We start from the raw sequence: 144,179 nt of genomic DNA, 5'->3' as shown, positions 1-144,179 counted from the left end.
CCAAACAACATAAGTAAGGCACCACAACACAAAAAACTCATCAAAGCTCCACACACTCTATTTCTCAAGCTCCACACACTCTATTTCTCATTGAAACAAAACCAAGCAGTCTTAATATCCGTGAGACTCAGGGCTCAAAGAAAAAGTAGAAAACACATAAAAATCTTGGGGTCCTCCATTGATAGACCTCAGCGACAACGCTCTTCATAGCGACATCTTCATTCACAACTTGAAATTTCATAGAAATCAGCATTTAACTGACACTCTAGCTATAGTTGAGAAAGCATAGTCTGAACCAAATATCTAACAGAGAGACTGCACAAAGGTCCTAGGGGACACACCTCCTAGCCGTTCCTCTAGTCTTTAGCCCTCCCTCTACTCTAATCCAATCAAGCCTTCTCACATTGCACTGTCCCTCTCTTCTGAAAACTTGAACAAAACTGCAGGTACTCCAGCTTGTAACTATCGACAGACTTACACGACTCCACTACTCTGCTGCTGCAGTCAGCATGGTGGAAGGGGAAAAGGCTAGTAAAGCAAAGAACGTGTCCTATGAACCCTAAGTGCTCCAAGATGGTCCATGAAGAAATTGATCGACTCATAGATACCAGATACATCTACGGAATAGATCACACCAAATGGGTCTCACCCATCGTGATAGTACCTAAGAGGAACAAAAAAGTGAGAGTGTGTGTTGACGTCAAAAGATCAATGCCGCCACGACATGAGATCACTATTTGCTGCCCTTCACATAGCATATGCTGGAGCGTGTCACAGGAAAGGAGCCCTATAGCTTCCTTTTTGACAAGTTTTTCAACTACAACCAAGTTCTGCTAATAGACCCAAAAGATCAACATAAAACAGTTTTTGCCACTCAATAGGGTGCATATGTGTCATGCCATTTGGTTTGACCGATGCCCTAGGAACCTTCCAATGCCTAATGTGCACAGCCTACAAGGAGTATCTACAAAAATTCTTGAAGTCTTTATAGACGACCTATGTGTGAATTCTACATGGAAAGCACATCTATGGTGTTTGAGAAAAGTGCTAGAGAGATGCCTACTCTACAGAATCTATCTTAACCAGTTGAAATGCTAGTTTTGGGTTTTGCATGACATGATCTTGGGACACATTATCTCAGAACATGGCATTTCCACATATGATAGTAAGGTGCGACTCATTCTTGAGCTACTACCCCCTACCAAATTTAAGGCAGTCCAATGATTTATGGGGCATGTTGGTTATTACCCGCCAGCATTTGGCTTTGTAGAGGAATGACCGTGGATGGGTAGAGTGAACGGTCATGGATTGGCAAAGCGAATGACCATGTCTATTTAGAAGGTAAAGGAACGGCCGTTGTTGATTTAGATGAATAGTTGTCATGGATGAGCAAGAGTGAACGGCGGGCGTGGATATGGGATATGGAACACCCATGTGTAGACCGAGCGAACGGTCATGGCTTGATGAAGTGAACAGCTATGGCTTGAGGGAGTGAATGGCCATAGCTTGAGGGAGTGAATGGCTCTTCGTTCACCCTTATAATTTTTATATTTTTATATTTTTATATTTTTTTGGACAACAACTTGATTACAGGATTTGTACCCCTTGATTATGTGGTCAGCACCCCATTATGGGTTTTGTACCGACTCCTTGTCCAATTTGCAATGGCGAAAAGTTAGGTGGGCAAGGTTGGCAACTCTTCTTTGGGACATGTTGCTACTTGGTAAGGGGTTGTTTAACAGTTAGGGGTGTTATGGATCACCCTAACCCTCCTTGAAACACATCCAAAAAGAGATTACCTGGTGAACCGCAACTGTCGTAGGATCTTTCCAATGACTGAGCTCATAACCCTTGAGGTCTCCAAGCTCTACAACTCTTTGAGAAGCAATTCCACCACGTCTTCCCGAGCATTGTCACACTGCCGCCTTGCACTACGGGTCCTTGTCCCTCCTCTCACCTCACTTCACTCACACACACTCACTAGCATGCATTAGGGAGAGAGATTAGCAAGAGCAAGACTCAATTGCACAATGGGAGAGTATATTGTATTATGAGAGAAATTCACTTATATACATGGCCATAATGTTCACACTCACTTAAACTATGGCCGGCCGGGCACTTTAGGCTCATAAGAGGCCTAATGTTATTACAATGACTACTCTCATAATATATCCATGAAGTACATCACTTAGAACTTCATCCTAACTTGCTACCACACGCCCTTGAAGCGAGAATTGCCATAAATACTTTGTCACACCATTACGAGCGCCTGTCCAGGTTGTAGCTTTGGACACTATTGCTTCATATCTTGAATGTATGACCCTTTGGTGTATCTACCATGACTCCTTGATGTAAGATAATAGTGGTAGCTCTTGTTAATCCTAGAATTGGATTAACATTCTCTCCTTCCTGGTGATGGGGCGATCGCGTCCACGTGATTGCGTTAAAGACCTTTGTGTGGGGAGAACGAACAAGCTTTGTCGATGGCTTTGATGTTCAATGATGTTCAATGGTCTTTGTTCCTCCGGGGGAAAGAAGAAATTCTAGTTAATGAATGAAGAGGTTAGTGGTTTATTGGAAATTCCTAACAGGGTGGTGGGTGGGGTTTTTTGCGAGAATGATTGCATTTCTATGTTTGTGTGAGCCCTTTTTTTTGCTCAATTTGTTTTTGGCAATCATCGGCAATGTTACATGTGATTTTTGTTAGTGGGGACACTAAGAGATGTTAATAATGAGAGAGAAGGATCCAGAGGAACGTAGAATTTAATCATTAGAACTAGATGGTGATTCTCAGTTCCTCATTTGATTCATTGAAAATGACATTCATCCTTTGAAGTAATTGTCTTGTGATGATGTGTGGCAGGATTCTTGTCAAATGTTGTTAAGTAGGACCTAATCCTGTCTTCTTTTGTCCATGTGCTTTTTATGTTTTTATGCATATTTAAGTGCTCTTAGAAGTAGATTTTCATGAAGTACAAGAATTGAGTCATATAGACTCTTATTGAACTGCTCTATGTTGAAGTAGCCACTTGGTGAGGATTGAAAGAATTACATCGTCGACTTGCGAGGCTAATATAGATATCTTCACTAAGGATTGAAGATCATTGATTTCTAAAGATGGTGGTGTCGTTTGGAGAGGTTTGTAATTTGAAGGAAAATTCTAGGTGATGGGTTGTACCATTGACCAGGCTTTTGCCCACCATGGCCTCCTCATCCAGAGATGTACCTGGAGGTTGTCGATGGTGAGGCTTTGGTGCAAATGTTCTCTAGTGCATGAGTATGGATATGTACTCATGGAGCAATTGCTACATTAATTTAGCCAAAAGAATAGTAAGCAATAAGCTTAACAAATATATAGTTGCTATTGCATGATATGGATTAATTTGTGATATGGGGCTTAAATTGTGAAAGTGCTGGTTTCTTAAGTTGTGAGATGGAACTCCGTGAATTGTAATTCTGTGAGATGGAATTCCATGAATTTGTAGATTTTGAACCCCCCCTTTTTTAAATGGGTCATATGTCATGATTTGTAAGCAACAACTTCTTATACGCTCCGAGGAGTGATAAGAGCATTGTTATTCTGTTATTGATAAGTTCCTAAGTCTCCATATTACTTCTTGAATTTGTTGCTGAAATGACGTCGAGGCAGTAGGGAAGACTGCTGCTGCTGCTGATTGTTTGTTTGAACAGACAAGCTCTTGTGTTGGTGCTGAATGCACGAGAGTGATTGAGGGGTTTGGTTACTTTTTCTTGGGCCTCCATTCTTGTCGAACGATAGGTGAAGTTGTTGGGGTTGAAGTCGGTAGGGTGAGGTTTTCTTCACATTGTTCGATTTTGGCAACTATATGATGGAATTACCATCATAGTATCCTTGTAGTTGAAGTACATGCACAGGCACCCATCTTTGACGAACATTGTAATTTGGTTGCTGATGTGCTTGGTGTTGAGGCTTTCTTCTTTGTGCAAGCTTAGGGGACTTTGTGATGCGGTTGGGGACCCAAGCTTTGGTATTTCTTTGGTAATATCCTTGTGCTTGCAGTAGTGTTTTTGGTACCCACACTTGTTGCATTGGTGGAGTTCTTTCGCATAGGCTTTTGTGGACGGTGTTGTGGAGTACTATTCTTCTTCCTTGGCTTTCGAGTGCTTCATTGAGGAAGAGGTTTTGACTGTCGAGGCACCCAAATTTGATTGGCACCTTCATAGTAGCCTTGAGCTATAAGTAGCTGCTTCTCCACCCACATTTTGATACTATTAAGATATCGTGATCGTGGGAGTCTTGGTGGAGTTTTCTTTAGGGTTGATGTGGAAGGTTTGGGGCCCTCCTTGACTTTGGTTGGCATTGAGGCTGCAGGTGTGAGACTCATTGGCATTGTTGATGATGAGGTTAGAGTCTCTTGTGTAGTGGCTGTTGATGAGACGAGGCCTTTGAGCATGTGATTGTCTCCTTTGGTGAGGTTTGTCGATGAAGATGCATAGGCTCCGAGATATTTCCTTTGTTTTCCTTGTTAGAGATAGATGGTTGGGCTCTGGAAACTTATTCAAGAATAGCTACTGATTGTGAGGTTTTGGCATTGAACTTCATAGGTAAGGATGGGGTTGAAGGAGTAGATGCTTTATCGGAGTCGGTTCGTTGGACGCAGATAGTAGGTTATTGTGTAGAGGGGCTTTTGTGTGGGAAGAGGCTTGTATCCTTTTGCATTCAGCATCATAGATATCCATTAAAGTTGGATCCTTTTCCTTGCAGTATAGTATTGACACAGATAGTAGGTTATTGTGTAGAGGGGCTTTTGTGTGGGAGGAGGCTTGTATCCTTTTCCATTCAGCATCATAGATATCCATTAAAGTTGGATCCTCTTCCTTGCAGTATAGTATTGTCAACTTTTTATCGTTGACCATCATGATGACTCTATCGCTAGCAAAGCACAGTGGTGCTTGGGCAGCAACAGTCCATTTATGCCCTAAGATCAAATCTGCTTCCGACACATACTCAACCACAAAAAACTTGCAAGTGAGGGGGTTAGTTTCAATATACATTGTATGTTCAAAGTACCCCATACATGGCATGTTCAAGTCTTATGTAAGGTAATCCTTTCTTCAGGATGTGCCGTGAGTGGTGGTTGACCTAACAAATCCCATAGCTCAAGAGTCATGAGATTGTGTTCTCGTGTTGGATAAAGCTGTGCTTGAGCTGTGGTGATTTTATTTGAAATTTACAATCCAACCAAAATCCTAGGGATCTTTTCTGTAAGATATGTTGGAAGTTCCAGATCGTGCAAGGTTTCTTTCTCCTATTTAATAGCAATTTTAGAGTGCTTGCAGGAGTGTTCAAGGTTACTATTTGCATGGATTCATCTAGTGAATACAACGATTCACTTATCCAAGTTCCACCAAGGACAACATCATACTCAAGGGAATCTAGGGTAACATGGAATGTAAATTCCAAATCGCCATCAATTGTTTGAGTAGTGTTTCTAAAGTAACCTGGAACTGTAATGTTTTGTCCTCCTCTTGCAATACTATTACTTGCAGGGATAAGTTTAGGTTGTCCCGATGACACCCAAGTTTCTATTGTCTCACGATGTTACTAGCTCAAGGGCTAATCAATGTGCGTTTGCTCTTAACATCATTGTCCCTGTAGGGAAATCCAACCATACCATGATAGAATCTTCCAAAGGAACCATGGATGTTTCGATTATTGTTTCAGCTTCAGATCTTGTTTATGTTTCATTTTTCCATTCACTTTCATCCTCTGTTTGGGTCTCGGCTTTTTCAAGAGTACCCAATGCATACACTAGCACACTTGGCCCTTTGACAATTCTTAATGAGGGCTGTTTAGAAACTTGCGAATCCTCATAGTCCTGTTTAATGTAGTTCATTGTGTCCTTGTATAACTCAGGTTGAGCCATTAAAGGTGCAAGTGCCGATGTGATGCTGGCTTTATGATGAGAGAAGAGCATTCCTCCGAATAAGGTTTTGAGAGACAATTTTAATCTTGTGAGGGAATTATCAAATTCCTCCGTGCTTTCTCAAGCTTATAGTTCGTACAGTCTATTTCAAATGACTCTTTTGTAGAGAGTATGTCTTCCTCTTGAAAGGGAAAGCGGTACTCCTCTCTAAGCTTTGTATCTTGGTTTTCTATTTTAGGTTTGGCATTATGAGGCTCAATCACAACCGGTGACCCTGTAAGACATTCAACCAAGCTAAGCATGCTCTCCTGAGCTTGTTTTTTACGATCCGCATATGTCATGTGATCATTATTATCCATTTGGGGTGGTTGAGTGGGTTCTAGTTTCTTGATTGGTCTATGTGGTGCACTGAGCAAAGAGCAAGAACTTGTTTCATCCTCACTTAGTGATGTACTAGAACTTGTTTCATTCTCTGACTTTCTTTGGTTTGTCAGTTTTTCATTATGTTTACCCATGCGACGAGATCGAATATTCTTTTGTGTTTTTGTATCTTGTGTCACACATATGGGTGTTGAGGTTTGTGTGGTGGTCTTTCAGGTGGGTACTTCTACATCAGGTATAGCTTTTGGCTCTTTCGTGTTTATGTCCCTTTTTGGGTTTATGTCCTTTACAGGCTCCTTTTCCATGTCTTTTAATTCGACTATGGTTTCGATAGTTTTTTGTCCCTTGTCTTTCTTGGGTTTAGAAGGTTTTGTTTTCTCTTTTAGGTTCTGTTTTAAAGCATGTTCTTCGACCCATGTTGAGGTGTTGTCTTTTACATTCTTTTTGATTGTTTGTCGTGCCTTGGCTTGTAAGCGTGTAAGCACATTCAAGGGTACCATGGACAATTGCCCGTTTTGTACACTTAAGATGTTAAGAGTTATATTTTGTGAGACAAGTTGCATTGAAGCAACTCGTCTTGGGTAATCTTGGAACATGTGATCAATGCCACATCGTTCACACATGGGTCGCAAGGTGTCAGTGACTATGGGCATGGAAGTATTCCAAACTGTGCAGTCTGCCACCTTGTGAGGTGCACGACAATAGAAACACTGAAGTCTCCGATTAACTGCTCCTTGAGCAGTTTCTACCCCTTGGACTGTTTCTGTTTGGTGCACGGAGGTGGAGGTTTTGAGTCCATTGTGGATGAAGCGGGACACTTTTTAGTATCATGGTCAAAGGTTTTACAATATACGCAATATAGAAGGATAGGTGCCTTTTATGCACAATGAAGATTGGGATGGTCATAGTAGTGATTACACTCAACACAAGGAATCTCGTTCCTCACTTTTAGAGGCATTAAGGATGTATGGGTTTGAAGGTTTTCATCCTCTCTTAGGGATGTTTGCTGTAAGGTTTTAAGCAAGGCTGCATAAAATTTTGGGAATGTCAATTCTGAGATCAATCTTTCTTTTGCCATTGCTTCACTTGGTTTAGATGAGGAACACCTTGTAGCACACTCATCTTCTAGAATGTTGTCATCTAAATGTATCGCTTCTTTACAACATTGATCAAATGTTTCAAGATTGGATACAATGATCAAGTTGTGTAAGCTGTTATTCTTCAAGCCCATCATGAAACATCTCCTCAATTGAACATCATTTAATTCTTCCCATGACTCACAACGTGAGTCCAAGAGTTTTATCCGAATGATAAAATCTCTAATGGATTCATTTGGTTGACGCTCAATTGAATAGAGTTTTGCTACTACACTCCATCGATCACCTTGTCTGGAAAAGCCATGTATAAAGACTGATTTCAAGGTTTTGAAGTTGGTCTTGATCTCGTCGGCATCAATGTGATGAACCATCGACTAGCTTTTCCCTCTAAGCATAAGTTCAACGCATGTAACTTAGTGGGGCAGTTGGGATTTCCAAAGGCTTCACATCTCTGTTCAAACATTTGAATGAATTGAACAGGGTCTGTTGTTTCGTCATATTTGCCCATAATTTTAGAAATTTGTATGGCCGTATTTCTGTATGAATCATTGAGGTCGTATATGAGTGCTCTTGTTGGAAGAGACTCAGTGAGGGTCCTTGGGCCACCCCCCTTCCTAGACTAGTTAGTATGCCCAAGGTGTGGGCATTTAGGAAAGGGTTGGTACTTATAGGATTTGTAGGAATGTTAGGCAAGGGGCCAAAGCTCCGTGGAATCGAAGTGACAGGGGGTATAAAACCCGATGACACACTTGTTCTTATAAGCATGGCCAATGGCATTGGGAGGTGAATTTGTGGCATAGATCTTAATGGCTCGAAGATGTCCCCGACATTGGGTTTAGTGCTTGTGTCATCCCTGGCAATCCCTCTATCGTGGGGCCATGTTGGAGTGCCTAAATGTTCCTTAATGAGCAATCACAGCTCTTTTTTTTTTTTTTGCTTTTTATACCTTCCCACATCCCATTACAGCCTCAAGAGACTTGGTGTACTCTTCGTTGGATAAAAAAGGTGTTCATTTTGTCCTCTTAGGCATTATATGCACGTGAACGACCTCTGAGATATTTTTTCGAAAAAAATGTATGCTAGGAACTTTCCAGATGGAAGACGAGGTCCTAAAACCTATTTTCCATCAAATTGTCTCAAGACGAAAAATTTTCTCGAGAAATTTCTCTCTATTTCGCAGCATGTTTGTGAGGGTGTTCCAAAAAGGAATTTTGAAAAACTCTGTATGAGGGAATTGTAGTAATTTTGGAGTACTACAACTTTATTTCCTTGAGTCATTTGTGATTTTGTCATTTATGCCCTCAAAAAGTAGCTTGAATATAACTCGTCGTCGTTTTCACGCTATTTTTGCGATTTTTCGTGGTTTGACTGTTTTTTGCCTCAATTTCCAGGTCGAATTTTGAGGCTGTTAGTCAAAGGCCAAAATGGTTGATTTTGACTTCGGACGACCGAGTCCTAATTCGAAGAGCTCGATGTCAGCTTTTCGATGAGTCCTAGAGCGCCTTCATCGGATATACGGTTTAGGAGATACGTGCCTCCAAATAGGGGTGTTTTTCAAAGTTTTTTTTAACAGAATATTATTATTATTATTATTAGGCAAACCTTTTCACGTGCCAATCTGGTCACGTGCCAAGCCGTTCACGTCCTAGCCGCTCACATCCAAGCCGTTCATGTGCCGTAAAAGCACAAGAAGGCTTCGCCTCACTGGCATACATGAACCTGCTGGAGATGAATGTGATAGTGTCTCCATTGAAGAGTAGTAGAATCTAGATTTAATTTTATGGGTGCTGGAGTTATGTTTCTTATATATAAAAAAACTTTTTGTATCTTCTTTTTTGCACTTAATACGAACTATCTTTTGTGCCTATGATGTTCTTTTGTCTTGACAGTGTTGATATCTATTAGATTGTTTCATAAATTTTGTATCATTGACTATAAAGTTTCAATTTGTAAGTTTTACTTTTTGTACAATGTTGAATCCAATTGGTGCAGGTCTATGCAAGAGACAAATGCCACTTCCTTGTTAACGGTTAACGATGTTTTTCAACATCTATCAATCTCCTTGCAGATATGGATCTCTATACCTATGTTTATTTTCCCACATTAAGTGGAAAATTCCCAAATTATACGAAACCTCTCAATTTCGAAATTCCCAAAATGCGAGATTTTTCCCATATCTAATATGGTGTTACATTATGGTGTTACATCCAAAACTATTGTGAGTTTTTCAAACACCATCGTGTGGTTGCTAAGAAAGCTTAAGTGTGATGAAGGTTGTGTGAGAAGGGTGAATCAACAAGAAAGAATGTGTAGAGCTCTCTGAAAACCATTGGTAAGAATGCAAAATCAGTTCTCGTCGTCGTGAATGCCCTTGAGAAAAGCTAGGGTAATAGGCAAAAAGTTCACATGTCGGTTCATGATTAATAAATTCAAGGTTTACATAGATTGAGATGACAAGGTGGCTAAAATAATAAAAGCAAATCCCATCCCATAATGAAACATTTATGTATGAGGGATATTGCACCCTACCCGGTACTATCATTATCACCATGCAAGGGTGTAATGAAATAGTATACACCAAAACTAACTCTCAAAGTTTACCAAAATAGAATTTCAATTTGAACCCATTAACTGGCTTTCGCAATTTCACACCATCCAATAATGTCAACTCAAATATGCTCATACCAAATTTTGTAAAAATGCGGTAAGGTCTGATTCACCTCAGCTTGAGCTTACCCAAATGTGGACTCATTGGCTTGAATAGTAAACTAGATCACCCATATAAAAAATTATTGAACTTCTGCTGACCTAAAGCCTCTTTTTCCCCATGCCAACAACTTCTCTAGACTATGTGTGATTGTTTCCTCTAGAGAAACTATCGAAATCATTTCCAGGAGTAATTTTTCCATCGACACTATTGCTTCCAAACCATACACTAATGAAAAACGATTGTGACTAATTGTCACCTCGTAAGCTATCCGGAATGCCCATAGTGTTAAATATAACTTTTGATCCCAATCTGTCCAATTTTGATAACAATCCTTTTTAAGACTTTCTACAATACTTGGTTTATGGATTTAGCCTAACCATTTGTCTATGGATAATAAATTATAGACTTTTTATGAATTATCATGTGATATTTTGTAAGACTCCAAATGACTTCATTTAAAAAAAGTCTACCTTGATCGTTGCCCAATTCAATTGGGCAGCCAAATCTAGTCAGTATCATCTCTCGTATAAGAATTTTGCTATTAAAGTAGCGTTATTATCTCTGAGAGCTTTGGCTTCAACCTACTTTATGCAATAATTAGTAGGTTGAAGCCAAAGCTAGTCAGTATCATCTCTCGTATAAGAATTTTGCTATTGAAGTAGCGTTATTATCTCTGAGAGCTTTGGCTTCAACCTACTTTATGCAATAATCAGTAGCTACCAAAATGTATTTATTGTCAGTTCTTTGAGTTGGAGGTTTGAAAGGACCCATAAAATCCAAAACCCATGGTTCTAACGATAATATTGGATTATGTGACAAACTATCATAGCATTCAACTAGCCTAGTTGTTGGTTAAAACAAAGACTTTTGTGGAACTACTAAGCATCATTTAACACTGTGGGCGACCATAAACATACCTAGAATATCTTTCAACCTGTAATTTCTCAAGAAAATTGTCCTCCACTCACACCTTAATGTGCTTCTACAATTACTATAACTTTCCCATAAACTAGAACACGTCGTCTTAAGATCTGATCAATTCTCATTTTGTACAACTGACCTACCACAACCATGAACTACTACGGAAGTGCCAACCTCTTCCGATGATCTCTAGAAATCTCTTCCAGAAATAATCCATTTTTCAAGAACATCATCATCTAATCATACAATGTCGTTGGTGGAACATCCAAAGAATAAACAATTTTACATCTAAAAATTGATGTAAAACACCATCCAGTGGTTCTCTAGAATCCACCTAGGATAAAAAGTCTATAACTACATGTTCACTTCTAGGTGTATGTTGTATGGTAAAATCAAACTCTTGCAATAATATCATCCATCTAACCAACTTTCCTATCAAGTTGGGCTTACTTTTACGAGATACACCAATGCTTAATCTGCAGCAAATAGCGTCCGACTTACACAATAAATTGGACGAAACCAGCTTCCTATGGCTTCTTGCATTGGTACATTTCCAATTGCAACATTCAAAGCATCCACAAAACATGAAACAGCTTCATCCAATCCAAAGGTTGAACTATTAGTGTTGCTACACTAACGTCAACTAAATATTGAGATATTTACACTCCAAACCACAAAATCAAATGGAGTTAAGCCATCGGAAGACCAATGGAGCCCGAAATAGCCGAATGATCAACAACTGAGCTTGGAATTATTGGATGACGTGTCAAAGGAAGATCCACACCAAATTTGGCAAGAAGAATTCTGGAAATCCGTGGCTGTAAGTGAGTCAATTAAAGGTGGTTTCAAAGTTGTCCTCTCTGTATGCTCACTGACTATATCTTCCGTAATATCATCTTCTACTTCCACAGGCTCATAGTCTTCTTCGGCACAACTACATAGTCCTCTTCCATGGTGGGCGCATCCTCCCAAAGACTCTCCGAACCCAGCTTCCCGACATGAATCATCTATGAGTGTGGCAAGGCATTGACACTCCTATAGCAAGCATCATAACACCATTCTCGATCCGTTAATAGATGAACATTGATACAATGGACTACCGTAGCCTAATAAGAGTCATTCTCACGCTCCACCGCCGCTAGAAGAAGCAAGCGAGTCCTCTAAGTCAGATTGAGCACTAGATGGAAAAGCCACCGAATAGCCGCACAAGAGTGAGATAAAAGGATTGAATACGAAAAATCAAAAATTGGAAGTTGTTCTGAGAGACCCAAAGATGAACACCCACGAAATGTGACCACTTTGACTCAATCAACTAGATGCCACAAATACGCTAACAATACAAATACGTGCAAAATAGGCGAAACTATAACAATACAAATACGTGCAAAATAGGCGAAACTACGTCACACAAGGAACACACATCGACATCTGTTGTAAGACACACAAACGAATGCCATTAGGGTATGATTGGCAATAAAGATGAACTAAAGGAGATTACCTAGGAGACGATGAATAATCCGTAACAACTTAACTGGCAAGGGATGATGATCCACCCAAGCCAAATCCATGTAGAAACTGCAAGATTCTTAGAACATCAACCAAAGGATGTTCGAGTAATCGATTCATTGCACCAAGATTACCAATAGTGTTGGCAAATAAACCAACACAGAGATTACAGATTAAATATCAAACATAATTATGTTATAAACCATCATTTAGACATTCAAGGTTATGCAATACACAGACTATTGAACATTACAACACTTATGAATTCAAAGCTGCACAGAATTGCAAAGGTAACACATGACTCTGTATTTGTGTTTTTTTCTTTTTCTTTTTTCTTCTTCTCTTCTCATATATCCATCAGTGTTTTAGCACATTACATAACGAACAAAGTGTCACCCTTCAATCTAACCTGACTATTCGAGTCTTATTCCTTCTTAAGCTACTCCTAAGCTAAGATATAAATGAATAATAAGAATACAAGATATTTTCTAAGCTAACAAGATGAAGTTAAAAATATACTTAATGAAGAGGAATGTCATCTCCAAACCGGAAAGAGAATATGCTGCTTATCTCAAATTGAATAATGAGCATGTACTTGTTATCATGTGTCTGACCAATTTAATCATCATGTACTAAAAGTGTTAAGGGTGTTTAGTGCTAAAGTTCAAATTCAAGGATTTTCATGGAATAAAAATTATTTCAATTGGACATGAAAAAAGAACAAACCCTAATAAAATCTACCACCCAATATTTTGCTAGCAATGGAAACGTAGCAAAAGAAAATGATGTAGTCGCAATTCTCGTAAGCAATCTTACACCAAAATACAATGTGATTACCTCCTCATGAAATCAAATCTTACCTTACATTGATGAGGATAGAAGGTTAAACCTGGAGGTACTAAGTTCGATCCTCAACTAGACACCCGATAGTTACTTTGCCCTTACATTGTAGAGGATATGAGGGGTCCTCACTCACGGAGTATGTTGCTCCCTTCTAGTAGTCGCCATTTTTTTTAAAAAGATGCTTGGAAAAAAAGCCAATGAAGACATCTATACAAGATTAACCACAACCCCACCTCCCTCCACGTGGATAAAGGAGGTGGGGCTAATTCAAAATAACCACTTCCTGCAAGCGTGAGGAGGAGCCAAATCTCACATCTTCCAATGCAATTTTGAATTTGAATCTAAGAAGATCTCATCTCACATCTTTCAATGAAATCTTTGTATACATGCTTACATACCTATAGATACACACACGTATATATATTATGTATGTATGTGTACCTATAGGTATGTAAGCATGTATATATAAATAGATTTATATGTATGTCGACGCACACATGTATGTTCATGCACACACACCACACAGACACCAACACATGATACGTGCACACGCATACAAACACACATACACACACTCGCACACATGGACACACATACAACATATAGAGATATGCATACAAACACACATACACACTCGCACGCATAGACACACGTGTAACATATAGAGATATGCACACTTGCACACATACTCAAGCTTGCACATACACACACAATATATATTATGTATGTGTATCTACAGGTATGTAAGCATGTATATATAAATAGATTTATATGTATATCGACGCACACATATGTATGTGTATCTATAGGTATGTAAGCATGTATATATAAATAGATTTATATGTATATCGACGCACACATATGTATATTCATACATACACACACATAACACAGACACAAGCACATGATACGTACACACGCATACAAACACATACACACTCGCACACATGGACACACGTGCAACATATAGAGATATGCACTCAAGCTTGCACATACACGTGTATACATACACACAAGTACATACATACACACAAATACATGTGCACACATGGACATGCACACACTCACATACACATATGCACCTGCACCACGTACACACACATAGATGTACACATGAGTATATTCACATGCTCACACACATGTACATGCAGACACTTGCTATGCATACACATATATAAAAACATACACCATGTACACACACACAACAAATACACACTAACACATACACACAATCAAGACACTTGCACAATACATGCACGCGTGAGAAGACATTACACAATCACACATACGTGTGTATGTACACACACAATCACATACATATGTATGCAAAAGAGAAGACAAAAGACATTGTATATAAGATACACTTATTTAAGAGTGAACACACTTCATCATACATCCCCACGTGTTAAAATTTAATATTAATTAAAAATATATATGTATATGTATTTATTTTATAAATGCACATGTATATATAGGTATACGTCTCTAAATATAATAAGATATAATATTATAGATAATATATATTTACATGTGGGTGTGGGTGTGTGTGTGTGTGTGTGTGTGTGAGAGAGAGAGAGAGAGAGAGAGAGAGAGAGAGTTTCTATATGTGGAAGAGTGCGTGTGAGAAGAGAGAGAGAGCGTGTGTGTGTGTGTGTGTGTGTGTGAGTGGAGGAGAGAGAGAGAGAGAGAGAGAGAGAGAGAGAGACAAAGACATGGAAGTCTATGTGTGAGAGTGTGTAGGGAGAAAGAGTGTGTATTTGTATCAGTACATGTACATACGTGTACATGTGTGTGTGTGTGTAAGAGAGAGAGAGAGAGAGAGAGAGAGAGAGAGAGAGAGAGAGTTTGGACATTTGAGAGTGTGCATGTGTATGTGAGAAAGAGGGTGTACATGTGCATGTGCATGTGCATGTGTGTGTGTGTGAGAGAGAGAGAGAGAGAGATTACATGTAAGATGCATTTATTTGAAAGTGAGCACACCTCACCACTCATCCTTACCCTTAAAATTTAATCTAAAATTTAATTAATTAAAATTATATATATGTGTGTAAATCTATTTAAGTATGTGTGTGTGTGTGTGTGTGTGTGAGAGAGAGAGAGAGAGAGAGAGAGAGAGTTTCTATGTGAGAGTGTGTGAATGTGTGCATGAGAGAGAGAGAGAGAGGAAGAAAGAAAGAAACAAAGATATATTAACGTCTATGAGAGGCCAAAGTCGGCCTATGAGACAAAAAAAATAATACAACTGTGTTCTTCCGATCATCGGAAGAAAAGAAACAAAAGAAAAAGTGTGCATGTGTCTGGATACAACTGTGAATCATCATGGATCGGTGGAGCCCATATACAAACAATATAAGGGGGGTGGGGATGTGGATGGAGTACTAAGACAAGATGCATCTCTATATGCTGAAGGGGTAGTACAAGCATGCTATGCAGATCTATGTCTAACTCCATCCAGTGCCATAAGAGAGAGAGAGAGAGAGAGCCTGAGAATTTCTATGTAGGAGATAGTTTGTGTGGGAGGAGATAGTGTGTGTTTTCATTAGTGTGTGTGTGAGAGTGTATAGAGAGAAAGAGTGTGTTTGCATTAGTAAATGTGCGTGTGTGTGTGTGTGTGTGTGTGTGTGTGAGTGGAGGAGAGAGAGAGAGAAACACACACAGAGACAAAGACATGGAAGTCTATGTGTGAGTGTGTAGGGGGAAAGAGTGTGTGTTTGCATTAGTACATGTGCATGTGTGTGTGTAAGAGAGAGAGAGAGAGAGAGAGAGAGAGAGAGAGAGAGAGAGTTTCGACATTTGAGAGTGTGTGCATGTTGTGTATGTGAGAGAGAGGGTGTGCATATGTGTGTGTGTATGTGTGTGTGAGAGAGAGAGAGAGAGAGAGAGAGAGAGAGAGAGAGAGATTACATGTAAGATGCATTTATTTGAGAGTGAGCACACCTCACCACTCATCCCTATCATTAAATTTTAATCTAAAACTTAATTAATTAAAATTATATATACGTGTGTAAATCTATTTAAGTGTGTGTGTGTGTGTGTGTGTGAGAGAGAGAGAGAGAGAGAGAGAGAGAGAGAGAGAGAGTTTCTATGTGCGTGTGCGTGAAGAGAGTGTGTGTGTGTGTACATATGAGAGAGAGAGAGAGAGAGAGAGAGAGAGAGAGAGAGAGAGAGAATTTCTATGTAGGAGATAGTTTGTGTGGAAGGAGATAATGTGTGTTTTCATTAGTGTATGTGCGGTGTGTACATGTGTGTGTGTGTGTGCGTGTGTGTGTGTGTGTGTGTGTGTGAGAGAGAGAGAGAGAGAGAGAGAGAGAGAGAGAATTTCTATGTAGGAGATAGTTTGTGTGGGAGGAGAGTGTATGTGCGGTGTGTACATGTGTGTGTGTGTGTGTGTGTGTGTGTGTGAGAGAGAGAGAGAGAGAGAGAGAGAGAGAGAGAGAGTATATGCATGCATATGCGTACATCTGCATCTGTGTAGAATGTGCTTGAGAGAGAGTGAGATGGAGCAAACCTGGAGAGAGAGAGAGAGAGTGAGAGTGAGAGATACAGAATAAAAAGTAGCTTTTAATAAAATATAAATTAAATAGAAAACATATATGTATATGTGTGTATACATGTGTGTGTTTTTATTTACATTTATATATACATACATACATATGTATGTATGTATATATATATATATGTTTGTGTGTGTATGTGTGTGTGTGTGTGTGTGTATGTGTTTAGATGTGTGTATGATATATCTATCTATATATTTAAAAGTGACAACAGCTTATCAGCCATCTCTGTACATTAAAATTTAATCAAAATTAATTAAATTATGTCGACGTTTGTATTTATATTTTTAAATACATGTATATATGTATAAGTATATGTGTCTATGTATAGGTTTATGTATCTAAAACATAATATTGCATATACTATATATTTACATATGTGTATGTGTGCGTGAGAGAGAGAGAGAGAGAGAGAGAGAGAGAGCGCTTCTATGTGTGGGAGAGTGTAAGAAGAGAGAGGGAGTGTGTGCATGTGTGTGTGTGTGTGAGAGAGAGAGAGAGAGAGAGAGAGAGAGAGAGCAAGTGTGTATATGTGTGTGCATGTGTGAGAGAGAGAGAGTTTCAACATTTGAGAGTGTGTACGTGACAGAGAGAGGGAGAAGGTCATGTGCATGTGCATGTGTGTGTGTGTGAGAGAGAGATGGTTGTAGAGATGGAATAGTTCTTTTCTGAAACCTTGGCCGGCCAAAACAATGCGAGGGTGCAATACTAGTGTCTCTTATGTTCCTGGTCGTCAAAGGCATCAGGCACGAAAGAAAATCGGCAAATTGATCGCGCATGATGCAATGATGATACTCCTCTACATTGAAAGAGGGTGTTGAGATAATCCTGCAGGCAATGTCTCGCTAGCTCTCGGTAAGGCTACTGCACGGCAACACACGCTGGCTTGCCTGTGATCGCCAAACCACCTGCCCACAGCTAGTAGGCTCCGATGGGAGCCAAAGAAAGGAGATCTTTGAAGGACAGAAGCTGCTCCAAAATCGTCTTCGCTAGAAATGCTCGATGAAAGTAGCCGGGACTCGTGGGGTGTGAGAATGCTACTACACTGCCAAGGTGGTCTCAAGCAGGCCCCCTCAGGATCCTGAATCAATGGGTTTCTCTTCTGCCACTCTCCGAGATACCAATATGTGAACCTACAAGCTATTCTCCCAAAGCCATTTAACGCACAAGGATGCAATGTCTCTGACCTTGAGGGGAGGGATATGTGGCCCACTTCTCCTCCCCTTGCAACCCACCAGGGAGACGAGTTTCCCCCACCTACGAAGAGAGAGAGAGAGAGAGAGAGAGAGAGAGAGAGAGAGAGACAGCCCTTAGCTTAGATCGTTCATTTCGATGTTCGATCTCACCTCTCTTGGGGCCGACATTGCGAGGGGCTAGCTTAGACTCTAGGTACTTACCGTCGACTCTCTCTCAGAGTCGGCCCTCGTTAGATTTCGGGGTGCCTGCATACGTGGCCTACCAGGGAGACGGGGTTTCCCCCGCCTACGAAGGGGGGGGGGGGGAGAGAGAGAGAGAGAGAGAGAGAGAGAGAGCCCTTAGCTTAGATCGCTCACTTCAACATCCGATCTCACCTCTTGGGGCCGACATTGCGAGGGGCTAGCTTAGACTCTAGGTACTTACTGTCGACTCTCTCTCAGAGTCGGCTCACGTTAGATTTCGAGGTGCCTGCATACGTGGCACCCCGCGGGCCCGGTCACCCGGTCAATGGCCAGTGACGGGCCCATTTGTAGACATATGTCCATAAGGTGTTATGGACATGTGTGTATCACAAGTGTGCATGCAGTGTAACACTTCACCTCTCGTGGCAGGGACCTGGGTTTGAATCCCAAAAAATGCACCGACATTCGGACGTGTTCATAACTCTTTTCCACCACTGTCTAGAGCGAGGCGGTCACCGGCTAGGTGACCGCTCATGCTAGGGCCCGCAGGGTGCCACGTACACAGGCACCCCGAAATCTACCTAGAGCATAATGTGTGTGTGTGTGTGTGTGTGTGTGTGTGAGTGTGTGGAGGACCTGCTCGCCTGGCTCGCCTGCTGGTCTGCTCGACCCGCTCGTCCCTTGTGTGTGAGCACATGTGGTAAGGCGCGCCTGCTTCCTGGTCTGTGTCGGGCCTACAACCCTCTTCGCGACCTTCTAAGGATCCCTTCTTAGCGCACAGAAACACTGTATTATCATCGTCAAACTGCCCTATCTTCCTCTTTTTCGCGACCTGTTTGAGTGTGTAGGAGTGTGTGTGTTGGGGTATAAAGGCATAATGCCCACCCTTATAGTGTGTACAAGCCCATAAGTTATAGTACATAGTACACTTAGTACTTTTAATGTACTAAGTGCACTATGTGTACTAGTGCAATATACATGTGTGATAGGGGAGTCACACACTCTCACTTGATGAGTTGACTTATCCCCACAACTCTCTCTCCCTCTTGTTTTCTCTGTGTATGTCTCCCACATGAATTAACCTAACCCGAATTCTTCCTTCTCCCACACAACTGGTATCAGAGCAAGAAGCGCCTCCCTCCCCTTTTCTGTATCAGATTTCTGTAAGGCGTGGAGTGAGTGAGTGAGGCCGATCTTGTGAGAAACGGAGACAGCACTTACTGCTGAGGCAGAATGAGGTAGTGGGCACCCAAATTGCTTGCGCAGATGCTGTAGCGCTGCTACTCGGCGAAGGCGAGAACCTACCATAAGGCAGCGAAGTGCAGCGTGTGAACGTGGGGAAGCGTTGGTCGACCCCGCTGGCCCAACTACTGAAGCGTGTAGCGGTGGCCACTAGGCGGAGGCGGCATTTAATTGGCGGGCGTCCATATTCAGGCGAACACGCCTACGAGCCAGCCTCTATAGCCGCCAGCTTCGGTGAGAGCAGGCTCCTGGTGCGGTGAACGTGGAGAAGAAGCGACGATCTTTTCAACGAGCACTACGCGGCAACTCTCCAGCTCGATAGAGATCCAAAGGCGGCAACGACGATCAGAGAAAGTACTGATAAGTGCTATGGAGGCCAGGCGGGATGAGGATGCGCTGCTTATCGACTTCCTGTCTTCTGTTGTGGAGTACCTCCCTGTTATTCTCGATAAATTGGCCGAATACTATCTCAACAGAAGCGGATTCCAGTGTCCGGATCTGAGAGTGTTCGCCGTTTGCTGCACGACTCTCTAGCAGCTGAGAACCTACGTTGGGCCACACACGGGCCTCTGACCTGAGTCGAATCAGATTTCTGTAGCAGCACCTCATCAGAGCAAATTCGACGTCCCCCCCTTTCCTGCAAAACAAATTTTCAGAGGTACATGGTTCAATTTTTTTTTTTGGGGATTTGCAATTGAGCAGGTACAATTATCAATTGAGCATGTACAGGTGCCGAATTACTCAATTTTTGAGCAAAATTGGCAAAATTGGGTGACATTGGTCACAATCAGGATCAATTTGCAAGAAATTGAATGTCGAAATTTGGGGCTTTTGATGTAATTGTGCAATTAAGCACTCATACATGCTGTATGATGTGAAAAATCGCGCATTTGGGAAAATTGCAGCAAATTACAACAAATTGCAGTGCAAATCAAGGGGCTTTTGTGCCGATTGGATTGATTTGCATGCAGGCAATCGCATTTGATGCTGTGGATAATGTGTTGATGCCTTACAAGCACTCAATGTGCCTGTAAATCAAGGGGCTTTCATGTATTTGATGTATATGTGGCCAGGGGGAAGCATCGTGAACACTCTGGATGCCTTCATGTGCGTCAATGTACCATGTATGATCAGAAATTGATCTTAAATCAAGGGGCTTTTCAAGTTCGTATGCTTGTTGAGCTTGGCAAAGCAGCAGGCAAGACAATTATGCCTTGAATCCTCAGAAATCAGCTTGCAGTCAAGGGGCTTTTGCCCAATTTTTGTTCGGAACTGTTGTATGCAGTGTTCGGGACTGTAAAAGTCTGATTTTCACTCATTTGGACAGCCAGGAGAGCATTTATTGCTACTGTACCTGCTGGTACAGATTTGGCACAGCTTTGTGCAAGTTTTGGCATGGCTGTACACTGATTTGAGTGAGGAAAAGGTTCAATTTCAGCTGCTGTACTTGCCAGTACAGGTTTGGTACATTATTGGTGAGCACTTAGTACTGCTGTACAGTACTTTGGAAGGGCAACAGAGCACATTTAAGGTGCTGTCCAAAATCTGCAGCAACCAAATTTTGGTGTTTTCATCACATAAAGTGGGAGAAAAGTTGCATTTGTGCTTCCGCAGTGGGAGATAAAGCTTGGGAGAAAAAACTGTGAGCACTTTGTGTGCTTTTGGTGCAGTGTTTGCACATTTTGCAGGGAGTCAGGCATTGACAGGTTGCATTTTGCTATGGCAACCACAGGTGAGAGCTCTTCATTGCTTCATATCAAGAAGCTTGAAGGCTCGCATAATTATGATATTTGGCAAACCCAGTGCTACAATGTGTTGCTCCAGAAAAAGCAGCACAAGCCTATCAAAGAAAGGGGTGTAATGCCCGCTTCTCTTACTGCTGAAGAGTGGGAAGATATGGATGAGCTGGCAAGATCTACTATCATGTTGTCTGTGTCAGACTCATTACTTTTCAGCATTCGTGAAGAGAAGACAGCTTGGGGAATGTGGCAGAGATTGCAGGACTTGTATGCCCAGCAAAGTGCCTCAAGCAAAGTGTATTGGTTGAAGAAACTCATAGGTCTTCAGATGAAGGAAGGGGCGTCTATGACAGCCCATCTAAATGAGTTTAATGGTATTGTCAGCCAGGTCATTAATCAAAAGTTGGCAATGGACGATGAGTTCAAAGCCACTTTTTTGCTGTTATGCACTTTGCCAGAAAGTTGGGACACATTCAGGACAGCCACTAGCAATTCGCATGCTATGCTGTCATATGCAGATGTTGAGGGTGCTCTTCTTCAAGAAGAGATGAACAGGAAAAACAACTCTGTTGGAAAGTCCAATGCAATGAATGCACGTGGGAGATCCCAGCAAAGGGGAAAAAGCCAAGAAAGGGGAAGGAGCAAGTCTCGCTCCAAAAAGGATTTGGAATGCCATTATTGTGGCAAGAAGGGACACATTAAAAAGCAATGCTACAAATGGAAAAATGATCAAAAAGAAAAGGGAAAAGACAAAGACAAAGAGAAAGATGAAGCCAAAGATGTAAAGCCAAAGGGCAAAAGTGGAGTCAAGATTGAAGAAATCAATGTGTCACATGCAGGTGATAGGGAGGATGAGGTCCTATTCACGTCTTCACTTGATGCCCATTCACTTCTTACAGGTGGTCATGGTATGCACTCATGGATCATTGATTCAAGTGCCTCCTTTCATGTCACAGGTTGCAGAAACTTGTTTGTCAGGTATACTGCTGGCAATGAAGGAGTGGTTTATTTGGGTGATAACCATGCATGCAAGATTCTTGGCAGAGGTGATGTGAGGCTTGTGTTTTCAGATGGCTCACAGCTTATGCTCCATGATGTCAGGCATGTGCCTGAGATCAAGAAGAATATGCTTTCTACTCGATAGCTTGATGATGCTGATTATGTTACCACATTTGGTAGTGGAAAGTGGAAAATTAGTAAGGGCTCACTGGTTGTTGCCAGAGGCTCTAAGGTGGACACTCTTTATTTCATGCATGCAGATGTTTGTCACCATGCTAATGTAAATGCAACCGAGCTGCCGGAAATCTCTATGTGGCATAGCCGGTTGGGACACATGAGTGTCAAAGGAATGGAGCAATTGTCTCGTTTGGGTTACTTGCCTTCTCTAAAATTTTCAAGTTTTCAGTTTTGTGAGCATTGTATATATGGTAGGCAACTACAGTGCCCCCACAAGAAAGCTCTTGGACAGAAAGATGCTCAGTTAGAGCTTGTGCATACAGATGTATGTGAGATGCCTCAGCTTTCTTTGGGAGGGGCAAAATACTTTGTGTCTTTTATAGATGATGCCACACGCAAGGTGTGGGTTTATCCTCTTCGTTTGAAGAGTGATACATTCTCAGTGTTTGAGAAGTTTGTTGCTCTTGTTGAGAATCAAACTAGCAAAACACTGAAAGCTTTGCGTTCCGACAATGGTGGAGAGTACATGTCCAAACAGTTTCAGGACTTTTGTGATGCTAAAGGCATCAAGAGGAAGCTCTCTACTCCTTATGATCCTCCACAAAACGGGACAGCAGAGAGGATGAACAGGATCATTCAGGAGAAGGTCCGTTCTATGTTGTCACATGCTGCATTACCTCATGGTTTTTGGGCTGAAGCTGTTATGACAGTCGTTCACCTTATAAATAGGTCACCTAACACGAGGCTTGGTGGGAAAGTGCCAGAGGAAGTATGGACAGGGAAGCCTCCATCATACAAGCACTTGAGAGTGTTTGGTTGCGTTGCGTACGTGCACATACGCAGGGAAATGCGCAGCAAACTTGATCCTAAGTCTCACAAATGCATATTCCTAGGATATGGTGACAGAGGTGAAATGGGGTATAGACTTTGGGATCCCATAAATAGAAAGATTATACGCAGCAAGGATGTCATTTTTTATGAAACATGCATGTATAAGGAGCCTGCAAGGCAACAGGAGCCTGGCAGAGTCATCTTTGATGATGATGGACATCATGGACAACAACAAAGGGCTGTAAATCAGCCATTACAGCAGCAAAACCAGCCCTTAAATGGTGCTGAAAATGGTCCAAATGGACAGCCAGAGATGGCAGAAGATATCCCTATGGATATACCACAGTTAGAGGAGATACCGGGCATGATTTTTCAGCCTTATGGCATGGAACAGGAGCCACCCAATTGGTGATATGCAGGCTGGACAGCAACTTGGTCATTGGGTATGGAGGTCAAATAGACCCTCCAGAGCCCCTGATAGGTTTGTTCCAGGGGTTGACTACTTGATGCTTACTGACTGTGGGGAGCCCTCATGTTATAAGGAGGCTTTACAGAGGGCAGACAAGGCTCTTTGGGAGCGTGCCATGAAGTCAGAGATGGATTCTCTGCACAAAAATGGTACATGGAAGTTGGTGCATTTGCCTGCAGCAGGCAAGAAGGTTTTGCCATGCAAATGGGTTTACAGGCTCAAAGTTGCACCAGATGCAAAGCCAAGATACAAAGCCAGGTTAGTGGCTAAGGGCTTCAAGCAGGAATATGGTGTGGACTTTGAGGAGATCTTCTCTCCAGTGGTCAAAATGACCACACTTAGAGCTGTGTTAGCTTTGGTTGCACATAAGGGCTTCAAGCAGGAATATGGTGTGGACTTTGAGGAGATCTTCTCTCCAGTGGTCAAAATGACCACACTTAGAGCTGTGTTAGCTTTGGTTGCACATGATGATCTGGACTTGATTCAGATGGATGTGAAGACTGCTTTTCTTCACGGTGATCTCCATGAGGAGATATATATGCAGCAGCTAGAGGGTTATGCAGTGAGTGGAAAGGAGAAGCTTGTATGCAAGCTGAAAAAGAGTCTTTATGGGCTCAAACAGGCACCAAGGGAATGGTATCATAAATTTGATACATTCATGAAGTCTCAGAAATTCAGGAGAAGTGACATAGATCACTGCTTATACACCAAGAAAGCTTTGGATGGCAGTCTATTGATCCTCATCTTGTATGTTGATGATATGTTGATTGTCGGGAAATCTCGTAAAGAGATGGATACCTTGAAGCAGAGGCTGCATCAAACCTTTGATATGAAGGATTTGGGTGATGCAAATCACATTTTGGGTATGCGGATACTTCGGGACAGAAATCAGCATGTGTTGTATTTGTCTCAGAAGGAATACATTGGCAAAGTTTTGCAGAGGTTCAATATGGACGGGGGGAAGAAGACTAGTACTCCTTTGCCTCCATATGTGAAACTCAGTGCTATGGACAGCCCACAGTCGGATAGAGACAGGGCTGATATGGCCAAGATTCCGTATGCTTCAGCTTGTGGCAGTCTCATGTATGCCATGGTTGCTACTAGACCGGACATTGCATTTGCAGTGGGAGTGGTTTCTAGATACATGGCCAACCCTGGCAAGAAGCATTGGGAAGCAGTGAAAGGTGTCATGAGATACCTGAAGGGCACACAGGATATGTGCATTTGCTTTGGCAAACAGGATGCATTAGTGCATGGTTACACGGATTCAGATTATGCCGGTCATCCAGATAACCGGAAGTCTACTACCGGTTATGTGTTTACATTCACAAGAGGTGCTGTGTCATGGATATCCAGGATGCAGAAGTGCACAGCCTTATCTACTACAGAGGCCGAGTATATTGCAGCCCACAGAGGCTTGCAAGGAGGCATTATGGCTATCTCGGTTAGTGGTTGATTTGGGTTATACAGGGGATATTCCATTGTTGCATTGTGACAGTCAGAGTGCCATCCAGTTGACAAAGAACCCTGTCTTTCATGCAAAGACGAAGCATGTGGATGTGAAGTATCACTTCATCGGAGAGGTGATAGAGAACAAGCAAATTCAGCTTGTTAAGATTCATACGGATGACAACCCGGCAGATCTGTTGACAAAGAGTTTGCCTCCGGAGCGGTTTGCTCATTGCAGACACTTGATGGGCATTGGATGAGGCCATTTTCAGCCTTGATATGGCCTTGTATATTATCATGTACATGCTGATTTTTTTTTTTTCCTTTACTTAAGGGCACTTTGCCTTTAAGTGGGAGGTTGTTGGGGTAAAGGCATAATGCCCACCCTTATAGTGTGTACAAGCCCATAACTTATAGTACATAGTACACTTAGTACTTTTAATGTACTAAGTGCACTATGTGTACTAGTGCAATATACATGTGTGATAGGGGAGTCACACACTCTCACTTGATGAGTTGACTTATCCCCACAACTCTCTCCCCCTCTTGTTTTCTCTGTGTATGTCTCCCACATGAATTAACCTAACCCGAATTCTTCCTTCTCCCACACAGTGTGTGTGTGCGGGTGTGTGTGTGTGTGCGCGCGCGCCTCGCTACAGGTCTCTGTTTTCCCTTCTGTGTAAGATAGTATTCCAATAGCGCTATCCCCCTTTTTTTCTGATTTGTGTCTTCCTGCTGAATCAAATAGTCTCGATGGCAGAAATAAGCAAGTATTATGTCAAGACCTGAACCTAGAAGACAATCAAGGGAAACTCTGCCCCCCATAGCTCCTTCATCTGAAGATGCTTCCTATGTGTTTGACATGTTGAATGAGGATTTTCAACAAAGTAGAAGAGAATGGATACTACCTGCTCCGGAACTCACTTACAAGATGAAGTTGCCTTCTCTTGTGCATCCTCTGAAGAAGCTCTCTCAAACTGCAGTCATCATCTTTTTTCTAGGTAAAATACCCTCGGCTAATGATGTGGGACAATGGGTGAATTCTCTCCTAGGTGGATGCTATGTAGAAGGAGTCTATTTTGCCTCCAGAGGATTTTATGAAGTTCATCTCTTGGATGCATTGACAAAACAAAAGATGCTGGAAATGTCCCCTTTATTTTTTGGTCATCAATGGTGCACATCATGCCTTGTTCTCCTAATAAGGATTATTAGAGTCTCATTAAACATCACTGCCCTGTATGGGTTGAAGTCGTTGATTTTCCAAATTACATGAGAACAGAGCTTCTAGGCTTAGCGATGACATTGGGACAAGTGATCTGTCCCCCTCGTCCCACAGGTAATAAAAATCGTTTTTGCATCTTATGGTATACTGATAGACCAACCCCCTCTTCTATTGCAGTTGAGATTGAGGGTGTTAATTTGGGAAAGAAATATTTTACTTTGAAATGGGGCATTTTTGCTGGAGCTTGTTTCTCTTGTCACAAGTTCGGGCATCTAGCTTCTGAGTGTCCCTCAATCCTTCATCCGCCTCCTCAAGCTGCCATTCCTCAGCCATCTAATAAAGGAGGTCAAAAGACTTATGTGGAAAAGACTGAAGCTAAAGGAGCAAAGCCTTCAGTTCATACAAGGAACCAAGCCAATTCAGCACAAAACAAGGATAAAGGAAAAAGCAAGCTACTGGAAAATAATTCATCTTCTCACGAGGGTTGGCAGAATGCAAAGAAGACGGTGCCTCTCAAACAAAGACCTCTCCAATCTCGTAATTGGGATGCTTCTGCTCCATCTCCTGGTCAACCTTCTACCTCTTCGGACAGCCCCATCTCAAAGGCATGGGTCAATGCAGTTAAGAAGGGTATTCCACTTTGTGAAGAAGATGATCTAGTCAAGGAATTGGATTCTGAGGGTCAGCAAGACCCTGTGGCAATGGCAGAGGCCTGATGCCTCCCTTTCTCTTTGAGGACTGCTCATCTCTTGTACATATTTTCATGCGTACTTCTCTTAAATGTTTTTCTTATAACATACAGGGCCTCTACAATCAGCATAAATGGAGGCTCCTATGGCATTATATAAATAATACTCACCCAGATGTTGTGTGTCTCCAAGAGCATAATCAGCATTCTTTTGCTGGCCAGCATGGATTCTTTTCAGGATATGATATATTTTATGCAGGATCTGGACAATTCTCTGGGTTGTGTATTTTAGCCAGACATGATCTGCAGCCCTGTGTAGCATATAATGATCTTTGTGGCCGATGGATGATTATCCAATGTATGATCAATGGAGAGATTTTTGAAATAGGCTCCTTGTATGCCTCTCAAATTTCAGCTTCTAGAGCTCAAATGTGGGACTCCATAAACCAATATCCTTGGTCCTCAAATGCTCTACTTTGTGGTGACTTTAATAATTCTCCTCACTGGAAGGACAATACCACACATAAATCCCATATGTTTCCCTCTAAAATCCAGCAATGGGAACATATGACTTCATCACTTCATACTGCAGATTTATGGACAGCAACTCACCCTTCGGTTTTGGGATTCACATATCATCATAATGCTTTTACAGAATATTGGGCCAGGCTTGATAGATGGTATCTTATTCATGCTCAGCAATATGATGATTATACATGTCAAATGTGGACTGATTATTCTCAACAACTATCTGATCACACTCCACTTTGGCTCAACCTTTCATTTGGTATGCCTCTGGATGATATTCAGCTCTCTTTAGTCAGACATTTGCAGGTTAATCAATTATATCTTTCTCATGAAAAATTCCAGCAAATGATCAGATTGGCTTATAAGCCGTTGTTATCCCATGCTCAGGAGGATCTGGATTTTGCTTGGAACTCTTTTGTACATCGTATTCAAAATGTCATTAAGGATTATGGAAGATGGTACATGGCAGAAACCAAACAGCATATCCATTGGGCAAAATCATACAAGCAGTCCTTGGTACAGATTAGCCATCAAAGGTCTCTTTTTGCTTCTGAACAGAATTCATTGTCTTGTGCTTCTTCCATAATTGATGCTAATGATAAACACAAGCTTTCCAAATGGCAGACAAAGGCTAGAGTTAAACCTATGCTAGATAAGGGTTGCTCCTTGAAATCTTTCTTTCGAAATTTACACACGTACAGACAAAGTCAATCTATCATGAGAGTCACGAAACCCGATGGTCTTTGGACCCAGACTTTATCGCAGCTAGAAAAACAGTGTCTGGATCATTTTCAGCTTCTTTTTTCTCTACCATCTTCTTCTACACCTCAGGCTGCATTGGCTCGGAGCAAATTTATTGAGCTTGTTTCTCCTATTGTTTCTTTGCAAAAAGCTTCAATGCTGGAAATGTCCTTTTCAGATACTGAATTGGATGAAGCCCTCAAGCATTTGGGTAAACATAAATCCCCAGGCTGGGATGGTTTGACGGTTGAATTTTTTGTAGCCTTTTGGGTTGAATTGAAGGGTCCAATCTTGAAGCTCATTAATGTAGCCTGGCAACATCAACATCTTCCCTCAGCTTGGAAGCATGGTCTGGTTAAGCTTCTGCCCAAAAAACCTCTGTGTGAGACAATGGATGACTGGAGGCCTATCACTTTGATGCCTGTTATATATAAACTTATTGCTAAAATGTTGGTACATCGGATAAAGGATATCCTTCATGATGGACTTCATCCCAGGCAATATGGTTTTGTTCCGAGAAGGCATATACATGATAATATCTCCAATACTCTCATTGCAATGGAATATGCAAAATACTCTGCTCAAGATGTCTTGGTCATGCAGGTGGATGTGGCAAAAGCATTTGATACGGTACAGTGGGATTATGTTTCTCAAATCATGTCTAAACTTGGTTTTGGGCCAAAGCTAGTTAATGTCATATATTGGCTTTACTCAGATTCCACTGCTCAATGCTTTATAGGGAAACATTTATCTGAGTCTTGGACTCTAGAACGATCAGTTCGACAGGGATGCCCTCTCAGTGCTTTGTTCTATGCTATTGCTTCACATCCTTTGCTTCTTTATATGGATCATCTGGTTAATACTAGACAGTTAGAGGGGCTTCAGATTTCTGGTTCACGCCTTTCATCGCACAGGCTTATGCAGATGATTCATTCTTCATGCCAAAGAACAGTCCTCTGGAGCTTCGCCTATTGATGGATACTCTTTCAGATTTCAGATTGGCAGCTGGTCTAAAAATTAACAAAACTCTTACCTCTCAAGCATTGTGACTGGCATGCTATCCTGTGGCCCGGCCAGATTATTTATCCAGAAAGCATAGTAAGACATTTGGGTTATCCTATTGGCTGGAAAATAAAAAATAAGCAACAAATATCTTGGGTGCTAAACAAAATTAAGGACAAATTAGAATATTGGAAGATCTCCACTTGGCCATTGCACGTACGGCTTCGAATTGTTCAGTCCATTGTTCTGGCTTATGTCCAGTTCTACCTTCCTCTCTTACATTGGTCATCTCGAGATCTTTCTTCTTTTATGTCTCAAGCCATGGAGATTTTTTGGAAAACTAAGCTTCATAAAAAAGCTTTAAGGTTGCTCAAAATGGACCTGCTTTGCTCACCAAGAATGCATGGTGGTTTGAATATTATAAACATCAAATTTCATGTGCTGGCAAGAAAGATCACTATGCTCAAAACCTTTTTTCAACAAGAGCAGCCTTGGTCTATCATGTTGGCAATTTTGTGTGGTTAGATGCGCACAAATGCTTATGGTCATTGGTTAGTTGATCCATCGGAAGTAGTACTTGGCAAATTTCAAGGTAAAATCCCTGGTTGTCCATTTTCTACTTCCTTGATTCAGGATTGGAAGAAAGTGCTCTCTCGCATCAAATGGTCTCCCCATCCTGCTTCTATAGCTTCCTCGCTTCGAATGGAAAGCATACATTGGAGTGCTGTTTTTTACTCTCCCCTTGCTGTACAACAACCAAGAGCTTACAATCTTATGAAGTTGGGCATCCGGTTCATTGACGACGTGGTAGATACTCGAGGGCAAATTCTTTCTTTTCCGGCAGCATGCCAACAATACAATCTTGGGATACATCATAGATCTATATGGAAAGCTATTGCAAATCTCTTACACCCTTTCATTCCGATTCCAACATTGGATGTAAGAAACAAGCTTCAAGATTGGCATCTTTAGTCTTCAAGTTCAAGATTATCCTCTCAGCCTTTGCATTTATTGACTTCTATACAGGCTTATCGATTGATATTACCTCCTCCATGGATTGCTCATCATGCTAATTCTCTTTGGCATCTGGATAAGTCTTTAGCTTGGTGGAAAGGAAAACTGACATTGATATGGAAGTTGAAAATGCCATTGAAGCAGAGACTCTTTCTTTGGAGATGCATTGTCGGTATTTTTCCAGTGGGAGTGAAATTGGCTCAAAGAAGGATTGCCTCTCCTCTTTGTCCAAGATGTCGTCATACTACTGAGAGTATTCCGCATTTATTGTGGTCTTGTTCATATTCCAGAGACCTTCTGAACAAGATCTCCTATTTTTTATCTCTCAGATTTCCTGCACACAGGTTCTACAGGTTTTTCTGGATGTTTGGCACGTTATCAGCTTCTTTGTCACAGTATTCTCTTTTCTTCCATTGGATCAGATACTGGGCCTTATAGACCCTCTGGCTACAGCGAAATCATGCATATCTGAATTCGCCCCTTCATCACCCTTTTATGAGTTCTTCCGAGCCTCTTTACGGCAATCCTTATATGATGCCGTACATGAGGAAGATTTGGATGTTTCTTGTGTTCAGCTTTTCTTTTACTGTTTCTGATGGATAGGGCATAGGCTCTTTTCTTGAGCACTGCCCTGTGCATACAACTTTTTTACTACTGTTTTTAAGTTATGGGGTTTAGACATCCTCTTGATGTCAAACCCTTTTGTACATTTATGATATAATGCAATTTCAACTGGTTTTACAAAGAAAAAAAGTGTGTGTGAGGCTCCATCTTTATGGTATAAGACTACACTACATGGTCTTAAAGGTATTTACATGGTCAATACACGTAGTGCCATTTGTTATCTCCACGCAAGTATGATGCCAAAAAAGAGAAAAAATTAGAGGTAGGGATCGATCCCAAAAACCTATTTCCAATGTCAACAGACAGACAATAAACTGGTGAGAAAAGAATGAAAGAATAAGAGCCTATTGTTCATTCTTCCCCAACCATTCAAGATGGTGTTGCACTGCAGCTGTTCAGAGGAGCTCTGTGATGTGCATTATACTGAAGCTTCTTTCATGTAACTTCTCTGCATCACGAGACCTCAAACATCCCCTGATTTGGAAGGGGAACAACAGCCGGCTGTTGTGTACACACAGGATAAGGATAGTTTCGTACCTTCACCTTTCATGGTTGTACCAAAGGATGAGATTCTTCAAGGACCTCTCCACTTGACACCCGTGGAAGGTGTGGCGCGAAGCCCCTGCCCCCAAACACGGGGCGCATGTATGAATCATCGAATTTCCGCCAAAAATGATGCACTGTAGAAGACGTTGGAGTTCTCAGCAGCATTCGGAGACTGCTACTTGTCCCCACATTGTCAGGCTGTGCTGATTCACCATGTTCGAGAAAAGGCACTTGAAGCTCTGAGCTAAATGAGGCATCTTTGGGAGTAGTTGGTTCTGAAGTGTCACCCAATAACCTGAGATGTGGCGGAAGTAAGCATAGAACCAATGGCTTTGTCAGCAGTCCAAAAAGCTGCACAACCATAGCAATACAACAAGGACAAAGAGGGTCGTAAACAGTTACTCTGATCTACTTCAAACCTTAGTATATGCTAGAAGCAGATCTATCCAGGGGCTTACCACTGTACTGAAGAGGACGACAATTATGGTACTGGTGACCATTGTTGCATCGATTGAGCTTGTGGCTGTGAACTGCAAGAAAAAAAAAACATGCATTCTTACTGACCACTGTTCTAACTTCCAGTTACTCAACTAATTTAACTAACTAATTAGAATGCCTGTTCAGCATTGAAAAGTTTTGTGAGGCTTACATTATTGTAGGCCAAGGCAATAGAAACAGCCCCCCGCATAAGGCCAGCCCACCAGATAATCACCTGTGCAAATAAAGGTATAATTTCATTATATTTGGAGTGTTCAGACAAAATCCTCAAAAACTGCAACACATTAACACAACTACTCAAAGGAAAATGCAGCCCCAAATTTTTAAAAACTCAAAGAAATTTGGTTCCAGCAATGTGTATCAGGTCATGCTGAGATACCTATATAAGATGAAGTTACCTGCTGGCGGGCACTAATTTTGGTACCAGGAGCTCGCCGAACCAAGTTCGACAAAGCAGATAGGGGAAATACAAATGCTGCTCTGCCAATCAGAACTACCAAAATCAAAGTTGCTGAGAGTCCAGCTGAAGTTGCAGCACTGCACGGACGACATTATTTGAAGATAGAATAAGTGGTCAAAAAGTGTGTTGCCCCACGTTTTTCTCATATAACTTCAAATATTTGCCAAAGAATTTGTATCAACTATAATGCTTACCTTACATCTGTCCTCCTCCATTTGTCTTTGTCCAGAGCATCCATACCAACATAGAGAAATATAAAGGTCTCGGCAATGAAGGACAGTGTCGCAAACGTATGCCTGCAATAAAGCATAAAGCATTTGACTACTATGAACAAAGTTGACCTCCAAAATCATATAATTGGCTACCCAACAACCACACACAAGTACCCTGATCATAAATCATTGCCAAATTATTTCCCTCACCTGGTAGTTATTTTTGAGCTCTCAGTCACATTGTGCCAAGTATAGTGAGACATGACGATGCCACAAAAAAATACGGTAAGGATCCCACTTAGGTAAAGCAGCTGAAAACAGGAAACCAACATAAGCTTGGCAACTAACACTTTGAACACAACATATTACGTGCACATAGATGGCATTTCAGGTATCAGCACCACTGCTTGAAAGTTCACCTCAGCAAGCATGTAAGAAAAATAGGCCATTAGGATCATAATGGCAATTTCTCGATCAGTTGAATGCCTGCAGCCATTGAACATGCCTAGTCAAAAACAAGCCAATAAAAACACAGTTTCGAATGACAGATGCATGCTTTTTCAGTAAGTCAAGTTTCTTTGATGTTTGTATGTTTTCTTGATTGATTCAAAAAATTTACCCCATTTTGTTAAAGCTTAAGAAGCATGATCTAGATAGTGCAACTGAGGTTTTGTTTTGTCATTTCAACTTGAACTAGTTCAAAGTTCAAGCTTGTGGTAGCAAGATCAAGCGACATCCTTAATTCAGATTAAAAATACCACACAAATCAAGAAAATCCCATTTTCTTCTTGCCCATTCACCAATTGGCATATCAGCTTCTTTTATCCGAAGATTCCAACTCTATGAAAACGCACATGAGAAATTCTATCGTCTAGGCTACTCACTCCACCGTGCACACTCAGCAATGGCCACATTGAGATAGTCTGTCACTCACGGACTCTGTTAGAAGCCAAATTTGGACACAAGACCTTGTACACCTAACCATACACACAAGAAAACCCGTTTTGTCCCTATGAAGCACAAAACAGATGAAACGAAACTATACACTCCCAATTGAAACACCATTTTGCTCAAATTTGAGTTTTTCCCAATTTGATTTTCTTACAAAAACTTATTCTTGTCCTCTTCTTTGTCTCCCCCCTCAGTGCTCACTTTCTTCTTCTCTCCATCTCAATTCTCTTAAAAAACCCGTAAACATGAAACGATGAAATAGATGAAACGTTTCTTGTGGCTAAGGGTAACAGTCCCGAAATTTGACTTCTTGGCCAATTTCACCTAATTTCACATCCAATTGTTGAAATTTCTTACAAGTATTCCACTAGCTCTTCAATTTTCCCCAATTTATAAATCCCAATTTCATACTTTGAACCTCGATGTTCGAAACACCATTTTACCCAAATTCAACTTCTTGGTCTTTCCCAATTTGATTTGACTAGTGTCACTTCAAGACCTCTTCGTTTTGTCCATAGACAAAACGAAACATGTCGAAACTGTAGGAGATATAGACATTAGTAGTGGATATGTATGTAGAAATTATTAGTTATTAGTGCTAGTCACTAGGCACTTAGTTTATTTGAGATTTCTATACCTTAAGAGTCACTTCTATGCTTTAAGGTGACACATGGCACATTACACTTGGACCCTTGGTCCTTAGATGTAGGGGTCACCTTCTACTTTTATTGCTATGAGATTCTCTCATACATCTATTATGTGAGAGATTCCACCACCAACCTTTCTGCCTTTGGTTTTAATGTACAGCTCTATGTGTGCTTGTTGCTAAAGACAAAAAGGTTTCCATTGCTCTCTCTTGCAACATTTGGTATCAGAGCTTGTTTGCGAATCTGTGATTGTGGTGTTGTACCATTTGACCAAGTGACGAGACAGTGCTGTGTTGGGTGGCAATCAAGGCGGGCACCATGTAGTGATGTTGAAGTGATGCACAGCCAACAAACGAAAGCACCAACTGTGTGGGGTGGAAAGGGAGGGCCATGACTGAGAGGAGGGCTCTTGGAGGTATATGAGAAAGCTGTAGTGATTGGAGTAGGGAGAGGGAGTGATCTGACAAGGGATGGACAACTGAGAGGAAGATGCGGATCGGTTGGTTGCCTGACAGGTGTGGACCGGGGCATAAGGCGGATCATCTTCAATGGAGCCAAAGCTGGGAAGTGGAGGAGGACACGGGGGAGTGAGGCCCAGGTGAAGCAGGTGTGACTGAGGGAATGGTGCAGCATGTGGCCACCAAGGGCAGTGCCGTCGTGGTAGTAGCGGCACCCAGGGAGGTAGGGGAGGATAGGCTACCAAGAGAAGCCAATGATGAAGAGATGGTGAGAGTGGACGCAGAGGTTGTGAAAGATTCCATGTTGTGGAGTGTGATGACGAGCACCACCAGACGAGGTGCCAATTCGTACCAATGAGATTAGTGTGGGACGGCCCGATGGAGCACAACACCTAAGGAGAGGCGAGGGTGGGGCTGTTTGCAAGCTGTGGCACAGCGGGCGTCCTGACGAGCCCGATGGAGCATAGCACTGATGGAGAGGGAAATGGTTGGGCTGGGAAAATGTCATGACCCTGTGAAATTGGTACAGCGTAAGTGTGGGCATGGTGGTCGGTGAGCAAGATAAACATTTAATTGTTCATACTTGGGTGCCCGGACAAAAAGTTAACTTGTGGACATCCCCAAGTGTGAAGGGGGACCAAGGGATTAAAGTTATTAAAGTTTATAACCTTGGGTGACCCCTAGGAAAGTCTTAATAAACTTTATGAGGGCCCCTAGGATAAGTTTGGGGAGGGTTACTCCACTTTTGGAAGTACACGCTTCTCTCTATTCTCTCTCTAGTTTTTTGGAAAAAGAGAAGCGTGAGGCACACTGCAAGGCGTGGGAGATTTCTGAAAAAGAAACGTATATAGCAGGCTGCAGGGCTGCGCCTCTCCTATGCATGCTTATTGGAAGGGACTGTAGGCGGGCTGGACTGGACAGAGTTACGCAGGTGCTTGCTCACTCTCTCTCTCTCTCTCTCTTCCTTTGGTGACAGTCAGACTGTTCGTGGGCTGGACAGAGGGGTAGTTGACAGTAGGCTCTTGCCGTGTGAACAGCAGGCTGGTTGGGCAAGTTGCAGGTGATGCACAGGGGCTGAACAGCAATTCCCTCTCCTCTTTGCAACTGGCTGGCTGCAGGTACACACGCAGGCCCTTACTCTCTCTCTCTTCTCCCTCCTGGCGACTGACTGACTGCTGCAGAGGAACACATGACTGAACTACACATGGACTGAAGTGTAGAGAACTGCAAGGACAGACTGCACTTTCCTTCTCTCTCTTTCTCTCTCTCGTGGAGGGTGACAGGTTGCAGGAGATACAGAGAAGAGGAGTGTTGCAGAGCAAAGACAGCCGACTATTGTCTCTTTCCTTCTATCTCTTTTTACAGGCTTGTGGGCGGTGTCAGACGCACACGGGTCCAAACTCCTCTTTCTTCCGGCTCGTGGGTTGTTCGGGAGTGTCTCTCCTGGTCCCTTGTGAGAGGAGGGATTTGCAGCCTAAGAGGGCAGAAACAGGAGTAAACTTTGGCATGTTTCTTGGGAAGAGTTTACGCGCTAATATATGGCTGTGTTTCTGGCTATGTGCATGGGCCAGTTAGATGCGTATTCAAGGCCTCGTGGATGTACTATCTTGGCTGATTAGAGGTGAATAATAGTGTGGTGTTTTGGGACACAGGACTGTGTGAAACCTCTATACTAAGAGGTCATGAGGATTGGCAAATTAGACATGCATATGTATAAGCCAGGCCATGATGTATTCAATTAAACTCTTCCATTGAATTTGAATAAAGAAATACCGAAAGGGGCACCAAGCTTTGGGGCCAATGGGTGTCATTGTTCTTTTTGTGTAGGAGCACTCTAGCTCCCTTTTTATCTGTCATATTTGCTGGATTACAATTGTGTTTGGGTGACTGCTAGTCTACCGCACTTTGGTTTCTACTAGAGGCCGGTTTCAAGGTTCCGTTGGGAAGAAGGTACCACCCATTTTGCACACAAAGGATAAGATCTTTGAGGCTAATCAATATGTGGAGAACATGGATGAAGCTAATCGGAGAGTTAAGTTGGCACTCCAAAAACTCAGCAAAAGCAAAAGAAAGCAACAGACCGTCACAGACGTGCATTAGAGTTTGCATTGGGTGATTGGGTTCTTTTGCAATTTGAGAAAGCTAGGCTCAAAAAGATGAAAGGTAAAGAGCGCTTATTCCCTAAGTTGAGCATGCGCTATTATGCACCTTTTCAGGTATTGGAAAAGATTGGTGAGGTAGCCTATCGTTTGAGGCTACCAGATCACTGGAGGATTTACAATGCATTTCATGTGAGTCTACTTAGACCTTTCCGTGGGGATATGCCTGAGGATGTATCAGATGAGGCTCAGTCGGAAGTTGAGAAACTTGATGAGGTTCTTATTCCAGAGCAGATACTAGCACATAAGGAAAGAAAGGTACGAGGTAAAGTTTCCCCTCGCTATCTTGTGAAGTTCAAGAACTATTCACCAATGGATGCGAAGTGGTGGATGGAGGAGGGTGACTTAGCAGATTCACCTCAAGTATTGCAGCTTTATCTCAATGCCTTTGAGTTGGAGCCAACTCTTGCTACGGCTCATTCAGGTTCAGCAGAGCATGGGTCTGGAGCATTGCCTGATGCTCAAGAGGGAGGTAGCACCTCCACTCCTTTGATACAGACAGGCTCAAATGACATCTAGAGATCATTTGGTGCATCTTTTGTCTCACCCGAAGGTACTGATGGCTGACAGTACATCTGCTTATGGGATTTCTATGATATATGTGTACTAGAGTCACATTGGATGTAGTGGTTGTGTATGGTTCACAGTGGTATACAACTTGGACTATTACTACACCATTGGTTTGTAGTAGTGAACATTGCTACATATGGAGAGATTGGGACGTTGATCTTGCCATATTGTACTTTTCACTTTGGATGTCTTACTGTATCACCAGATTGCAATCGAGGACGCTTGCCATTTTTCAAGGGGGGGTATGTCATGACCCTGTCAAATTGGTACAGTATTAGTGTGGCCATGGTGGTCGGTGAGCAAGATAAACATTTAATTGTTCATACTTGGGTGCCCGGACAAAAAGTTAACTTGTGGACATCCCCAAGTGTGAAGGGGGACCAAGGGATTAAAGTAATTAAAGTTTATAACCTTGGGTGGCCCCTAGGCATAAGTGGCCCCTAGGAAAGTCTTAATAAACTTTATGAGGGCCCCTAGGATAAGTTTGGGGAGGGTTACTCCACTTTTGGAAGTACACGCTTCTCTCTATTCTCTCTCTAGCTTTTTGGAAAAAGAGAAGCGTGAGGCGCACTGCAAGGCGTGGGAGATTTCTGAAAAAGAAACGTATATAGCAGGCTGCAGGGCTGCGCCTCTCCTATGCATGCTTATTGGAAGGGACTGTAGGCGGGCTGGACTGGACAGAGTTACGCAGGTGCTTGCTCACTCTCTCTCTCTCTCTCTCTCTTCCTTTGGTGACAGTCAGACTGTTCGTGGGCTGGACAGAGGGGTAGTTGACAGTAGGCTCTTGCCGTGTGAACAGCAGGCTGGTTGGGCAAGTTGCAGGTGATGCACAGGGGCTGAACAGCAATTCCCTCTCCTCTTTGCAACTGGCTGGCTGCAGGTACACACGCAGGCCCTTACTCTCTCTCTCTTCTCCCTCCTGGCGACTGACTGACTGCTGCAGAGGAACACATGACTGAACTACACATGGACTGAAGTGTAGAGAACTGCAAGGACAGACTGCACTTTCCTTCTCTCTCTTTCTCTCTCTCGTGGAGGGTGACAGGTTGCAGGAGATACAGAGAAGAGGAGTGTTGCAGAGCAAAGACAGCCGACTATTGTCTCTTTCCTTCTATCTCTTTTTACAGGCTTGTGGGCGGTGTCAGACGCACACGGGTCCAAACTCCTCTTTCTTCCGGCTCGTGGGTTGTTCGGGAGTGTCTCTCCTGGTCCCTTGTGAGAGGAGGGATTTGCAGCCTAAGAGGGCAGAAACAGGAGTAAACTTTGGCATGTTTCTTGGGAAGAGTTTACGGGCTGATGTATGGCTGTGTTTCTGGCTATGTGCATGGGCCAGTTAGATGCCTATTCAAGGCCTCGTGGCTGTACTATCTTGGCTGATTAGAGGTGAATAACAGTGTGGTGTTTTGGGACATAGGACTGTGTGAAACCTCTATGCTAAGAGGTCCCGAGGATTGGCAGATTGGACATGCATATGTATAAGCCATGAATGGCCATGATGTATTCAGTTAAACTCTTCCATTGAATTGAATAGGTAATCGTGGCCGACGGGGGGGTCAAGGGTGTCGGGCACGCTAGAGTGCAGAGGCTCAGTCCGAGGTAACTCCTCTCGGGCAAGTCTAGAGCAGCTCGCGGAGGGTCCACAAGATCCACTATGTCGGTGTCCACCTCTTGGGTCCGGAAGAAACTGGTAATGATTGGCTGGCGAGGGAGGGGGCGGGGTGGCTGGGGCCGAGGCTCTCTCAAGAAGGTGTCCCTGTGTCTGCGGAGCTCAAGCAAGAAGAGTCTCTAGGTCTCCGTATGGGAAGGAAAATATGCCACAAATTTATGAATAAATTGCATAATTGCAACATGATCACACTAACCATCATACTTAAATTTGGTTGCGCTCCTATGACGGTGGTGGTTGAGGCGGTGGAGAAACTCGGACCTTGTTGGAAGAATTGACAGCAAGCTTGTCTGCATGAATGCAGTTGCATAGCATCTCGCTCAAGCCTTTGTTGGTATTCTCCAACTGCTTGGTCTGTCCATCATTGGTCTTCTCTAGCTTGTGTTTGGTGTCCTCAGCCCCTCGTTGATCATCACGTCGGGCTTCTTTGGCCCTTCATTCTTCAACCTTTTTGGCTTCTTTTTGCATTTGTTGCTCCATGATGAGGAACAATCTTTCAAGTTTTGAGAGTTCTTTCGGCTTTTCAACTGCTTCCCTTCTCTTTAGCTTCTTTTTTTTGGCTCTTTCTGCATCTGCATTTGCTTCTTTAGCCTCAATTCATTGCCTAAGCAATCTGTTTTGTTCAAAGATTGCTTTGACGAAATCTTCACTGAATTGCATAAGCGTTTTTGTGGTGGTGGTGTCTTCTTTGTTGATCTCTCCTTCCATATCTTCTTTGTAGTTTTCTGAAGAAGTCCCTCCTAACATTGTGGAGGCTGGGTGGTTTTCCTGACCGCAGTTTTACCATCCACGGAATGCTCTCACTATTGGGTAGCTAAGTTGGGTCACAACCTAGAGCTCTGATACCAATATAGCATGCAATAGGTTGGCCATGGTAACGCACAACAAAGCCTTCTTCAAACTTGTGAGTTCAAACACGTTTCGCTATCCATTAACAATGAAAGCGTAAATCTTTTTCAGACCTAACCTATTGGGAGAGTCGGGATTCGAACCTACGTAGATAATCCACTTTACTTTGAGAGAGAAGAGTAGAGAGAGAAGATAGATTGAGTCGTCCCAATTACCCACTGAAGCGCCACCTCCCTGCATGCAGGAGTATTTGCTTGTATTTCTTTGGAGAACTTTGTACAATGGCAATGAATGATGACTGAGGACTTCCCAACACAAGGACGAGGAAGACTGAACACATGCTGAACCGTATGCTGTCCAAGACATTTTGAATATCTCTTCAATGACCACTATGCAAGCCCAGAACTGCTGAGGGATGCACATATGCTGGTTGAATGCCGAAGATGATCTTCACTGGTATCAATCCTAGGTAGAGGTGGTCTATACTGGGTATGAGGAATATCATGTGGCATGCAGAGCACACTTTTGCATATCATCAAGGCAGTGTCTTGATCCTTGACCTCAAAAAATATTTGTGGACCAGACTGAATGAGCAAAGCAGTAGAGACGTAAGTAACATAAATGGTCTCCCAACCAATGACCATGGCGTTGTCAAGTGATTTCGTTAATTGGGACTCAAGTCTGAATTCGCTCACACATTGGTGGATCCACGAACAACTCAATAGTCGTGACTTCACAGACCCTAATCGTGACGGTTTTTTTCAAGCACTTTTTTGTAAAACCCCTAAATAATAATCTTTAATTTTTCGAGGTCTTTGCCAAATAGTGATGGAATCTAATTATTGCATGCTCTTACTCTTTCACATGCGTGTATAGATCTTTTTAAAACAGTAAAGAGATCATATCTAGTTTTACCATGAACTCTAATGTTATAGCCACTGGTCTTGTCGGAAATTAGCATAACCTAGGACATGGTGCCGAGTTAGGTGGTCTTGTAGTGATGGTCATAATCCAAGATGCCTGGGCTGAGGTTTTTGAATGGCCTATAGACACCCAATGGAGCTAACTACGGAAGCCAAGGAGAAGGATTGGGTGTGAACATGGTGGTATCTTTCATCCTTGACTTTGCATGGATTAGATTGACCCTCTAGTTGACCTAAGCTTTGCCCTTAGTATTCAAAAGAATTTAGTTGCTTCAAGGCTCGGTTGTAGGGTGAAGTTGGCCATTCCACCTGTGATCATGCTTAACGGGGTTTTAAGCGGGGTGTGCTCAAGTGGTATGGGACACCAGAGTGTATTCCCATGGAGGATCTCCCGAGGCTTCGTGGGTTTCTTATCTAGGACTCAAAATCCTCTAGCATAGTCAACCTCTGGTAACGATGAGGAGCAATGCTAGTCTGTGAGTGACAACAACATAAGGGACTTTCTTCGTTGTCCGAGCATTGGCATGTCACTCGTAGTATGACAAGATTCATGCTTCATCACATGCTCTCTTTTGATTGCCAAATAATATTGATGCATATAGATACATGAGGCAGCCCGGAATCATACATGAGAAAGATGTGAAGTTCGTAACTTCTCGATCTTAGACTAAATGTCTAGACCAGTTGAAGGTTAGAGCGTTTGATATTGCAAGGTGGACAGAATTCCACACGGTTTATCAGGACTTTGGAGTCATGTGGATTTTCTACTTGTTCGTTAAGGTCTAACCCATGGACATGTTAGGGGTAGAATATGTTATAACCATTGTCCTTCGAGATCTCTATTAATGGGATTGCGTGGACCTTTGGTAACCTTAAGTTCATTCCAATTTGGTGGGGTGAAAAGTAGTTGGACGCTTAGTGTCGTCTTTAGGCTATTCAAGGACATGAACATACAAAAAATGGGGAATTTTATGCTTGCCCTAAAGTAGACATGCGTATCTACTAGTTATGTGTGAAAACACAATCTCCGCTCAGTCTTAGATAAGGATTGGACAAGGGAGATCTTGTGGTTGGAATATTGTACAAGAAGTACATGGCACTAGGACTTGTTTGTGCATTAAGTGAACTAGTGTTTTGCTAACAACTAATGCAAGATGCCATTTGGTATGACAGTCGAGTTGTGATGTGGGTCTGTCCTAGGGTTGTTATGGTAGCACTGGATATCCTATTGGGATTCAGCTCTTTGATGAGAGTTGGATTGACAGTAAGCAATCGGATCTTTATAGCAGGGCCTACAAGAGGTGTTCCGACCCTGTGTTTTTCTCTTGACAGTAAGCAATCGGATCTTTATAGCAGGGCCTACAAGAGGTGTTACGACCCTGTGTTTTTCTCTTGACAGTATGCAAATGTACACGGGGATATGGTGGACAGTGTGAATGGCATCAGTTTGAGGCAATAGCTTCATGGACCGATTGGTTCAGTTCTTGGGGTCAAAGGTGACCCTAGGTATTAATAAGGTCTTTTTTTTATAAGCTTAGAGGGGACAAAGGTTTAAAACCTTTAAAAATATAAAAGAACACCCTTTTTAAAGGTCGTGGCCCTTTAGGGAAGAGTTACGCTATTTTTGGAGGAGGCTTCTTTTGGAAGAAGTCGACTGCAACTCCACGTACAGTGCTTTTTCCTGGCGGGCAGGGCTGCATGCTGAGGTTGGGGCTCTCACGCTTTTGGATGGCTAGTCACCAGGGAGCACAAGCAGTTCATAGAGCTGCAGTGCAGGGCTTGCTCTCTCTCTCTCTCTCGATAAGGGAAATCCCCAAGAGGATGCAAAAGCTCTTGCAACAAAAATTGGAGCCACTGATGTACCCATTACTGGAGCATGGAGTAGGCAGAGATGAAACCAAGGCGAAGATATTGATCATCAGGTTTGGTGACTTGAAGAAGAAGAAGGCCTTCCTCTCCAAAAGGATGGCCCTTAAGGGGGAAAAGATTTATTTGGATGAGGACCTTACACTGGCACAGATAGCACACCGGAAGGAACACATGCCGCGTGTGCTTGAGGCAAGGCAAGAGGGGAAATGGGCGGTATATAGAGATGGCCGAGTCATCATTACGGAGAGGAGTCCCGCTTGACGGTGCGCAGCCTATGAGACCTTGCAATTCACAGTGTGGAATTGCAACGGAGCCCTTAGAACAAATGCACGATACTTTGAGGATACTTTCAGAAGTGATACTGCTATGTATAAGGAGACCCATCAGTGCACAAACAAGAGGCTTCCTAACGTACGGGATTATAGATGGGAATCAGTTTTCCGCCCTCAGCCACGCACAGTGGGAGGTACCACAGGATCTGGAGGAGTGGCAATACTTTACAGGGAGGAGCTTCGTGACAAAATACATGTGGTACATAGAGATGCAGATGCGAGGTACATGTGGGTCCGAATATGCAGAGGGACTCCGCGAGCTATATGTGGCGGTATGCTACTTTACCCTAGCCCACTCCAGGTTTGCACCATCAAGAGAGTCGCTCTATATACCATTATATGATGATATCATGAGGTTTGCCAGCATGGGAGACTTTAATGCACGTACAGGCACAGAGCAGATAGAGCTATATGATACTCAAGAGGCTATGTACCGGGAGATCACTGCAGAGGATGTAGGGTTGCAGAGATCAGCACAGGATGAGGGGGAGATTACAGATTATGGTAGGCATTTTCTCACACTCAGGAGTGTACATGGGTTGGTCATATACAATGGCTTATTGAGATGGCTAGGATCAGATGCTCTCACACACTGGAACTCTAAAGGGGGAGCGAGCACAGTGGACTACTTATGGGATCTCCTTCATTGATACCTGATGTGCAGGGTTTCACGATTTCCAGTAGGCCCATTGGCATAGCAGCCGATCATGCATACCTGAGTTTCACACTAGTAGGTAGATCCCCGAGAGATGGGCCAGCCACTCATCTACCTAGGTACCCAAGATATCAGTTTACACGTGAGACAGTTGGGGTTTATCGAGATGCAGTATCTGATAGCTTGTTCACTTTAGACACGCATAGCCCTCTGGACGAGATCACGAGAGGATTGGCAGGTGTACTACATGCATCCGCCTCATACGCGTTTCCTTGCACTATGATCCCTTCCACCCACCCCCGCAGCACTGCCCCACAGATAAGTTGGTATGATGATGAGTGTCGTGAGACACGAACACAGCTACAGCATGAGATTGCCATTGGGTCTCACACGCATAGATAGGCCAGGATGATCTTTCGGCGCCTTGTGCGGAGGAAGAAACGAGCCTATTTGGCTAATCTAGAGGAGGAGATCTACCTACTCTTCCTGGGGAAGGAAAACAAGAGGACATGGAAGATGTTTTAGGAGAGACAGCCTGGTACTACGATTACTGCACTTGAGGCATGTCACAAACCCCTATATTCTAAGGACATGCGGATGCGTGTCAGGCCTAGAAACATGTGGATGCATGTATGTATTATACCTGGGCATGTGTATGGATCATATGAGTGGATGCATATGAGTCCAAGGACATGGCAGGACATTTGTGGACTTTCGGGCGGTGCCCGTGTGGATTCCGGCCATGCACACATGGTGTGTTATGATGGCAAGCGGAATATTTTCAAGTACAAGAATGATGATAGGTGGTTCTCCAAGTTTACATGTGCACAATGCATAAATGATGCATGCCATAACTTTATTTTACTTTATGTGACATTGTCTTGCTGCCTGGACAATGCTTGTTATTTTGGCTTGTGAAGTCCGAGGGACCGGGGACGCCCGGGCACCTTGTGGACACGTGTGTGCACTCCTGTTTGGGCCTAAAACTGTGGGCTTATGGGTTTTGCAGGTGGTAAGTGCGTCCACACTCACCCACTGGTGATACAGGTGTGGAGCACTTCATTTACTACTAAGGTTTATTGGTTTGCAGGTCCACACTCATTAAAAAGTGGCCGGACAACTTATAATGCGTTCGCATTTGGTTGGACCAAAATTAATGAAGTCCGGACAGCTTATGGCCATTTCCCATTTGGTTGGACCTAAACTTATAGAAACAGGACAAATGGAGCACTATGGGCTGGACACCTACCTGGACACCTTATGGGGACACATGTCAGCCAGCATGTGTACCCACCGGGCCCCTGAGTTGGCACCTGAAAAAGGCGCCTCCCTCAAGAGGCCCTTTTGGGCTGTTTTACTCATGATTCAACATATTGGAGAGCTGGTTGGAGCTCTCGGAGTTGCTACAGGGCTGGTTGCTTGCTTCCCGGACTCACACAAGCTTGGACAACGATCCCCACACTCTTCTAAAGGGCTGGTTGGTAAATTTCAGACCTGCAATTTCTGGTCATTGCGAGTTTTGGGCTGGTTACAGGTGTCCAAAGTCAACTTGGACAGTACAGGACAGCTCTAGGGACCTCCACAGGGCTGTAGGACCCTTTACAGGTGGATTTCTCGCGACATAAAGTTACTGTTTTGGACTGGTTATTGCACAAAACAGGCCGGACAGCAATGGAATCAAGGTTGATGTGTACGTACTGTACGTTGTGTATATGTACGTACTGTACGGAACACCGTACAGTAAAATTTTTTATGAACGTAAAAATACGTACCATTGGCAAACAATAGGACATTCAACACCTTTCTACATTTAAGGTACATAAAACATTCAAGATTCAAAATAACCACTTTGCATGTACTAATTTCAAAACACACATCATATACTTGACACAATGGCACATTGTATATCTGTCAAGACAAAATAGACGTAGAAATGCTCATACTAGAGCATACAAATAACAAATGTCTGATGTCAACCTAAAAGGCTCATACTAGAGCATACAAATAACAAATCATAAATGTCTGATGTCAAGACTCAAAAGTAAAAAACACTAAGCAATAGCAAAGAGTCTCGACTCGACTCTCGAGACTCTACTCTCTGAATCTCAAAACTCCTCATCGGATGAGGATGATGACACTCCTGAAGAGAGCAAGTCCCCATCTGTCAGGACGTTGCCCTCTTCATCATACTCTGGGTCTGCCATCAATCTCTGCTGTCCTGGATCATCATCCTCCGTAGGCTGAATGAGAGGAACAGCCTCATTTGCCCGTCTCTGAGGAGTACAGACAGGAAGCTTTCCTCGCCGAATGGTCTCTCGTCGTGAAACTTCTGGATCTGCATCTCGCCCAACTAACGGGAGACTGAGAACTAGAGCACCTGACCTCGTCACATGTCGATCCACACTCTCCAGCTCTATGTGCAGCATGCGAATAATCTCCTCCTGCTCGTTTCTCACAAGCTGCTGGTGCTGCTGCTGCTGCTCAGTCTCCTTTGCACTCCCCTCCGAGACCAACTTCAATTTTGATGGATCTGTCTGTTAAATAACAAAATGCAATTCAGTGTTCACATTATTAACAGCGTAGAAAGTAGTCATTAGTAATTACAAATATCTGCTTGTAATATGTATAAACGCTAGCCCAAAGTTTCAACTTTCAAACCTGCTTGGGTGTCCCCAAAGCGTGGTAATCTCGCACAAGCTTCATATTTGCTCGGCAGTAGACTAATCTCTCTAGCTGTGCAGTGCTGAGTCGATTACGGATCTTCGTGTGAATTAGCGACCGCATCCACTAGCAGAGCAATCCTGCATGTCACATGTGACGTGTCAATGGTGACAAATTACAATGGACATTGGACATGGTCATAGACAATAGACATTGGACAATGAACCATGGTCCCAGGTCCATAACACATGTATGGAAAATGTAAAGATAGAAAACTTTACCTGTGAGAGGACACGTAAAGCGATACGAGTGAGCTTTGGAAGACCTTGTCTTCCATAACTCTGCCACCATGTAAGAGAGAACTTCGTTGCCTCCGGCCTCAACGCCACAGCTCTACTAAAGGATGACCCTAAATTATTTTCATAGCTAGCGATCTCTGTATCAATGTCCAACTGCTCATCCTCCTCGCAAATCAAGCGAATGTACGCATCCTTGCCCTTTAGTAGACTCCTGTCATTAAAAAGAGTTGGCTTCTTGTAGAAAGGATGAAGCAATGCAGCCATCGCATGAATGGGCCGACTCATAAATGTCCATCTCTTGTCTACAATAGCCAAGATCTCTTCCCGACTGTAAAAGCATTGACGCAACATTAGTTAACAGGCTGAATTTTGATTATAGTATTATACATTATAGTATTATACTAAATATTTAATAGATTAATCATTACAGAAGCAAGTACATACCGATCAAGCGCCAATGATCTGCAGCCTCTGAAGTGTGTCTTCATCTCTGAGAAGAGATGATAGACTAGGCCCATGGTGGAGCCCTCCATGTCTGTGACACGCAGCAACACATAAATTGGCTGCAATGCTGCTATCATAGCCTGCACCTCCGACCAAAAGGACTCATCAAGCACCTGCCGCTGTATGTATCTAGTGGACTTCTCCTGTGCGTGATGCATCTCTCTCCACTTCGGGTCCACTACTGTCTGTAGAAGTGGATCCCTCACTGCATAGAGTCGCTGCAACACAAGATACATATATGCAAATCTAGTCTTCAAGGGCCGCACCATGTCAAGTGTACTGTGACTCCTAAAGATAGCCAATGCCTGGTGCTTTTTGCGGAAAAAAGTAGTCATTTTTGTGGCATCGGAAACAATAGGCAACACCCATGTTAACTTCCCAATGTCCTCCATCAACAAGTCAAGACAGTGAGCTGCACATGGAGTCCAAACAATGTTCTTAAACTCTGCCTCAATCATCTCACCCACAGCCTTGCAATTGGAGGCGTTGTCAGTAATAACCTGCACCACATTCTCTGGGCCAACCTCAAGTATAGCCTGCCGGATGTGCTCATAGATAAACTCACCTGTAATCCGCTCTCCAGCCTTTCCTGCATCAACAGCACGCAAGAAGTACGTGCCAAGGCAAGACGACACAAGAATATTAATGATGTGTCACCTACGAATGTCACTCCAGCCATCTGAAATGATGGTGCACCCAAACTGCCCCCAACCTGCCTTCACTGGTACCAATGCCTTATCTATCAATGCTTTCTGCTCCTCAAGCATAGTGGTCCGCATCTTATTGTATTCCAACCCCGACCAATCCTCTGTGTGTCCAACCTGGGCTACGGCTCTGACCATATCCTCTGCCACTGCTCAGTCCTCAAGACATGAAAGGAGATGTTGCACTCAATGAGAGTGCGAGCAATCTCCATCTCAGCCACTTTCTGGCGCTCCTTCACCCAAGAAAGAGAGGCCACTCGAGAAGGCAAGGTAGTCTGCCTTGGTGCATGCATCTCTCCATCATCCTCCACAGTCCTGCTGCTCATGCATGGTACGAGCCCTCTTCCTACTGCCAAAGGGTTGCTCCTCCTGAACCTGTGAAGAACCACCCAAGTCTCCCAAGAGTGCAACATGGAGAGCATCCTGTGTCTATTGACTACCTTTCACCTTTTTCCCCGCACCCATTGCTGGAAAATTCTCAGCAATCAACTTATCCCTAATGTCCTTTGGTACTGCCTTGCACCCTGCACAGTTTTTGGTTGTGCCAATGCCTGTCAAGTGCATAACGACGCGAGAAATGGTACTGGTGAGCTGAAAGTTGCAATACTTGCATTGCCATCGTCGTGTGCCAGATCCACCTTGCCCTGGCGTGTTGACAATGCAGATGACATTGGTGTGCTCTTGCCAATACGGGTTAGTTGGCTTAGGCATGATGGCTCTTGAGACTTTTGTCTGCACCTGCCAAGTGCGCAACACATATGCAAAGGACTCAGGAATAACTTATAAGCGGCAAGCCAGAGGTCTTGCGTGACGCGGAGAAAGAGATAAGACTCAAGAGTCAAGAGGGAGAAAGAAAGATATATTAATGTCTACGAGAGGCCAAAGTCGGCCTATGAGACAAAAAATAATACAACTGTGTTCTTCCGGTCATCGGAAGAAAAGAAACAAAAGAAAAAGTGTGCATGTGTCTGGATGTAACTGTGAATCATCATGGATCGGTGGAGCCCATATACAAACAATATAAGGGGGGTGGGGATGTGGATGGAGTGCTAAGGCAAGATGCATCTCTATATGCTGAAGGGGTAGTACAAGCATGCTATGCAGATCTATGTCTAACTCCATCCAGTGCCATAAGAGGGATATAAGATATCATACATCGCCGATGCTGAGGCTGTGAATGGCATGAACATGTACCCTGAGTCTAAATGAAAGCGAGCTAGCCTCTCCTGTGTCTCCATCTAGTGTCTCATTCGGATAGCTGCTATCTCTCGGTGACGGAGTCGGGGTGCTCTATGTCCAGTCTGTCTAGGTCTCCTCCTGGCTCTCAATTCCTCTGCTCTCTGTGCGGTCACCCCACGTGGTACATCAGTTGGCACTGGCATAGCTCTCTGAAAGAAATCTGTGAGCTGGGACTGTCTCCCACCCCTAGTGGGAGCGGGTGTCTGGAGGAATCTCTCCGAGCCAAGAACATTGCTAAAGCAAAGGGGTGAAGGACTGAAGGTCAAGGGCAGGTTTTCCAGCCAAGAAAAGGTCAAGTACTTTGTATTTGTTTTCAGATTTACATCATTCTAATAAAGCAAATACACCATCCGTGGTGGGGGCCCTACAGAGGGTAATTGGGACCCAATACTGTGTCCTCTCCATCTCCCCCTTCTCTCTCTATTTTCTGCACACCGTCTTTCAGTTTGTGCGTTAATTCCGTCGCGAAAAGAGTGCTGATTTCTGAGTTTTGAAGTACCGATCCTTCTCCGAAGCTTCCGCATATTACACCTGCATATCTATCTCTGACCCCCTGGTGGGCTCTACATCTACATACAAAGTGATCCTCAGTCTCCACCTCCTCGCAGCACAATCTGCATATCCGCTCAGCTCTAGGAACCCGTGCCGCTCTCCCAGCCTCTATCTCTAGCTGATGTGATGAGACTCGTAGCTGTCCAATAGCACACGAGAGCTGTGTGGCATGTATACATCCATGTACCGCGGTCGATGTATAAACCCATCCCCTGAGATGCTCATAAAGTGGTCTCTGTAATACAGCATCTTCGGTGGTACTGGGCTCTCTAGTGCTGTCCATGTCTCTTGTATGTAGTGCTGCCATATGTCCTGTCTCATCACTCTGTTCCTCTCATTGAGAGAGAGGTAACCCCGTGGAGCAGACTGATCATACTGAAAAGGTGGCAACCGCTCAATGTCTATACCATGATGTGAGAACCACTGTAGCATCTGTGCATACCAAGATCCAGTGTGTCCAGCCTCAGCCAACTGTCTGGATGCCTCAAAAGCTCGGCGGGATAATCTCTCCATGGGCATCTCCCTCATCCTGTATATAAAGGAGATCATCTGGAACAATGCCTCGACTGCCATAGGTGGTGGAGCAAACTCAGCTCGAACAATGTCGTGCGGGACGGATGGTTTGCTGCGTATCATCCTCGAGACCATCAAGATCTGTGGTCTCTCCAGCTGTACCCATGTGGAGGCTGCAAGCCTTGGTGCCCAAACCGCTGCTCCATACATCAAGGCTGGTGTCACTAATGTATCAAAGAGCCACCCCTACGTGCGGGGTTCCTGAAAATGTGCCTGATGACACTGACACTCAAGGCCAGCAAGAGCTGCATATCCTCGGGTCACTCTATCTCAGACTGCCTGAGCCATGGAGAAGCGTCCAGCTGAGCTAGTAAATGTGATGCCAAGGTAAACATAAGAGCTCACCACCTCGACCCGCCCTCCTGCTAATGTGAGAGTAGTGTGGCTCCTGACTGCGGGTGAAGTGTGGAAGATCATAACATTGGTTTTCCCAAGGTTCACTGTGAGCCCCTGCTGTGCGCAGGAGTCATCAAGAGCCACAAGGTGTCTTTGAAGCCCAACCTGCGTGTCGGATACCAAGACGATGTCATCAGCATAAAGCATAACATGGACAGTAATACCTGATAGCTCAACCCCAGAGCCTCCTCCCTGTGTGATGTAATCGACCACCTCATCAATATAGAGCCCAAAGAGCGTGGGGGAGAGCGGACACCCCTGCTTCACACCAATGGTGCTAGCAACTGTGTCGGACAAGCCTCCTGGGCATTGGACTCTCCCAAAGACCTGTTCATATAGCCTGTATATGCCCCACATCATGTCTGAAGGTATGCCTAGTGTCTGTAGTCGCCGAAAGAGGCGCTCTCTGGGCACAGTATCAAATGCCTTGCGGAAATCTACAAAGCAACAATAGAGCCGTTGCCTTCGTGCCTTGGCTTGATCAATCAGGCACCTCAATGTAAAAATGTGGTCGATGGTCGAGAAGGCTCGACGGAAGCCTGCCTGGCCTGCTGCTCTCAATCCCCCAACCTCTGCATGAGTGCTTAGCTCTGCCTCCAAAACTGCCCCGTATAGTTTGGCCAATATATGGCCAATCATGATGGTCCTGTAGTTCTCGGGGTCTAGTACATCTCCCGCTTTATGGATCGGCACAATAGTGTGCATCGTCCACTCAGCTGGAAACCCCTCTGACAGAGCTCTGTTGAAGAGATGAGCAAGAAATGGTGCCAATGTATCAATAGCATAGATGAGATGCTCTCCCTGTAATCCTGTATGATTTGTCGCCCGTCCATGTTGGAGTCGGCATATAGCCCTCCTAACCATAGGTGGGGTGAAGAAGGTGGAGACTGTGGAGCATGGCTCTGTGGGCTGTGGTATAGGGGGCTGTGCAGGCACATCATAAAGTCTCTCTGCATATGTCTGCCAGGTCTGAGGATCGGCAATAGGTGTGGGAGGACGGGGCTCTCTGAGTCTCCTCCAAGCAGCAGCAGCAGCAGCATCTCTGCTCATGAGCATGTGCTATGTGTCCCATTACTGAGCCTCCTCATAAGCTCGCCGCTTACGGCGGGTGAGAGAATGCATCCTCCTGCCTGCCTGCCTGCCTTTGGGTGATCTCCCCGCGAGCCCTCTGCACTCGGAGACTACGGTAAAGGTTTCTGCACTCATCATCATACCATCGGTTCTGGGGCATGCTCCCAAATGTAGGTGGCCGTCCTGTCTGTATGTGGTATGGGAAACTCCTCGCAGCTGCGGAGTGCAGTACATGTGAGAGCTGGGAGGTGAGCATGGCCATGGGTGCCGATGGATCTAAGGCAAATAGCTGATCATGAACATGATAGTCGTACACCTCGGCTAGGTCCTGAGTGAAGTGAAAAATAGTGCGTGGTGGCTGTATGATGGGTGGGTGGGTCTCCAATAAGATCCTGAAAGTGAGGGATAGGTATGTATGATCCGCCCCAATGGGGCATGGTGGTACGGTGAAGTGAGACACCATATCTGCTGCCTCCCGGGATCCCATCACATAATCCACTGTACTACTACCGCTTCCCACTGGAAAGCAAGTCAACCCACCTGAATCTGGCCACTGAGTCATCCCGTTATAAATAACGAGATGGTGTCGGGCCCCAAGCTCCAGCAAATGTTGCCCATATCCAGTGCTGTCAGCTCCTCCATCAGTGGAGATCCGAGTGGTCCCTGTATCCTCTGTAGCTAGCGGCTCTAGTCTCAGGGGATCCTCAAAGTCATAGATCTCGCACTGTCTGCTCTGAGTCCGTGCATTGAAGTCCCCCATCAAGAAGACTTCTCCCAGTGTCGAATAGTGTAAGATCTCCCCAGATAAGACAGAGTATGGAGACTCACTAGCCTCTCCTCCACCCGGCTCCTCGGTGGTGGCAAACCGCGATCCCTTCGGAGGAAAGTAGCAAAGGGCGATATAAATCCATCTGGTCTCCGAGAGGCGTAAGCTAATCCACATGTATCTCGCCTCCGAGTCTCGTGCTACGACTCGAACATGCTCATGTAACCCATGCCTGAAAAGCATTGCAATACCTCCTGAACCTCGGGAGGTGGCCTGTCTCATCCCCTGTCGGTGAGCTGACTCCCACTGATAACCCTCAACCCGTGGTAAGCCTCTCTCCGGGCTCTCATGTGTCTCTGTCATCAAGATGATATCCCGGCCCTCCATCACCTCCTCAAGTCTCCCTAGATGTGTCCATAGGACTCCATTACAGTTCCAGATTGCTATGTGTATCTCTTTGTCTTCATGTTGTTTCCTCCGTGTCTCATAGGCCAGATGGCAGTATTCGACCTTCTTCCCATCAATGTAGATGTGACCATCCCTATAATGTGTCTTCTTCCCTTCTTTGCGTGCCGCCTTGATCTTCGGCATGCATAATCTTTTGTGCTCCAGTTGCATCCATGTGAGGTCATCATCGAAGTAGATGGGGTCCCCTGGCAAGCTCCTCAAGATAGCCCGTCTTCTCATAAAGCTCATCCTACTCTCCTCGTCCGGGAACTGTAGCACTAAGGCCTTGCCTTTGGTGGAGTCCTTTGGGGTTGTCCTCCATACTCTAGTGAATGGGAGCGGCTCATCCTCCTTTAGTCCTACCTTGGTACATAGGTTCCGCCTGTCAATCTCGAGCGTGGAGGTAGTGCTCTCTGGTATCCCTGTTACTTGGATGTTGAGGCGCCGGATCCATCGCATCTTCTCTTCATCAAGAGTAGACTGCATCATGTGTACATCTTCTTGTACCTCCTTCTTGATGTTCTTCTTCATCACTTGTACATCTTCTTGCACCTCCTTTTTAATGTTCTTCTTCATCACTTCTACCCATCCTTCGCGGGCCGCCTCCATTTTTCCCTCAATTGTGTGGGTGAGGGTTTTGGTGATCTCTTCTTTGATTGCCTCCTTGTCCACCTCAAGAGTCTCTCCTTCCTCCCGTGGACGATCGCGTAAGGATGCCACTTCGCCCTTCAAAAGGTTGATTTCCTCCTGCATGGCGAGCTTTTCCTTCTCCCACTCCTCTTGCATGGTAAGCTTCTCTTCCTTCCATATTTCGGCTTCGGCCTCCAGCTTCCCCATGCGCGTCAATAAGTCCTTCTTGATGGCGGTGATAGTGCTGTCCAGTGTCTTCTTCTGGTCCTTAATAAGATCCCTAAGTATATGATCAAGCTGGCTGATTTTGTCATCTACAAACCCTTCCATTGTAGAGGGAGGGAATGTTTGAAAGGAGCAGGTAAATATGTTGGAGAGAGAGAGAAGAAATGGATGAAATTCAAGTCCCCATTATGTTGCTGCCTTGGGGGCCTGAGCAAGGGTGTGTGGGAAAAGCAAGCACACAGATTCAGGCGAGCAGTGACAGAGGGGGCGAATGCAGGCGAACAGTGACAGAGGGGCCTGGCGAAAGAGACGAGCTGCACACAGGGGGACGGGCGAATGCAGGCGAACAGTGACAGAGAGGCTCAGGCAGGCAGCGGGAGGGGTGGGCACAGAGCGAAACGGGAGGGGTGCAAGCGGGCAGCGAAGCGGGAGGGGGGGGCGAAGGCAAGCAGCGGGAAGCGAAGCGGGAGGGGGGGCGTAGGCAAGCAGCGGGCAGCAAAGCGGGAGGGGGGGGGGGCGCAGAGCGAAACGGGAGGGGTGCAAGCGGGCAGCGAAGCGGGAGGGGGGGGCGCAGAGCGAAACGGGAGGGGTGCAAGCGGGCAGCGAAGCGGGAGGGGGGAGCGCAGGTAGACAGGCAGCGAAGAGAGAAAGAGAGAGAGAGAGGAAGATGCTCAGTTTACCTACAGGCACGCCAAAGTTCCAACGCTGTGCAAATGTTTTCGCCTGGTCTTTTTCGATAATTTTCTGCTCTCTGTAACGCACGCTCTCTGCAATAAGTGTATACAATACAATGTACATTAATCAAAGGCCTAGTATGTACCCAAAGGCCAGGCGGGCGTCCAATCAACAACGCACGACGATTTTCAGCTCCAAAAAAAACCTCACGTACGGATCCGTACGGTACGGATCGGATCCGTACGTACGTATATGTCAACCTTGAATGGAATATGTGAGCATGGATGTGTCTCAAGGATTCCTGGTATAGCAGGTGCTTAGGGCAAGCATTGGGGACACTTGCTCGCGGAGAACACAGGTTTCTAGTTCAGTTTCTCGCGTGGAAACAGGGCCTAAAGATCCATTTACATCTTGTGCAGGGCGGAGTACCTGTGAGGATTGTGATACTCTTGTGCAGGGCGGAGTACCCGTGAGGATTGTGATACTCTTGTGCAAGGCGGATGTACCTGTGAAGAGGCTTGTGCAGGGCAGATGTACCTATGTGTAGGGCGGATGTATCTACAGATTCTCTTGTTTGAAATGTATTCATTCATAATGTATTTGGAAGAATCAGGTGCAGGCTGGTGGTGAATCCCCAGGCACCCGTAATCTTGTACTTTGCAGACTCTTTTGGTAATATAACCTAAAGGGGGGGGTCAGCCTATCATCGGCCCCTTTATGTGGTGTACTGTCATTTTCAGCTTTGTGGTTGTAATGCTCAAGTGTTAAGTCTCAGAATCTTGTTCACATTTATACGATTCCAATACACGCGTCCGCCTCCCGTTACATTGGTATCAGAGCTCAGTTTTTTTCCCCTCATTGGAAAACGGTCTCAGGCTTGGAATCATAACTGGTGACCTGATTTGAGTATCATGGACAGCCATTAGATCAAGACAAGCTTAACTTTTTGAATGAGTTCAAAGATTGTTTTGCGAATGCTTTGCCAGCAAGGTTGCCACCCGAGAGGCCGGAAGATCATTGCATAGATCTAATTCCCGGTAGCTCTCCACCTAATAGGCCACCATACAGGGTGAGTGCTAGTCAACAAGAAGAGATTATGGCACAGGTGAATGAACTTTTGGAAAAGGGTTTGATTCGGCCTAGTTCCTCGCCATATTGCTCGCCGGTACTTCTTGTTCAAAAGAAGGATGGTACTTACAGGATGTGTGTTGATTACCGTGCCTTCAATAAGATAACCATCAAGAATCGGTTTCCGATTCCGCGCATTGATGACATCTTGGACAAGCTTGAAGATTCGGCATGTTTCAGCCGAATAGACCGCAAGAGTGGGTATCATCAAGTGAGAGTGGCACCTCAAGATGTACACAAGACTGCATTTAGAACAGCCTTTGGTCTTTATGAGTTTTTGGTGGTGCCTTTTGGCCTTACAAATGCACCCGCTACCTTCAACAGGATGAGGGGACAGGGTGTTCAGAAAGCATAGAAAGTTCACGGGTATATTCTTTGATGACATTATTGTATTCTCAAAGAATGAAGCCCAACATCGTGAGCACCTGGCTATTGTGTTTAAAGAGCTTAAGGAAAATCAGCTCTACATAAATGCAAAAAAGAGTGAATTCTTCCTCCCAGAGATTCACTATCTTGGTCACATTGTATCAAAGGATGGTGTGCGCATGGATCCCGCAAAGATACAAGCCATGCAAGAATGGCCAGAGCTGAAATCAGTCCATGAAGTGAGGAGCTTCCTTGGTTTATGTGCTTACTACAGGAGTTTCGTCAAGCATTTTGCTTTCATTGCCGCTCCGTTACACGAGTTAACGAAGAAGAAAGCAATCTTTAAATGGACACAAGAAGAGAGAGATGCCTTTCAAAAGTTGAAGAGTGCAATCATCTCGGGACCGGTACTCATTATTCCGGATTTGCACAAACCTTTTGTGGTGGAATGTGATGCATGTGGGGACTGCATAGGGGCTGTTTTGAACCAAGAAGGACATGCCATTGCCTATGAGAGCAGACGCTTGTAACATGCAGAGCTTCACTTACAGGTTTATGAGAAGGAGTTGTTGGCTGTAATTCATGCCCTTACTATTTGGAAACACTATCTTGTGGCTGATTTTATGGTCAAAACTGATCATCAAAGTTTGAGATACTTTTTGACTCAAAGTAAGCTCTCAGAGAAGCATATGAGATGGGCAAATTTCCTCTCAATGTTTCATTTTCAGATTTTACACACTCCAGGGACAAAGAATGTGGTGGCAGATGCCTTATCTAGACGACCACAGGTTCATGCTATTACAGTTGCATACCATGAGGACTTATCGGATATGTGTAATACTTATCATCTGGATGAGGATTTTGCACATGTATGGACTGATTTGCAAGACGGTATTCTTGTCCCATCTTATGTAATAAGAGATGGATATCTCATGATGCAAAATCGTATGTGTGTAGTAAAGAACCTTCGCCATAAGGTTATGGATAAGTGCCATGCTCCTCCATATGCAGGTCATAGAGGCATTTTGGCCACAGCACAAGCTTTGGAGAGGTATTTCTTTTGGCCAGATATTCGCAAGGATATTGAAGCGTATGTACGTGAATGTATGGTATGTCAAAAGGTCAAGTTTGACCGACATAAAGCACCTGGATTGCTTCAGCCTTTGCCTATACCAAATGAACCATGGGAAAGCATTGCTATGGATTTCATTATGGATTTGCCAAGGACGCCACAGGAAAATGATGCTATTTGGACCATCATTGACAGGTTCAACAAGCAGGCACATTTCATTCCCGTGCGCAAGACAATAAAGCCAGATTATATGGCTAGGATGTTTTTGGCACAGATATTCAAACACCATGGCATGCCTAAATCTATTGTGGGGGATAGAGATCCTAGAACCACAAGGTTATTTTGGCCCGCATTGTTTGACAATACGGGTACAAAGCTGAACTTCTCATCAGCTTACCATCCACAGACAGATGGGCAAAGTGAAATAGCAAATTCAGCCGTCCTCGACTTGCTGAAATCTTATGTATCCGACCGCAACCCCAATATACATCACAGATCTCAGAGAGGGACATATGAGGGATGGAGGCAAATGGAGAGACCACTGATTATGATGATTGCCCGCATGATTCGGAGCAAATCAGCAGTACCACATGAGATTGTTCGGGCTAAGTTGGGTGCCCCACCAAAAGTAACTGAGGCCCTATTCCAGGCAGTTACCTTTTTACAGCGGCTATGGGAGCTCCCTCAGCAGAGGTACTCCCGATTGGCATTGACCTCATCCATACAGTTGGCAGAGGAGGATGGAGATACTCATTGCTGGTACGCTCAGATGAGATCATGGTTTGACCTATATGGTTTGCGGATAGAGGCACTACCACCCTTTCAGTACAATCTGGATTGTCCATTTTTGGCTCTCACCCGCTCAGAGCAAAACCGCGTGATCAGGATGGGTATCATCAGAGTGGACATAGAGAGGACATGGACTAGCCCCCTTGAGCCCTTACGCACGAAAATGGCTCATTACAAGAGCCATTTTCTACACCTCTCTCCATATGATTTTATCACCTGCCCGGCGTACATGGATGTACACCTATCACATGGGATACGTTGTGCCATTGGACAGATCTAGACCTCATCACACCAGCTGCAGATTGAGACAGGGCGATATGTGCATCAAATCTTGGATGACCGCATTTGTCAGCTATGCTACTAGGAGGTAGAGACAGAGGAACACTACATTTGCCGATGTACAGTCTATTATGAGATCCGAGGGAGATATCACTACCTCTTCCGAGAGGGTTGTTACGCAGGGTCATGGAGTTTGAGGATCAGAGATGCCTGGGATTGTTTCTACATGAGCTCAGGAGACACAGAGAGACCCTCTTGGCAGACAGGAGGCCGAGCCATGATGTACCTGTAACTCGCGGCGGTGCCCGGGGGACTAGGGCCTTTGACACAGTTGTTGATACCATCAATGTATATCAAAACACTTAAACATGGCCACAACCTTAACATATATCCATCATCACTTTGCATAAAACATAAAAGCTGGACAAAACATCCACAAATGCTGAAAATGGAGCTTGCACGTGTGACACCGCATAGAGGCCGGAATGGGCCGACCCCCCCCTTGGAGTATTTTATTACCCAAGGAAAATAATATCATGTACAAGCTTCGAGGGCCTTACTCTCCCCATGGGAGATGCCAGATTATCCATATACAAATGCCATAACACAGCCCAACACGAGGCAACCAAGCCGGAACATAGGCTGTAGAAATGCCGAGCCAACAACATAATCCATATACCTCCTTGTGGGTACTGATTCTTCCCCAAAAACCACGGGTCTTCATGCAATAGAGCTGGTACAGCAAGTACAACTCTCCATTCAGCTGGTACAGTGGTTGGTACAGCCGATACAGTGGCTGGTACAACCGGTACGGTGGCTGGTACAACCGGTACGGCACGTACAAATGCTGATACAACATGTACAGTGACTAGTACAGCAGGTACAGTGGCTGGTACAGCAAGTACATAAGCTGGTACAGTCGGTACAATGGGTGGTACAACAAGTACAAGGATTGGTACAGCCAATACAATGGCTGGTACATCAGGTACAAAGACTGGTACATCAAGTACAATGACTAGAAATCATAATAAATGATTGAATACCCTTGCCTTCAGTATTTCTTCGTGATGGAAGCCTCCAAAACAGTCCCCAACAGCCGGTATTCTTCATGGGCAGCCTTCAAGTGAGAGAGAAAGAGAGTAGCCATCATTAGGGCAACTTGTAACGGTGGTACAAGCTAGTGTGTAGCAAGAGAGCCTCTCTTAATGAAGAGAGAGGGCTCCAATTTATAGATTTGGGCCTCCCATGAGCTAAAATGGCAAGAGAAGGCTACAATGACAAGTGGAGAGCCACACAATGGCTGAAGTGACAAGTGTGAGGCCACTTGTCTCACTTTAATCCACTTTCTAACAAGTATCAGGCCACTTGTCTCACTTTGGTCCACTTTCTTGCCACGTGTCCCAATCTAAGAGATGGGTCCTTCCATAAACTTTATCTCTAAAAATATCCCAACTGGTAGACATTCTGTCATAGGCACTTTGCCAACTCTTGGTATCTGCTCAATTCCAGATGTAATGACGCGAACAGAATTTCCATCGGAGTCGGGCCAAAAATAGCAACTCTCCTAAATTTTAGGAGTGTGGTCCTTTGTATTCTAGGATAATCCCCCATTCCCAAAGCTTGTACTTTCCAAATATTTAGACATCCTGGAGTCCACCAGACTCCTTTCATACTGGGAAATGTCCAGGCTGGTGACAATACCTAGACAGAGGACTCTGACAGATTTCTTCGGCACCAGCAACCCAACCCACACACCTCCTGATACCTCCTCCATTGGGCCATCAGGGCACCGACCACGCTCCCAGGGAGTCACCACAAATAGAGCAGTTCTCTTATGTCGTGCTCGTCGGCCACGCCCACTAGGATCCCGACCACGGCATCCTCACCATCGCCACATCAGAGCCATTACTGCTCGGCATCGGAGGCGCCTACCTCTCTTCTATGACCTCTCCATTCTAGACAGCCCCATGGCGGAGATCCTTGATCTAAGGAGAGGGCAACACTTCAACTGATCAGCATACATGGATCTACCTGATATACATTTTTCAATATTTTCCAGGATTTTCTACTCAGTATCATCTCGGAGTCTTACAGTTCTGTTCTTATAACTGTAGGACAATCAGTTTATTGTACTTTTTAGTCTCATTTAGTTGTTCTCTTTGATGAGACACCAACTTGTACTCTCAGTTTTGGTCTCATAGGCCATTATGGCCTCTTAGAGACGTTAATATATCATTTCATTTCTCGCTTGGCACGCAGGCGGGCTGGACTGCAGGCACACAGGGCTGAAACACGTGCTCTCTCTTTGCTAAAAGCTGGCAGTGCAGGACTGCAGGGTTTCCTCTCTCTTTTAGAAGGGGGTGTGCAGTCAGCAGCAGCAGGAGGCGCACAGCAGAATTGAAGTGGGGTAGCACACATGCTTTCTTTCTCTTTTGGAAGGAGGCAAGCAGACTGCAGGCAGCGCACAAGGCTGAACAGCAGGTTTTCTCTCTCTCCATCTTGCTAGGAGTCGGGCTGCAGCACGTGGGCTCCCTCTTGGCAACAAAGTCGTCGGGCTGGGCTGCAACACGTGCACAATCTCTTCTCGCTTGGCTGTAGGAGGGCTGGCTGCAGGAATCGCACCCAGGTGCACAGCCAAGGGATTGTTCTATTTTTTCTCTCTTTCTCTCTCCCATGGAAAGGAGCGGGCTGAAGGAGGCTGACAATCGGGGCTGCTTTGAGACTGTTTATGGGCTGTTTTGGTTGGCTGCAAGTACAGGGTCACTTGGACATGTTTCTTGGCATGTAAGTGATGCAAGCTCGCATGGGTGCATGTTCATAGAGCAAATTGCTTTCTTCCTGCTTGAAAGGAACAGAGGGACCTACAGTTGTGGGCATATCTATGTTTCCGGATGTTTCATGAGGAAAAAGGTCACTGGATGTATGCCGTTGTTGGCACTGTCTTTGAATGGTGCTATGTATGGTTATGTGTGGAAACAGGACAAAAGTTTTATAGTATGATGTGCTGCGATGCGAGTTCTCTTTTGGGAAATAGTTTGGAGTCTTTGTTGTGATGCAAGAGCCCTGGATGTGTCAGGGTGTGATGTTGTTCATAGGGTGAGAGGCTATGGATGGTTGTGGCAACCCTGATCATGGGAGAAAGCTTCTGTATGCAGGACTCAATGTGTGGGAGTCTTTTAATGTGAACAATAGCTGGACTTGTTTGTGGATGCCGAGTGGACAAGAAGCCATGATATAGGACGCCACTGCATTTTGGGGCCAATCGGTGTTCGTGTACTGTTTGCAAGAGCACTCTAGCTCCCCCTGTTTGTTTTCCTTTTCTAGGTGTTGAAGTGTTTTGTGTGCAAGTTTGTTTTTGCACCGCCCTTTGGTTTGTCTGAAGATCAAAGCCGGTTTACAAGAGGAATCTTACACTGTCCTAGATAAGAGACAATAGATACTATTTATGGATGTCCGGATCCGGAGGTTTGCTTACATAGGCCTGTCTCCTTATGCATTCACGAGGACCTCAAGAGGACATAAATTGAACACGAGGAGGGAAGTATGTCACATCCCAACAACCTAGGGTTAGGGCTACGAATGTGCACTAACCCAGGCACTTATGAGTCCATGCAGTAGACAGGAGGGTTACCAAGGACTTGCAAGACCTCATGGCCATGGAGATGCAAGGTGGGTGGTTCGGCCTAGTGGTGTGGGATGCTATAACATCCATGAGGATTAAACCTCACTTGCAAACCTTGCTCAATCATTTGTCCAATATAAACCAAGTTCTTTGTTATGCTTGGCACATGAAGCACATCAACAAGATACTTCGTTTTGCCATCCTTCGTAGACAAAGGGAATTTCCTAGCATACACAATAAGATGTGTGGTATCATCACATGTTTCTACATAACCTGGTTTTTCCAAATCACTCAATTCTCTTAACCACTCACCATGGCTAGTCATGTGGTTAGAGACACCCGAATCAAATACCATACATCTCCTGAATTCGGTGCATCTACGGTCGTGGAACTAAGCATATATTGTATCACAAATAGTTTCTCACCTCTATCTTCAACCTGCTTACTTGATGATACATAGTTCGCTTGATTGTCGCAACTTCAATTGTTTATATCATTCTACTTTTTATAGCAATCCTTTGCTATCTGCCTTGGTTTGCCACAATATGTTACATGATGAGGGTCGACCGTAGTAATCACAACCTTAATCAACTTAATTATTGTAGAGATGAATTTAGATGAATGCAATGCAACTATATTAATGATGCAAATGATTACAATCTGTGAACATATCTATGATGTTGATGCTGATGTTGACTTCATGCTGATGTCGACCTCAAGATGTGATGAATGAATTTGATGAATGACTGAATTTTGTGGCTTGTTCTTATATATTTGTAGAGGATGTTGGTCAGCCATCATCAACACCTGTCGGCCAGCATTGGACTGTTAGAAGTCATCTCCTGTCTTTACTGAGACACCAGGGCCTCTGTTGTGGGTGTGCCCGCCCTTGTAGGTGCTTTTCTCATTTTTCCTCACTCCCCTGTATTTTTCCCCATATTTTTCCCATTTATCTGTGGCTTGGGGGGGCAGTCGTGAGCTAGCAGGCGCTTTTCCTCTGGCCAAACTGTACCCGACTTATGTACAGTCCTGGCCGACTCATGTATGCTGGCCCTTGTAGCTAGTCGTGGAGGATTGGACCCTGTCGGCTGCCTCTGGAGCAGGCCGACTGCTACCTGGGGTCCATATATAATGGACCCCCACACCCCTTGCTATTATTATCTTGAATCATTCCAGGATCTTGTGTATATAGAGTAGAGTTACACGTCTATCTCTCTCCTTCTCTTCTGCTGTCCATTTTCTGCACTCTACTTGCTTTTGTGGTCTCAGATTTGGTTATTATCTCCGCTCTGTATTTTGACATGGTATCAGAGCCCTAGGCTCTTGATAGATCTTGGGAGTTGTGTGAGCAAGAGGGGGACTGTAGCGTTGCTAATTGGTGGACTGTTTGGGAAGAGAAGAAGTAAGAGGAGGCGGGCTGATTTGCTGGACAGCCACTTGCAGGTGTAGGTTTTTTTTCCCACCCACGCACCCTTTTCAGTTACATCCCCGCCATGGCAGATTTGTTAGAGATGGCTGAGAAGCATGTGAAGATCCTAACACTCCCCACATTCCCGGTGGACCATCAGTTGGACGGGAACAATTACAGCATATGGAAGGTTATGATGGAATCTGTTATGAAGTCATATGACCTTGCTGATTTCATCGTTGTCGGGGTTCCACGGCCGGAAGTAGAGGAAGGGGAGTTACAGTCAACCAGAAAGGACCGCGAGGCACAGGCACAGTTGTGGGATCGTGTCAACGCCAGGGTCCGTTCATTTATCTTCCTCAACCGCACACCGCAAGTAATCAATCATGTAAAGCATATAACGCTAGCCAGAGGCATATGGCAGCACTTGGCTTCTCTTTATAATAGGGTATCGCCCATGAAGAGGATTTCCTTGGTAGTACAGATGTGGGTTATGAACCCTGCAAAGTCATCAACGATGCGGGAGCATATTAACAAGCTGCAGGCCCTTCAGCAAGGAGTCCTTCAGGCTAGGAAGGAGATATCATCAGAAGATATGGCCATCACTTTGCTGTCCCACTTGCTTTCTCAATATTCTGCTTTCTACTCTTCTTTGATTACTAGTGGCAGGCTCAACACCATTACATGGGAGGAGTTTGTGCCCATGGGTCTTGGACTAGGAGGAACGATTCACAAACCCTCCTCACAGCGGAGGTTCGGAGGCCTTAACTGGCCAACAGTCAAAAGGCCGAAATAACAACAAGAGCAAAGGGAAGGCTTCATCGGAGAAGTCTTCTGAGAAGAAGCCTGACACGGATCGAGAGAAACTGAAGGCCGAGAGTCCTACAATGATTGTGGCGAGAAAGGCCACTATTGGAGGAAGTGTCCTAAGCGGACTGGGAAGAGTGCTGATTCTTCAGCCTCAGCTGCAAAGACTCCAGCATTTGTGCACTTAGAGATGATGGACTCATATGCTTCATCGTCTTCGAGTGAGGAGGCAGTTGGCTTCACCGCAAAGGATACCTGGTAGTGGATTCTTGACAGTGGGGCTTCCAGACACATGACTCCTTCCCGAGACTTCTTTTTGGATCTCAAACGGTTGTCAGGTCGCATCTTCATTGGGCGACAACTCCACCATTCCGATACACAGTGAGGGCCGGATGGAGATTATTCCCGACGGCAAGGGGGGTAAGCATTCCTCCCGTGTTCTTTACGTCCCTGCTCTTGGTTTTCATCTTCTGTCAGTGTATGAAGTATGCAAGATTGGCTTTCGGGTGGAATTTGAGAAGCATTCAGTTGCTCTACGGGACCGTGAGAATGGCCAAGTTGTTTGGGAAGGCAGTGTGGAGAATGGTATCTACAAGCTCTCCGCACTCTCCTCATTGACAGGTTCTCAGGTCAGAGATCTGTGGCACTTACGGATTGGCCACTTAAATGTGGACGCACTGCGACGAGCTTTCCGGGACCAGATGTTGACAATAGGCAAGGACGTTGCAGGTCTTGCATACGTGGTAAGCAGCACAGGGAATCCTTTCCAAAGCAGGCTTCCAAGCGGGCTTCAAAACCATTGGAGTTGATTCACACTGACTTGTGTGGACCTCAGCAGACACCATCATTGGGAGGTTCTCCATATTTCATGCTGCTTGTTGATGACTGTTCCAGATTCACATGGGTCTACTTTCTTTCACAGAAGGACCAAGCTTTTTCACGGTTCAAGAATTGGCATGTGATGGTGGAGAAAGAGTCTGGATTGCAGGTAAAGACTCTCAGGACTGACAAAGGAGGTAAATTCTCTTCGAATGCTTTCGTCAGATTTTGTGGAGATCATGGCATCAAGCGGGAACTCGCCAATACAGGATCGCCTTCCGAGAATGGAGTTGTCGAACGCAAAAACATGACTGTGGTGGAGATGGCGAGGACGATGCTGGAGCATCAGGATCTTCCTCGTCCACTTTGGGGAGAGGCTGTGGCGACGGCTCTCCATACCCTACGACTTCAGTACCTCACATGACTCCTTTTGAGGCATACTTTGGCAGGAAACCTGATGTCTCCCACTTCCGTGTGTTTGGGAGCGATGCATATGTACATATTCCGAAGAAGCAGAGGGGGAAGCTTGACTCCAAATCCCGTAAGGTTATTTTTGTGGGGGGTATAATTCTCTTTCCAAGGGATATAGATTGTATGATCCAGAGAGGGATGAAATTATTGTCAGCTGGGATATGGTTTTTGATGAGCATGTTCCAGTATCCACTATCGAGGAGCCGCCACACCCAGAGGAGTCTGATGATGATTCCCAGTCCATTGTTCAGCTGGACAACCACAGTCAGTACAGGAGGTTGGGCCCCCAGCTGGAATAGAGCCCCTGCAAAAGCAGGAGGCTCCACGGTCCGTTCGAGTACCCCGGTGGTTGATAGACACCCTTCGGGAGTCAAATGTCACGGAGCTTCCTTAGAATGGACCACAGAGAACGGCCCTCGAAGATCGCACAAAGTCCGAGACAAAAGTCATTCAGCAGAGCTTCTTCAGGTAAACTATGCTTTGATGTCTCGTATCGTGCGGGACAAGGAGCCCACTTCCGTCAAGGAAGCCCTTTCACAGGATACTCGGAGGAAAGCCATGCAGGTGGAACTTGATGCCATCGAGAAGAACAACACATGGGAGTTGGTACCAAGGCCGTCGACACGGTCAGTCATTGGTGTCAAATGGGTCTTTAAGACCAAATATGCATGTAGGGTTGCACAGGGCTTGCATCAGCATAGTAGTCATCCTAGCAGTCAGTCTAAGCGTCTTGAATCTGCAAGGCATACATGATTTACCCATGAGTTTTCTGGGAAAGAATGACATCCATCATCAAAGGAGTAATTGGAGTTTTGGGCTTCAACTGGCAACAAGGGGTTCTCTTCCACATAAGAAGACGGAAGTTTGCTCCAACATCGCCTCAAGAGGTTCAAAGGTTCAGGAACGATGAAGATGGTGTGTGAAAGAATTTCACAAACAGGTCAGTGGTGACTCAAGTATTTCCAAGCATATTTAGCAGCATTTGCCATTCAGTTCCCGCAGTGAAGAAGTCTTTGGCTCAAAGGATTCAACTCCTACAGTCGACAGGGGGCACTGGTTTCAGTGGAGGAGGATCAACAAAGGAGTTGAAAGGTTGTCAGGTGTACCACCCAGCAACAGTTTAGCAGAGGGGAATGTCACATGCACACCCATTAGGTGTACCAGTGACATGGCATCATCAAGGCATTCATAAGCATTAAGCAGGCATTCATGAGCATCAAGTATTATCCAGGCATTTTACAACATGTTCCCAAGCATGGCATTCTAGCATTTAGCATAGCATTCAAGCATTGAGCAAGTAGAATGGGCAGCCGACTGGTATGGACAGCAGTTCAGCACCCAACCAAGTCATTTGGCAGCTAACACCAACATATAGATCATTTATGAAGTCGTGAGGACTTAGGCAAGCTGGCCGACTAGCAGCATCCCCTCGTATATAAAGAAGCGCATCATCAATTCATTGGATTCATCTCATAGATCTTCATCTTCTCAACGTTTCCTTCCTAGGGAGTAAAGGGAAGACAACAGATCAGCATCTTCATTCAGCAATTCATCTTCCTACCTCCTACATAGAGGAAAGCTGGCATCTAAGGGTGGACCTCAGCATTGGAGAAGGGAACAGTCCTTCATCATCAGCATTCAGCTTCTCTCTCTCTTCCCGAGATAGATACTCATCTAGGGACAGCATAGATCTATTTATAGATCTTCATTGTAACTTAACCATTTAATACAGCTGCATTGCATTGCATTGACACCGTTGTCTATCTCTTAAGTATCATTAAGTGAAGTTTAGTATTAGCCTAAGGTTATTTACTATGATCAATCCCTCGCATGTCACAATGGGAGTGGCTTACTAGAATGACCATGCGTTCTAGCTAGTCCGGGGTAGGGAAACACAATATTCTCAAGACGCTAGTCCAGGGTAGGGAAACACAATATTCTCATGTTTTGACCATACTATATGCTCTGGATTGCTGTCAAATCCCCACAAGATCTCCTCGTAGAACACTCCTGGTACAAGGCTCGAAACCTGCAAACAAACCAAACAAACGTGAAGGAGGTGCAGGCGTGACTCCCCTCCCAACCTTCACAGCCGCGGGCAAGCCCACAAGTCTTGGCTGTCCCCACCAAACCACGGGCTGAGCTAACTAGATGGACGGACCGACTAATCTCCACCTCGTGACGTCCCATACCGCCACGAAGCTACCCTTGCGGGCCTCGAGACTGCTGCCTGTCTCGGCTGCATAAAGCAGGTGCACGTCTGCATTAGATCCAGGTTCCTGACCATAGAGCTCTCACAAAGACACGCGAGACTCTATGAACTAATGACTAACCTTGGCCACCCTTTTATAGGCTCTTGGCCGGTCATCGGGAGTCCACACTTGGACGCCCGCCCGTCCATACTTGGGTGCGCGCCCGTTAGTCTATCCCTAACTCAGCTCGCCAATTAGCCTGCCTAGCTCCAAGCTTCCCAAAAACCTCGAAGCTAGTCTTGTGTGCGTGTAGCACACGGTAGATACACACTGTACACATGACATACTCCCCTTCCTCTAAGAGCTCACTCCTGAGCTCACTAAAAAGCCATGGTAATCTCTCTGAAGAGTAGTCAATGTCGCGTCCTCCTCAACACGATCCTTCCACTTGATCTTGTATTCCGTGATAAGCGGATTACGCAATCTTCTTTCACGAAATCCAAGAATCTTTTCAGGTTCGTGTGGAACAAATGTCATGTCGTCGACATCTATGATTTCTTGAGGAGTAACTAACTGGTCTGTTTCACCTAGTACTTCCTTAAGTCTACTGACATGAAATACAAAATGAACTTTCACATAAGAAGGCAAATCCAATTCATATGCAACTGAACCAATCCATCGTGTAATACGAAATGGTCCACAGTATCTAGGGGATAATTTCAGAGATCGACATGTCCGTAAAGTCTCGGAATCTTTCGGAACTCGCAAATACACCATCGTTCCTTCGGAGAACTCTCTGGGTGAACGATGTCTATTAGAAAAAAATCTGTCTCGGCCTTGAGCACTTCTAATAGATTCCTTCGCAACTTATAACATTTCTTGCATATCTTGCAAAAAATTACGTGTTGCATCATGCTGAAGTACTGAGAATCCCACTATAACAGGTGATCTAGGTTCAAAACCATACATAAGCATGAAAGGACTAAAACTTGTACTCGTATGCTTATTACTGTTATATGCAAATTCTAACATAGAAAGATAATCCTCCTATGAACTCTGCCTTTTGGATACATATGCTCGAAATATACTCCCAAATCCGATTCACTCTTTCAGTCTGGCCATCAGATTGAGGATGATATAAGGATTTCAAATTCAAAGTTGTTTTCAACTTCTCAAAAATAAGTTTCCAAAAATCACTCGTAAACTTAGAGTCCCTATCACAGACTATGTCGTGCGGTAACCCGTACAGTCTAAACAATTGCTGGATAAGCTGCCTTGCTGATTGCGTAGCTGTAATGGTCTTCCGGGCTGGTAAAAATCTAGCCAGTTTTGTCAAGCGATCTACCACAACCCAAATAGAATCGTGGCCTTGATGTGTTCTTGGAAATCCGATAATAAAATCCATGGAAATACTTTCCCATTTATTACCTGGGATTTACTAAGGATGCAACAACCCAGACTGTCTAAAGCGTTCAGCTTTATTTGCTTGACAAACTTGACACTTGAGAAGATAATCTTCTACATACTCTTTCATCTTTGGCCAATAAAAAGCGTGTTTCGCTAACGATAATGTCCTGTGTATCCCACGGTGTCCAGCAGAAGGAGCGTCGTGACACTCCTTAAGAATCTTGGACCTAATATCCGGGATCTGTGGTAGACAAATTTTGTCACTACGGAATAGTAAACCATTCCGAATCATCCACTGGCCTCCTACAGCCTGAATGGTAGGCTACTCAGTCATCGAGTCTTGGTCAATCAATGAGCTCCCGTCCTGGATCTTCTGCCAAAATGGACCAAAATAACTATCAATCCTACAAAGCCCTCTCAATGACTGAAATAAGTCAATAGAAATCTCGGTGAACGACAAAGTATTCACCTCCCTAAATCAACTAAGCGCATCTGCAACACTATTCATGGACCCTTTTCTATAACGAATCTCGAAATCAAAATTTTGCATTAATTCAGCCCATCGAGCTTTCCTTCCTCTCAAATCATCCGTAACACACACATACTTGATTGACTGATGATCAGTCAATACCACAAACTTGGAGCCATATAAATAATGTCTCCAAACCTTGAGAGCGTGAATCACAGCATAAAGCTCCTTCTCAAGAGTTGGCCAACGAGATTGAGTGTCGTCTAGCTTTTTACTTTCAAAAGCAACACGTCTACCATCTTGAAATAGAGCAACCCCGATAGCATAGTCACTGGCATCAGTTTCAAGAACATAAGGCCGACTAGGATCGGGTAATGCTAAGATAGGTGCTTTCTTGACTTTATCTTTCAAAAGTCTGAAGGCCATATCTAGATCGTTATTCCAAGTGATAGGCTGATTTGAGTTACGTCCACGACCTTTCAACAAGTCGGTCATACGTAGTGTGAGCTGAGAGTACTCCCGCACAGATTTCCGAAGAAAAACAACAAAACCAAGAAAAGAACGAAGTCGTTTCACTGTTCGCGGTATAGGCCAAGCCAGAACCTTCTGAACTCGGTCATAGTCAATGCTCAATCCATCTCTAGTGATCTTGTGTCCCAAGTAAATGATGTCTGTGAAAAACTCACATTTACTTAATTTAGCATATAGTCAATTCTGTCTTAAAATAGTTAAGACAATCGTGAAGTGTCTGACGTGATCTTCAAGAGTACGACTATATATCAAAATATCATCCAGAAACACAACCACAAATTTTTCCAAATGTTCACGAAAAAGATCGTTCGTCATTTACTGGAAAGTGGCTGGAGCATTGGTTAACCCAAAAGGTAATACGAGAAACTCGTACAGGCCATACCTAGTCCGAAAGGCGGTTCTTTCAACATGCCTTTCATGAATACGTATCTGGTGATAGCCAGTACGTAAATCTATCTTCGTGAAATATTTCGCTCCTGCTGACCGGTCAATCAAGTCATCTGATCTAGGGAGAGGATAACGGTTCTTAATTGTCAGCTTGTTCAATCTCTTGTAATCTATACACATTCTCCAGGTGTTGTCCTTCTTTCTCCTCAGCAACACAGGTGCATCCCAAGGTGATTTACTTGGACGGATCTGGCCCATCCTCAAATAATCTTCGAGTTGTTTGGCCAACTCATCTTCCTCAGCTTGGCTCAACCTGTAAGGTGGAATACTAATACGGTAAGCACCAGGGATCAGGTCAATACGATGATCTGCTGCCCTTTCAGGTGGTAAGCCCGATGGCAGTTCTTTAGGAAATACATCTTGAAACGAATCAAGTATCTTCTGTAATTCTTTGCTTTCAAATACACTTAATTCATTGACATCCATAGAAGGTATGAGAAATGAAGAAAGTGGAAGCAAGAAACAATGGAAAGCAGTATACAAAGAAGAATCCATTATATTTCCAAAATCAACTGTATTTACAAGAGGTCCCTGAGAGAGATTTATACAATCACCTAAGATACTATACTGGGTGTTCCTATGTTTAAAAGAAAAAATATGACTACACCAATCTATCTGGACTTGAAGAGTCTTAAACCACTCAATCCCTAATAACAAGTCTACATGTTCTAGGTGCATAATATAGCATTCCAGAGTATCTTTGTAGTCCTGAATCCGGATCGGTAGCGTCTCCACCTTTCGATCCCATACTTGCCGACCCGCAGGTAGGCGTACCTCATAGGTATGATCGCTGGGCGTTGTATCAAGACCCAATTTCTACACAAGTTTGTAATTAACAAAGTTGTGAGCTGCCAGGGTCTAGAAGAATGTGGATTCTATGGCCATTCACTTCTCCATAAACTCGGAGAAGATCGTGCAAGCCAAAAACTTTAGAGTTGAACAGACAATTAGAACATGTACTAGAACGAGAAAGTACAGTAACTGACGTACCTGTCAAAGACAACTAGTTAGCTACCTTTGGCTTGGGTCCTGCTTTTGCATCCTTTTGCTTCGGGCACTCATTACGCATATGTCCTTTTTCTTCGCATATGAAACGTCTCTCCTTCTTGAGCTTCAAAGCCTTAAGGAGACGTTTCTTCTTCGCTGGTGTCGAAGTTGAATTCTTTGAAGGTTGGTCCGAAGACTTCCCTTCAGTCGTGCTAGCCATTGGTGCGGAGAACTTCCTTTTGTGCTTGTTCCCCTGCTCGCTAAGGGATTTAGACTTAGATTTGACCATTGTATCATCATAGATACGAGCGGAATGAATGGCCTCGTCCAAAGTTTTGCATTTATTGTATTTAACCTGTAAACGGTATAAGTCGGGTAAACCAGTACGAAGAAACCCAAAAGAGTTCTGGGATCCATCTTCATAGCTTTCATCTGCAAGTCTCTAAATTTCTGGAGATAGACCTCATAAGTGAGGTTCTGCGACATCATGGTCAAAGTAGTAATCTGGGCAACAACATCATAGTCACCCTCTTTCTTGAGGAATTCTTTCTTGAAGACGTCTTCGAACTGTGCCCAAGTCGTTGGTTTAGGGTTGAGTTCCTTCCACCAAAGCAAAGCTTTGCCTGAGAGAAAACCTGCTGCTAATTGGATCTTTTTTCCATCGTCGTATGGATAGAACTGAAAATGGACTTGCCACTTATGTAACCATGTATCCACTATCTCCTTGGTACGCTCCTTTTGCTCGCCCCCAAACTGTTTTGGAGTAATATTGGGGCCTAAAGCAGATACCAAGGTATCCATACCCGAAAGAGTAGATAGAATAGTGGTCAACAAAGAGATGGAGTTCTAGGCGTGGGTTTTTTAATAAAAAACGAAAGCAAAAAACTCCACGCGTTTGCGCTTCGCTTTTGCTTCTTCTTCTTTTTTTCGCCACCCGCCTGTAATTAGTGCAGCCCATCTGACACCCGTCGACCTACGTGGACCACCTGCGCACGTCGCCTACATGTGTGTAACTAGCTGCAACCGCCTGCTTGCCTGCGCCTACGCCTACGCCTGCCTATGCATACCAGCCCGACTGCCTGCATACGGGTCCGCCTGCTTACTAGCGCTTGTCCCCTCGACTACCTCCAATACCACCTGCGTGTACCAGCACGCCTGCAAACGTGCACCGCTTGTCAACGTGTGTGTATTACCCACCTGACTGGTGCAGCGTTCATGCTGTTGGCCTCTTCATACAAGTGGGCTGCGCAGCAACCATACTAGCGCTACTTCTCTCTCTCTCTCTCTCTCTCTCTCTCTCTCTCTCTCTCTCTCTCTCTCTAACAGCCGACACGCTTTTTCTCTTTCTCAAACTGTTTACACAGTTGAAAACACACACATCCAGCCTTCTTCTTTGCTAAGCAAAGAACCCATAACAAGACCAAAATCCCCATCACCATGGGCTCCTACGATGAAAAAGCAACATGCTGAAATTGAAAAAACAGCAATACGAACACAAAAACAGCAAGCTTCTCGAACTCATACCTTTTCTTCGACCTCTTCTTCTCTACCTACCGACTTGCTCGTTCACGAGGCTTGCTTTGATACCACTGTCAAATCCCCATAGGATCTCCTCGTAGAACACTCCTAGTACAAGACTTGAAACCTGCAAACAAACCAAACAAACCAAACAAACGTGAAGGGGGTGTAGGCCTGACTCACCTCCCAACCTTGATAGCCGTGGGCAAGCCCACAAGTCTTGGTTGTCCCCACTGAGCCACGAGCTGAGCTAACTAGATGGACGTACCGACCAATCTCCACCTCGTGACGTCCCATACCGCCACGAAGCTACCCTTGCGAGCCTCGAGACTACTGCCGGTCTCGGCTGCATAAAGCAGGTGCACGTCTGCACTAGATCTAGGCTCTTGACCATAGAGCTCTCACAAAGACACGCGAGACTCTATATGACTAATGACTAACCTTGGCCACTCTTTTATAAAATAGGCTCTTAGCCGGTCATCGGGCGTCCACACTTGGGCGCCCGCCCGTCCACCCGAAGGGTGTGCACATGACACAGTAGCATTGTATGCTATTTTGACTATGGTTCTTTGCCATCCACCTCGGCGTCTCTCTTGCTTCCCCTTCCTCTAGAGTCGCCTCTTCACATGTTTGTGAATTGAAATCATATTGTTGTTGTCCATGATTCATGTTTCCATATCAGCTTGCATTTCGGTCTCTAAGATCCATCTCTACCTCTAGCTCTACCTATGTCTATGTAGAAGGCATGCTCTGTGTATATTACTGGAGGATGATTTATTCTAAACATTCCTCTCCTCGCTGATCAGAAGGACTCTTAAGTCCTAAAAGTTTGGGAAATTTTCCAAGTTTGGATAGATATCCAAAACTCATCATCAGTCTTTTCCAAGCCCATTCAAAATGACCGACACCAAGTCGTCGTCATCAACTAGTGCTCCAATAGAGGCAAGGATATCTCCAAGCCCTTTAATCTTCAGTGAGAGTAATCATTGATACATAGCTTGTTCCTTTGCACACTATGCAGCTATTTCTTTAACTACATCTTTCTAGCCTTGGCACTTATATTATACAGCTTTAACCAAGATATTCCATGCACCTTTTGGTATTATTGCATCAGAATCAGATGCATTAAAAAGAACCAATGCATAACCTTGATGACTCTCTCATGCCATGCCTTAAAGACCTCTATCTGTTGTGAAATGGAATTTTCTTTCGAAAGCTCGAGCTCTTCCCGCAACGATCTTGCAATCTCCAATAATCCATGTAATAGATACACACAATTACTCATGGTTGTTATGCCGCCACTTTATGTGAACCAATCGCATCAACATACATGTGAAGTTCCCAAATACTCTGTAGGCACCTCAAATCAACTAGTGTGCACAAAAGTCTATGTGAAACGTGCACAGGAACACGCAGTGCCAGCGAAAACTTTGCAGGGCCAAAACAGAGTCCGAAATGACTCCAAAGGGCCAAAATAATGATAGTCAAACCATTTGATCCTAAAACACAGTATACACTGTGCTTTTGCTTCACCGAAGAGAGATCCCCAAGATATGACAATGTCCCTTTCTACTCTATCTACTGCCATTGTCCTTGACTAGCAGCTTACCTACAAAGATTTGCTTCTAAATCGAAGGGAAAGAGATAGAAGAATGCGGGGGAGAGGGTGAGCTTGAGCTCCTTGCAAGCAAACTTCTTCACACACACACACTAGTAGAGAAGCACACAAGAGACGGAGGGCTGAGTTTTCTTCTATCTTCTTACTTCTCTACAACCATAACATAAAGATAAAAGTACATACTCTAAGGAAATGTACAAGGTCCATAGTGTGAACCCGACCAACTATACTCTAAGGGAAAGTACAAGGTCTTAGTGTGAACCCAACCAGCTATATGAGCTAACGCTATAACTATGCCATAACTCTAGTAACCAAAGTGGCTATCATACAACCTGTAAACCATTGGCAGCATATCAACCATAATCTCACCAACCATGCCAATGGCATAAGTACAAAGGTGTCATCCTGGCCTTCCACATCCATATCCGCACTAGTTGAGCTCAATATTTAAGCATTATTGAGGTTGGCAGAAGTGACCAAACACGCAGCCTAAAAAAAGGACCAACCATGGTAGGCAACAGAGAATGGGGAGCAATGGGCGAGCAAAAAATAACCCAGTGTGATTTTTAGTGTCTAATAGAGGTTTAGTTGCTGGAAACAGAAGCTTTGCTGCCCATGCTGCTTTGAGAAATGCTCAGAAAGAAAAAAGAGCTGTCTATGCAGACCCTGATTCCATCAGGTTTAAAAAGGCACAATTCCTCACATTAGATTATCACACTATGACTCCGAAAGGAGCCTTTTACCTAACTTACATCAATGACAAACAAAACGTTCACATGCCCAAAATTCAAATCTTTACTCTGAAAGCGATTACCTTCCAAAATACAGCTTCTTGATGACATAGGCACTTGCAAGGCCAACCTGCAAAAATGAGGAGCCTGACTTAAGAATTAGCCCCCACCATTACGCAATTTTGGCTACACCATGATAGCAGAATCGACAAATAAAAATGAGCACTTACAGCAATACCCATAAGTGTACTGGAAAGGTAGAGATAAAGGAACTCTCCCAACATCTCTAGGATGGTAAAGACATCAATCTCAGTCAAGTCAATGCTTTGGACAGCTCTAAAGAGTACAACAGATGTCGCATCATTCACCACACCTTCACCAAACACTAGACTGTAAAGCAGAGGTGTGTCATCTTGACTAAGAACCTGAACATGCTATGAAATGTTAGTGAGACCCAACTTAAGAAGGTTTCTCAAGAGTCTGACGACTGTCTGACTTAAGAATAAGATGGGATCTATATTTTAATACAACTTGCCTGTAAAGTACAGACTGAATCTGTAGCAGAGAATATCACCCCAAGAGCTGTCATTAAAAGGATCATTTACAAAAAAGACAGGAAATAAAGATGTCAGCAATAGCAGATCCACATAATACAATAAAATCAGCAGCTAAACAGTCATAGCAGTGTAAAAATGCAAAACGTTTGCTGTTGTTACTCTTACCCATATAATCTCGGATTTCTAAACCTTCCACATTGAGAAGCGGAAATATCAGCCTACACCCTGTGACAAGTTTTCAAAAAGCTTCCCCTCAAGGTGTGTTTTGAAATGGCTCCGACACGTTAAGATATATTAAACTGAAGTGCTGCATAATTATCCAAACTGCACCGTTGGAAGGCTTACATGACTACGCACTCACAAGAAAAACAAAAAAATGCACAGAAACTTCCAATCACAAACCCATACCTCCAGCAATTATTGCAAAAGAAATGAAGACACCAATCACTCCAAAAAGCACTATTGCCACAAAATTGCGAAAGAATTGTTTTTTCTTCACTTGGAACCTGTAGTAAAATAACATATCGATTTATGTAAAAACATTGTTGTCAAAAAGGTCAAAGAGAATTCATAAGTCAACAAGTGTTGGTGATCTCCATATACTCGATTCAACCTAAACTACAAAATCGTATTTTTTTTTATTGAACATGAGAAAAGAAGAATTGAATCATAATATAAACCCAATTGTATGTTGATAATTGTCAGTACAGACTTAAGGGTATACACTTAATGGGTTTGTACATGGGGAAGATTGAGGCTCCGAAAGCCAAGATCGTCCTTGCACTTGCAAGGGTGGTATCTCTTCCTTCTAAAAATGTGATGATGTTGTAGCACAATTTTTTTATTTTTTATTTTAGAAAGAGACTTCTATTAAGTATGAGAAAAACATACAAAAATCATAGCTATAAGCCGGAAAAGAATAGAATCACCCCAATATGTAAGGTGATTTCAACCACTAAGGAGCATCATGATGCCATGTAAGACCTGTGGTACTAGAGGAAAAGAAGATGCCATGGTCCCACTCTCACATAAATATCACGCGCTTCACCTGCACAGAACGAGAGGGCCCCTGAATGCGAGCCCAAGTAGCCATAAGAGTATGGATGATATCACCCCATATAGTACTAATGCACTGAAACCCAAAAATCTAGACACCCTCAATAGCCTCCGTGCATCTAGCTCTCCACATCTGCCATGCTGTAATACTGGCAACAATCTCCCAACTGGTGTCAATCCTCTGTCTGGGGGGTGTATAATCATAGTGAGGAACATCCTGCAATAAACCATGCTGGGTAATACCTCTACGAATGAAAATAGCAGAATCTGTACTACTGCCCTCATAAAAAAACTGCGGACCGGACTGGGAGAGCCAAGCAATTACCCCCCAAGTCACATGTATTGCTCGGCCACTCAATTTGCCCATAAGTTGGGCTACAGAACCCCAAATCTATTGTGCAGTGCTGCATCCCCATAAACAATGTTGTACAGTCTCAGAATCTGCTACACACCTAGGACAGGAAGGTGCTACACCAAAAACCAATCTCCACTGATTGGTGGGGAGACCACTATGTAAGAATAACCAAAAGAAATGAGAGATCTGGCTCCTTCTGTATGAGTGCCAAAGTCTGCCAATATCTGCGCTATATCACTGGAGAAATATCATAGCTTTCCCAATGAGGCCTCAGAGTAGGGAAACTATGCATCTATCAAGTGAGGAGAAGCCTGGCATTCCAAACAATGACACTGAAAAAAGGAAGGCTTTTCAAAGGATCAAAGGCATCAATCCACTCCCACTCTCCTAGATCCCACTGAAGATATCTAATAGGACTGCCACTATATAACCACAAACACCAAGAGCCACGAGTCACTATCTGAGAAGAAGGGTCAATGAATCAATGCTTCCCCGAACAACCAACAATCCTCACTAGACTAAGCCTAGTATCTGGGATGATCTCCTCCATACTACATCTCCTCAATCTCCCTCAAGGCATGATAGAGTAAATGATGCAATCTGTAGCCTTCTGGCCCGAGAGAGCAATGACCTGCAGAGGTATGCCTATCCTCAAAAAAACTCCAAGCCAACTCGGATGATAGTCTCCGTGAAAGGTCCCAAAAAGCCACTCAGGCGAAATAGCTGCATCAATCTGATCAATACGAATGAGAGAGCCCCTAAGATGCTGAATGGATGCAGCTCTCCGATCCTCCGGAAGACTCTTAAAGGTCTTCCAAGCAAGAACTATGTGTGCACATCTCTCCCATCCTGACCACTGCATATAACGAGATGCAGCAAGTGGCCGACCAAGCTCATCCCTAATGAGCTCGTTCCACATAATAGGTTGTCAGTCAGCCTCATCCAAAGACCTGGGAGGCCTTTGTTGCAAAAAGATCTCATGCTTCTCCATGCTCTGACAATGGCTGCAATAAGAGGGGAAGATGGTGTCCTGAAATCAGCCTCTGTGAACAAAAAACGTGTGCTTGGCATCCAGTCTCTCCCGACCCTTGGTGTACATCCGAAAATCTGAGACAAGAAAAAATCCTTCCAAGGCCTGGTAGGAAACCTCTGACCACAAGTTTGCAAAGCAACGCCCTGCACTGAACATCCGGATCGATAATATTCAAGCCCCCCTCTTGTTTGGGCTGAATAACTGTGAGCCAAGCTACCTTGGCATGAGTGTCTAAGGTGCCATCCAAACCCGACCAAAGAAAATTGCGGATCAATCTCCGCAATTGGCCAATGCAGTTGTAGCACAATTTTTAAACAAGCCAAGGCGAAAAATTGGATGCCAACACTAGGACACATCAAAGGATTTCAAGAGGTTGACATCATGTATACCTCAGCCTTTCAAACAAGACTTTGATTGGCTTTTGTGAAGCACATTGCCATCTTATTACAAATGTCCAAATTGCATGCACTTTACACTAGGTTCAAGTTGTGCCTCTTTTGTCAACAATCCTTATCTGATGATATCATGTATCCTTTTTTTTTTAAACAATGGCACTATCCAATCTCTTGAAGGACACTTGCCTCCGATTCAGCATTCAACAGTTGCTGTTGTTGAGCTGAACAAAAACATTTTGCAACAAGTCCTCCAATTGCTTGTCAAATTCTTCTTCCATCATCTTTCTCCATCTCCTCCAAGTGGTTGTCCAACTCTTCCAATCGCCTGCCTAATACCATCAGCTTGTTCACATGGTAAGGAAAATTAGACAGGGGTTGAGCATCGGCCACCATATATATGGTGTGTTCCTCCAGTCTGATTGTGGTAATTAAGGTGGCAAACTCTGATTCAAAAAGATATCTGCAAATCTGTCAAAGCTGCTTTCATTCAAAGTCACAATATCATCTCATTTGTTGGGAGCACACATCATAAGAACCTCATCACTTTGCCATGTGAACTGTTAGGATCACCTACCTAGAAACCCTAATAGGGTAATAATAACCCACATTGAACTGGAGATCGATGACTATGATAAATAGCGACTAGCAACTCTCCTCCCAGCCATATGCTCTCGTCCGGAACCAGCCCCAAACTTGAGGTCAAATCTCCATGAGTCAATCAAGCCCCGACAGCACGCCCTGGCATCCCATACCATCAAACCGCTTGCCCACATGCAACTACTCTGGGCTTGAGGTCCTTCTCACCTTGGTAGAACTCTGTACCATATGGATCCCCCATAATCCTCATAAGTGAGCCCAAACTCCACTTCTTTTACTATTAACCTTTTAGCCATTATAAGCCTCTACTTAGCTTTTTATTGACTCTAAGCCAATCCAGACTTCATCCTTGCTAGCCCATAGCCTCTCGGGCGGGTCCAATCAACTCCCATGCCTGGCTAAGCCCTAACCCCAACCAACCCTGGGTTAGAACATCCCCTTGACTCCGTGTTATCCTAACCCCCAACTAACACTCGTCCTAGCCCGGTTAGGGATGTAGCATTATCTCCCCCTTATATTGGATTCATGTTCTCATGAATCCAAGTAGGAGACAATCAATCAATCAATTGAAGCCTACCCTCGAATTCTTATATTCCATCATAGCATATAAGTTATCTAGCCCTTACCTAAGCTAGTATGGAATTCCTTTAGTAGATCCATGCCACTGGAATTGCAAAATCCCTATGAGGTAACCTGCTTACCAATCCAATTCCATTGTGACAAATGTCGGAGTTGGATAGAAAGAAAAAACTGAAATGTCACGAAACCCATCAAAGACAACCCTAGCATTGATTCACTGCACAGTTTAGCCCTCGCACTAAACTATCTCAAGGGCTAAACTATCTGTGCCAATGCTTGCTAGTGCTCACAAGCTAACTCTGTGCTAAAGCCTCCCATTCACAGTTCATTTTGTGTGCAGCACCTAGAGTACACTCGTGTGCGGTCATGAGTTAACTGAATCAACTCATACATCCATAGCAAGTCGTACTAACTTTTTGCCTCATGCATAGACCTTCACACCATACCAGCAAATCGTACAATCCACCAATCGCTCTCTCTCAAAGCCATGTTGATTATACCAAGTGGTACATGCACCCATGCATGAGGAAAGTCCTCTAGCACAACCCATATCCAAGAAAGCAACTCATGTTACTGTTGCCAGAAATTGAAGCTCTCCCTCACTCAATTAAACACACAAACAGAGATTCAAGTTCATAAACAACAGAAGAGAGATGAACACGAACAAAGATACTCTATATTTCAGAATTCTCCACGATTGCTTTGAGATAGTTATCACCTTTCATGTGAACAGTACAACTCTTCACATCACCGACATCTACTATTTTTGCACCCTTTGATATCACTCACACAGGTACATTATTTTGATCCTTTGCCTTCACACCCATTACATCTAAAGCCTTAGCCTTTCACACGCTTTACATTTTTCACTGATTTAAATCATTCTAATCCCTAGTAAAGTTGAGCATTACAAACATTTACTTTCTATAGTTACTCGACAACAGGTACCCTCCAAATGTACCATAGCCCGATCACAACATCCTTTCTGTACATTACCTCATCTATCACTTAGCTCTATCATTGTACCCTGCTGTCACCCTTTTACATTTAGTTTATTACATTTTTGTACCATCTAGCATGAGATATATCATGGAAACATTGTAACACTTCAGCTTCATAGGACAATTAGGCCTTTTGTAGACGTTTAATATAACTTTCTTTCCTTCTTTCTTTTTGTCAGTAACCCAAATTAGGGGCTAGACTGAGACCTAATTCCAAATTGGTTCAACTTTCAGCAAACTCTCTTGTGTTTCCACATCTTTTAGCCGGAAATTCTCTTCCACCAAAACACGCCCTAGTTACCAGGAGGCCCTTGTTCTGATTTAAAGGAGCTTTCCCAGCAAAGATGTGGTCTAAGTGAGAGTTCCAGAGTGCAAAACTAGCGGTGCTCCGCAAACCTCTCCGGTGTATCACCTACACCCATATCTTCCACCCAAATGGAGCTCCCAACACCAACAGCAATGGTCACCCGTGCTCAAAAGAAGACCATGATGGAAGCCGCCAACCCTAACAAAAAAGGTGATAACCCTTCCCCTATACCTCACACCATCATATATCACTCCTTTTTACAAGCCTTTCAAAGCTGTTCAAGAAATGTCATTGATGCTCGACACACCAGTGATCTCAAGTTCCCAGTCTTCTCTATGCAAGACCTATTGAGGGAAACCAACCCCGAAGTGACTCCGTCAAAACCCCATAGATCTCCTCGTAGAACGTTCATGGTACGAGACTCAAAACCTGCAAACAAACAAACAAACAAACAAGAAGGGGGTGCAACCCTGACTCACCACCCAACCATGACAGCCGTGGGCAAGCCCTTGTCCCCACCGAGCCACGAGCTGAGCTAACTAGGTTGATGAACCGACCAATCTCTACCTCGCGACGTCCCATACCGCCACGAAGCTACCCGCGCGGGCCTCAAGACTGCTGCCAGCCTCGGCTACATAAAGCAGGTGCACGTCTGCACTAGATCCAGGCTCCAGACCATAGAGTTCTCACAAGTCACGCGAGACTCTATATGACTAATGACTAACCTTGGCCACCCTTTTATAGGCTCTTGGCCGGTCATCGGGCGTCCACACTTGGGCGCCCGCCCGTCCATACTTTGGTGCCCGCCCGTTAGTCTATCCCTAACTCAGCTCGCCAATTAGCCTGCCTAGCTCCAAGCTTCCCCAAACCTCGAAGCTAGTCTTGTGTGCGTGTAGCACACGGTAGATACACACTGTGCACATGACATACTCCCCTTCCTCTAAGAGCTCACTCCTAAGCTCACTAAAAAGCCAGGGTAATCTCTCTAAAGAGTAGTCAATGTCTCCCATGTAGCGTCCTCCTCAACACGATTCTTCCACTTGATCTTGTATTCCGTGATAAGGATATTATGCAATCTTCTTTCACGAAATCCAAGAATCTTTTCAGGTTCGTGTGGAACAAATGTCATATCTTCGACATCTATGATTTCTTGAGGAGTAACTAACTCGTCTGTTTCACCAAGTACTTCCTTAAGTCTACTGACATGAAATACAGGATGAACTTTCACATGAGAAGGCAAATCCACTTCATATGCAACTGAACCAATCCGTCGTATAATACGAAATGGTCCACAGTATCTAGGGGATAATTTCGGAGATCGACCTGTCCGTAAAGTCTCAGAATCTTTTGGAACTCGCAAATATACCATCGTTCCTTCAAAGTACTCTCTCGGTGAATGATATCTATTACAATAAAATCTATCTCTGTCTTAAGCACTTCTAATAGATTCCTTCGCAACTTGTAACATTTCTTGCATATCTCGCAAAAAATTACGTGCAGCATCATGCTGAAGTCCAGAGAATCCCACTGTAACAGGTGATCAAGGTTGAAAACCATACGTAAGCATGAAAGGACTAAAACCTGTACTCGTATGCTTAGTACTGTTATATGCAAATTCTAACATAGGAAGATAATCCTCCCATGAACTCTGTCTTTTGGATACATATGCTCGAAGCATATCCTCCAAAATCTGATTCACTCTTTCAGTCTGGCCATCAGATTGAGGATGATCTAAGGAACTCAAATTCAAAGTTGTTTCCAACTTCTCAAAACAAGTTTCCAAAAATCACTCGTAAACTTAGAGTCCCTATCACTGACTATGTCCTGCGGTAACCCGTACAGTCTAAACAATTGCTCAATAAACTGCCTTGCTAATTGTGTAGCTGTAATAGTCTTCCGGGTCGGTAAAAATCTAGCCATTTTTGTCAAGCGATCTACCACAACCCAAATAGAATCGTGGCCTTGATGTGTTCTTCGCAATCCGGTAATAAAATCCATGGAAATACTTTTCCATTTACTACCTGGGATTTACAAAGGATGCAACAACCTAGCCTGTCTAAAGCGTTCAGCTTTATTAGCTTGACAAACTTGACACTTGAGAACATAATCTTCTACATACCCTTTCATCTTTGGCCAATAAAAAGTGTGTTTCACTAACGATAGTGTCCTGTGTACCCCATGATGTCCAACAGAAGGGCGTCGTGACACTCCTTAAGAATCTTGGACCTAATATCCGAGATCTGTGGTACACAAATTTTATCGGAATAGTAAACCATTCCGAATCCTCCACTGGCCTCCTGCCGCCTGAATGGTAGGCTGTTCAGTCATTGAGTCTTGGTCAATCAATGAGCTCCCCTCCTGGATCTTCTGCCAAAATGGACCAAAATAACTATCAGTCCTGGAAAGCCCTCTCAATGACTGAAATAAGTCAGTAGAAATCTCAGTGAACGACAAAGTATTCACCTCTCTAATTCGACTAAGCGTATCTGCAACACTATTCAAGGACCCTTTCCGATAACGAATCTCAAAATCAAAATCTTGCATTAACTCAGCCCAGCGAGCTTTCCTTCCTCTCAAATCATCCGCATCACACACATGCTTGATTGACTGATGATCGATCAATACTACAAACTTGGAGCCATATAAATAATGTCTCCAAACCTTGAGAGCATGAATCACAGCATAAAGCTCCTTCTCAAGGGTTGGCCAACGAGATTGAGTGTCGTCTAGCTTTTGAAGATTATTTGAGGATGGACCAGATCCGTCCAAGTAAATCACCTTGGGGTACACCTCTGTTGCTTAGAAGAAAGGATAACACCTGGAGAATGTGTATAGATTACAAGAGATTGAACAAGCTGACAATTAAGAACCGTTATCCTCTCCCTAGATCAGATGACTTGATTGACCGGTTAGCAGGAGCGAAATATTTCATGAAGATAGATTTACGTACTGGCTATCACCATATTCATGAAAGGCATGTCGAAAGAACCGCCTTTCAGACTAGGTAGGGCCATTACGAGTTTCTCGTATTACCTTTTGGGTTAACCAATGCTCCAGCCACTTTCCAGCAAATGATGAACGATCTTTTTCGTGAACATCTGGGAAAATTTGTGGTGGTGTTCCTAGATGATATTTTGATATATAGTCGTACCCTTGAGGAGCATGTTCGACACCTCACAATTGTCTTATCTATTTTAAGACAAAATCAACTATATGCTAAGTTAAGTAAATGTGAGTTTTTTATGATAGACATCATTTACTTGGGACACAAGATCACTAGAGATGAATTGAGCATTGACTATGACCGAGTTCAGAAGGTTCTGGACTGGCCTATACCGCGAACAGTGAAACAACTTCGTTCTTTTCTTGGTTTTGTTGTTTTTCTTCGAAAATCTGTGCGGGAGTACTCTCAGCTCACACTACCGATGACCGACTTGTTGAAAGGTCGTGGACGTAAGCCAAACCAGCCTATCACTTGGAATAACGATTTGGATATGGCCTTCAAACTTTTGAAAGATTAAGTCAAGGAAGCACCTATCTTGGCATTACCCAATCCTAGTCAGCCTTATGTTCTTGAAACTGATGCCAGTGACTATGCCATCGGGGCTGCTTTATTTCATGATGGTAGACCTGTTGCTTTTTAAAGTAAAAAGCTAGACGACACTCAATCTCGTTGGCCAACCCTTGAGAAGAAGCTTTATGCTGTGATTCATGCTCTCAAGGTTTGGAGACATTATTTATATGGCTCCAAGTTTGTAGTATTGACTGATCATCAGTCAATCAAGTATGTGTGTGATGCAGATGATTTGAGAGAAAGGAAAGCTCGTTGGGCTGAGTTAATGCAAGATTTTGATTTTGAGATTCGTTATCGGAAAGGGTCCATGAATAGTGTTGCAGATGCGCTTAGTAGAATTAGAGGTAAATACTTTGTCGTTCACCGAGATTTCTACCGACTTATTTCAGTCATTGACAGGGCTTTGCAGGACTGATAGTTATTTTGGTCCATTTTGGCAGAAGATCTAGGATAGGAGCTCATTGATTGACCAAGACTCAATGACTGCACAACCTACAATTCAAGCTGCAGGAGGCCAGTGGATGATTCGGAATGGTTTACTATTCCATAATGACAAAATTTGTGTACCACAGATCTCGGACATTAGATCCCAGATTCTTAAGGAGTGTCACGACGCCCCTTTTGCTGGACATCCTGGGATACACAGGACACTATTGTTAGTGAAGCACACTTTTTATTGGCCAAAGATGAAAGGGTATGTAGAAGATTATGTTCTCAAGTGTCAAGTTTGAAGTTTGTTAAGCTAATAAAGCTGAACGCTTTAGACAGGCTGGGTCGTTGCATCCTGTGCAAATCCGAGGTAATAAATGGGAAAGTATTTCCATGGATTTTATTACCGGATTGCCAAGAACACATCAAGGCCACGATTCTATTTGGATTGTGGTAGATCGCTTGACAAAAATGGCTAGATTTTTACCGACCCTTAAGAATATTACAGCTACGCAATTAGCAAGGCAGTTTATCGAGCAATTGTTTAGACTGTACGGATTACCGCAGGACATAGTCAGTGATAGGGTTTACGAGTGATTTTTGGAAACTTGTTTTTGAGAAGTTGGAAAAAACTTTGAATTTGAGTTCCTCAGATCATCCTCAATCTGATGGCCAGACTGAAAGAGTGAATCAGATTTTGGAGGATATGCTTCGAGCATATGTATCCAAAAGACAGAGTTCATGGGAGGATTATCTTCCTATGTTAGAATTTGCATATAATAGTACTAAGCATACGAGTACAAGTTTTAGTCCTTTCATGCTTATGTATGGTTTTAACCTCGATCACCTGTTACAGTGGGATTCTCAGGACTTCAGCATGATGCAGTACGTAATTTTTTGCAAGATATGCAAGAAATGTTACAAGTTGCGAAGAAATCTATTAGAAGTGACCGAGACAGATTTTATTCTAATAGACATCGTTCACCCAGAGAGTACTCTGAAGGAACGCTTGTATATTTAGTTCCGAAAGATTCTGAAACTTTACGGACATGTCGATCTCCGAAATTATCCCCTAGATACTGTGGACCATTTCGTATTACACGACGGATTGGTTCAATTGTATATGAACTAGATTTGCCTTCTCATGTGAAAGTTCATCCTGTATTTCATGTCAGTAAACTTAAGAAAGTACTAGGTGGAACAGACCAATTAGTTACTCCTCAAGAAATCATAGATGTCGAAGATATGACATTTGTTCCACACACGAACCTGAAAAGATTCTTGGATTTCGTGAAAGAAGATTGCGTAATTCGCTTATCACGGAATACAAGATCAAGTGGAAGAATCGTGTTAAGGAGGACGCTACATGGGAGACATTGACTACTCTTCAGAGAGATTACCCTGGCTTTTTAGTGAGCTGAGGAGTGAGCTCTTAAAGGAAGGGGACTATGTCATGTGCACAGTGTGTATCTACCGTGTGCTACACGCACACAAGACTAGCTTTGAGGTTTGGGGAAGCTTGGAGCTAGGCAGGCTGATTGGCGAGCTGAGTTAGGGATAGACTAACGGGCGGGCACCCAAGAATGGACGCGCGGGCGCCCAAGTGTGGACCCCCCATGACCGGCCAAGAGCCTATAAAAGGGTGGCCAAGCTTAGTCATTAGTCATATAGAGTCTCGCGTGACTTGTGAGAGCTCTATGGTCTAGAGCCTGGATCTAGTGCAGACGTGCACTTGCTTTACGCAACCAAGGCCGGCAACAATCTCGAGGCCCGTGAGAGTAGCTTCGTGGCGGCATGGGACGTCGCGAGGTAGAGATTGGTCGGTACGTCAACCTAGTTAGCTCAGCTCGTGGCTCGGTGGGGACAGCCAAGTCTGTGGGCTTGCCCACGACTGTCATGGTTGGGTGGTGAGTCAGGCCTGCACCCCCTTCTTGTTTGTTTGTTTGTTTGCAAGTTTCGAGTCTCGTACCAGGAGCGTTCCATGAGGAGATCCTATGGGGATTTGACACTCTCTATGAGTTGTTGCGCCAACAGCTCAATGCACTGTTGGAACAATTGAATCATGGATCACACAATGGCCATCACTCCTCACCGGCACCCAAACTGCAGGATGCATGGGTATCAGCCGTACCAAACCCTCTCTCGCCAGTTAATACCAATGCCCCCACCTTATTGTGCACATCAACGGTAAACCCCTCTTAGGGGATATCATTGATGGCGGGTCTAGAGTGAACCTTCTGGCAGAATTCACCCTCTGGGCAATGGGTCTTCAGGTCACCATACCATCCAATTTCTGCGTGAAAATGGCAAACCAACAAGAGGTGACCCCCATGAGCCTAGTGGAAGGATTGGTAGTGGTGATCCAAGACACCACCTTCTTGCTAGTGGATTTTGTCGTAATCCATTTGCCTGAGGTCAAGGGAGCCTACTCACTACTGATTGGGCAGGAACACAAGAGTGCTGCATGATTGGGGATCTGACCGGTTGTGGATGCCCCAAGAACATGGTACACAAGAACTGCAATTGATGGAAGAAATCTGGGGTCAAGGCACACCGGGCATAGTAGCAACGGAACAGGAATGGGAACGGAACGAAAGCACCACCAGGGGAACGGGAACGGGAAAAAGGGGGAACGGGAACGAGGGGGAACGGAAACAGGGAACGACCTAGATAATTCCTAGAAATGACGATAAATCTTAACATACACTGCTCATTTATATAACCAAATCAGAGACACACTAAAGTCTAGTGCACCATAATTTGCATGGCTAGATACTAACACTGAATAGATCTCACAAGTCAAAATAAATTAGCCCACATCATACATGACATAAGTGACAAAAAGCACAAAATGTGGCCCACATGGCACAGCCTAGATAAAAGAAACAATCCAAGTCCAAAGTCCAAGCCTCAAGGTGACATGCAAATAGTAAGGAGATATCATGCATGGCTATTGCCACTGATGCCATCAAGGAGACTTTCATCTATGTCATCCAAGAAAGCCATATCATCAAGACCAACATCTGCAGCATCCAAATCTTCAATCCCATCCTGACCAGGATCTGCAAGTCCATGTGTCTCCTCATCATCCGAGGACTCCTCATCAAGCAATATAAACTTCTCTAGTTTGGGAGATGCCATATCACCAAGCAAGCGCAAATTAGCACTTACAAAAATCAAGTCATTGACTTGTTTTGTCCCAAATTTGTTCCTCTTCTTGGATGCAACATGGCCGAACACACTCCATAGCTGCTCAATCGGAGAGGAGCTTGCACCTTGAGACAAGATCCTTACTGCCAATGATTGAAGCTGTGGTGTACGAGCCCCATAATCCTCCCACCATAAAGCAGCCCCTATCTTAAACCTATCTCTCTGTGCATCAGTCGATCCAAACCTTCGCAACTTGCTGCGATAAAATCCAAGTTGGTCTTTCACCAACCTTCGTTTATCTGCATCACGAACCTGCCTAGAAAGCACTATCTCCCAACCATCCATCACCTCATCATCGACCTCTTGTCCACATCCTTGGAACTCGGGATCCAAGACATACGCAGCAGCATGCATAGGAGAATGATAACCATTCCATCATGCTTCACATAATTCTCGAACCTCTGCATATTTCTCATCAGACAAGCCCATTTCCCCTATTTTCTCGATCATTCGGTCAGCCCCCTCATAAACCTTGCCAATGCATGGCTCCCGTCCATCTGCAATCCGCATCAAGCGCATGATCGGCTTCATCATAGCATTGATAGTATTGACTTCATCCCAAAATGTGAAGTCTTGTATGGTTCTTGCAACCTCTATGCCGGCTCTTGACCGAGAAAGAGCCCATCCCATCCACTCATTGCATACAACCAACTGCTTCAAAGGCAATTGCACTTTGGATAACCTCTTCATCATGAGAAAGTTATAACCAAAGCGTGTCTCTGAGTACTTTAAGAGATCCTTTTTGGGCGATCTCTTGCGGAATTCATTCAAAATAAACTGATGGTTTTGAATGAAGCTTATTATCTCCTTGCCTTTTTGAATGTGTGGATCAACCCATGGCAAGCTGCCAACATCCTTCAATAAGTTGCTCAAACAATGAGCAAAGCATGGACTAAATGTGATATGCGGATACCTGTCTTCAAGCTTAAGACCAGCTGCTCTATTTGTTGCCTCACCATCAGCTAAGAACCGAATAACATTCTCTGGTCCAACTTTCTCAATACCTTTGGCCCACTCTTCCACAAGCTGATCTGCAGTTTTTCCAGTCCCAGAAGCATCATGTGAGGAAATGAATTGCATTCTTCCTCGAGAATAAGCAACCATGCCATGAATGGACCTTTTTGGAGTGTCACTCCAACCATCTGCAATAAGTGACACACCATTCTTTGCCCAACTTTCATGCACAGACTCTAAAGCACATTCAATTGCAGCTTTCTCCTTTTGCAACAAGGTGGTGCGTAGTGTCTCATACGAAGGAGGCTTGTATGTTGGGCCATACCGTGCAATCTCCTGGACCATTTCAATGAAATATGGAGACCTGGCAACATTGAATGCTACAGGATCATGATAAAAGAACCTTGCAACAGCTACATCTACCCTCTCTTTCTTGCGGGGATCCCAAGCTGCTCCCAAGGTTTGCTGCTTGCCGGAACTTGCACCCATAGACTGCGAATCTTGGGAAAATGCAAAGCTCCCAAGTCTTCCATACTGTTGTCCATCTCCCAAGTGTACATCTTCCCTACTGAAGTAAGATGCATCAATTGCCGGTTTCTTTCGTGCACATGCTTTCTCCTCTTCACTTGGGTACTTTGCCAAAAGCTCTCTACGCATTTCAGGTGTTGTCCCTGGGCATTTGTTCACTTGTGCTTTTTCATTGTTTACATAGCATAGATGTGCTCTCACACGGTTTGCTCCTCCTGACTTCTCTTTGTTACATTGCTTGCATTTCCATCGTGTTGAACCTCCCTTAGATCAATACCTTTCTAGCCTTTCAACCTCGTCCCACCAAGTAGCATTCGAAGCCGATCGCTTTGAACCCGAGTAAGCCATGATTTCTGCAAATTCGGGCAAAAAGTTGAATAGACTTTCAAAGTTAACCATTACAGAGAAATGAGTCCTTTTTTTTTCTTTTGTTTAATGGGGAGAGACTGTGCAGCCCAGATTGTGACATAGGTAATTTTTAAAACACCAAAAGTTCAAACAAAGAAACAGAGAGAGAAGAAAGAGAAAAGCTTGTTGCCTTGCCTTCTAAAGATGTAAACTGTTGAACTTGAGTCTTGATCACTCGGGCCCAGGCAGATTGCATTGTTGCTGCTTGCAGGTTGGTACCAGGCACAGTGTTGAGAACTTGAATGTAGTCACTAGTGTGTACACTGCAAGGGCTGGGGTCCTGGCTGGGGCGACTGTAGTGCCTGGTACAGAACAGTACGGGCAGGACAGTATGGGCAGTGGACAGCAGTACAGCCTACACGGCCACGGCCCACAGGTCACGGGCAGGCTTTAGTTGACTTGCAGGTCGGCTGACGGCGACTACAGTATGGGCATGAACTTCCGAAAAGTGACGGGCGCAAGGCGTACGGGCTTCTAATTTTTTTAAAAAAAATCCACGTCATCATCGTTCCCACGTGGGGGAGGGGAACGGCAGGCAGGCGTTCCATCTCCCGTTCCACAGTCGTTCCCTGGCGTTCCACGTATGTTTCACCACCTCAACGTTCCTCATCCCGTTTCCATCGTTTCATTCGTTCAAGCCATGGGGGAATGCGTTCCACCGTTCCCAATGGGGGGAAACGGGGTTCCCCTGCTACTATGACACGGGGTGCCACTATAGCCTCCACCCCTTCTAAGCCACCATCTTGGTCCACACCAGAGGAAGGCATTGTCCCTTACAATGATGACTCAGAGTTACTTGATTGGCTCCAAGCTACACAGGACCTGACTTCATACATGGTGGACATCACTGAGGTAACCCGGGAGCCGGACACCCCACCAACGGACCACTATACAAGTAGTGGGCCTAGGGGAGGGAACCCATCATGAATTGTCAGAGAGGAACCTACCTCCCCACCTACTCCTATGACACCAACAAGGAAGCCCCGACCACATCCTATCAAGATGCCCTTGGAAGAACTCCCTCATTCCTAGAAGTGAATTCAATACGCGACTCCCCTATCTGTCACCAACCTGCCCATAATCCCACTGTCCTCTCCAAAGCAGCTGAAACAAGGGAACCACTTTCCATTCCCTCGTATCAAGATCCCGTGCAGGAGTATAACCTCCGCACCGAGGAGGATCCATGTCCAATCTTGTTGGCTTCCTGGCTCTGGGATCACCAAGCCCTGGTAGATCAAGCCATCGCCTTCTTCCACTCTTACAAAGATGTCTTTGTCTCAACCTACCATGATCTAGATGGTGTACCATTTGATATTGGTGTCCACCCCATACGCCTTCAAGAGGCTACCCGTCCTATCCGCATAGTCACCAGAAAACGCATTTTGATCTACCGAAACTTGCAAAACGTTTCTACAAAACCTTCAAAACCTTTGACAAAACATTTTGTTCACTTTTAAAAAGTCTTTCCCAAAAAACACGTGCGACTGTCGACATCAACTGCCCCTGATCTGCTCGTTGCGCGCTTTTGTCACCGCCTCACCTTCGCGCAAGTCTACTGCTAGTCTCCATGTTGTTGCACCCAGGCCCCACGTCTGCCCATGCTAGAGACTCCCCATGTGCCCATGCTAGAGACCCCAGTGCCCCACATCTGTGCCCGCATTGTTGAGTCAGCTACCCCTGATCTGCTCGTTGCGAGCTTTTGTCACCGCCTCACCTTCGCGCGAGTCTGCTGCTAGTCTCCACACTGTTGCACCCAGGCTGTCAAATCCCCATAGGATCTCCTCGTAGAACGCTCCTGGTACAAGACCTGAAACCTGCACACAAACCAAACAAACATGAAGGGGGTGCAGGCCTGACTCACCTCCCAACATGAAGGGGGTGCAGGCCTGACTCACCTCCCAACCTTGACAACCGTGGGCAAGCGGGCAAGCCCACAAGTCTTGGTTGTCCCCACCGAGCCACGAGCTGAGCTAACTAGATGGACGTACCGACCAATCTCTACCTCGTGACGTCCCATACCGTCACGAAGCTACCCTCGCATGCCTGGAGACTATTGCCGGTCCCCTCGGCTGCATAAAGCAAGTGCACATCTGGCACTAGATCCAGGCTCCTGACCATAGAGCTCTCACAAAGACACGCGAGACTCTATGAACTAATGACTAACCTTGGCCACCCTTTTATAGGCTCTTGGCCGGTCATCGGGCGTCCACACTTGGGTGTCCACCCGTCCATACTTGGGTACCCGCCCGTTAGTCTATCCCTAACTCAGCTCGCCAATCAGCCTGCCTAGCTCTAAGCTTCCCCAAACCTCGAAGCTAGTCTTGTGTGCGTGTAGCACACGGTAGATACACACTGTGCACATGACATACTCCCCTTCCTCTAAGAGCTCACTAAAAAGCCAGGGTAATCCCGCTAAAGGGTAGTCAATGTCTCCCATGTAGCGTCCTCCTCAACACGATCCTTCCACTTGATCTTGTATTCCGTAATAAGTGTATTACGCAATCGTCTTTCACGAAATCCAAGAATCTTTTCCAGTTCGTGTGGAACAAATGTCATGTCCTCGACATCTATGATTTCTTGAGGAGTAACTAACTGGTCTATTCCACCCAGTACTTTCTTAAGTCTACTGACATGAAATACAAGATGAACTTTCACATGAGAAGGCAAATCCAATTCATATGCGACTGAACCAATCCGTTGTGTAATACGAAATGGTCCACCATATCTAGGGGATAATTTCGGAGATCGACTTGTCTGTAAAGTCTTGGAATCTTTGGAAACTTGCAAATACACCATCCTTCCTTCAGAGAACTCTCTGGGTGAACGATGTCTATTAGAGTAAAATGTCTCTATCTTGAGCACTTCTAATAGATTCTTTCGCAACTTGTAACATTTCTTGCATATCTTGCAGAAAATTACGTGCTGCATCATGCTGAAGTCCTGAAAATCCCACTGTAACAGGTGATCGAGGTTGAAAACCATACATAAGCATGAAAGGACTAAAACCTGTACTCGTATGCTTAGTACTATTATATGCAAATTCTAACATAGGAAGATAATCCTCCCATGAACTCTGTCTTTTGGAGACATAGGCTCGAAGCATATCCTCCAAAATTTGATTCGCTCTTTCAGTCTAGCCATCAGATTGAGGATGATATGAGGAACTCAAATTCAAAGTTGTTTCCAACTTCGCAAAAACAAGCCTCCAAAAGTCACTTGTAAACTTAGAGTCCCTATCACTGACTATGTCCTACGGTAACCCATACAGTCCCTATCATTGACTATGTCCACGTAGCTTTTTGCAAGATATGTAAGAAATGTTACAAGTTGCGAAAGAATCTATTAGAAGTGCTCAAGACAGAGACAGATTTTATTCTAATGGACATCATTCACCCAGAGAGTTCTCTAAAGGAACGATGGTGTATTTGCGAGTTCCCAAAGATTCCGAGACTTTACAGACAAGTCAATCTCCGAAATTATCCCCTAGATATTGTGGACCATTTCATATTACACGACGTATTGGTTCAGCCGCATATGAATTGGATTTGCCTTCTCATGTGAAAGTTCATCCTGTATTTCATGTCAGTAAACTTAAGGAAGTACTGGGTGGAATAGACCAGTTAGTTACTCCTCAAGAAATCATAGATGTCGAAGACATGACATTTGTTCCACACGAACCGGAAAAGATTCTTGGATTTCGTGAAAGACGATTACGTAATACACTTATCACAGAATACAAGATCAAGTGGAAGGATCGTGTTGAGGAGGACGCTACATGGGAGACATTGACTACCCTTCAACGGGATTACCCTGGCTTTTTAGTGAGCTCTTAGAGGAAGGGGAGTATGTCATGTCACATGTGCACAGTGTGTATCTACCGTGTGCTACACGCACACAAGACTAGCTTCGAGGTTTGGGGAAGCTTGGAGCTAGGCAGGCTGATTGGCGAGCTGAGTTAGGGATAGACTAATAGACGAGCACCCAAGTATAGACGGGTGGGCGCCCAAGTGTGGACGCCCGATGACTGACCAAGAGCCTATAAAAGGGTGGCCAAGGTTAGTCATTAGTTCATAGAGTCTCGCGTGTCTTTGTGAGAGCTCTATGGTCAAGAGCCTGGATCTAGTGCAAACGTGCACCTGCTTTATGCAACCGAGGCCGACAGCAGTCTCGAGGCCCACGAGAGTAGCTTCGTGACGGTATGGGACGTCACTAGGTAGAGATTGGTCGGTACGTCCATCTAGTTAGCTCAGCTCGTGGCTCGGTGGGGACAGCCAAGACTTGTGGGCTTGCCCACGGCTGTCAAGGTTGGAAGGTGAGTCAGGCCTGCACCCCCTTCATGTTTGTTTGGTTTGTTTGGTTTGTTTGCAGGTTTCGAGTCTTGCAGGAGCGTTCTACGAGGAGATCCTATGGGGATTTGACAGGGAAAGCTTGGAGCTAGGCAGATAGACTAACGGGTGGGCACCCAAGTATGGACGGGCAGGCGCCCAAGTGTGGATGCCTGATGATAGGCCAAGAGCCTTTAAAAGGGTGGCCAAGGTTAGTCATTAGTTCATAGAGTCTCGCATGTCTTTGTGAGAGCTCTATGGTCAAGAGCCTGGATCTAGTGCAGACGTGCACCTGCTTTATGCAATCGAGGCCGGCAGCACTCTCAAGACCCGTGAGGGTAGCTTCGTGGCGGTATGGGACATCACGAGGTAGAGATTGGTCGGTACGTCCATCTAGTTAGCTCAGCTCGTGGCTCAGTGGGGACAGCCAAGACTTGTGGGCTTGCCCACGGCTATCAAGGTTGGGAGGTGAGTCTGGCCTGCACCCCCTTCTCAACCTTGACAGCCGTGGGCAAGCCCACAAGTCTTGGCTATCCCCACCGAGCCACGAGCTGAGTTAACTAGATGGACGTACCGACCAATCTCTACCTCATGACGTCCCATACCGCCACAAAGCTACCCTCGCGAGCCTCGAGACTGCTACTAGCCTCGGCTGCATAAAGCAGGTGCACGTCTGCACTAGATCCAAGCTCCTGACCATAGAACTCTCACAAAGACACGCGAGACTCTATGAACTAATGACTAACCTTGGCCACCCTTTTATAGGCTCTTGGCCGGTCATCGGGCGTCCACACTTGGGCGCCCGCCCGTCCGTACTTGGGTGCCCGCCCGTTAGTCTATCCCTAACTCAGCTCGCCAATCAGCCTGCCTAGCTCCAAGCTTCCCCAAACCTCGAAGCTAGTCTTGTGTGTGTGTAGCACACGGTAGATACACACTGTGCACATGACAAAGGTCCCCCGTTTGCCCATGCTGGAGACTCCCCCACTTGCCCACTGCTGCCCCCTCTTCTCCCCCTACTTACCATGAGTTCTAACCATATCATTGTCACCTCTATGATGATATAAATTTTATGATGATGCTTTGAAGTTTGATATTTGAATTATGATTTATCATTTGTCACTCGTGAAGTCTCTTAAAAGTTGAAGTTTTAATTTGTATGTGTACAATACTACAATGTACTACTATGTATATACAAATTAAAATTTCATATATGCATGCATGCATGTATGTATGTATGTATGTATGTATGTATATCCAAAACCTACGGTTTTGTAGGTGTCGGACGAAATCTTTCAAAAAAAAACCTTCAAAACCCAGAAATGTTTCTGGTGACTATGCCTATCCGTGGACAGGCCTACAGACTCAACCCAAAGTATGCAGAGGCCATCAAACTGGAGCTTGAGAAGCTGCCCACATTATCTCCCCAGTAGAACACTCAGGGTGGCTCTCCCCTATGGTCATCTCTCTGAAGAGAAGACCAACAAAATCCGTGTCTGCATGGACTTCCGGCCTCTCAACAAAGCAACGATCAAAGACAGCTTTCCCCTTCCATTCATGAACCGGGTGCTGGAAGACGTTGCCTGTCATGTCCTCTACAGTTTTATGGATGGATTCAGCAGCTACAATCAAGTAGTTATCCACCCGGATGACTAAGCCAAGACAGCTTTTGTCACCAATGGGGAACCTACATTTACAACAAAATGCCATTTCAATGCTCCTACACTTTTCAGTGGATAGTTACCAATATCTTCAGGGAGTCAATTCATAGATGACTTCTCTAACTTCACTGGCACTCAACTCATGTCCCGCGTAGAGGCCTTCTCTGAACATCTTGCCCAGCTAGCTCTAGTCCTCCTGCCTGCGTCTCAACCCCTTCAAGTGCTGCTTTTTGGGCGTCCAAGGCACACTGTTGGGTCACATCATCTCTGCAGATGGGCTGACCTTGACAAAATTGAGGCTATCCTCAGGTTACCCCCTCCAGTCACCTCTAAACGTAACCCAAATATTTGTAGGATGGCTACCACCGTCATTTGATCCACATGTATGCTGACATCACACTCTCATTGACCCGACTGGTAAGCCCATCCACCCTGTTGCAGTGGTCCAACCCTCAATAAGCCGCCTTGCCTACCTCAAAAAGCGTCTCACAGAGGCCCCCATCCTCATCACCCCTGACTGGACAGTCATCTTCCATGTTCACATGGACACCAGTCTCACACCTGTGGGTGCGGTACTCACCCAACCAGCAAGAAGTACAACATAGACCTCCCCTTCTACTATGCCACCTTCTCGCTCAGACAGATATGAACTACAGCACCACCAAGCGGGAACGGCTTGCCATTGTCTATGCCTGCCAGAAGTTCCGCCACACTCTCTTAGTACTTACTTCATCGTCATCTCGGATCACCACACCCTCAAGTACCTCCTCAACAAACCACAAGTGGCTGGACGAGTCTGGAGGTGGCTGCTGGTATTCCAGGAGTTTGATTTCAAGATCGTCTTGTCGCCCAGGCAAACATCATGTGACACCCTCCAGTACCTCCTCAACAAACCACAAGTGGCTGGACGAGTCTGGAGGTGGCTGCTGGTATTCCAGGAGTTTGATTTCAAGATCGTCTTGTCGCCCAGGCAACCATCTCTCCTGCATCGACATAGATGAACATGGCCTATGGTGGGCACGATGGTATCCTATGCCTGTGTCATCCAACGTTTGATCTAGAACTTTCTATGGGCTAGCAGTAATGGGAGACCGACCAAGGCCAAGGTGGCCTGAAGGGTGATCATTCAGCCGCAACGCAGAGGGGGCCTAGGCATCATCAACCCCTCCATTCAAAGCCGTGTCCTGTCGGGCAAGTTGATTGTTCACAGTCTTCTTCCAGGCAGAGAGCCTTGGAAGGACTTCCTCCTCGTTAGGGTCTCCACACGCACTCCGACCTTGGGAGGCCCTTGGCCTCAGAGCACGAGATGGATCTTCCTAGAGATGCCAGCACAAGGCTTTAGCCCAGCATTTGAGGACAGATTTGCAGCAAGTCTCTTGCGTGCTTGGGACCATCTCAGGCCGGCCCTACAACAGTCAGCTCCAGTAGCCTCCAAGGAGCGACTCCGGCAACCTTTGAGTGGTCACATGCTCGCGGATCGCCCACACGTATCTTGGTAAGCCTTGAGTACGGGCCCCATTAGGTCACTTGGAGATTGGCTTGCAAGGCGACTCCTCTCTATCCTCTAGATCATGCCATGTCCTGTCACTATTTGGGCATTCTCTGCGCTTCAGGCCTATGGACGAGTTCTGTAGGATGGACTGGCATCTTATGGTTGGGGACTTATGTCTACACCGAGAGCCAGTAGGCTGGATATATGGGTTGGGATTGTGTATCTGCGCCCAAATCCAGAGTGTGGTACCACGGACTACAAGCTAAATGAATAGGGAGACTGTTCAATGCATCCTTGCATAACATGTTTGCAAGTTAAAAATCCTGTCTTTGCATGAACTATTTGATTGCATGCAAGATTTGTTTGTGTAGTTCACATGTAGGGGACGCCCTCTTGTGAACCGTGCGAGTGAAACTGTATTCTGACCTCGTTTGTGGGCTGTAGACAGGTGGTAAGTACACCACTTTACTCTTTTATGAGTTAAAGCAATGTATTCTTTGTTTTGCAGGTCCACACTTTAATAAGTGTGTCCGCCCAAGTTATAAGTGAGATTGGGCGTCCACACTTCATTAAAGCTCGGGCGGACAAACTATAAGTAAGAATAGACTAGAATTCCCTTCCGGTCGGCTAGGCGAGTGTCCAGGCACCCTTCCCACTAAATTTGTGTGGAAAAGGGATGGTTATGGACTGGGTGGCAGTATGAGGACCTGCCACCATGCTATTACTCATTTTGAAAATTACCTCTCTCTACACTCTCTCTCTAGAAATAGGCGCCCCCCTTCAAGAGAGCCTATTTTTGTTATTCTCTCTAACTTTTTTGCTTGGTGAGAGTGCTGATTTTCATTCCCTCTTGCTCCCAGCTCCAATGGAAAGCTTGAAGATTCTTCCTTTCACAGTTAAGCCTCCAGTTGCTCACCTTTTCACTCTATCTCTCTCTTCTAAATGAATATGGAGTCTCCTAACCATTCTACCGCCCCCAAATTCTACTGAAACCCTAATTTTCAGAAACCCTAATTCTGCAGAAACCCTAATTTCAGAAACCCTAATTTTGGAGGAAACCATACCAAGCTGTGCCCCTTACTCATAGGCATCTAAAGAGCCCAAAATGCCCAATTTTGGACTCATATAACCTGCTTAAAACCCTAAAAATCAGAAACCCTAATTTCAGCCGGAAGTGGAAAACGGTCACATTCAAGCTGTAGTTCGTCCGCACTGAGGTGGAGCTCGACATTGATCGTCCAATACTTGGTAAGAGCATTTTGCAAGCAATTTTCAATTTGAGATTCGAATGCTTTGTCAATATGGTCTCCTATGTCTCGGTCCTGGCACACACATGTGTATGTGTATGGATGCCAGTGGAGCATAGCTGCGTTTGACAAGCTTCAAGGAATCAAGGAACGAAGCTACTCTCAAGTGAAGCTATGGATTCCATCGTCTACGACAAATTTGTTTGCAATGCTGTTTTCATGATCATGGATGCACTTGAACAGTTTGGCATGTGAATGCCCGTGAGGCTTGTAACAGTTTTCCTTGATAATAAAATCTATTACAAGGGGGGTCGGCCCTTTCCGGCCCTAGTGCAGTGTGCAAAAATAAAATTCAGCTTCTTACTCTATTGTGTTGCGCCATTTAAAATTGTTTAATTATGTTAATAGCTTAAGTGTTTGCCAAGATTGTGCTCAACCCCGACCGGGGGAATCTCATTGGTATCAGAGCCTAGGATCTTCCTCCTTTCTGTGTGGAAGACGGTCCTAATCTAGCTTACACTAGCTGTTAGCATTCTTAAGCATTATGGCGAGCCAAACAGGTACTTCACGGGATGTAAATCCAAGGAAGAGTACATATGTGAAGCCAAGAGGAGACAATGTGCATGATGATACTCAAATGCATGAACAATACACTGCTGAAAATGTTTTTCTTGGGTCACATGATGGTATTGCACATGCCGGACAGCCATCTTATGTTAGAAGGGAAGGAAATGCAACTCATGTATATATGGGACAGCCATCCCGAGGTAAGGAGAAGGCTATACAGAGTGATGCACATGATGCTATGCAGGCTGAAATTGCAGACCTCAAAAGGCAATTATGTATGATGCAAAAACAACTCAAGGATATGCATGAAGACTCACAGTCAAGGCATGTATCTCGTGTGTCAAAGCATTCTCCTTTTGTGAATGATGCATTGGAAAATGTTGCCATGGAATTGGGGGTTCAACCAAGAGATATGGCTGTCTCTTACCTCATGGGACAAGGTGATGTAGTTACTCGAAAGGAAGGAGGGCTTAGGTTTAAAAAGCCTCCTCTTATGAATCAACATGCAGCTGAAACATCAAAGCTTAAATCTATTGTGCGACAAGAAAGAGAAGAGGCGTCTGCTACCTCTCATCATGCCTCTACCGCACATGTTTCTCCTCCCCACAGGTCATCTATTAAAGCTCATGAAAGTCTTCTCAAGGAACCGACTCATAAATCAGCCCCTCCTCATGATGGAATTGAGCGATATGTTCCTACTAATGAAGCAAATAAGCAACCAATCGAGAGAGATGAAGAGGAAACGCATCAACATAAGAAGAAGAAGACTAAAGAGTTTACTGCAGGTGACAAAACAGTTAAGTTTGAGTATTTTCATGGAGAATATGATTCTACCAAAGCTCTATCTTTTATCTCCCAATTTGAAATTGCTTTTCATGAGGGAGAATTTTCAGAATCATCAAAACTCAGACATGTGGGCATGTACATGAAAGGCACTGCTGCTCATTGGTGGTTGGCCGAGAAGCTTTCCGGCAACACCATTTCTACATGGGCTGAATTCAAACAAAAGTTTTATGATCAATTTTTGCCTCCAAATTTTACTCAGGATATATGCAGGAAGTGGGACAGGTTGGAGCAAAAAGAAGGGCAGTCCATTACCTCTTACGTCTCCAAATTTTGGGAGGTATTAATGGAAGTGTTACCCTTCATGACCGTTACTGAAGAAGAAAAGAAGAGGAAATTTGAGTCAGGATTGCAACCCATCTTCCAAAGAGGACTACAAATCTATCCAAACCAAACTCTTCGTCAACTCATAAACTCGGTCTTGGCTTCCGAAGAGCTTAATGTCAAATGGGTGCAATCTAGAATTGACCAAAGCCTGGGCAAGGGTAAGGAGAAAGCTGGTTTTAATGTACAAAAGGGTGGACAGCCCTTTAGAAGAGATTTCAAAGCCATGCACAAAGCTGAAAATTCAGATTTGAAGGATGTAAAGCCCCCTCAAAGAGCTGAAAATGCAAAAGAAAAGAAACCGTGGCAGAAAAAGGGTGTTTATGGCTTGACTCCTCAACAAAGGGTACAATACATTCGTGAAGGCAAATGCTTTAGATGTGGTAGTAAAGATCACATCTCTCCACAATGCCCTAACAAGAATAAGAAGCCAGAAGAGCCTAAAGTGCATGTCAATATGGTATATGATGTACAGGGCAACACGGGACATGCAAACATGCATAGAATGGTATGCAAAGCATGGGGACAACTAAAAGACCAGCCAGCTTTATTCATGTTTGATGACTGCTCCACTGACAACTTCATCTCCACTGATATGGCTGCTGCCTTGGGGATTGAAGTAGGTGACATGGGACCCGAAATTCATGCATGCTCAGCTTTTCTGGAAAAAGATGTGAAGGTTACACCCCTTATTGGAAAGCTGCGAATGCATATCCAAGGATACCTCGACCACGAGAACTTTCTCGTTGCCCCTCTTAGTGGATGTGATGTATTACTGGGAAAACCTTGGCATGCACGCCTTGAGCCTACCAAGAATTACAAGACCAACAAAATCACTTTTATGTATAAAGGTAGAGAGCATCATTTAGATGCAGGTGTGTCGGGTGATACTATCCCCGTTGTATCTCATATACAAATCAATGATGTGGCTTTTCGACTTGCTTTACCGGATCATTGGAAGATTCATAATGCATTCCATTAGAGCCTCTTGCGCAAATATGTGGGACCGGAACCTTTGGAACCGGTTATGGAAGATCCACCAGAGGTGGAAGAGCTGGAAGAGGTATTGCAGCCAGAGCAAATTGTGTTTCATAAGGAGCGAAAGTTTGCAGGTGGCAAACTCCAGAGGCGCTACCTTGTGAAATTCAAGAACTATTCTCCTATGGATGCAAAATGGATGGATGAAACATACTTCCAGGAGTATCCGCAGCTCCTCCAAGCATATTTGGAAGCATTTCAGTTGCGGTCAACTGTTTAGAAGCAGGGGAGGATGTCACTATTTGGGCATTCTCTGCGCTTCAGGCCTATGGACGAGTTCTGTAGGATGGACTGGCATCTTATGGTTGGGGACTTATGTCTACACCGAGAGCCAGTAGGCTGGATATATGGGTTGGGATTGTGTATCTGCGCCCAAATCCAGAGTGTGGTACCACGGACTACAAGCTAAATGAATAGGGAGACTGTTCAATGCATCCTTGCATAACATGTTTGCAAGTTAAAAATCCTGTCTTTGCATGAACTATTTGATTGCATGCAAGATTTGTTTGTGTAGTTCACATGTAGGGGACGCCCTCTTGTGAACCGTGCGAGTGAAACTGTATTCTGACCTCGTTTGTGGGCTGTAGACAGGTGGTAAGTACACCACTTTACTCTTTTATGAGTTAAAGCAATGTATTCTTTGTTTTGCAGGTCCACACTTTAATAAGTGTGTCCGCCCAAGTTATAAGTGAGATTGGGCGTCCACACTTCATTAAAGCTCGGGCGGACAAACTATAAGTAAGAATAGACTAGAATTCCCTTCCGGTCGGCTAGGCGAGTGTCCAGGCACCCTTCCCACTAAATTTGTGTGGAAAAGGGATGGTTATGGACTGGGTGGCAGTATGAGGACCTGCCACCATGCTATTACTCATTTTGAAAATTACCTCTCTCTACACTCTCTCTCTAGAAATAGGCGCCCCCCTTCAAGAGAGCCTATTTTTGTTATTCTCTCTAACTTTTTTGCTTGGTGAGAGTGCTGATTTTCATTCCCTCTTGCTCCCAGCTCCAATGGAAAGCTTGAAGATTCTTCCTTTCACAGTTAAGCCTCCAGTTGCTCACCTTTTCACTCTATCTCTCTCTTCTAAATGAATATGGAGTCTCCTAACCATTCTACCGCCCCCAAATTCTACTGAAACCCTAATTTTCAGAAACCCTAATTCTGCAGAAACCCTAATTTCAGAAACCCTAATTTTGGAGGAAACCATACCAAGCTGTGCCCCTTACTCATAGGCATCTAAAGAGCCCAAAATGCCCAATTTTGGACTCATATAACCTGCTTAAAACCCTAAAAATCAGAAACCCTAATTTCAGCCGGAAGTGGAAAACGGTCACATTCAAGCTGTAGTTCGTCCGCACTGAGGTGGAGCTCGACATTGATCGTCCAATACTTGGTAAGAGCATTTTGCAAGCAATTTTCAATTTGAGATTCGAATGCTTTGTCAATATGGTCTCCTATGTCTCGGTCCTGGCACACACATGTGTATGTGTATGGATGCCAGTGGAGCATAGCTGCGTTTGACAAGCTTCAAGGAATCAAGGAACGAAGCTACTCTCAAGTGAAGCTATGGATTCCATCGTCTACGACAAATTTGTTTGCAATGCTGTTTTCATGATCATGGATGCACTTGAACAGTTTGGCATGTGAATGCCCGTGAGGCTTGTAACAGTTTTCCTTGATAATAAAATCTATTACAAGGGGGGTCGGCCCTTTCCGGCCCTAGTGCAGTGTGCAAAAATAAAATTCAGCTTCTTACTCTATTGTGTTGCGCCATTTAAAATTGTTTAATTATGTTAATAGCTTAAGTGTTTGCCAAGATTGTGCTCAACCCCGACCGGGGGAATCTCATGTCCACTTTCCAGGGTCACACTAAAGACTCATAATAGGCCGCCCCTCCCACATCCATAGCCGCCATAGTCTCTCTCTAGCCATGCTCACTTTTTACAATGGCTAGCCGCCCATTTACAATTGGGGGCCCAAAATTGGCTTCCTAGTTCTATGTACATCTAGGCTCATTCCTGTGACCAGCATTACACAAGTCGTAAGCTCGGTCATCCCATATATCTTTATTAAGCGCTTAGCACGGTTACATAACAATGGATTACAAGAAGCGTAACCACGCTTGAAAAATGATGTTAACCAATGTGGTTAACACTAGGATGCAATCGGCCAGCTCATATTGGAGTATATGTATGGGCTGCCCTCTTCCTCATTTATCATTCATTCCTTGATCATTCTTGTTGATCACTTTGGTGAGCACCTTCAGCCCTCCGCCTACGGAATCCACTCCTTGCCTACGGGCTGGTTGTATTCACTCTTTTCTTGAGATTAGTGCATCAGCGTTTTGCTGTTTTCTCTCATCTCTCTGTTGGAGCTTCAGCGTTTTTGTCATTCGTCTACATCTTTCAGCTGCCCTCTGACATGGTATCAAAGCCCAGAGACATCTAGACCTAGAACTGCTGATTGGAGGCTGATTGGTGCTGATTTTCTGCGTTTTCACGCAAACTTGGTGGCTGTCCGCAGTGTTTCAAACCTGTGTTTTCTTCTCCGGAGGGTAAGATCAGCGTTTTTTTCTCCTCTCCACTCTTTCTTTCCCGCCCACCCTCCCTACAAGTGCAAAGAGCAGCTTGCGGGCTGTTTTGGTGGCTGCGTTTTTCAGAGGAGGTACATCATGGCACTCATCCAACCTCGGGCGGTTCAAATAGCCACTCTTCTGACTTTTCCTTCAGATGCCAAGTTGGCTGGCACAAACTACGACATCTGCAAAGTCATGCTGGAAGCAATCTTGGAGACTTATGGTCTTTTGGAGTTCATTACTCCACCGGTCCTCCGGCCCAACCCGGACACCGCAGAGGATGAGGATATGAGGGATGCCCTTACGCACAAACCCAGGCTGTACCATAAAGGTGGAAGGCGGTCCATATGCATACCATGTAGCTGTAACCATGTGCTAGTCTCGGCATACCAGCACTCCGTGTCGCCCTGTGATGTGAGCTGTCTAGACGACTCTAGCGCGAGTCTAGAGTATCTGCGCCTAGAGACTCCATAGCCTATGTATAAGTGACCGTCTGGAAGAGGGCCTTGGCTACGATTGATGGGGCTCCCAGCTCTACCCGGACTATCTCATGTGGTACTGATGATTTACTCATGATCATGCGGGAGATCATCATCACTAGTGGTCTCTCTATCTGCTCGCACCCATCATAAAACTCCCCTCCATTCGAGGGTAGCTGCTCTGTTGTAGATCCACTCCTCCGCCTATGATAGAGACTCGGCCCCCAAGTGGGAGCACCGTGATTAGATTGATTGATCTTAGCCTTCACCAAGTACATTGCTTTTATAGCCTTGAGGTTCATCTACCTCAAAGACTCACACTTAATGCATACTTATCAACCCTATATAAGAGTGGGTTCACACACATATACATACTAACTCATAGAGAGTGTTCTCCCTATGAGTTAGTATGTGTGTGAGTTATATATAACTCACAGACACACATTGCACGCACGCACGCACGCACACACACACACACACGAGGCCCTGAATCACAACAAACCCCCCTTCAGAATAAAGGTGGAGATGCCTAAGAAGACCTTCAATAGCCATGGTGATTTGGGCCCTAAACTACAACACTTGATACAAAAGAACACAATGTGCCAACACCTGAAACCCTCCTGTCAGGCCTAATTAAAGAGCCATGACTATGCCTACATCAATCTACCCGAAGACAGACCCCCTAGCTCTAAGTAGGGATAAGTACAAAATGGAGCCTTTTATACAAACAAGGCTTTACAACATACAAACAAGAATTATTCACCATATTTTAGGGGACTAGCTTGGCAGAGATCATGCAAGATAAAAAGCCCAATCATAATGTTCCTCGTCAAGAGAAAGATTTGCCATCACTGTGAAAGCTTTCTCTAGTGCCATGGATGTTTCTGCTACATCTTCTTCCTTTGGCTATTTATTTGAAGAACCTGCCTTTTGAATGACCAAGCTTTTTGCAATATGTACACTTTCTAGTCCTGCTTGATTTGCCTTTGCCTTTCATCTTGGAGAGATAGTCTTTATCTTTTAATTCTTCAACACCTTGCTCCTTGAGATGTCGATCGTCATTTGTGAGGATAGAAATCATCTCGTCGTATGCCATTTCCCAGGCCACTAAGTATGGGAAGTGTCTCTGCATACTTTAGGAATTTCTTCTATGTTGGATAGAAGAACCCCCTTGAAGTCATCTTTGTCCAGTTGCGCTTTTAGGGCAGCGAGTTGTTTTTAAGAACTGAACCTAGATTGTGTGGATGCTCTTGCAGAGTTTGAGATTCCTTCAATCTCATGTTTAAGAATTCCTGCCTGAGGAAAACCTTCAAATTATTAATCTTATTTCCAAAAAGGTTCTCAAGTTTATCCCATACCTCTTTAGCTATCTTATCCAGGTCACGATGGTGGATAAGATTATCTACCAGCCCCAAGCCAATGTGTGTGAGAGGGCCTTGTCATTCTTGTCTTGCCAGGTTCACATTGTCAGGGATCCATCTTCTTCTTGTGGCATTTCTTCCGTGCCCTTGACCACATTCCACACCCCACCTCGCATCAGCAACAACCTGATCTCAGGGAAGTTGGCTCCGAGAGCCTCTCAAAAGTAGTGCTACTTTCGATCATATCCATGGCATTCAATGCTTGCAGGTGTAGTTGAATTGAGCATTAATTTGATTATTTTTCCGAAATTTTGCAAAAATAATAATAATAATGATTGCAATTCAATCTGGCCAATTCTGCCCCAGTTTCTGAAAGCCCCAAAATATTGTAAGTGTAAGAGCATTAATTAGATGATTTTCACCTCATTTTTAAAAAACCCTATTTTTTTATGATGTGGATATCTGCAAGTACAGTCAGCTGTGGTGGCACCTCTGTGGCCAACAAGGGGTGACAACAGAGGTGCTCTTGGACAAGCGATGGTGGGCCGCAAATTCCGGAGTGGTGATGATGGCGTGCAGGTGATGGGCTATTGCAGCACGTCAATGGCAGGCTGCAGATGCTGCACAGAGGGCAGCTTAGGCCAGCGTAAAGACATTTACACAGTAGGGAGTTGGAATTTAGCATGCTTTTTGAGCCTTTTAGGTCAACTGACTAATTGTGAGAGTAGGTTAGGGTATGCACACACTGCATAGTTGTAGGTGCATGCCAATGATGGATTATAACCGCCAGGAGGCACATGGTCATATGAGAATGGGCAAGCCAAGAACTTGAGAACAAAATATTAAGCCAGAAATGGGAAGCCCTCTACTCTCCATTGGAAATGCACGGCATATAAGACTACGTAGTTTGGAATGATTTGCAAGAGAGGATGCCACAGTTTCACACATAAAACCAAATGCTCCAGGGTGCCCCAAATCAGTCCCTAGACCCTGGATTGATGATGCATAAATTTAAGAATTTTGAAATTGACCTCCAATAAAATTTTATCAAGAGATGTCTCGCAAGACAAAAGTGTAGCTTAAGCCATGTCCATAGGACATACACTTGCTAATAGAAGAATTGTGTGCACGTGTGTTGTGATGAAAGGGAGTGTTGGATACCCTGCATTGAAGATGATGGGCGGTAAAAGGTAAATGAAGAAGAGCTCCTCGTCGAACTGTAGCAGGAGAGAGTTGGTGCCCCGGGTGCTGGCCAAGACAATGACACCTGTGCACAACCCCTATGTGACAAAAGAGAACACAGACCCAACAACAACATCAGCTGAAGCAGCAAAGCCAACAAAAAGACTCTAACCACCCATGATTACTTTTACATGGGATTTTAAAGACGGTAATGGTGTTTTGCCTGTAATATGGGTTGATATAATAAGCACAATGGTGGTTGATTTTAGGATAAAAGTATATGTTGATTGCCTTTAACATGGGATATGATGAGCACAGTGAGATAATTGCTTTGAAATGGGACGACAGTAATGAAGATTGCGTTAATAATTGCCAACATGAATGTGAGGATAATGATGTACCAGAATGAGGGCCGTGATGGATTCGTTCATCCATTTGTTCTCTTCGAGGAGGTGACCGATGATCATGCAAGCGCAGAGGAGGGCGACCATGAGCGTGATGGCGATCACCACAGTGTGGTTGGTGGTATCTCCCTGCGTCACGATCATGGCTGACATGGCTTGAGAAACGCCCATCTGACCAGCCATTGTTGTGAAATTCGAAACCATTTGGGCGCCAATACCAATTTCTTCTTAAGCTCTGCTTACAGCAGCTTATACTGGTAAGATCCTGTGAGTGTATATATGCAGATGCAAAATCTATGCATATGAATCAAGCTGTAAAGCTGGTTTGATACGGCATGAGTTTGGAAAGAAGTGGACGTCACTCTAGCTGCTTTCGAACGACAGATTGCTTGCAGCACGTGCCGTAGATGTGACAAGAGTTGCGTAGATTCAACCCATGGTTAAGAGAGGGAAGGTTAAAACGGACTAATCCAACGCTATATACACACAGAGGCGTGCGAGGGTCATGCATGTGGGTGCTTTTTCTTTTATCCTACAACTTTATATTATGCATATAAATGGATAACCTTTCTCGAAGCGTCCTGCATGTGGCCTAGCACTACTATGCATGTAATCACTGATCAACAAGCGTTTTCCCACATGGCCCCTTTCATTTTAGTATTCCTTGAATCCTTTTCGCACCTTGTACTATATGCACAAAGAAAAAGGCATTCCAATGTATCTTTATCGGCCAATAATGAAACCTCGCTGATGTGATTTTAAGAAACCCTTATTTTAAGGAATGATTCTACTTATGAAACTAACATATAGTAGAGATTTCGAAAACAAAAACCTAATAGATTTAAGAGTTGTCTTTATTTGATTGGTTTGAGAAATATGTTTTTTCCAAGCATTGCTTCGTCCCACCTCTCTAGCCTTCTCCCAAGATCAAGAGGGTTGCACTTGTACTTTCAATGCAATAAAGATGCGTTATATCTATCAAAACAAAAGAGTACATACATCAGGATATCTACTTCTTAGTGCTTTATAAATTCTTCTTTTTTGGATGAGTACCAAAGTAACCAAAATTTAGCACTAACATTTGAAAAAATATCAAGATTGCAACTAAAATGTATAATTTTTGTCCCTTAAAAATTAAGACAATGACAACTTTCATCCAAGATTTCCAACTTTTAGGTGAGAAAAATACAATTCAACATTGCTTCTCCTCGACCAAACTTGGCCATTTTTACAAAAAAGAGTAATAAATGATACATTTCCCTCACTACAACAGTCACGCCCATTTGCACTACTTATACCAACATTTTAGTGAAGAAAACGAAAAAAGTGTTGAGCTCAAAGCTATTTGATATAGTGCAAAAATGATTGCACTCTATAGTGGAGTGCCAATATCAGTGTTAATGTTGATTATGCCAATGTTTAACAAGCATGATGTAAGTGTTACATTGTAGCACTATAAAATTTATTAAAAGACATTTGAGCAAATTAGTGCCAGGTTTTTGAATTCCTATGCATCTACATTGACAACTTAGAAAAATAATTAAATTGAGATACAAATTGTTAACCACTCCGGTGTGAACATGGTCTCGCCACCCTGTCCTACTTTCATAAGGTGCTTCGTCACCTCATCTTACTTTTTTGTACCGAAAGCTTATCTTTCGTAAACGGTGCTAAAATATATAAAGCAGCCTTATTCTCTGTACCTCATACCAAATGGGAAAGTTTTTGACTTCATGTGTATAGTGCTCAAGGACATACATAGTGGCTATGGACTATTTCTAAGTCATGGCTGACCAAGTGTGAACACTAGCCACTTGTATATAAGGTAATTTTAATACTAAGCAATACACAATGATCAAATTCTTGCGAGCTCGCTTCCCACTTATCCCTACTCTCTTGTTTGTGTTCTTCTAAATCCTTGCATAGCTACATGGATGCATGTTTGTCAGCTCTCTTCCCTCTTATCCCTACTCCCTTCTTTATGTTCTTTTGAATCCTTGTAAGTTGTATAGCTAGTTGGATGCATGCTTGGGGAGGAACGGTTATAGGATCTCCCTATCATAAGGTTCCCCCCTCTTTCCACTGGCTCTTGTGAGATTGGTCCATAGTGTAGGAGTTTTCTTCTTGCCTCCATCTAGTCGACTTAAGCATTGGAGCTCTTCGGTATGTGACAACAAAGTGAGGATGCCGATGAGGACGGGCTAGCACACCCACAACTAAGAGAAGGTGCATTTCACGGCAATATGCAAATCTCCCAATAGCACATGTTTTGTCAATGCTAAGTAAGCTTTTAACTTAAACAATATGGTAATGCTATCAAGGAGTATTCTAAGGGATCACCCAATGTCGATTAGGAGATCACACTTTGAGCTCTCTCTCTCTCTCTCTCTCTCTCTCTCTCTCTCTCTCTCTCTCTCTATATATATATATATATATATATATATATATATATATATATATATATATATATATATATATATATGTATGTATGTATGTATGAATGAATGTATGTATGTATGTATATCTATGTCTATGTCTATGTCTATCTATCTATCTATATTGCCATTGTATTGAATTAAAGTTTCACACCACAACGTTTATCACAACATTTTCAATACCACTTGTTCTTGCTCAAGTTAGAAATGTACTAGATGAACCCAAATTCATACAACTACTTTCATGATAAATGTTGAGAAATGTGGTACCATTGAGCACAAGGAGGAGGTAGGGATTGAGAATAAGTAGCCAAGCAAGAGCAAAGTCTAGCATGAAGCCACATGAGTAAAGGGAATTATCCCACATTGATGTGCAAATAAAAAGGTGTACCTCTTGGTCATATTAATTTTGTTGTCATTACAGTAGAATTAGCATCTCATTAGGAAGTTGATTATCATTAAGAGAGCTCGATCCATACTTCTCAAGATGGTATCATAGCTTAGGTCTAGCTCTCTTAGTTTAGGTTCAATTCATTAGCAAAGTGATTAGTGTTAGGTTACTTGGATGAGGGCTTAATCTCCAAGCTATCTAAAGAGACTACTAGCATCAACATTCAATGATTGGTTGAGCTGAATTGTTTTCTCAATCTCAGTAGCATAGGGGAGAGAGAGAGAGAGAGAGAGAGAGAGAGAGAGAGAGAGAGAGAGAGAGAGAGAGAGTCTACAATAGGAAAACTTCTCCATCGAAAGATTGCTAAAGAAGGTAGTTGATCGATACACAATCGATAGTTTATAGCACTTCTTCCTCAAATCTCAAGCATTGCTGGAGGACATACTAAGTGGAGCATAGGTCCTAAATACCTCTTGGAGAGCTAACACAAAAGAAGAGCACTAGATCTCTGAGGTGACAACCCAACTCATTATCAAACTCAACAGCATAGTGTGCAACGTCAAGTGGGAGACGAGTAAAGATAAATAAGCAAGTGCACAACTAGGGTTAAAAACAACATGACTAACATCAAGGCAATGGCCTTTCTAGTGTACATAGAGGTCTTCTGCCTACAAGGGTAACCTTGTGATGCTAGGTCCACTTGCTAGTTGTGGAAGCTTTCTAAGAGCACTGCAGCAAACAATAACAGGTAATCAAGATAGCAAAGTGGAGAAGAAAGAGAAGAAGAAGGCAGTGCATAGCTGAACCGATAGGCAAAGAGAAGAAGAAAAAAAGCCAAAGTACCTAAAATGCCATCGTTGTCGATAGTGAGAAGGTTGGGAAAAAAGATTACAAAATAATAAAAGGATCTCTAATAAGGTTTAATAAACCTTACTCTCATTTAAGAGAGGGTCCACATGCAATACATCATGGGATCCACTAGCATGGATTTTACCAAAATAGGCCTCCGTAAGACAACAATCATCACCGACATCATAAGGATCACGGCCTTCAACATCGACATAAGCACTATCACCATCAACATGTGTGCCAGCACAAGCATCACCAATGCAATCTTCATTAATTAAAAAATTTCACCCAAAATTTGTAACCTTTGTAGTAAAAGCGGCCAATATGAGCACGCAAGAGTCAGTGTGAAAATGAAGAGTAAATCCCTTGTAAAAATCTTGCAACCAAATGAGTATGCGAGCACATGTGTGCATAAACAAAGCAAGAGTGCATTTACATCAAATCTATGCGTAAAGAACAAGTGCATGAGATGAATGCATTTTCAAAGCACGACATCCACACAATGCATCAAAGGAACATAAGGAAATAAAAAACAATGTATCCTGTAATAATGAACATCACGTCCACACCAAAGGAGTTGTAAAAAAAAAAGCCAAAGAGCAAAGACCAAGATCCAACAAGCATTCAACAATGCGAAGAAGGACACGAAATCGACATGAAGCATGAAGGAAGCAATAAGGGATCTTCATCAAGCAAAAGAAGGAGATTTCGAGCAAGCAATAGCACTAGGCAACAAAGGAGCTACCAACCACCACCCTAACCTAAATCATATGTTGTAAAAGCCACCAAATGAGTAGGTAAATTGATATGCTTTGGGAACACTTGACCACCAGAGAGTAGCCAAAGTAGCACCTTGGGGAGTGAAAATTCACATGACCATCTCTAAAATAATCTTTGAGGTAGAGAGTAACCAAGCCAAAAGAGCCTCTAAGTTATCCAGCCAAGTTAGAAATGAGAGGGGGTGATGATATGTTGTAAGCTTCACATCTAACCACTTTGCAGTAGCCTAAAAATATGGCACCAAGGGGGGTGTTGAGAAATGTGGTGCCATTGAGCACAAGGAAGAGGTAGGGAGTGAGAATGAGTAGCCAAGCAAGAGCAAAGTCTAGCATGAAGCCACATGAGCAAAGAGAATTATCCCACATTGATGTACAAACCAAAAGGTGTACCTGCCCATATAAAAGGGGACCATTTTCAAGCAATGAACATATCACTTGCACTTATCTCAAGTTTCTCTATGTGTCCAAGTTAATCGATCTTAGAGTCTTGAATTAACTTGAGTGCAATTTAATTAGCACACACTCATTATCATGAGTTCACTTAGGTATCACCCACCTTATATTAGTCATGTTAATTATGTTATCTTTAGAGTAGGATTAGGATCTCATTAAGAAGTTGATTATTATTTAGGAGAGCTTGATCCATACTTCTCAACATAAACACTTAATGTTACTTATCATAAAGTGCAAAAGCCAAATTTAGGTACTCACACAAGCTTATGCAATGCTAGAAAAGCAAAAATCAAAGCTTATCATTTAGGAGAACTTGATCCATACTTCTCAACATAAACACTTAATGTTCATAAAGTGCAAAAGCCAAATTTAGGTACTCACACAAGCTTATGCAATGCTAGAAAAGCAAAAATCAAAGCTAGTTTAGCTAGAAGAGCAAGCCATGGAGAAGAAAACCTCCCCAAAAACAAGGTCCCGATGAAAGTCAGATACAGCAACAAAGCAGCACGAAACCATCAGCGTAAAGAAGTTGCAGTTGTGCAGTTTAAAACTCCCAGTTGTAGAAAACTCAACAGGTGTTGAAAGCCATTAAGGAAGAAGCCAATAAGCAACACGTGTTAAAAGCCATTAAGGAAGAAGCCAACAAGAAATTGGAAAAACTAGATCAGCTGACAAAGTCAGTCAGGAAGAAATTGGTAGAGCTACACAAAGAAATTCAGCTAAGGGATACGAGGTTGACCAAAACAGCTTAAGTAGAACTTGAGCTGCAACGTGTATACGGACACAACTAATGCAAGAGAAAAGCAAACAACGAAAGTTGCACGAAGAGCTGTTGATAATCAAGCAGTAATTAAAATCATCTTCGCCAGTTGCCACAACCAATCAAGTAAAGTCCACCCCCACCCATCCATCAATCATTCCGATCAACCTTTAATGCAGCTTCTGGTGCAAAGCCACCAGGCGTGCCAGATGTTGACGGTTTAACACAATCTGGAGACTGGTGTGACTTGAAGAACTAGCCAGAGGACATAGAACCTTTGTTTCATGGTTGTGTTTTGAAAAATGTAGCACGATTGAAAAACTAAGATAGCACTCAAGTAGCAAGATTTACTTGAGCTTGGGACCCCAAAAAATATGTATTAACTTGGTTTTGAACTGTATAATCATTTTCGATTGCCAATTTGCACTAACATAATCCTAGTTTTCTGGAAGTGCCTTTGGAAGGCTAAAATTTTTCTCGTTTTCAGCATCTTGGTAATTATGAGATTTTTGTTATAGTTCACAAGTAGCTTAGGAACTAGGACCTAAAGGAGATTGTGTTGTTTTGAAACCCCAAGTTCTACCAATTAGCTTTTACAAACATGAAAAACATGATTTATTCAAGAAGTTATAGGCATTTTATGGGATTTTTGACAAAACAGCTTCAAATTTCAATGAAAATTTCAAGTTAGAGTTTTTTGTCAAATTTCTAATATAGCTTGTGTTTTGACATCATGAAAAATCCCCTTTATTTTTTGACTTTTAATCGACCTATGGTTGAAACAAGGTGTAGAAATGTTGTTTCTATGTTTCCCAAAAAATTCCAAAGTTTTGGTGAGAAACAGGACACTGAGGACACTTTAGTGTCCAATTACAGAACTAGTGTTAAGACATATCTCTAAATCCTAACATTAGCATCATTAATACACATACCATTAAGCATTAACAAGGCATCCTTATGATGTACACATCATTAAAGTAAAGCATTAACATCATTAGCACATATGCATCGTCAAATCTAATCATTAATATCATCAACACAGAAGTATCATCAAATCTAATAATTAAGCATCCTTAAGGCACAATACTGGCATTATTAGGACTTCATCACAAGATCTAACATTTAAGCATCCTTGAGACATATTATTAAGCTATAGCATTTTTTGATTCATGTAGCATATTTTTTTAAAGCTTTAGTGAACCACTTAAACACGGTTTTGAGAATCATTAGATAACTTCGGTGAACCAGTAAACTTTGTTAAAGATATGCACATATGAGAGTACATGAAATCCTATTCAAGCCATGGATACCATTCATGGGGAATCTATTTACAACAAGCTTGATAATAGAAGGCATTGATCCTACTTAATCCAAAAAACCTTATTCATATGATGTTATGTAGACTTACCAACTCACAATGAACATGCCTACATGGAGCGTACTTGGTAAATAGAAGACATTGATCCTACTTAATCCAAAAACCTTATTTATATGTTATGTAGACTTACCAACTCACAATGGACATGCCTAAATGGATCCTACATGGAACTTTATGAAAAGTAACTCAAGTAAACAAGATCAAAACCCAATTCTATAAACTACTTGATGCAACCAACTTCCTTTGTGACTCCTTTTAAATCATAAGCTATTCGAGTTTCAAGCAAATCATGAATTGAATAATGGGATCTACTCAGTAGATAAAACATAGCTTTAAGTATAGATAATGGGATCTACTCAGTAGATAATGGGATCTACTCAGTAGATAAAACATAGCTTTAAGTATAGATCAATCACACAACCCTTGACACCTCTTTAATGTTATTCTTAAGCGTTCCTATGAGCATAAAAATTGACTTAAATTGAAAACAAATCCTACCAATATTCTCCTTGATTCATGAAGAGAATTGAACTCCTCATTGGTGAACAACAAGATTAAATCACTTCATGCAGCTATCTTAGGCATCCAACCACTTTTTATACGAGTTGAAAGCTTCATTTGACAAACTTGAAATTTATGGTTCTCATGAGAATTGACCATTTTAGGAGGCTCTCATCTCACCCTTAAGCTCCCCATTATTCTTGCTCATAGCATGTAAACATGATTACTAATTATAGCTAAGAATTATCAGTTCTAAAACCATATATACATGGGCTTGATTTTGTCAAATAGCATCAAGAAAGAGGCAGAGCGCTAGCATAAAAATCCACTTGAGGGGAGAGTAGAATATCAAAAATCAAGCTCATAAGCTTAACATTGGTCATTCTCATAGTTTTATAGTACCATTGGTGGGTGGTGCCTACACAACACATTGAGTGATCAAATCAAGCAAGAAGCATGGGAATGTAGAGATATCATTTATCCACATTTTCCACAAATATTAAGAAAATAATTGGTAATTACATGAAGCTTAACCTCTTTCTTAAACGCTATCAAATGCTTAGATGGGAGAAGAGTTACCTTGTGTGTAAAGGGAGGGATGAAGGAGGCCCTAGGCTTGAGGAAGCAAAACTCACAGTGAAGGAGAAGCTGACAATTTTTTTAAAAGAGGGAAAGTGACTTTAAATAACTAAAATGGGCTTAATTTATAGGTATTTAATAAATGCAATGCCCTCCACCTTATTTAAAAGACTCATGCTTTCCTTTATTTAGCCCAAATGGCATCCCACACTTAAGACCCTGATATCTCATTTAGATTTATTCATATTTAAAGTGCATATACTTAAATAGGCATTATTTATTACATGTCAATTAGGCCTAAGGTTTAAACCATTCAAACCTTTTTATTTAAAAATGTTTTACTAAGTGCTAATACCTTAAATTATTTTGATTACGCCATCCACAATTATTTTTTTAGGGTGGTTAACACATAACTTCCGTCTCTTGTATCAACGTGAGTGCGCTCTTGTATCAACATGGCTCTATTAAATGATCAGATTGTCCTAGAATTCCTAAAAACTTTTGAGAAATGGATTTTGAAATCTTATATGATCCAATTTGGGTTTTGAATGATGAGTTTTTAAAAATTCTATTCCTGAGACTACTTTATGTTTTCTCGTGAGACCAATGTGTGCATTGAAAATATCTTTTGTACGAAATCCGATTTGTCTTTTTTTTTTTGACATACGGTGTCTAGGACCTAATTAGAAATTTTATTTTCAAATTATTTTTTGAGTTTTAACGTTCTCTCTCTAAACTTTTATTGGGAAAACAAAGATAATTTCATAAACAAATGCTTCCAAAATTAATAGACTAAATAGCTGGCATTATTCACCAACTTAAATATTTATAAAAAGATCTAGCATAGCCAAAAATTAAAGTACTCACATTTTCTAGGTGAATTGAGATGTATTTGGCACTTAAAATCTCATGTGGCTACTTGCTGATTTGCATGCTACTTTCCTTTGCAAGATCCTAGGATCAAAAACAAACTTTCTCATTTAATTATTTTTTTCAAAACTCCTTCTTCAAAATAAAATTCTCTCACTAGTCTTTAGCTAGATAATGAGAGATTTCTAACTTACCTACACATAACACACAAAGAGGAATCTTACATCCTCTCTTAGTTAAAAAGAATCGAGATGTCTTCATCTCAAAAATCGTGGATAATCTCTTTGTAGATCCTCTTCTTTATCCTATATGGCATCTTCTATTGGGAAAATTTTTCACTTGACCAGGTACTCTCTCAAGGTCTTAATTTTAAGAGGTTTCTCTCGGGCATCCAAAATTGCCTTGGGTTCTAGCTCTAACTGCCCTTGAGGTGGGGAAATGACCTCCTCCTCCTCATCTAGTATATGGCTAGGATCTGGCACATACTTGAAGTTGATGTGAAACACATTGTGAACCTTTAGGTGGGGAGATAACAGAGGTTCATAGACTTTATTTCCTATTTTCATGGAGATCATATAGGGTCCATAGTATCTAAGGGAGAGTTTCCTCTACTTCCCAAGGATAACAAACTCCTCAAGAGCCTTACTCAGAGAAACACCATGTTTCCTTCTTCAAATATTATGTTGGATCTTCTTTGATTTGTATACTACATTTCTTTATATCTTGGGTTGCGTGTATTTCCTTCTTAATGATTTACATATGGTGACCCATTTCATCCACAACATCTACTTTGATACCTCTACACTAATCATTGGGTCTAACCAATGTTGAAGTCAACACGAGTTGACGTTCATGACGTGCCTGGGTGACCGTTCCACATTTATACCATTGGTGCATTGGTAGCTAACGGATCTTTGCCAGAGTGATTCTATAGCTAGACTACACCTATCTAGTCCAATTGAGTTATGGCATACTTACCTTGCTAGCTCACCTACATAGCATGTTCATGCTTCGGAACACTTGTACATAGTACTCTAGTACTTATGTTGGTTTTCACTTATCTTTTATAGACCTATTTTGAGAGAAACAAGGAGAAGAAGATTTCAGCCTTCCATCTTTGTGTGTGACACAATGTTATCTATTGCTGTGAGAGTGTGTGTATGATTTTGCAAGAGATCAAGTTCTCTCTCCTCTCCCAATCTTTTCATGGTATCAGAGCCTGGTTCAAGCTTAAGAGCTGAGCAGTAAGCAAAGAAAGCTATGAAGGCAAAAGAAGCAATGGGTAAGAGCATTATTATCTCTTCCCTATCTTGTTTAGGTACGCTACTCCTTGGGTAGCTATGGGAGCTACACATCTTCAATTGAAGAGCTGTCTTCGCAGGCATGGAGGTGCCTATGTGGTGTGTAGTTTTTTTTTTCTTGAGATTTGCGATGACCAGATTTGCATTTCGAGTTCATTTTGGCCTTCAATCGGCCCCACTGTAAGGTGTTTTTAGGAAACTTCTTCAAAGTTTTGGTTTGGAATTATTTCTGTCTGAACTCTAGCTATTGTAGTACAGCAGTGCATTTTGGATGTCTAGATAGAGATTGCATATATATTGTTGATTGTGGATGTATGTACATTTACATTGGTTATGTGCTATGACATACAGGTTGTGTAGAACTACTACTATAGGAGTTGATTGTGGATGTATGTACATTTACATTGGTTATGTGCTATGACATACAGGTTGTGTAGAAGTACTACTATAGGAGCTACTATAGGAGCTACAATAGATATTGCTATGTTGTAGATAACATACAAAAACTGTGTATTTATAGATTTTTGGTTTTTGTAAGTAAAGATGTATGCTCTAACAACATTAACCAGACTGTCAGTGAGAAGCTTTACAAGAACAACTTCAGCAGAGATAAAGATGTTTAAAGACTGGAACCAGGGTGTAAGAAAAGTTACGTACTAGGTTTTTAGTAAGTGTAATTGACACTATGATAGTAGGGAATATACAAGATGCTAACACTCTAGCAAGTTGCATGGAAAAACTTGGTGAAGATGTTCTAGACAAACAAAGACAAGGAAGTTGCTAAAATAGGAGTTGCATACAATGGAGAAGAAGAACACGTCCATCCATGAGTATACATTAAAGATGAAGGGTATTGTTGAATCCCTTGGATCTATTAATGTCTCATTTGGGATTTGGTATCTATGTTAATCATAGAAGAGGTCTTTGGGTGAAGAATCTTTCTCCCAAAGTAAGAACACTTCAGAATAGGTCTTCTACTCAAATTCAAGTAGAGGTAGCGATGGAGGTTATGATCGAGGCCAAGGTGGGGGCTGTTTTGGAAATCAGAATTATGAAGAGGCTAGTCTTAAGGCAGGGGATCCAAAGAGGCAGATGCAATTGGCAAAGACAACAATCGAGATATGGTTCAAAGGATTTCTTTTATTATGGAAAACCAAGTCACTTTGCAGTAGCAGAATGTCCCAAGAGGTAGAGTGGCATAAAAAGTGGCAAGTTGTAACAAAACAATACTGCATCTTCAAGCAAGTGGACTAAAGATGGATGTGAGAAGTTGTTTGTTATGTAGCACATGTTAAATTTAGTGACAACAGATGTATCCACAAACAGTGATGATGTATGGCATGTGGATTTGGGAGCCTCTAGCCACTTGACTTGTCATGCGCTGAGTGGTTTAAAGATATCAAAAATGTAGAAAAACCAGGTTATGTATAGACGGGGGATGACATGGCTCACCTATTGCTCACATTGGGAATATGTTATTAGCTATGCAGTATGGCAAGATAAGGTACATAGTTGATGTAATTCATGGGTCTAACATAATAAAGAGTTTTTGTTGGGTAGATGGTTGAGCAAGGTTTGTAGGTATACTTTAATCTTTAGGGTAGCTATGTTAAGGACTTCAAAAACAAATGTCGTTTGGTTGCAAAGGACAAAAGAGTGGGCAGAATGCTTGAGGTGAAAGCTGTTATGTTTGCATATAAGGTGTAAGTGTTGTGGCTGATATAGATATTTGACACAAACGTATTAGTCATGTGAATGAGCAATAGGTGATTGAAGTCTATGTAGAATTTAAAAATTATTACAGGTTTGCTAAATTTTAAGGTGGATGGAATGCATAAAGTATGTGAAGCATGTCACTTTGGAGACCAAACAAAGAATGTGTTTCCACATGTGACGAAGCTTGACGTGAAAGCCGGCGCAAAGATGTAGGTAGGGAGGGCTCTCATTTTCATGTTGCCTCAATCGTCTGCAGAGGCTACTCTAGCTGAGTGTTTACTTGTCTCGCTTGCTCTATGAGAGGAGGTTGTGCCACGGCCACTACCTATTTAGTTCTTGTGTTTCCATGTGTTCCTCTCTTGCCGGTGTGGGAATAGGTGCAAGGCCCTCTATTCCGCTAGTCGGGCATTTAAGCTGCAGTAAATCTGGAAGCAAATCAATTTTGCTTATTTAATCCGGAGGCGGATCAATTCCACTTGTTGAATCTGGAAGAAGCGGATCAATTCCACTCGATGGAATCTAAAGGCAGATCAATGCCTCTTGATGAATCCAGAAGCGGATCAATTCCGCTTGATGAATCTGAAGCCGGATCAATTCCACTTAATGAAATTCGGAGGCGGATCAGGCATTCTGCTTGTTGAACTGGAGGCGGATTAGGCTTTCTATCTGCTGAATCCAAAGGCGGAGCAGGTATCCCAACCCAGCAACCGAGCACCTTGTCCCATCATGCTACGACCAGACACACTGATGTTAGCCACCCCTGCACATCCCCAGTATAGTCTTGCCCATGAGAGGGCCATCAGAGAGTCATAGCATATCTGCACCAGTACTACCACCCGAAGCATATTCCCCTGCTTCTTTTATGGTCGGTACTGAAATTGAGGGGTTTAGGATCTCTCCATGGCATGTGCCCAAACCTCGCCACATGACCATAACTAGCTGCTCCAGTTAAAGGGAGCTCATCATAATCTGCTCTCGGGTGGTTTGCATGGATTTGTCCGAAAGCCATCATGTCCATTACTACGGATGTAGTAGCCGAGCTGAGACTACCAGGAGTGTCTAGATTGTCTCAACTAGAAGCAACAGTGGATAACCAGATTCGACCAGATCTAGATGCAAAATATGTGCTGTGTTCCAAACTGTAAAACGGAGTAGACTTGGGTAATGGGTCGAAGAGCATGCAAGCATTGTGGTAGCAAGAAGCATCAGTCTAGTGAATGTGTGACCTGCAGGAATTGTGGCCAACATGACCATGGAACCAACGACTGCTTGTACCATGTATGTGGCCAATGTGGATTCTAGGGTCACAGCTCTCGGGTGTGCCTAAATGCATTTTTGGAGCAGTCTGAGGATGTCCAACGGAGGTGGCTCAAGCAGAGGAATGCACGTGATATTGACCGCCTTCTGAAGAGTAAACATGAGCTAAAGCGGTTTCTCAAAGATGCTGCCCTGGCCATGGAATGGCACTCCCAACACCCTCGAAGAGGAGAATCCTTGTTGTAGGATAGTGCATGGGCTGCATATGCAGCAGGACGCCTCTTATCTGATGTTAAGCATGCGATTATAGACCTCAAGGATGAGGATAGTAGTTCGGAGAGCAGCTTAGAGAGTGACTCTAAAGATTCTGATGCAGATCCGGAAGCTGCTTATGTTTGCCATGATAATGGAGTGGATTTTCTTGTGATTGAGCATGCATAGGAGGGGCTATTGGGTGGAGTCTTCCACTAGTAGAGTTCCTCAGATGTACTTGACCATGGGGATGTGCTTGATGCTTTGAAAGCTGGTCATGCTTCTATACTTCTGTGGGTAGAGCACTTTGTGATGTCCTAGCCTCAAGGAAGACCTTGTCTGACATAGGTTGTGTGGAGAGTGTTTCTCTTGATGCTTCAGTTATGCATATAGATGTACAAGATGATGCACAACAACATCTTGATTATGTATTATATATCAGTGATGGTAGGTGGGGTAAGCTGAATGAGCAGCCTGTCCCTCTTCTTGATGAGGATCATGATGTATCAAAACACGCAGAAGCTCATACCAATGTTGAAACAGATGTATGGCATATGTTCTCGCCAAGTTGGGTAGTAGAGGTCCTAAACACTTGGGCCGAGATGTTTCCAGGTTCCGGATTTGTACCTCCTCCATATCGACATCCGTATGATCAATCCGGATTGGGTTTTGGCCTAGCCTTGGAGCAAGTGTTGTCGGGAACAATATTCTAATAAGGAAGATGATGATCATGTACATGAGGATGGCCATTCCATGGCCCGTGTCTCAAAGCAAACTTTTGCAGAGTCTCCATCCTATGCACAGTTGATGGCGGATTTATGTTGTGTCTACTCTGTGCCCATGGAGTGTGGACATACTTGTAGAAACATGGTTTTATGTTTTCTTTCTATATGATCATGAGTGGATGTTTTGTATTTGATGGGTTCCCAACCTTGGCATGTTGCCATAAAATGAATGCACTGTACTTGCACCAGATTCCTATTATGTGCACGCCACTGGCATGACCCTATGATTGTGGGTTCAAGTCATCGGATTGGAAATCCAATCCTTTGGGTGTGCCAAGTGTTGGTAGCCGGATAGCCACAATCGATCAGTCGCCTGGCATCGCCGAGCATCAACAGGCTCTCAGAGACGGGCGTGCCAAGTGTTAGCCTTCACCTACCTTAGGTTTTGGGGCATTGGCATTTGTCTCATTGACTCGTTGGTTGGGGGATAGCAGAAGGGAATGTAGCTCGACTCTATGAGCAAGTAGCTTGAATGGAACCTTTCTTTTATTCTCCTTCCTCTTCCTTCTCTTTCTCTCTATGTTTCTTTTTGCAAGCATTTCTTTGTTAGGGTTGAGGCACTAACCTAACAGTTAGGGTTTGTCAAACCCAATTGGAAGAGGAACCCCAAACAGCTTACCTTGAAGCATGTGCCTCGATTCACGATGTAAGACCAACTGAGGAAGCCCAAGAATACGACAAAGGTTCCCATGACAAAGCAGTCTATGAAAGACCTCGAATAGTAGCACCAACAGTTAACGGGAAACCCTGTGGAGGAGTATCTCAAAAACCTGAGTGATGATCGCCCCTCGCTAGGGAAACCCTGTGGAGGAGTATCTCAAAAACCTGAGTGATGATCGCCCCAAAAGAACAGACATTGAAATCCATGTTCCGATACACTATCCTCGCAAAACCCTAGATATGAGCAGGGGTGATACAGCTTAAGAAGTTGCATATGTTCCTATAGAGACATTGTAGGTCTCTCTTCCTTCCTCTCTTCTAAAATCTAGATCCCCATTGGCACCTTACTCCAAGGCAGTCCGAGCTTATGGAAGGATTTGAAAGATTGGATGGAAGGATGCCTTGGAGCAGGAATGCAAGAGCCCACAGAACTAGAAAGCTTTGACGTGACCGACGAGGATGGATTTATAGAGGCTCGTGACATCATCGACACCCCCATTGTCAAAGTCAACAAATTAGGGCAATAATTTGAAGGAGACGAGCTTAACGCAGTGCTACCCCTAGCCTTCTATGGCCTTCAAGTCACCGCCACATGATGAATGATGAGCGAGATAGCAAGGGGTACGCATCTCTTCTTCTAGAGATCGAAGACTATGAGAATATGATGCATATCCTTGCTACGTTGGACACACTTCCAAGATGCAAAGGTACCCGATTTGCTATGGTTGCTATCGAGTAAAAAATCATGACCCTCTACATGCTAAATGCCACGTGCATGCATTATGTCACAAGTCATGAGCCCGAGAATGGCAACAAGGAGGATCATTTATAGGGTAGCCATTTGTGCAGAGCTCGTAACCCCAAGGGCTTTCGTGGAAAAGAGACATATGTCTACCTTGTTAATTGGAAAACACATTGGTTGAAATATGTCGGGGTTGTTGACGCACGCGCATACTTTAGCCAAGTTTGGTAAAAGGAGCTTGTTGCCGCCCCCATTTTGATCCATATAGTGACCTCCAAATGGATGGAACCCAGTGAGTCTTAACTCCCAAACCTCAAAATCTTTATTGCGCTCAACGTGCAAAGCACAAAATAAAAAACTAGTGCTTTCAGAGAAGGAAACCAAAAAACTGGTATATGAAGAAAGCACTAAAGTGGAGGAGACTAAACAAGTCCCCGAGCACTTCAAGACCTACAAAATGGTTGATCGTTTTGTACAATATTACTTGACCCAAATAACCCATGATGGAGAGCTGAGAACATCTTACGATGGTCTAGAAAAATTTAAGGAAATTAACCTAGGTGGGTCTAGGTGAAGATTTGAGACCCATCTACATTGGGAATGATCTCTTAGCCAAAGAAGAAGTAGACCTGGTCGCTCTCCTCACAGAATTCTAGGATTGCTTTGCTTGGAAGTACATGAACATGAAGGGTGTACCCCCCCGAGGTAGTCAAACATACGATCCCTAGATTGAGGGAATGAGACCAGTAAAGCAAAGAGCGTGTCCTATGAACCCAAAATATTCCAAGATGGTCCGGGAGGAGACAGAAAGACATAGATGCCGGATTCATATATGAAATAGAGCACACAGAATGGGTTTCCCCCATAGTGATAGTACCCAAAAAGAATGGTAAACTGAGAGTGTCCATAGATCTCAAAAAGTTCAATGCTTCCACAATACGAGACCACAATCCATTGCCCTTCATAGAGCATGTGCTCGAGAGAGTCGTCTCGGAAAGGAAGCCTACAACTTCTTGGATGGATTTTTGGGGTACAATTAGGTGTTGATTGATCCAAAAGATCAGCAATAGCTTTCTCTCTACGGAATGGGGCACATATACATACTGTGTCATGCCCTTTGGGTTGACCAACACTCCAGGCACCTTCCAACGCCTAATGTGCTTGGCCTACAACAAGGAATATCTTCGGAAGTTCCTTGAAAATTTTATGGATGACCTTTGTGTTAATTCCACGTGGGAGCACATTTAGAATGTTTAAGAAAAATGCTAGAGAGATGCCGACTCTATTGAATCTCTCTCAAACCCCTCAAGTGCCAATTCTGGGTACGCCATGGGGTAATTTTGGGACATATCATCTCAGAACATGGCATCTCACAAATGACAGTAAAGTGCGGCTCATCCTTGAGCTGCCACCACCTCTACTAGTTTCAAGGGAGTCCAACGCTTCATGGGACATTTCGGGTAGTATTGGTGATTCATCTTCATGTATACCAACATTGCTCGTCCCCTCTATGGATTCCTAATAATCTTTGAATGGATAGAGGAGTGCCAACAGGCTTTTAACACCTTCAAGAAAGCCTTAGTGCCCCCATCCTAAGGTTCCCCAATTGGAACATAATATTTCATGTTCACATTGATGCCTCCACCTTCGCGAAGATTGGGAGCGTACTCGCTCAACCCGGAGAACACAACATGGATTTCTCTATTAGCTTTGCTAGCCGCCACCGCCAGCTCAATGAAGCAGAATAGAACTACACCACTACCGAGAGAGAGGGTTTAGCCATGGTCTATACGGTTAAAAAGTTTTGCAATTATCTTTTGGGAACCTAAATTTGTTTTCTTTGTGGACCATCAAGCTCTCCTCTATCTCGTGACAAACCTTGTATGATGGGCCAAATCACTAGATGGTTGCTAATCTTGCTAGAATTTGACTTTACAATCATGGTGATCATGGGTATGGGCTTCTTTCGGAAGTGATATGGTATTATCCTTATTGGGAAGAGGGACAGGCTGCTCATTCAGCTTATGCCATGCACCATCACTAACATGGGGGATATAATCAATGTGCCGTTGTTTGCTGATCATCACCATGCTTTTCAAGGACATTTTGGGTAGCCAAAAGCTCGTCATTTGGATGATCAATTGCAACCATATCCACTCCATTATCATGACAACCATACTCAGCATCCGGATCAACATCAAAAGCTTCAAAGTCACTCTTTGGTTTGCTGTCCGAACTACTGTCTTCATTCTCAAGGTTTGCAATTGCATGCTTGACATCAGACAAGATGTTTCTTGCTACAATTACTGTCCACGCCATATCCTGGAACAAAGAGTCTCCTCTTCGAGTCTTCGAGGGTGTTGGGAGTGCCATTCCACGGCTGAGGCAACATTTTTGAGAAACTGCTTTAGCTCCTTTTTACTCTTCATCAGAAGGTGGTCGATATTGCATGCATTCTTCCACTTGAGCCATCGATGCTGCACATCTTCAAACTGCTCCAACAATGCATTTGGCCACATCCGAGAGTTGTGACCCTAGAATCCACATTGGCCACATACATGGTGTAAGCAGTCATTGGTTTCATGGCCATGTTGGCCACACTGCCTATAGGCCACATAGTCACTAGACCGATGCTTCTGGCTCCCGTAGTGCTTACATGCATTCCCGCCCATTATTGAGGGCTACTCGGCTTTATAACACATACTTGCATCTAGATCTGGTCGAATCTGTTTGTCCATTTTGTTGCTTCTAGTTAAGATAATCTAGACAGTTAGGTCAGTGTGATCTCGGTGGGTGTTGCAATCGGAGTACTGGACATGATGGCTCCCGGAACTCAGAGGGTCACCCTCTACCACACGCTTTCTCCTTTCCCTCAGCCTGAAGTTCTGCTTGAAGATATCTAACTCCACTTCACCTGTTGCTGAGCGTTTGCCTTGCCGTGTGCTTGTGCAGCTGTGTATAGCTTCGTAGTCACACATTGATGCTCATCGTTGCCTTCTAAGCTCTGGAAATGGCCCATTCGAGCATTTGTTTTGCTACCTTTGTGCTGCTTTGTTTGCTTACTCAGGTTGCCCTGTCGCATGTGCATGTAGACAGTCTGGGCCTATATTAAGCAAGGTACGTATTGTCTGAGAAGGTCTACCGTGTTTGACCTCTATTTTGGATTTCCACCCCCCGGTAGGGGAAGACATTTGCTTCTAGGTTTGAGCGGAAGATCTATATGCCGTCCGGACTCAGCAAGCTGGGGTGCATTGGAGTAAGCGAGACCGGGTGGAGGCGGAATTGGCATTCCGGGGAATGGAGTTTTGGTGGACTGGAGGAATGAGCAGTCCGAATAGTGAAGTCTGGGTGGCAGATGCTGAGCGAAATTGGGTTGAGTGCAAAACAAGATCCGGGTGTGGGGGGTGCGGTATTATTAACTGGGCAGCTGAAGCAGATGTTAACCACATATTGGTTAAGGCATTCCTATGACAACTACGTGTGCACACTTATGTAATAGGCGACCGTGCCATTTGATGAGGAAAATACCTTAAAGATGCTCCCAAGTATTGAGCTTTAAAGGACGAACAAGAGGATCTTAGTCAGTTGGCCAAACCATAGAGAAAAGCCTTGTAACTATGTTTTGGGCACCTTGAGTCACTTACTCTCGGGCGGCAGCCTAGTGAGAAAAGGCTTGGAACTATAAAGCCAATTTCTCTTGTTTGTAACTCATTCTCCTATGTGTACAATAGAAGTGGAGTGTTCTCTCTCTCTCCCTCTCTTTTACAACTCTAATCTAGTATGTGTGGTGTGCTTAGGGTTAGGGTTTGAGAGTGATTAATCACCTGTTTTATTTTGCTTCCTCTCTCTCTCTCTCTCTCTCTCTCTCTCTCTCTATTAGGCTAACCAACGCGATTCTCTTCCATGGAGATCCCACACGATCTTCGTGAGCAAGAGAGGTTGCATCACCCGTTGAATTAAAGTAATAACTGCCTCGATGTGACAATGAGTGCGGGAGGATGGCGGTGAGCGACTACGGTGGAGCTCTTGAGCCATGCTCGAGCTCGACGGATAGGTAACTTTCCACGACACAGTTAGGGTAGGCTTTCCTTAACATTTTTGGCACCACTGCTGGGGGGAGCGCCATCTTTGATTCGAATCCGACGCGTAGAGCCCCTCCATAGCCCCTCGGTGCCAGGTAGGCTCTTTGGCATGCGGTTTTTTGTTTTTTTGTTGTATTTTGATATTTTGTTTGGTTTTTTTTTGTGTGTTTTTGTTAAGATTCATGTATAGCTTTGTGTTTAGAGTAGGATTATCACTTGTTTTCAGTAAAAAAACTTGTGATTTGGGTGATTAGAGAGCTTAATTAAGAGAGTTTTTACTTAAACCTAGACTCTTTTTGTTAATTTTTAGCTAAATCTTGTTTTTCTTGTTTAATTCCTTTGCATAGCCATAAATTATCTCTTAAATTTCTCTAATTATCACTAACCTACTAGTTGTTACTGTGATTAGTGGACTTAAAGAGCAAAAAACTAAAAAATTAAGCCTAATTACTTGTAATTAGACTAATTAGAGTGGCATTAGTATTCTAAACCCTTGCCTTGACTCAAATATATGCTTAGTTCACTCTAATTAGGTCCTAATTAGGAACAATCATTACTAATTTGGTCTCTTTTGTCTAATTTTTTTTCTTTTGAGTGGATTAATTAGTGACCTAATTAGCAAAATTATTTTGGAGTAATCACATCTTTGGATTATTTTGGAGTAATCACATCTTTGGATTATTTTGGGATAATCACATCTTTGGATTAGCATAAACATTGCTAATCCACCTCTATCAAATCCCCATGCTTAAACTCTTCACCAATTAGGAGTAATTTGAGGGCAAAGAAGAGAGTTAAGGAGTTATTAATAGTGGGATTAAGATAATTAATCTCTAGAGGACCTCTAAATTAGTCAAAATCCACTAATTTAGAGGTAGCCTCTAACTTTAGCCCTATCCCACTCACCTAGCATTAAAGAGGGGGTCTTAGCTGTCTCCTACTCATTTTCCTCCAATTTAAAATTCAAATATGAAATTTCAAAAGTGCTATAGATGTTCTTTCCCAAGTGTCGTGGACATTCCTTCAAGTTTTGTGGACGTTCCTTCCCAAGTGTCGTGGCCATTTCTTCTCGATCATCCCTTCTCGGCCATTCCTTCCCAAAGTGTTGTGGACGTTCCTTCTTCCAAGTGCCGTGGACGTTCCTTCCCAAGTGCCGTGGACTTTCATCTTGGTCGTTCCTTCCCAAGTGCCGTGGATGTTCCTTCCCGGCCGTTTCCTCCCAAGTGCCGTGGACGTTCCTTGGCCATTCCTTCCCAAGTGCTGTGGACATTCCTTCTAAGTGCGTTTCACGTTCCTTCTTGGCTGTTCCTTCCCAAGTGCCGTGGATATTCCTTCTTGGTTGTTCCTTCCCAAGTGCCGTGGATGTTCCTTCTCGGTCGTTCCTTCCCAAGTGTCGTGTGGACGTTCTTTCCAAGTGCCGTGGACATTCCTTCTCGATCTTTTCCTTCCCAAGTGCCTTGGACGTTCCTTCCCAAGTGCCCTGGACGTTCCTTCCGAGTCGTTCCTTCCCAAAGTGTCGTGGACGTTCCTTCCAAAAAAATAAAAAATTCAAAAAAGTTTAAATTTCCAAATCTTTTGAGGTCCTTTTGGTCTACCTCCAGCTCACTTGGGTCATTTTTACATGCATAAAACGCCTCAAAAGACCACTTTTAACCTTAAGGGTGTGTTCACTTTTGCAAGGCAAAAGTGAGCTAAAACTCTTATTTTGGGCATATGTATGTACCGTTGAAGCTTCTTTAAGCATCCCTCCACACCATGGAAACCTTTCGGTCATGGTTGCATGCCCCCAATTCCTCCATTCCATTTGACGGCACCCCGGCCTCAATTGTTCATTCACATGTGGTCGCCATGCCACACATGCTTGGCTGGGAAGGCGAAACGATCTTTGAAGAGCCTTCATCTAGTGGGCCCCCTCCCTGCATGCACCCCAGTGTGGATAGACACCCCGAGCACATTAACATACCCTCTTATCTATCCACCACGGATATATTCCCAACTCCCACCCTTGTAACATCTCCCCTTCTGCCACAACTTAACATTCCAAGCTTAGCACAAGCTTTAGGAAGGAGAGTATCACAACACTTGCACCCATAAACATCACATACAAAACCTGTGGGAAAATTTTTTCAAACTTTTACCAAAATTCCACGGAGTTGGAGACCCCGTATTCCACATCAAGGTCTTTAACCAAATCTGTCAGGCATTTGAAATTTTTGATGATGCAACCAAAGTCCATCTATTTGGACTTAGTCTTGAAGGAAGGCAAGGCCGTGCAATGGTTCCAATCCTTGGACCCTCGGCTACACAAAAGCGCTTTCAATGCAGTGAGGGAGGCCTTCATTCTTGGATTTGCACCCTATGGGCCCAAATGGAGCCCCGTCATCTAACTGTTCTAATTGGAAAAAAAACCAAAGGAAACATTACGCAACTATATCATACACATCGAGTATCTTGATTCGCGTTGCGAGGGGAAGAAAGCTTTGTGTGCTTTCTTGCAACCCTAATTCCAACAATTGGTATCAGAGCAGGCATCGGCTCTCAGGGCTACACCGCCAGCACCCTCCGACTCATGTTCTCCGATTGAGGTGAGCTTTCACGAGCGCTTGCAGGTTCCTATACTCTGCAAAGGGCTTGGCGTTCTCAGAAATCCCATCTGAGGTCGTTTCGGGCTCCGTTTTTGCATTTCAAGTTCTGCACAGGTGTTTTCGTCATTTTCTGCAGAAATTTCGACAGTGCAGTTTTCTGCAAAACAGGCATACGTACTCTATTGTGGACCGTGCTACATAGCACGAGTTGTTTTCTGTTCAGTCTTTGCTTCATTACAGGTAGCTTTTGCATCAGTTTCAGTCAGTGGCCATGGCTGATAACAGTAATGATGTATTTCGCATGTTATCTGCTGATGACAAATTGGATGGAGACAGCAACTATCCACTTTGGGCATACATGATGCAACATGTTTTGGTTGCAAAAGGAGTGTGGAACATTGTGCAGGGTATGGATGTACGTCTAGGTTCTGTGGATGTAGGATCTGTTGAGGATGTTGCAGGTTCTAGCAGCTCTACTGTTGCTGTTTTACCCAGTGCTGAACAAGCTCGTTGGGATGGTAAAGATGCGCAGGCTCATGCCTTGATTGCACTTTCTGTCAAACGTAACATCACCCCACACATTCGTTCAGCTAAAACAACAAAACAGGCTTGGGATATTCTAGCTGGTTTGTATGCAGGTCATAACAAAGCAAAAATCGCTTACTTACGTAAAGAGCTAGAATTGAAGATTATGTAGGAAGATGATGACATGAATGTTTTTCTTGCTAAGATTAAAGATCTCAAAGAACAGTTGATTTCTGCAGGTGAGATTATTCCTGATCATTCTCTTGTGCAGACTGTTCTTGATGCTTTACCGGAGACATATCAGACTTTTGCTTCCACATGGAGACTTCTTAATGAGGATAGACCTGATGCTATCAAGTATGATACTTTAGTCAACAAGCTCTTGCAAGAAGCGTAGTCCAGGCAGCGTGCAGTTGATCAAGCATTTATGGCTGCCCCAGCAGAGCAGAGAAGAAGTGGTAAGGCAGTCCCTTCCACTGTTTCTTCTCCTATTAGTAGGTTTGCAACTTCTTCTCCTTCCACAGGTAGCAACAATAAGTTTGAGAAGGCTCTTGATAAAGGCAAGAAAAAGATCAGGTGCAACTATTGTAAGGCAAATGATCATGTCATTAAGAATTGCCCTAAGCTAAAGGCTAAAGAGGCAAAGAAGAAAGAGTCAAATGTAGCCACAATAGCGGATGCTTCTACAAATGCAGATTCTGCAAATGTTGTGCAAGATACAGAATGGGCGTTTAGCGTGTATTGCCAGTATGACCCATCTGTACATGATGCATGTTTGGCAGTTTCTGTTGACTCTCATGTTTGGTATTTTGACAGTGGTGCTACAAAGCACATTACCTCGCATCGTGATATGTTCACTTCTCTTGAGGCTGTCCCTAATGGGAATACTATCACATGTGCCAATAATGCTTCTTACCCAGTGGAAGGGCGTTGGTAAAATTATGCTTACTGCTGTAAATGGCAGCGCTTTCACACTTTCAGATGCTTTGTATGTGCCAGGGATAAAGAAGAATCTATTGTCTGTCTCTGCGCTTACTAGACTTAGACTTGTAGTCAAATTTGTGGATGACAGATGTACTATTCATGATTTGACTTCTGGTGATACGATTATTGTATCTGGTACCTTGTTTCGTGGGCTGTATAGGCTCAATTCTTATGACAAGTGTGTGGAAGATTCAGCAAATGCAGTTTCTGATGAAAAGGTAATTTTAGATGCAAAACTATGGCATGCTCGTTTTGGTCATCTGAACTTTGCTAGTTTGCTGCGTTTGCAGAAATTTGATATGGTTGCTTCATTGCCCCCTCTTGAGGCACCATTGAAACATGTTTGTGAAGGCTGTATTTTGGGCAAAATGCAGCGTTCTGCATTTCCAAAGGATGGTTCTGTGTGGGCCACTCGCAAATTGCAACTTGTACATAGTGATGTATGTGGGCCTATGCAAACTTCGTCATTTGGTAAACACTTGTACTTCGTGACTTTCATTGATGATTACTCAAGGCATACATGGGTATATCCACTGAAGGCAAAGTTCGAAGTGTTTTTGTGCTTCAAACAGTTTTTTGTTATGGTTGAAAATGTATCCAATTGTACTGTGGGCACCCTCCGTTCTGATCGAGGGGGGGAGTACTTGTCTAAAGAGTTTGATGCATTTCTGGCTAGTCGTGGGATAAAACACCAATGTACAGTGCCGTATACCCCTCAGCAAAATGGTGTTGCTGAGAGGAAAAACAGGTCACTTATGGAGATGGCACGATGTATGGTCAAGAGCCAAGCTTTGCCACATGCGTTTTGGCTTGAGGCTATCATGTGTGCTGCATATGTACTCAACAGGTGTCCCACTAAGGCCTTGCAGTCTATTACTCCATATGAAGCTTGGCATGGCAAGAAACCTTCTATTGGTCACTTGCGTGTCTTTGGTTGCTTGGCCTATGCTTTAGTGCCTGTGCAACAACGCAGAAAATTGGATGATAAGACTGTCAAATGCATTTTTGTTGATTACAGTGCTGAGAGCAAGGGTTACAGATTGTATCATCCGCAGTCAAAGCGTATCTTGATTAGTCGAGATGTTGTTTTTGTGGAAGATGCTATGCAGCCTTTGTTATCATGTACCAAAGAGACAGGTGTGAGCTCACGGGATGTATTTGATACGTTGTTGCCTCTATTTACAGGTGGGAATTCAAATGTAAGTCCTAATGAGGTAAATATTCAGCCTATGCAGATTTCAAACGATATCATAGATCAGCCTATTTCAGATGCAGATTTACAGGATGTAATTTCTGAGGATAGGGCTGAAAATGAGCAGGCTAGAAGTATGCCTAAATGGCTGGTGCAAACCTTGCGTGATAGTAAAATTGATGCACCTATATCTAGTCGTACTCGTTCAGGTTTTCAGCATGTCTCTTATGCATCAGATTGTTATGCTTTGGCTGTGTCTAGTATGTGTGAAGAGGAAGAACCTCTTTCATTTGATGAGGCACAAAAATCAGAAAATTGCTTGGCTGCAATGCAAAGTGAATATGATGCTATAATGAAGAATGGTACATGGTCTTTGTGTGATTTGCCTATTGGTAAAAAGGCCATTGGATGTAAGTGGGTTTTTAAGTTGAAACAAAAGCCAGATGGCAGGGTTGATCGCTATAAGGCTAGGCTTGTTGTTTTGCAAAGGGTTATGCTCAAGAAAAGGGCATTGATTTTGATGAGACCTTTGCTCCCACTTGTCGTATGACTACCATTCGTAGCATTTGTGCATTGGCAGCTCATAATGGTTGGAATGTACATCAATTGGATATAAAGACTGCGTTCTTAAATGGAGATTTGCATGAGGAGGTGTATGTATCGCAGTCTCATGGTTTTGTTCAAAGAGGGCAGGAAAACAAAGTGTGCAGGTTGAAAAAGGCTTTATATGGTTTAAAGCAAGCTCCACGAGCTTGGTATGAAAAGATACATGCATATTTGACTGCACATGGTTTTCAGAATAGTCCAACAGAAAGCACTTTAGAAAGCACTTTGTATGTTAAACGCGTGGATGATGTACATCTAATCATTGCTCTCTATGTCGATGACATGCTGCTCATAGGACCAAATGAGAGTCATATTGCTGATTTTAAGACTGATTTGAATGCCTCTTTTGAGATGTCAGATTTGGGGCATTTGCATCATTATTTGGGGATACAATTTAAGCAGTGTGATGGAGGTATTGCTTTGTGTCAGACAAAGTATATTGAGACATTGTTGCAGAGATTTGGCCTTGAAGACTGCAAGCCTATTGCTACTCCAATGGAGACAGGTTTGAAGTTAAGTCTTCATGATGCTGGAGATCACTTTGATGTCACACTCTATCAGACAGCTGTTGGTTGCCTCATTTATGTATGCATTACGAGGCCAGACATTCAGTTTGCAGTCTCACAGGTGAGCAGGTTTATGCATAGTCCAGGGTCTCAGCATTGGAAGGCAGTTAAATGCATCTTTCGCTACTTGAGTGGCACCATACATCTTGGGTTGTTTTATCCCAAGGGGAGATCGTTGCCGCCAGATTTACATGCTTTTTCGGACTCAGATTATTGGGTTGGTTGCTATGACTCAAGAGTGTCCACAAGTGGTTTTTGTTTCATGCTCGGTAGCTCATGCATATCTTGGTTGAGCAAGAAGGAACCTACTGTGGCCACTTCTAGTTGTGAAGCTGAGTACAGGGCAGCTTTCACAGCTACGGTTGAGTGTGTGTGGCTGAGACGGCTTATGGCTGACTTGGGTGTTGGACAGGAGTTTGCTACCTCTATCTTCACTGACAGTCAGAGCGCATTGTCAGTTGCGAGAAACCCAATTTTTCATGCTCGCACAAAGCACATTGAGGTGCATTATCACTATGTCAGGGAGAGACTCTCAGCAGGAGAGATCAGCTTGGCCTATGTGCCAACACAGGACAACCTCGCCGATCTTTTCACAAAGACGCTTCCTCGTGAGAAGTTCGAAGCTTTCCGCAAAGCTTTGGGCTTGCTCGCCTTTGTGGACTGATCTACTTCGGGCATGGCACTCCCCTATACATGAGTGCCAGCTCTCGTTCACACCATCACTCCTAAGGGGGATTTGTTGCCATATATATATATAGGCAGTGATGTGTGTGAACACACTTAGGACCGCCGGGGCACTTTTTCCCTCTTTAGGAGGTTTTTTCCCCCAGCTTGTATATACGCCAATCTCCAAGCTTTGTGTGCTTTCCTGCAACCCTAATTCCAACAAGAAAGCTATTCCATGCAATTGGCCATCGTGACAATGCCACCCCATAGCTCATTTGTAACATTACCTTCCTCTCCTCCTAGGCCCCAAGCCTTGCTAGTGGCACCACCCCAAAGCAACTACTCAAATAATGTGCCACCATGCCCCTCTCCAGTACCAATCTTTCCATCCCAACCGTTGCCTCTTCGGGCAAACCCCATTGCTTATGGAAAGATCCCAACTAGGTCTATTGCTAAACCTGTGGAACCCATGCGCTCGGCCATCCCCGTGGCACCCCTAATACCTCACCTCCCTCTGTCGGTGCCTCACATGGACCCTAAACCACTGGTGCACACTATAGCTGCACCCGTAGGGAAACCACCTCTTCTGTGTTTCCTCTGCTGCCATGAACCCCATAGAGTGGCAATCTGCTCTCAAAAGAAACGTCTGCCAATGCAACCACAATGTCATGGATCTGGAATTGACCTTTGCTATAGGGATTGCCCTTTGCAATCCGTTTCTCATTCCACAATCGAAGGCACGCCATCCCTCTACGTGTTGAGCGTTCAACAACAAGGAAGATATCAACTATCCCATTGAATGTCATCACACGGTGTAGGCCAAGCTAAAGAAGGCCACATCCCAAAAGAAACAACGCTCTAAGCACGTTGGCCATGGTGACGATCGGGTTAGCATCCTCACGAGCTCAACAAAGACCACATCATCCTCCTCCGCTAGCGATGATCGTGCCTGATCTGCCCCTCCCCCTGCAGCGCAGTAAAAACTCACCAAACAGGAAAAACGGTAGCCACATATCCCAATGCCATCCTTGAGAAGCAATGTCTTCAGGAGGCCCAAGCCATGGTAGAGCAATACTAGTCTCAACTTGAACCGCCACCCGTTTTCGTAACCTTTGACCCTGTACCGGAGTGCACACCGTCCCCCATTGAACTTGAACTTTGACACTGAGTCAGGCAGGAGCCCCCGCAACCGCTCCAGGCTGAGGAAGATCCATTTGCCAACATGCCGTTGACAAATGACAAATTTTCCCCTCATGCACCTCCTCATCCTCCTACCTGTTGAAATTTGAGCATAATGATGAGCTAGGGTGGATCATACACTAGAATCAACATGATTAACAAAGTGATTAAGAAATGATTAAGACGTAATTAGTGGGTAATTAGCAGATAGATTAATGTAGGCATGGATACTCAAAAACCAGCAAATTCTCATTAGGGCTATGCCTCAATTTATAGAGTTTACATCAAGCATCTAATCCCATTGATTTCTCCATGATTTACTCCCAGAATATCTCCACCTTTTGCCTGATTCTCTCCACCTCTTCTCTTTTCCCTGAATATCTCCCAGAATATCTCCACACTCCTAAATTCCCTCATGTTACCCATTATTCTCTCCCAGTAGATTCTCCTAACCTTTTCACAGGTTCTTTCACAATTACATCTCCTCTTTTACAGCCTCTATCCAAGAGCTTGTTCCCACACACACCCTATTCACTTGTATATTTCAACACCTCCCCTCAAGTGAATACTCCTAGTACACCTAGACCCTATACCAAGTTTACTTGGTAGTCCGCGACCAGTGTCTACTCCTTCCCTCAAGTTATCTCAGCACACCTGGACCCTGTATCAAGTTTCTTTCTTACTTGACAGCCCGTGACCAGTGCCTCAAGTCCCTAAACTCCATAGTCCTTGACACTCTCTCTCTCTCTCTATGTGTCCAAGGCTACTATAAGTGCCCGCGACCTTGACTAAAGTGCTCACACATACATCTACCACTTGGCCTACATCATCGGTGGCTCAGAGGTGGTTTTACTTTATTGGGGCAGGTTACATTGGGTTGTGGGGTCTCTCTCTCTCTCTCTCTCTGAGATTTTCACATGGCTCCTCCATCTTTGGAGCCTCACATCTTCTCTTGTCTTCAGTCTTCTTCTCGTGGCAGCATCTCTCCACGCGTCCGTCTCTTCTTTCAGTCTTCTTGGGGCAGCTTCTCTTCTTGGGGCAGCTTCTCTTCTTGTGGCAGCTTCTCTTCTCGTGTCCATGTCTTCCTTTAGCTTTTCTTCTCGGTGTGGATCCTCTTCTTGGGAAGAGATATTCTTCTTCTTTCATGGCTGGGGCCATGAGCTCGTCCGTCAGGTCATTTTGCTCCATGTGAGCAACATGTTTCAATTTTTTACTGACAGTTCCTTTGGGTTTTTGATGTTTATATTTTGTCATTATGCAATGCGAACCCAAAATTATGCGGGAGGTCTTACCTCTTGCCTTAATCTGGACAAGGGCAGTGTCTGTTCCCATTTTTACACTGATAAAATGTGCCCAATACATAATGCGTATAGCATTCATTCTCATGCACATTCCAAATGCAACTCTGGCTGTGAATAATCTTGAATTTGAGTGAGATTTACAGGCATTAACCAAGGGTTGAATGCAAAATGATGATTTTCACAATTTTATCAGCACAATTTTACCAGAAATTACACTGAAATCAAGGGTAACCAATTTGTACGGGATGGTTGGAGTATCAAACCAACTCCGATTTGAAATCTGAAGTTATAGGGATCTGTATCAGATACCTAATGGTTAATTTGAACCCTCAATTGCACCAAAATACAGTGATTAGCACTGATTAATCACTGATTAGCAAATTAATGCTCTGTTTTGTGTGCAAAAAACAGAGTATGCGAGGAGTCCAGATCTGGTGCCTTCCACTTCAAATGAGCTCAAATGCTTTCAAAGGCATCAATAGCAATGAGTCTAGTAGAGGATTAAGCCAAGAAACACAAGATTTGACCAAATATTGAAAGCTTAATCTCTGTTTTACCAAAGTCACCTGCAGATTTGATGAAGAGCTTGGATCTCACTGTAGACTTGATGAAACTGAATTCTGTCTTCACCAGCTTGTAGAGCATGCTTGAAAACCCCCGGGGCTAAGAGGAATTAGAGCAATTTGATTTGATGAAGTGGGAATTAGTGATTTGCTGCAGAAAAACGTAGCCTGCTAAAACAGCGATTTCTCCCAGCTCCGTTGACGGTTTGCACTTCTTTTTTGATAAGCTTGAAGAGCACTGAGATGGCTATCATGTCCTAGAAGGGTTTGGCCTAATTTTATGTGTGCAAGGAGAGGGAGCTCCTCCACTGGCTGGGGGTGAAGGGGAGAAGTGAAAACTCACTAAAAATTTGATTTTTTGCTAATTATTTTATTAATCCTGATTAATTCACTAATGGGCTCATAAATCTGGTTGATTCTAGGCATGGCTCTGATACCATGTTGAAATTTGAGCATAATGATGAGCTAGGGTGGATCATACACTAGAATCAACATGATTAACAAAGTGATTAAGAAATGATTAAGACGTAATTAGTGGGTAATTAGCAGATAGATTAATGTAGGCATGGATACTCAAAAACCAGCAAATTCTCATTAGGGCTATGCCTCAATTTATAGAGTTTACATCAAGCATCTAATCCCATTGATTTCTCCATGATTTACTCCCAGAATATCTCCACCTTTTGCCTGATTCTCTCCACCTCTTCTCTTTTCCCTGAATATCTCCCAGAATATCTCCACACTCCTAAATTCCCTCATGTTACCCATTATTCTCTCCCAGTAGATTCTCCTAACCTTTTCACAGGTTCTTTCACAATTACATCTCCTCTTTTACAGCCTCTATCCAAGAGCTTGTTCCCACACACACCCTATTCACTTGTATATTTCAACACCTCCCCTCAAGTGAATACTCCTAGTACACCTAGACCCTATACCAAGTTTACTTGGTAGTCCGCGACCAGTGTCTACTCCTTCCCTCAAGTTATCTCAGCACACCTGGACCCTGTATCAAGTTTCTTTCTTACTTGACAGCCCGTGACCAGTGCCTCAAGTCCCTAAACTCCATAGTCCTTGACACTCTCTCTCTCTCTATGTGTCCAAGGCTACTATAAGTGCCCGCGACCTTGACTAAAGTGCTCACACATACATCTACCACTTGGCCTACATCATCGGTGGCTCAGAGGTGGTTTTACTTTATTGGGGCAGGTTACATTGGGTTGTGGGGTCTCTCTCTCTCTCTCTCTCTGAGATTTTCACATGGCTCCTCCATCTTTGGAGCCTCACATCTTCTCTTGTCTTCAGTCTTCTTCTCGTGGCAGCATCTCTCCACGCGTCCGTCTCTTCTTTCAGTCTTCTTGGGGCAGCTTCTCTTCTTGGGGAAGCTTCTCTTCTTGTGGCAGCTTCTCTTCTCGTGTCCATGTCTTCCTTTAGCTTTTCTTCTCGGTGTGGATCCTCTTCTTGGGAAGAGATATTCTTCTTCTTTCATGGCTGGGGCCATGAGCTCGTCCGTCAGGTCATTTTGCTCCATGTGAGCAACATGTTTCAATTTTTTACTGACAGTTCCTTTGGGTTTTTGATGTTTATATTTTGTCATTATGCAATGCGAACCCAAAATTATGCGGGAGGTCTTACCTCTTGCCTTAATCTGGACAAGGGCAGTGTCTGTTCCCATTTTTACACTGATAAAATGTGCCCAATACATAATGCGTATAGCATTCATTCTCATGCACATTCCAAATGCAACTCTGGCTGTGAATAATCTTGAATTTGAGTGAGATTTACAGGCATTAACCAAGGGTTGAATGCAAAATGATGATTTTCACAATTTTATCAGCACAATTTTACCAGAAATTACACTGAAATCAAGCGTAACCAATTTGTACGGGATGGTTGGAGTATCAAACCAACTCCGATTTGAAATCTGAAGTTATAGGGATCTGTATCAGATACCTAATGGTTAATTTGAACCCTCAATTGCACCAAAATACAGTGATTAGCACTGATTAATCACTGATTAGCAAATTAATGCTCTGTTTTGTGTGCAAAAAACAGAGTATGCGAGGAGTCCAGATCTGGTGCCTTCCACTTCAAATGAGCTCAAATGCTTTCAAAGGCATCAATAGCAATGAGTCTAGTAGAGGATTAAGCCAAGAAACACAAGATTTGACCAAATATTGAAAGCTTAATCTCTGTTTTACCAAAGTCACCTGCAGATTTGATGAAGAGCTTGGATCTCACTGTAGACTTGATGAAACTGAATTCTGTCTTCACCAGCTTGTAGAGCATGCTTGAAAACCCCCGGGGCTAAGAGGAATTAGAGCAATTTGATTTGATGAAGTGGGAATTAGTGATTTGCTGCAGAAAAACGTAGCCTGCTAAAACAGCGATTTCTCCCAGCTCCGTTGACGGTTTGCACTTCTTTTTTGATAAGCTTGAAGAGCACTGAGATGGCTATCATGTCCTAGAAGGGTTTGGCCTAATTTTATGTGTGCAAGGAGAGGGAGCTCCTCCACTGGCTGGGGGTGAAGGGGAGAAGTGAAAACTCACTAAAAATTTGATTTTTTGCTAATTATTTTATTAATCCTGATTAATTCACTAATGGGCTCATAAATCTGGTTGATTCTAGGCATGGCTCTGATACCATGTTGAAATTTGAGCATAATGATGAGCTAGGGTGGATCATACACTAGAATCAACATGATTAACAAAGTGATTAAGAAATGATTAAGACGTAATTAGTGGGTAATTAGCAGATAGATTAATGTAGGCATGGATACTCAAAAACCAGCAAATTCTCATTAGGGCTATGCCTCAATTTATAGAGTTTACATCAAGCATCTAATCCCATTGATTTCTCCATGATTTACTCCCAGAATATCTCCACCTTTTGCCTGATTCTCTCCACCTCTTCTCTTTTCCCTGAATATCTCCCAGAATATCTCCACACTCCTAAATTCCCTCATGCTACCCATTATTCTCTCCCAGTAGATTCTCCTAACCTTTTCACAGGTTCTTTCACAATTACATCTCCTCTTTTACAGCCTCTATCCAAGAGCTTGTTCCCACACACACCCTATTCACTTGTATATTTCAACACTACCTATTCCACAAATAGCCAAGCCTAGCTCCCCCGTTCACATTGAACAACTCGATGCGAACACTGACACAGAGTCCGACAAAGACTCACGAGGTCTGCACACCAAATTTGCTAAGGTATTTTATCCTCCTACTGCAACCACCTCTCAACCTCCATGCCTGTCAAATAAGGACCAAATTGAACTTCCATATACTATTGTTGGTTCACCCTATGATCAAGGCCCCTTCCCTCAAGAAGCCCCTACTCATCAACGTGACCTGGCCGGCCTCTCTGCCTTCCTTTTCTCCCAAATCTAAATGCCCATTGGAACCTCATTAAAAGGTAGCCCAAATTCATGGAATGACCTTCGAGATTGGATGGAACACAAACTACAAGCTTATGTGGACGAGGAAGCTCTAGATTCCTCAGATGAATCTGAGCCCCATTATCCAGACTTACTCCATCACCACCACCCATGACCCAAAGGTGCACCAACAATTCGCGTCAATGCACTGGGACACTACTTTGAAGGTGATGACACAAATGCAACGTTGCCCATTTCCTATAATGGACATGCGGTCAAAGGCATCCTAGATGGAGGTGCTGGAGTAATCATCCTTACATAAACATGCTGGGAAACCTAGGGTCAACCACGCTTCGATCCCACCACATTGGTGATCAAGCTTGTCTGCGGGGACAGAAACTCTGCAAAACCCCTAGGCCTAGTGCATGGCCTCAAGACAAAAGTTTGTGGCATGACATTCCACCTCACATTTATGGTCATGAACTTTCGTAACGCCTCCTATGATGCCATCTTGGGTCGGCCCTTCATGAGAAACCCGACTGCTCCATGACTCAGACTTGCATTGTCTACCTCCGCAAAGTGTCTCAGACAACACTTAAGGTCAACTGTATCATGAGAATCAGTGGTGGGTGCCAAAGAATCTTCTTGCCACCACACGGATTCTATGATGGCTACATAGAACTATGGATCCCTAGATGGCAAGCGCAAAAACCCAAGCGTAAAAAGCCAACTAAGCCAACAACCACGAAACCATCCTTAAGACAAAGCTTCAATGTTGGCTAGTCCCCGACCACCTATGACCACAAGGTTACTATGAAGGCAACACTCACCTCTAGCTACCCAATCATGCTACCTATGCTCATTCCCCAAAACAAGGTTACTTATGAAGGCAACACTCACGTCTAGCTACCCAATCATGCTACCTATGCTCATTCCCCAAAACAACTCCCCAAGCAGCTGCGAGACAAAAGGTCCCACAACCACGCGACGGCTCCAAGCACAGCAAAGCCAACAGTGCTCTCGGTGTGCCTACTAATGTGCTAAAAGCACAAGGCTTCGATGAAGGCACAACACACCTGTGGCTCCCCAAGCCATAATCAAAAGCCTCTTCTTTGTTGACAGCCACCAATTCATAGCTCAAAGCCTCGTCATCATCGACAAAAAAGCTGAAAGCCTCACCAACCACACACCTTCATCACTCATCGGTAGTGTTGGGTGCCTAAATGTCTCTTAGTAGCCCAAGGCTTCCATGATGGCAATTCCATCATTTAGCTCTCCCAAGGCATGCTCCTCAACAGTTCACCCGAACCACACCTACCATGCCAGTGTGCCTGCCTAATTGTGACAAAGATGGTTTGGTGACCAACGGGCAAGCAAGTTCCCTCCTCCTCTACAAAATCCTCAGGAATTACCCACACCCAACCCATGGGCACTCCAAAGCTCAATTCGCCCAACCATTTCAACCCACGGAGCCTCCTCCACAAAGCTCCACCCTGCCCCTCGACTTCATCACCACACCAAGGGGAAGTGCTACACATGGCTGAGCTTATCCAACCACTCAAAAACCCAAAAGTAAGCTCACAAACTCTAGCCGCATGGGCCAATCAGTACAAAACCCTCTTTAGGGGTGCTGACCAATAAACACATGGAAAAAAAAGTCTCTAGGTGATTAGGACCACGGGCACACCTTTTGCCCTCGCCCATGCACAACACCTGCAAATCTCCCTGGGCTCTGTCCTATGCACGTACACACTACATAAAGCTTCACTATCGATAACCATCAAGGTACATCTCTGGATGGAGGGACCATGGTGGGCACAAGCCTGGTCCATGGAATGACCCATCGCCTGGATCTTCTTAATCACCCCTATTGCACCCAAATAATTGCGCTTCATGTCTCATCAATCCTACCCAAAACTTTTTCTTTGGCTCAACACCTATGGATCCTTGACATTCGACTACCACCCCTATTGCACAGGATCCAGAGCTCCAATGACGAAAGAAGACAAAACATAAAAAGAAAAGAGAGAACACCGCAAACCTGATGTCTCAACATCCATGGGAGCCAAGATACCCATCACGATGTCTTGACAAAGATGCTAGAGCTTCATGAACATTGCCATTGATATATAACATCTTGGAGCACAAGCAGTCTCCGTGTGTTGCCTCCTTGTCCCTCCAAAATTCCCCCCTCACCAATTGATTACTAACCCCATTGTTTTACTAACTCCTCTTTAATCTTACCACCTACCACTGGAATACTGGTCATTTAGTATTCTGTGCTAGTGTCCTCATTCAAGTACTTTGACTCCTCTAATGAGTATGTCCCACCGTATAGGTAATTAAAAAAAACAAAATAACGAGTACTTTTGGGCACATACAAAAAAGCAAGCTCATAAGAGCCCATCAAAGTAGTTGGATACTTAATCACCAGTACTCCACTAACTTCTTTCCATCATACTAGCTCCCCCACCCCCTCTCATTTCCGGAGAGACAGGAGAACAAACCAAGTACGACCTTCTCCACGTGACTCACCAACCTCTCACCGATCACAAGGACGTGATCGACTTCAAGAAGTGGAGTATGTTAACCACATATTGGTTAATACATTCCTATGACAACTATGTCCGCACACTTATGTAATGGGCACCCATGCTATATTGTAAATCCTATCATTTGATGAGGGAAACACCCTAAAGACGCTCCCAAGTATTGAGCTTCAAAGGACAGACAAGAGAATCTTGGTTAGTTGGCCAAACCATAGAGAAAAGCCTTATAACTATGTTTTGGGCACCCCGATCACTTACTCTTAGGTGGCCTAGTGGGAAAAGGCTTAGAACTATAAAAGCCAATTTCTCTTGTTTGTAACTCATTCTCCCGTTTTTGCAATAGAAGTGGAGTGTTCTCTCTCTCCCTCTTTCTTGTAACTCTAATCTAGCACGTGTAGTGTGCTTAGGGTTAGGGTTTGGGAGTGATTAGTGCTAATCACTTGCTTCTTCTCTCTCTCTCTCTCTCTCTCTCTCTCTCTCTCTCTCTCTCTCGCTCTCTCTCTCTCGTGATTAGGCTAACCAACACGATCCTCTTCCGCAGAGATCCCACACGATCTTCACGAGAGAGCTCGCATCATCCGTTGGATTAGAGCAACC

General features: G+C 43.7%; 3 protein-coding genes across 4 annotated transcripts; all 3 read right to left on the bottom strand.

Moving 5' to 3' along the window:
* Positions 1 to 31,152: 31,152 nt before the first annotated feature.
* Positions 31,153 to 108,226, bottom strand: LOC147603988 (sodium/hydrogen exchanger 1-like). 2 transcript variants are annotated; one of them, XM_086795095.1, is made up of 14 exons: positions 107,694 to 108,224; positions 107,272 to 107,390; positions 76,186 to 76,283; positions 75,943 to 76,002; positions 75,756 to 75,802; positions 75,451 to 75,645; positions 75,304 to 75,350; positions 33,158 to 33,224; positions 32,949 to 33,049; positions 32,721 to 32,822; positions 32,465 to 32,603; positions 32,218 to 32,280; positions 32,027 to 32,098; positions 31,153 to 31,919 (listed from the first exon to the last, which is right to left on the bottom strand). In XM_086795095.1, exons 1-14 carry the CDS (start codon positions 107,898 to 107,900, stop codon positions 31,569 to 31,571), a joined length of 1,668 nt encoding a protein of 555 aa, XP_086651221.1. In that variant the 5' UTR covers positions 107,901 to 108,224; the 3' UTR covers positions 31,153 to 31,568. The 2 variants fall into 2 exon arrangements, with proteins under 2 accessions (XP_086651221.1, XP_086651222.1); XM_086795096.1 differs by having other exon boundaries at positions 31,703 to 31,863; positions 107,694 to 108,226.
* Positions 45,790 to 46,899, bottom strand: LOC147603990 (uncharacterized). Its single transcript, XM_086795098.1, has 3 exons — positions 46,760 to 46,899; positions 46,476 to 46,618; positions 45,790 to 46,351 (listed from the first exon to the last, which is right to left on the bottom strand). Exons 2-3 carry the CDS (start codon positions 46,599 to 46,601, stop codon positions 45,923 to 45,925), a joined length of 555 nt encoding a protein of 184 aa, XP_086651224.1. The 5' UTR covers positions 46,602 to 46,618; positions 46,760 to 46,899; the 3' UTR covers positions 45,790 to 45,922.
* On the bottom strand, positions 46,628 to 49,489 carry LOC147603989 (uncharacterized). The gene is made up of 2 exons (XM_086795097.1): positions 47,222 to 49,489; positions 46,628 to 47,105 (listed from the first exon to the last, which is right to left on the bottom strand). Exons 1-2 carry the CDS (start codon positions 47,737 to 47,739, stop codon positions 46,676 to 46,678), a joined length of 948 nt encoding a protein of 315 aa, XP_086651223.1. The 5' UTR covers positions 47,740 to 49,489; the 3' UTR covers positions 46,628 to 46,675.
* Positions 108,227 to 144,179: the final 35,953 nt, after the last annotated feature.

This window comes from Cibotium barometz, chromosome 62 (assembly GCF_041138505.1).
Source record: "Cibotium barometz isolate CiBa-2024 chromosome 62, ASM4113850v1, whole genome shotgun sequence".
NCBI classification, from domain to species: domain Eukaryota; kingdom Viridiplantae; phylum Streptophyta; class Polypodiopsida; order Cyatheales; family Cibotiaceae; genus Cibotium; species Cibotium barometz.
Note: the sequence above shows the minus strand (reverse complement) of the source record. Positions and strands in the feature narration are given on the sequence as shown.

Excerpts from the sequence above, each read along its gene's own strand:
- LOC147603990 (XM_086795098.1), bottom strand. The coding sequence starts at position 46,601 with ATGCGGTCGCTAATTCACACGAAGATCCGTAATCGACTCAGCACTGCA. Across the intron at positions 46,352-46,475 it reads CTTTGGGGACACCCAAGCAG|ACAGATCCATCAAAATTGAA; the intron begins GTTTGAAAGTTG and ends GTTATTTAACAG.
- LOC147603989 (XM_086795097.1), bottom strand. The coding sequence starts at position 47,739 with ATGATTGAGGCAGAGTTTAAGAACATTGTTTGGACTCCATGTGCAGCT. Across the intron at positions 47,106-47,221 it reads AGATCATTGGCGCTTGATCG|TCGGGAAGAGATCTTGGCTA; the intron begins GTATGTACTTGC and ends ATGCTTTTACAG.
- LOC147603988 (XM_086795095.1), bottom strand. The coding sequence starts at position 107,900 with ATGGTTTCGAATTTCACAACAATGGCTGGTCAGATGGGCGTTTCTCAA. Across the intron at positions 32,604-32,720 it reads TGGAGGAGGACAGATGTAAG|TGCTGCAACTTCAGCTGGAC; the intron begins GTAAGCATTATA and ends TCGTCCGTGCAG. Across the intron at positions 32,099-32,217 it reads TTGCCTTGGCCTACAATAAT|TTCACAGCCACAAGCTCAAT; the intron begins GTAAGCCTCACA and ends TTTTTCTTGCAG.